Genomic DNA, 144,179 nt, shown 5'->3' on the forward strand with positions numbered 1-144,179 from the left:
TCGAGTTTTGGAAAAGAGAAGTTTAGATGTTCTTGCCCAGACACGGAAGGAAAGTAAAAGTACCACGCTTCTTTCACGATAAATCCATATTTACTGTTGGCAGAATGTGCAAAATACATCGTATTCATTTAACAGTTATGCAAGCAATGAAGTCGTCGAGCGATGTGCACAGCTGTAGGATACCAGCCAGCAGCGATGTGTCAGCAGCGAGAGTGATTTTCCAGAACCAGAAGCGAAGTTGCAGCATTAGCGTAGTGTTAGTCTCCTGCCGTACATGACTAGCGATGCGTTAAGCTGTAGCATGGCATACGCATGTGGGCGTTAGTCGTGTAGCGGGGGGCCATTGGATTCCCTCGAATTTTACGGGCTGACTGTTCACCAAGAAGGCTAACGAGGACCTGTCAGCGGAGAGGGTCTTATTTTGGAGTGCGGCACTCTTCAGTGGCGTGGAGCGCGTGCCGACCTGGTGGTGCGCTGCAGTCGGCTCCAAACTGACCGTGAAATTACTGGCGCTGCGTGGCGCAGCCCCTCGGTCGCCCGGTTGCTGGAGAGGTTCGCGCCTCACTGGTCGTCGAGTGTCTCGGCCGGATGTGGCGTGCCACGAGCACCTATGATGGGCCCAGAGTTATTGGAACGTGCCAGCAGGAGGCGCGGTCGAGCACCATACAGTCCGCTCCCCCGGCTCCGCCTCTGACGCGCTGCTCTTGTGGTGACTTGGCGGCCTATCGAGCGGTCGGGGGTCTCTGCATGAATGGGCGGATGCTCACAGAACTGGTAATAATAAGAATGGCGTGTGACGAGGGCCTCCCGTCGGGTAGACCGCTCGCCTGGTGCAAGTCTTTCGATTGGACGCCACTTCGGCGACTTGCGCGTCGATGGGGACGAAATGATGATGATTAGGACAACACAACACCCGGTCCCTGAGCGAAGAAAATCTCCGACCCAGCCGGGAATCGAAACCGCACCCTTAGGATTGACAGTTTGTCTCGCTGCCCATTCAGCTACCGGGGGCGTACACAGAACTGGTGAAGTCCTATGACAGTTAACCGAGGGCGAGGTGGAAAACTCCCCACGTGGTAGTGAAAAGACACGCATTTAAAATAAAAAAGGTCTTTTTATTTCAGTGTTCTCCAGTGAGTTAACTGTATTCCTGAAGCGCTGTTCGATGACTACCATAGCCTCGTCTCTCTACTCAAAGCATTTCCAGTCATAGATACATTGAGATACAGATTTACGTTAGAGGGCACAAAGGTGAAAAATAAGGTAGATGTTCCAGTAATTGGCTACTTCAAATCTTTCAAAAAATGGTTCAAATGGCTCTGAGCAGTGTGGGACTTAATTTCTGTGGTCATCAGTCCCCTAGAACTTCTTAAACCTAAATAACCTAAGGACTTCACAAACATCCATGCCCGAGGCAGGATTCGAACCTGCGAGCGTAGCGGCCACGCGGTTCCACACTGTAGCGCCTAGATGCGCTCGGCCACTCCGGCCGGCTCAGATCTTTCACTTTTCCTTTGTCACACTACACATGTGAGAAGGAGTACTGTTCTTATGACTTTCTATTTAGTTCCAGTGTTGTGACGGGCAAGTCTGTGTTTCACCTTTAGGTGTTGCGAGCAGTCAGCACTTACCTGCTGCAAGCTTAACGCTGAAAATTGAGCTAGCTATTTGCTACAGGGGAGAGACACCTGTACTGGGCTCAGCATCACGGAACTATCCGAAATGCGATCGTCTCCCTTCGTATGTTTCCACGAGGGAGCGTCTCCTGCCTTTCTTCGTATAAATAATATTAACTATTGTCACCTGAGACATGTAATTTAATATAAGACACATGGGGCTGCAGACGTTGGGAAATACCCAAAACCTTGATACCAAATGTTGAACGTGTGACGTCACATCCAAAATATGGCTGATATTTTCGACCTCGTGCGTAAAGAGATGACTGAGCGATGTAATATTTCCATTTAAACAAACTTGCAAATTTCGAACAAGTTTTTACAATGTAATCTGTTGTAAATGTAAAAGCTATAAAAATATGGTCCTTGCTGTAATCAACCAAAAGCTGTTCTTATTTTAAGTAAATTTCCTTTTCTTCCTTCCTTTTTTGTTTACAGACTTTTGTAGTAAGAAAAAGCATAGCTTATATATTGGTAATGACGCAGTTCGGAAGGTTACACTCATTTAACGTGACGCAATACGGTAGGTGTTTGTTGTACTGTAGTTTGAAATAAATAAGCGAAGACCGGGAGACTGGTAAATAAATTAATACCTCAATTTAAACATGTAGTTGTCTCAAGCACTGAAAAGATACTGTCTGCTAGACGCATGCCTTGAACACTGAACCCCATGCCCTAAATTTGCTCACGTAGGCATGCAGCCACATCGACGTGAATACTTGGCTCTCATTGGTATGATCAGGTGCAACAGACCGATAGGCTCAATCGTTGCATGTGCGGCGACGGACATCTTCTGACCTCACATGATCAACATTTCCCATCGACTTTCGGAGTTTGCCACATATACGACCCCATGTGTCTTATATTAAATTACTTGTTCGAACATCATCTACGTCGTTTCAAAGGTTTTGTGTCGGCTGGTTTGTCTTTAATATAGCTCATGGTTCGACGTGTCACATATCAGTGATGCTGATCTCTACGCTATATCAAGCGAAATCTTCTCTCAAAAAGGTAAAATGTGAAGACCTTGAGTATAACATAAAAGATTTTGTTGGCCGTAAACATACCAAATATTCTGTTATTTTGTACACTAGTGTCAAAGAAACTGCTGCAACTACCTAATAACGTGCAGGGCCCCCGCGATCACGCAGAAGTGCCGCAACACGACGTGACATGGACTCGACTAATGTCTGAAGTAGTGCTGGAGGGAACTGACACCTTCAATCCTGCAGGGCTCTCCATAAATCCGTAAGAGTACTAGGGGCAGAGATCACTCCAGAACTGCGCGTTGCGGGGCATCCCAGATGTGCTCAACAGTGTTCACATGTTAGGAGTTTCGTGGCCAGCGGAAGAGTTTAAACTGAGAAGAGTGTTCCTGAAGCCACTCTGTAGCAATTATGGACGTGTGGAGTGTCGCATTGTCCTGCTGAAATTTCCCAAATGGTTCAAATGGCTCTGAGCACTATGGGACTTAAGATCTGAGGTCATCAGTCCCCTAGAACTTAGAACTACTGAAACCTAACTAAGGACATCACACAAATCCATGCCCGAGGCAGGATTCAATCCTGCGACCGTAGCGGTCACGCAGTTCCACACTGAAGCGCCTAGAACCGTCGGCCACACCGGCCGCCGAAATTTCCCAAGTCCGTCGCAATGCACAATGAACATGAATGGATGCAAATGATCAGACAGGATGCTTACGCACGTGTCGCCTATCAAAGTCGTATCTACACGTATCAGAGTTCCCATATCTCCAACTAAACGCGCTCCATACCACTGCAGAGCCTCGGCCAGGTTGAATAGTCCCCTGCTGACATGCAGGGTCCATGCATTCACGAGGCAGTCTACATACCCGTACACGTTCATCCGCTCGATACAATTTGAAACGAGATTCGTCCGACCAAGCAACACGTTTCCAGTCATCAACTGTCCAGCGTCGGTGTTGACGATCCCAGGCGAGGAGTAAAGCTTTGTGTTGTGCAGTCATCAAGGGTACACAAGTGGGCCTCCGCCCCGAAAGCCCATAACGATGATATTTCGTTGAACGGTTCGCACGCTGGCACTTGCTAATGGCTCACCGCTGAAATCTGCAGAAATTTGCGGAAGAGTTGCACTTCTGTCACGCTGAACGATTCTCTCGAGTCGTCGTTTGCTCCATTCTTGCAGGATCTTTTCCTGGCCGCCGCGATGTCGGTGATTTGATGTTTTACCGGATTCCTGATAATCACGGTACACTAGTGAAATGGTCGTACCGGAAAATCCCCACTTCATTGAAACCTCAGAGCTGCTCTGTCAAAATCGCTCGTGCGGTGACTATAACACCACGTATAAACTCACTTGAGTCTTGATAACCTGCCATTTTAGCAGTAGTAACCGATCTAAGTGCGTTAGACGTTGTCTTATATGGTCGACCCCAGGGCCGTATTCTGTCTGTTTACATACCTCTATATTTGAATAAGCTTGCCTATACCAGTTTCTTCGCCGGTCGCGGTGGCCGAGTGGTTCTAGGCGCTTCAGTCCGGAACCGCGCTGCTGCTACGGTCGTAGGTTCGAATTCTGCCTCGGGCATGGATGTGTGTGATGTCCTTAGGTTAGTTAGGTTTAAGTGGTTCTAAGTTCTAGGGGCCTGATGACCTCAGATGTTAAGTCCCATAGTGCTCCTGAGCCATTCGAACCATTTTTCAACCAGTTTCTTCGGCGCTTCAGTGTAAAAGAAAAATACGAAATTAATACGATAACGACGGGGCCAGGTCCCAAAAAAGTCAGTTGCTCAAAAAGTGTGCGTGGTTACTCTATTTTCCTTCAGTGTTACAAGCAGAAACAGCCGCGGTGTTCTCAAACTACAGTGAGTTTAAATAACAGTCTTGGAAGCACAACAGTAATTGTTCCAGTTTACATCACTTTCAGAATGCCTTTCTAGAAAGAAAAAAAGACTTGTTCTCTCGCTGAAATGAACGCCACATTTACCGCTTCCTCATTCCAGTCATTTTCTTTCTTTCGCGGCCTCACACTTCAGGACAATCGCGGCTGCTGGTTGACGCTGGTCACGTCATTTCGCTCTGCAAGCGTGAAGTTTGCGCAAATGACACGCTTCTTGCTGTCTCCACGAGCGGCAACTGCCTGCCGCCAGCCGCCGCTAGGCTGCAGGTCAGAGCGGCGAGGAATGCGCCGCGCCGCCGCCTTCTGCACTGCCGCCGCGCCGTTATGAGTGACGACAGCAGCAACAGGTGTGTGTGTGTGTGTGTGTGTGTGTGTGTGTGTGTGTATGCGGCCTTGCGGGGTCAGCCACATCCTTCGTGGAGCCCCAAGCACGAACGTGATTCCCACGGCGGTCGCTTTCTTGCTACTGGTCTTGTTGATCCTATTTCACGTAAAAGCCCATGGGGGTATCAGAATGATATTTATCCTTTCAATTACGTTTCTTTAAACGAAGTCTGATTCCATTGGAAACCGCTGTAAAGGCAACTGTAGTAAATAAAAAAAAGGAAAAGGAATTCAGCAAGCAGTCACTCTGTATTTTATTGCATATCTAGATTTCAGCTATTGGATAGCTATCTTCAGAACGTTTAAACCGAGTCGTATAGACTCATCAACCTTTTGACCACACTTGTTTGTTATACGACTTTAGGACGTACATTGCCAGATTCTAACAGAGTTAGGAACTGAGTAGGAAGCTCGGAATGAACGTCCTAAAATCGCATAATAAGATGTATCGTCAAATGAATTGACGAGTCTATATGAGGCGATTTAAATGCAAGGAAGATAGACATTCGGTAGCTGAAATCTAAATGGGCAATAAAAATACACAATGGAGATTCGACTGACTGCTGTTTCCTGATCCTTTCTTTTTACGCTCTCTCTGGTTTTAAGTGCGGCGATTCAAACACTACACCTGAAGTCACGAGTTTTCGCGAATATCTTCTTTCAGCTATGTTTCCATGATGTTCAGTAAGTAATTTTGCTCTACGTTCTTCATTTGATCGCCTGGTCTGACTGATCTAAATTCCACTACGCTCGTGTTACTTTTGTTGACATTAATATTTTCAAGACTCTATCCATTACCCCCAACTGGCCTTAGAAAGTTCTTGCGTTCTCCAGCAGAATTACAGTATCATTAGGCTTGGGTTGTTTGGAGGAGGAGACCAGACAGCGAGGTCATCCGTCTCATCAGATTAGGAAGGACGGGGAAGGAGGTCGGCCGTGCCCTTTCAAAGGAACCATCCCGGCATTTGCCCGGAGCGATTTAGGGAAATCACGGAAAACCTAAATCAGGATGGCCGGACGTGGGATTGAACCGTCGTCCTCCCGAATGCGAGTCCAGTGTGGTATCCACTGCGCCACCTCGTTCGGTACAGCATAATTAGGAAACTTAACATTTTTAATTTCTTTTCCCTGAACTTCAATTCACTTTCCAAAATTTCTTCTCGCATTGTTACCAGCTTGCTCCGTGTGCTCATAAAATACCACCGAAAACGAGCTACAGCCCGGTCTTACTCGTTTCTCAGCTATTGCTTCAGTTTCATGTCGCACTTACGACTGACATCAGGTTTCTTTACAAGTTGTGAAGAATCTTTTTCTTTTTGTTTCTTGTACCTGATCCCGTCAGAATTTCGAAGAGTGTATTCCAATAAATGTTATCAGAAGTTCTATATAACTTTTCTTCTGTCATCATTTATCTGACTGGCTTGATGCTGCCATCCAAGAGTACCTCTCCTCATCTTCTCAAAGTAGCACTTGCATTTACGTTCTCAGTTGTTTTCTGGATATATTCCCACCTCTATATATGTGAACAAGAAATACATGAAATGCATATCCGAAAACAGACACGACTTCAGTCGTTATGAAATATACGAAATGCTACTGCAGTTCCGAATATGGACATATATCACCCTTATAATGGAATGACGACAGTGAAAATTTGTGCCCCACCGTGACTGGAACCCAGAATCTCTGCTTAACGCGAGCGGTCGCCTTGCCATTAGGCTACCCGAAAACAACTCGCTTGCAGACCCAAGCTTCCACATGTCGTCAGCCATGTGGCAGTCGGCGGATAAAAACGATATAGAAGCTGTGCATGTGTCGTACTGAAAGACGGCGCAATGTTCATTTGGACATGCATAAATACATCGCATTTGTTCGTCGACACAGGGCAAGCTACTTTAGGCCTGTACGGGAATATAAATAATAGATGTACGAGTACAGGTTGTAGACACATCGTTGACGACATACCCAGGTATGCGTATGGCCGCGAGTCGTTCTCGGATAGCCTAATGCTAACGTGGCCACCCGCGATAAACGGAAAAGCCGAGTCTGTGAATCGTGGTCGGCACAAATTTTCAGTGTCGTCATCCCATTATACTGATGACGGTTGTCCATATTCGCAATTGCGAATGTATTTCATGCACCGTGAAGTGGACTGCAAAAAAAAAAAAAAAAGAAGAAGAAAAACACCCTCTCGACAGGGCTTGAAGGTCCAAGGGTAAAGACCGGTCGCCGTTCTGAGCCCTTACGCTCACCGGATGCGGAGGGGATCAGGTCAACACACACCACTCCCGGCCGTTCAGTTTTCGTGACCGGTGTCGCTATTTCTCTGTCAAGTAGCTCTTCAATTGGGCTCACAATGACTGAGTGCACCCCACTTACCGACAGTACCTGGTAGATCCAGGTGGTGACCCATCCGAGTTTTAGCCAGGCAAGACAACGCTTGACTTTGGTGATCTGATGGGAAGCAGTGTTACCACTGCGGCAAGGTCATTGGCATAAAGCGGACTACACGTTCCGGTACAGACTAACCGTTTCGCGTCCACACGTCGCCAGTTAAAATAAGCAGTAATTGCTTGCTTTTGACACATATACTTGGAGGAACAATCCAGCCTAAAAGAGTTGTAATAGCTATAATTACTGGTATGCAAATGACGTAAATATTGATGTAATCTTGTTCATTACACCGGCTTCTGTCACCAAAAGAAATATCTGCACTTATGCCTAACCGGCCGGTGTGGCCGAGCGGCTCTAGGCGCTACAGTCTGGAACAGCCCGACCGCTACGGTCGCAGGTTCGAATCCTGCCTCGGGCATGGATGTGTGTGATGTTCTTAGGTTAGTTAGGTTTAAGTAGTTCTAAGTTCTAGGGGACTGATGACTTCAGAAGTTAAGTCCCATAGTGCTCAGAGCCAGCCAACGTATACCTGTTGCTCCCTGTATATTACTGATTAGCTACATGTATATATTTAATATTCCTAACTTGAGTCAGTATCTCATTCAGTTATACATAGTTTATAAGGTTCCTATAAATGTACCATCCTTCTCCAGTAGTCAATAAAGAGAGTTAGATATTACTCTGACGACCTTTCCAAAAACCACTTCACGTTCACTGTTTGCAGAATAACTTGCGTTATTACAGTCATCGCCGTAAGAAACACCAAAGTTCGTCTGTTTTTCTCGTTGTCATTCTCTGTAACACGAAATTTTAATAGTATACCTGCAGCGACCTGTTCTGTACTTTCATCTTTTTTTATAGTTGTCTCACTTTGGTCATAAATTGGACGGTGGTTGTTATTGTTTTGTTGTAACGATACAATTTTCCCGCGCACCAGTTACAGTACATCAAAGAAGCAAAACACTGTGTGGCGTTTTCTGTGCTGGTCAGCTGAACGTTAGGTTTCCGTTAGCGCCAAAGACACCTAATGGTACTCCGAGGAAGTGGCTAGAAAAGACCCATATGCCAAACACTGCCCCAGCAAATCTCAGAATAAAGATAGTGGAATAATAAAGTAATAATAAAAACTAACGTTTAGGAGAGAGGTCGTAGCATCAGATACAGACAAAAATGAGGTGAGGTAACCCGATTTCGATATAAAACTAAATTATGGTAGCCCTCTGATTGGCTGAAGCTTCGTAAGAACTGCTGCCTGGGATTCCCTCTCACTTCCAAAGGAGACGTAATAAAGTACACTTCTAACAGAGACTTGGTGGCTCTGATGTCTCTCGTCCACTTGGTGAAACGACGGAGGTGGAGTGGTGGCCACCTGCCTTACTAGATGGTAGTTGGTAGCGACCTAGAAACTCGTTTCTGCTCGCAAAACGTAAGAGATGGTGATATTTTTGTGGATGGACTGACCATGTGTTAAAACCAGTAGCTCACTAGACGTGCTGACAATTGCTATGCTACCCTAATGCTTTTCTAAAGACGCTGTTAATGCAGGTTTGATCAACTTTAATGTTTGGAATCACATACCCCCAGCACAATGGACTCACATTTTGGAGCACGGCGGTTCAAATCTGCGTCCGGCGTTCCAGATTTAGGTTTCCCGTGATTTCCGTTAATCGTCTCAGGCAAATGCTGGGACGGTTCCCTTAAAAGGCCACGGTCGATTTCGTTTTTGAACTTGTATGTAAATGTTATTATTTTCTCTTCCGAAAAAAGAAGACATTATTCTTCGCTTCTCGGCATATTCTACTCATTTATTTTCATTCTTCGATGGAACATAATAAGAGAGATACTACGACTGAAAATTTCAGTACACTACTTCTGGGATAATTGCGTGTTTTCAACACTCACAACATCATGAATTGCTCAATGAAATGAATTATTAAAAACAGAGCACATTCCCGAGGAGGGACGGTAAATGCACACGACAGTAAAGTGAAAGGCATTTTCTAGTGGCAACTGCTTCACCAGAACGGTGAAAGCTGAAATGTCTTTCGTAAACTCGGTCAGAATACTACGTACGTGTAGAGTAGAGTCAAAACTTATCATCTTTCAAAAATACATACCGATTTACTACATACAGCAAATAAGAGTCCTGCTGTTAGCACTCAATACTCGTTATCTTGTTTCTGCATATGGCAAGCAACTAGTTGTGCAACGCGAGCACCCCTAAACTGCAGACAACATAACAAATCAATAAGTATCAAGTTATTTTGACACAAAAATAAGTAGGAAAATTATTTACACATATTTCAGATGTTTATGAAACCAGCTAACAGGGAGAAATCCACGAATCGTCGTGTACCCTAGACGATATAGAATATTTTTCTTCGAAGCAATGCGTAACAGGACAGACAATGAGATGAGGAAGAACAGCATGAGACGCACGCAGTAAGAACGATCCCAATAAAAATATGACTATCGAACTACGTTAATTAATACGTCTGCAGTAAGATAAAAAAATTTTGGTAAGAGACAATCATTACACAACAAATTTTGTCACCTCTCCTCTTCGGCAAGGCCGAAAATCTAAAATCAACTATGTTCTCATGTCATTCGTATTGTATTTATCATATAAAATTGCAAGTTTTCTAATGTAAAAATAAGTTTCTTACGAGTTACAGAATAAATACATGCATAAAGTCTGTAAAAACCGCAGAACATTAGGTTGGATATGTATTTCCAAATTTAATTTTGATTCCTTTTCCTGCTACTATGTGAGGAATATGAGAAATGTTATTACCAGATACAAGGAACACATGCGTACACTACGATTAAAATAAAATAACAGAAACGCAGCTACATGGCAACTCCGCTACACCAGAGGTCATCAATGGATTCATGGAATACCATTATGATTCTAATGAGTCGTAAATTTGCTACTGATTCTTTCGGTCTCTTGACAGTTCTAAATAAATGACGTTAATTCATGTAGGCAGTAAAAAATACTTATTGAGATGAACTTATGAACCACGCATGACAGGAGTATTTCAGTATTTAGACCATGAAGAACTCTAGAATTTGAAGGACCTTTGCATTTTAGGTGTGGGAGGAGATGAAAATACACAAACAGAAAGAGTTACAGCGAATTTGGTCCAGCTTTGTCTTATTTGAGAAGAAACAGAATTTAGATATTAAATTAAATTGAGGGACAGAAATTCGAAAATCGTAATAAGAAATAAGACTTACTGTTCTTTACAAAAACATCGCTGTTCCAAGTTCCTATATGAGAGTGAGATTGGCCCTCTAACGAAGAAGAAAGGAACAAAGTAAGAGATAACGTAAAATTTTTGAGAAAGATTTACAAAAAAAGAGTAGGAGAGAAATAAATAAATAAAGACTGAATTGTAAATATAAAGTGAAAGAAAACTGTAGACAGAAATGGACGAACCTCTTGGACTGAATGGATCACATTTGTAATTGAAAACAATACGTGTCCACATCTGCCCAGGAGACGCATATTATTGGGGCAGCCAATGTCACAAAAGAAGACGAAGACAAAAAATACGAAAGTGTTTGATTCAAAATCATTGCTGAATATAAAGAGAAGACTCTTAGTAGATAAGAAAGAAACATAAACACTTAAATTACCTTTATCTGTTACATCGTATATGAGCCAGAGATGGAGCAAAAACTGTGAAGACTGGAATATTCGTTGTATTTGAAAGACAGCAACTCGTTAGGGCTTACATGTGTTGTGAAGCAGAAATTCGAGATGCGAATTTCGCTCGTTCTGACGCTCCATCGATATATCCGTGAAATGAGCTCTTTGTTCGCAACTTGCGCAAAAAAAGGTTCATCAATGTTTTATAAAGCTTGCAATCTGTGCAGCGAAAAAAAAATTTAATTAAAAGTTTTTCACATTGTTGAAACTGTATAGCAAATTCAATATTTTAGCAGCAGCTCGCAGAGGTAGTCAAAAGAACGGTGCATTTACAGCACATAATGTATTCGCTTTCGACGACAAAACAAATTTAATTACGGCAGCATTTATTCTCAAAGCAAATGTCACAGACGCATTAATGTCTGTCTGACTACATAAATATGTAACGGTGTGAGGGCCGTTTTTTCCGATAACTGCAGCTCGGTCGCGGACGGCGGGGTTCTACCAATACGGCAACTTAACGAACGCGCTCGCTCTGCGGAAGTAATTTGGACTCTCGCTTTGTGCCGCGCGACTAGCAATTTCCATTAAACCGAAATTTCTGAATCTGCCTCCCTGGGGGTGGCGCGGGCGGGGGCAGCGGAGGGGGCGTAACAGGGACGCATTTATGGAAACCCCCCCGCGCGTGTGCGATACGGCCTGCCAAATGAGCGCGGCGTGCTCACAATTTGAGCCCGTGTCGCAGCAGCCGGTATTGGGAAAATGAAAGTGGCGATTATTGGAGGAACGAACGAATTTTACAGACAGCTCTGTTACAAGCGAGGATCTTGGCAAATTTGTGACTGGCTCTAGGAGTATTTGACTAAAAGAACCCTGTACGTTATTCCGTGCGGCGATTGTTCTGAAGAAACGAAAGTAGCATTTAGTGTGCCACCAGGATGCGTGATATGACTTTTAATATTCTGAATGTATTTAAAGTATTTATCATATTATGGGATACATAATTGTTAAGGCTCTGGTGGTGGCAAATTTCCTGTTGGCTTCTTCAGCCGACGTTCGTTTGAGGATGTTTCTGACGTTTCTCCAGCACGAGTGGCTGGAATTTTCAAAGCTGCACCCTCCTTTGTTGGTGGGGGCCCGGGTCATGAACAGTCTCCATGCCAACATAACATTTACCATGGAGCTAGAAAAGGGCCGACCGCTACAATTTCTAGGTGAACACGAGGGATGGTGAAAACCCAGGATCGTTTATGGAAAACCGATACACACTGTCCAATACCTGCACAAACTGTTAAATCACCAGCCGAGCCAGAAAAGAAGCATAATTAATACGCTCGTAACGCGAGCAAGACGAATATGTGAGTCGTAGCACCTCAGATGCGAGATGCATCACCTGGAAAGTGTTCTGAGGAGCAATAGTTACTTCATCAGTTATATGGTAAGTGTAACAGAGTCAGAGACACATCGGAAAATGATATGTCGGGCACGGTCTATCTTCCACACATCTTCAGAGCGATGGACAGATTCGGCCCTATATTACACAAACATTTATAAACCGAAAAAGAAGATCAGAATCGGCAAAGAAAAAGGCACCCACTTGTAATGTCGGGAATGTATCGCATACCAAGCACATGTTGGAATGACTGGGCGATCAGTAGCCGATTACAGTCATAACTGCAGGTTGGGCGAGGTGGAGAAAACGCACAGTATGAGACCCACCAGATGACAAAATTTGCCTACAAGAGAAGAGCTACCTCACCTGCTTGTTCAGGAAAGCTATAGAAATATACAAACGTGACAATAAGTTGTACAAGAAAGAAGAAAACCTCATAGTGAACCTATGCAACCTGTTCTATAATACTGCTCCAGTGTTTAAGTCCTTACCGAGTAGGCGTGACGACATACATAGAACGACTTCAGAGACCCGCTGCTTTCATCATTAAAAGGGAAATACAGGCAGAAATACGATCGAGGAACTTAAATTGGAATCCTTGGAAGGAAGACGACGTAGCTGTAGCGAAACTCTAGGGTAAATTTAGAGCGCCTCTAATCATGAGGACTGTGCAATCATTATACTGACAGTATCGTAAATCTCGCGTAGGGATCCTGAAGATAAAAGAAGAGATATTAGGGCACGTAAGAGGTATAGTGGCAGTCATTCCTCCCCAGGTGATTAGACAAAATGCATAAGAATGAAAAATGATTATACTGAGAGTATGTAAGTCTCTCTCCCTGTTCCGGCATTCGTTGCACAGCGGCTTGCGGAATAAACATGGGCATGTAGATCCAACAGTGCTCCACCTTCAAATGTTGCGTTATGTTTTACATCATAGTGCTGTGTGACTAACAAGACGTAAAGTATGTCAAATGTATCACTCGCCAGAGACCGATGATGACTGTCGTAGAAGAAACCAAGTGAAGAGGAATAGGGCAGAAATCACATCTAGCAGAGACAAGATGAGAAATTAGAGTAAAAGACTGACTTCTATGTTTATGTGTCATCGTGTAACACAGAACTCACAGAAAATCATCTCTGGAGTGTGAAACTAAGCCAAGGAATTTATCCAGATATAATGCAATGGAATGATTTAAAGACTTCCAAATTGATAATGAACATCTTTTGATATGAGCTACATAACTATCAAAATACTTTTTAACAATTATGTCATGACACTCATTGAAGAGTAACGTATGCGACCAACACCAAGTTTTTAAATCACTGTTAAATTATAAATGCCAACGGCCTTTCAGCAGTGGTAACACCGGTTCCCGTCGGATCACCGAAGTTAGGTGGGCTTGGCTAACACCTGAATGGGTGACCGTCCCGGTGTACCGTGAGCTGTTGGCGAGCGGGGTGCACTCAGCCTTTGTGAGGCTCGTTGAATAGCTACCTGATTGAAAAGTAGCACCTCCTGTCACGAAAAGTGACAAGACCGGGAGAGCGGTGTGCTGACAATATGCCCTTCCATGTACGCAACCAGTCACGCTTAACATCTGACGATGGCACGGTGGTCGGTCGGTACCGTTAGGCCTTCCGGATAGATAAGACTTTTTAAACTATAAATGACTGAACCCATTTGTCAGACCCCCTTGTGTACTAATGTTCACTTCTTGAAGTGTAAAGAAGGGCAGCTCGTTTCGTATTGTTTCGCAACGGGGGTGAGAGTGTCACTGATATGATACGCTAGTTGGGGTGGCAGTCACTGAAACAAAGGCGGTTTTCTTTGCGGCGAGATCTATTTATGAAATTTCAATCACCAACTTGCTGTTCCGAATGCAAAAATGTTTTGCTGACACCCACCTACGTAGGGAGAAATGATCAGCATAATAAATAAGAGAAATCAGAGCTCGAACGGAAAGATTTAGGTGTTCCTTTTTCCCCCGCGCCATTTGAGATTGGAATGGTGGAGAAGTAGTATAAAAATGGTTCGATGAACCCTCTGCCAGGCACTTAAGTGTGAATTCCAGAGTAAGCATGTACATGTAGATGTAGATGATGGAGCGTTTGTAGAGTTTCTTGTTAAGTATTGTATTACAAACAGTGTTTTATGCAAAACAATAACTTTCTTCTAAAAAATCTGGAACGAACATGCCAAATTTATAACAAAAGTAATATTCTGATGGGTTATCTGAAAAATGTTATCCATGTGACGCCTTTTTCCGCAGGAAACATCTCGATAATTTGTCGCTTGTGTGTTTATTACTCACTAAAGATTCACTGGAGTACATAATTTGCTTAAAAGAAGCTGTGCAGTGAAGTAAAAACATGTATTGCAGTGAAAAGATAATTATTAAATGTAGATGAGTACCGCACGTATAGTATCCTTGCTACAGACTCATATTACATAGTATCTCCATGCACGTTAGTGTTACAAATACATTGAAAGTAACAAACGAAACAGCTGCATTTCTGAAAGAGTATACTTTCATAGTTCGTTTTTCAGTTGAGAAATAGAGTTAAACGGCTCGTTTGTAAAATGAGAATCATTGTGGAGAACTGTGATCTCGCTTCTCTCCAGTCCTTGGTCCTTGATTATTTCTCTGTACATTGGTGACGTACCATCCGGGCTATGTTCTTATAACTGTAACATAAACTGCCAAAATACATCACCAGCGTATCTGCGAAAATGCATGGGCTTTTATTCAAGTAGGGGAGGGAACGACATACAATGTGAGCAAAACGTAAGGAGGAAAGTAATTTTCGCAGGATATGTGTCATTGTGAATTAACATAGTTCGATGAAACTTTGTCCGTACATAGAAGTCACTCCTATAGTACATTGAAGGTAACTGAAAGAAATGCGCAAGACTAACAGAAATGACATTTTTATTCGACGGCTGTAATTATACTGAACTTTGCATGATTTGTGATGGTTCGCTGTACATTACGAAAGGCGGGACGGAGCTCTTAATACGGTGTGCATGCTCTGCAGCGTGCTCCCATGCCGGCCACAAGGCAAGGAGTTCTGTCATGGGGTCGGAGTTTTCATTCCTCCACTAGCGCCCGCTAGTGAGGCCGATTGGTTCTAGGCGCTTCAGTCCGGAACCGCGCGACCGCTACGGTCACAGGTTCGAATCCTGCCTCGGGCATGGATGTGTGTGATGTCCTTAGGTTAGTTAGGTTTAAGTAGTTCTAAGTCTAGGGGACTGACGGCCTCAGATGTTAAGTCCCATAGTGCTCAGAGCCATTTGAACCATTTTTGAACCTCCACTAGCGCGGTTGACAACTGTTGTGTGGTCCTTGATGCATGTGGACGTGCTGAAATACGTCTCCTCAACGCATCCCTAACGTGCTATGTGGGTCTTAAGCCAGGGGAACGGACAGGCCTGTCCATTTGTCGAATATCCTCTACTTCTAAGAGCTCCTCCGGCTGGAGAGTTCATTGCGATCGTGCAGTGTCGTTCATAAAAATGGAGTTCGTCCATGAAAAGCCGCACACGGAGAACGAGTAGAGTATCTCAACCATGTTGACCAATAAGTGTACCGTCTTTAAAGATTTGGAGTTGGATTAAGTGTTCCCATATCTTGCCGTATGTAGGTGTGCCCAGCACTCCCGAAAGTGATTGTTGTGATGGTCGAGATGTTATGGTGTAGGGAGGCATAATGTTGCAGGGAAGTAGCGGTCTCAAGATCTTTGAATGCGTTACAATCACCGGTCAAAGTTATTGTGACTCTGTACTCCTTCCCTACGTGCGTCTTTTCAAGGGTGCATTTGGCCCTGGATTCATTTTCATAGATGACAAATCGCGACCGCATCTAACTGTGCAATGTGGAGGACCTTTGGGAACGAGAGCAGTTGTGAACCCCGCTGGTGGAGGGGTGGAATACCCTACCACGAAAACTCCTTACCAACCTTGTGGCCAGAATGGGATCAAGTTGCAAAGCATGCACTGCCGTCTGTGGTGACCATATACCTCATTAAGAACGGTGTCCCGCCTTGTGTAGTGTGCAAGGCACTTTCATATGTCACGCTTAACTAAATCTACTGTCTTAGAATAAAAGCGCCATTTCTATTCATCACTACACATTTACTTCAGTTAATTTCTGCACTGTTCTGTACTGTAGCAATTCTTTGTATCTATAGCCTAAGTTTCATCGAGCTGTGCTACTACGCAGTGACACACATACATACATTTAAGGGCTTCTCTACTTTTCAGCAATTGCTCTGTATTCCCATTCGCCAGCTTTCATGATTGTGGTAGTATTGCTCTTTTAGATCTGTCGTCCTCATAATTCCTATTACTCCTGTTCTCCATGTGAATCTCGGCCGTCCACGGCTCCTTGCTCCTGGCGGCGACCATTCAAAAAATGTTCAAATGTGTGTGAAAAGCTTCAAGGCCAGAAGAAAGCAGAAGTTGAATGCTGATGAATATCTGTTTATATGGTTCAAAGTCGGAAATGGCAATTGTAAAATAAAGATCAATGGTGACTGCATGTTGTATTATGTACAATGAAGTTCCTTATTTCCTTTCTTTATCTCCTTTTTTTTAAAAAAGAATAATAACAATTATCATATGTACAAACTGTGTTTGGGGGCTCAACATGGCTTAGCTTGGCTGTTGTTTGGGGCAATCATGCAGACTATGGTGGCCTTGAACCTTTTCCATATGCTAACATTTTGGCCTGGAAGACGTGGAGTATTGCTGAGACTACCGGACTGTTGGCTAAACAGCCTTATGGTACATTGGTTCCCAGTATGCCATTTGTTTTGTCTACCAGAAGAAAGAAGAAGTTGAATGTTAGTATACTTTCCAGTACTGTTTGCAGTATCCTCTTATGTGTTTCTTTTGATGTTGCCCGGCTCCACAGAACTCCATTTACCATTTTAATTGTTCCTTTTTCCTGCTGGATCTGCATTCCACATCTGCTTCACAGTTTTCCGACGAATGGGTAATCGGTCCTAAGTATTTAAACTGATTTATAGCTTTCTATCTCCTACAACTATTGGATAATCTGGCTTGCTCGTATTTGTTCTAAGCTCGCTTTGTCCAAAAGCTTCCATTAACTTCTTTACCATAACTTTAACATTCTGTCTATTTTGATCTCTCAGTACTTAATCATTGGCAGATTATAATGAGTAGATAGTACCATGGTGCAAAGGAATTCCTTTTCCTCCACTTAACTGTTACCTTCTTTCCAATATACAATTCATACGTCTTTTAAACAGGGTCGACGACACACTGCAGTCCTATCAGAGTGCTCTTGGTGTTTGGAATGTCTCTCTCAAGTTTCTCCCTACTCTAACTACTACTTACGTTTGATACTCCAAGATGCTACTCCAGGCAGGTGTAAAATGAATGTGCGCAACAGAAAATACTGAATGCGGAAATGAAGATTTGCCCCTGTCTGACTACCCCCTGAAGCAGATCTTAAGATCTCTTTATGGTGATATTATCTCCTCCTTCTTGCTCTTTAACATATAAATTACAACATAAATATAAATGAATGATTAAGGGAACTAGTAACTTCAAATGATAAGTGCTGTTTTTGCTTATACATTTATTGGTTATTAAAACCCCTTTACATATTAAAAATGTTTATATACCAATGTCCAGTGGACATAATGAGATACAAATGGATTTGCTAACTAGTATGGCTGATCAATTACTCCTTTTTAAGGCTACATGACCTAACATAAATAACGCGAAATCGCTGACGTCATCTACGTACAAAACACCAGAAGACACCACTTTCAAAGATGATCTACAGAGTTCTGCCACCTCAGTGGAAATAAAATTTACGTGATCACACCTGTTTAGCTTTATAGCCCCAATAAGTCGAAGCAATTAGCAATATCACCGTATATACTGCGTCTGGTGCATCAGAGTAATGGTTGCCGTACACGTCAGCGACGACGGAAAAACTCCAGCCACAAAACATAAAAAAACCTCTTTCAAAGACTAGGACAGCAGAAGACAGTCCTCTGACTAGTATAATCTAATAGTGTCTTCTCCTCTCTGTCTTATAAGACGAGAAACGCAAACTCCCAGCCAAGGACGGATTTCAGGTAATGTCTCAACGTGAGTATAGGCAGAAGAAGTGCTCTCAGTCACTGAACACTGCATACTCAACGGTGGATCCCTACCTGGTGGTGAAGTCGAGAATCGTACAAGTTCGCAACAGCACAGTGCCTAACTGTCCTAACTATGAATCTCCTGAGAGCAAAGACAGCAAGTCCGTCTGTAGCAACAAAGCTGATACTGAGCGACCGTCAAACCCAGGCTCTCAAAACAGAAGACCTCTTCTCTCCACTGCTGGCTTCCCAGCAAAGCTCGGCTCCCCTCCCTCGTAACTCAGAAGGCGAAACTTATTCCCGAAACCACGGAATATTCTCCCTCTCAACAGATTCTACCGAACGCCGACCAACTATGTTTTTTGTCGTCCAGCGCAGAAAGTTTGTGAGGAAATACCTGCACTCATACAATGGTATGCTTCTCAGAGTAAAAATCCTTGGAAATAACCCAGCCTGCGAGGTAACATTTCCTCATTCCTCTCTGCTGCGTCCAAGATTTTCAGAGTTTCCGAAGTATTATCCAGTTATCCTTCCAGGCCCCACTACAGCACCGACCGGCCTCCGCTGTATTGTGCTTCCGCGCTCAGGTGCCCGGACCGTCCGTCTTGGTACTTCACGTGTAAAGCAGGACCAACACACCTGTGCGGGCTTTACCGCCCAGAGCTTGAGTTACGCCTGCCGATTCATTACCTCTGGCGTTCCAACCTCTACTAGTATAGGCCATCATTCATAATGCCGTTTGGTAATAAAGAAACTCCATCACCTTTCATGCAATAAGCGTTAACAGTTATTTAGAAGGTGTACGTGACAATGTCAGTCTGCTTTAAATATTCATATATCCGATGTACAACCTATCAAATGACAGCTGATTCTTGTTGTAAAACATGGCAAAGTATGTAGAAGAGTGCTTGTAGGCTATGGAATTATAGTCACCTTACAATAGTATATTCTCTGAATTAGAGACATTTGTTATGCTTATACATCTATATAGCCCATGGTTTCCCATAATGCACTGATTGGTAAAGAATACTGTGCAGTTTCTTAATACACAGTTACCTGCTGTACCTCTGGTTCTTAGAAAACCTTCTCACTTGTCTAAAGCTGAAAATGTCATCCGCATAAGATCGTAGAATTGTAAAATCTGTTTGTTCCTCTCGCTTTCCTTCAATCTCATTCTTCAAGCGGTTTTCCAGTATAGCACTAAAAAGCCTGCTGACGTACGCTATAACACTAATTTCCCTACCATTATTTGGGTGCTTCTTATATCCTTTTCTTGTAGACAGCATGCATATATACTATACATACACACCACTCTCTTGGTTATTGCTCTCTCTTCACAGTTTAACTGAACAATTTTATGAGGCTATATTTCCACAATTCAATCACAATCCTCCAGATCCACTTGCTTAGCCACACGGTCTAGGGCGCTTTACCTCAGTTCGCGCGCCTCCCTCCGTCGGAGGTTCGTGTCCTCCCTCGGGTATGGGTGAATGTGTCGTCCTTAGCGTAAGTAGTTTAAGTTACATTAAGTAGTGTGTAAGCCTAGGGACCGATGACCTCATCATTTTGGGCTCATAAGAACCTACCACAAATTTCCTTTTCGATTTATTGCATTTTTCGGCATCCCTTTCACTTCTCCCTCTAGCAAAGGTTTTTCGTTACCTAATTTACAGCTTTTGTTGTAGACTTCTGTCACATGATCATTTCTTTTCTCTAGTACAAGTTCTTCAAAGGGCGTTTTCCACATTCAATAGATATAGACTGTACTGCGGGTGTGGGACTGAATGGCCATTTTCATCTTCCTTATAGTCCTCCTCACCTCTGCTGATCTCTTATATCGAACCAAATGCTGTATTTCCCCGTATATACTTTCTCTTTCCACTTCCTTACACTTTATTGTTAATTTATTAGCTCTCTTTTCCTGTATCTTGTATTTGTTTCAATCCTCTTGACTGCCAGGGCTTAACCATATGTGATATACAAGTGAAAGTTACATAAAAGAGCTTACGAAAATTCTTTATTGTCAAGAAGAAACTATACAGTAACCAAAGTAAAAGCAGTCTGTTCGAAAGAGCACAATTGTGCAAATCTGCGAAACAAAAATCTGTTGCCTGGTATATTGAGTACCGTGCTGCTACGTACCGTGCGTTGTGATACCCTTGGATCCTCCAGGGTGTTATTTCCGCAATGTGAGTGAGATGTTACTGCCCAAGCCTATCACATAGTTCTGTTGTGGCCCTCCTGCGGCCATCCACTGTGTGAGGAGAGTTCCAGCGATGATACACTGCAAGTTTCAAATGGTCCCTGGCAAGTTCATTCGGGTTTTATTTCAGTAGATACCACCGTTCCATTCGGATTCATTGAGCGGTTTTCATGAAATGGTCGTGATGTGCTCGTTAGAGTGCTCGTGAGAGTAAGGCGAGCAGTTCCGTGACCGTCACTTAGGTAATGAGATAGCAGAGTGATCTCAGCAGTTCTGCAAGTCACTTGATGAGAATGTAGAGCTAGTCTAGCAGTAGTAAGTAGCAAGAGCGATCCAAGTAGTTCCTTGATCTCGAGTAAAGTAGTCAGAAAATAGAGAAAGCGGGCATTTCTCGACCCCCAGTCAAGCAGTTCCTGGCACGACCTGTCCGCTTGGAGGCTTGTTCCGGGTACGGCCCTATGGCTGGAACCCATTCATGTTTGGCGTTTGGACTGGAGCAGATGGGAAAAGCGGCGCCTGGTGTGAACGGCGCACCTGGGCTGTGCAGACTCGCAAGAGGAAGCGGACGTGTTGGCAGGACGCCGTTCTGTAGCACTCCGAGAGCTCCGTTTAGCAGCACGCTGAGGCTGGGTGGACCGAGGTAACCGCTGCTGTGGCTTCCACCTCATGTGTCAGCTGCCATCACCGGGGGAATTAAAACTGGTATATACGTTTCAGAGCCTTCGCTTCCGACATTTCTGTGTTCTCCAAAGCAGTGCCTGTTGGCACTCGTCCTGGCCAGTTTTGTTTGGGCTGTCAAGGTTCAGTTGCAGTAACGTCTGGTTCAGAAATTATATTACAGGTCTGGTCCTGCCTTGCTTCTGGTTATGTTACAAGTCTGTAAAGTTATAATAATTGTCTCTTCTGGGTTTTGTAGGTTAACAGACTGATTAACTTGTGTTTTCTTAAAGTTCAAAATTATTATTTCATTAGTGTTACTGGATTTTTTTGGAGGTCGATAAGCTGATTATCGCTACTTGGGGTTCCCGCGGTTTCATCTCCATACTGATTGTATTAATTAAGATAAGGCAATTTTCTTGGTGTTAATTGATATTTTACTAATTTTTAGATACTTCTGAGGTTTAAGAGCTTAGGAAGGAATTTTTTCTGTTCATCTGGTGTAAATCTGTGACTCCTATGTCCTGATAAATTGTTTTTTGACTCTTACAGTACGGCTAGTGACGGCGGGTGGAGTACACGTCTAGCACTGGTGATGGGGGCCGACTTCTGGTTGTCAACCTGTTCTAAAGGCCTTTAATGTGTCTTTGACACGATGTACAGCGATCAGCCAAAACATGATGACCAACGACCTATTATCGACATAAATCCGTCCATGCGATAGCAGCGTCACCTGACAAGGAATGGCTGCTAGTCAGATACGCGCACATTGCACGTAGTATTAGTAGGTGTGATGTCCGTGTGTATAATGAGTTTGACTGAGGACTGGCTGTGATGGCCAGAGGCTCGGCACGAAAGTGCACGACCTGTCGGGTGTTCGATGATTGCTGTTTGAGTGTCTTCAAAACGTGGCGAAACCAAGGTGAAATCACGTCCAGACATCGTGGGATTGGGGGGCCACACGTCGTTACAAATATCGGATGTCATAAGCTGGACGGACTGGTAAAACAGGACAGGTGACGAACTGTGTCGGAAATAACCTCAGACTTTAATGCTTGGCAGAGTACAAGTGCGTCTGAACACACACTGCACCGAACATTCTTAACGTTGGGCCACCACAACCGACGAACCATGCATGTGCCAATCTTAACACAAAGACATAGGCAACTACGACTGAAATGGGAACTTGACCATCGGCACTGGACATTGGTGCAGTGATGCATGGTCTCACGAATCCCGAAACCTTCATTATCATGCCGACAGAAGGGCGAGAATCTGTCCATCTTATTAATACTTGTTCTACTGGACGCAGACAAGCTAGCGGCTGCTCTATTATGATGGGGGGGAATATTCACATGGGGCGTCGAGGGGTTAAGTGGAGCTCGTACAAGGCAACATGACGGCCAGGAAGTATCGCACACTGGTTGCAGACCACGAACATCCCTTTATGGCGATCATGTTTCCCGACGACAGTAACAAATGGTTCAAATGGCTCTGAGCACTATAGGACTCAACATCTGAGGTGATCAGTCCCCTACAACTCAGAACTACTTAAACCTAAAGAACCTAAGGACATCACACACAGACATGCCCGAGGCAGGATTCGAACCTGCTACCGTAGCAGTCGCGCGGTTCCAGACTGTAGCGCCTAGAACCACTCGGCCACGCACGCCGGCGGGCAGTGACATTTTCATCAAGATAACACTCCATGTCAGAGGGCCAGCAGCGGGATGGAGGTGTTCGAGCAACACAGTGGCGGGTTCAAATTGAAGTGCTGCCGTATAGATTATGACGAGTGAGTTTGCGAATATTAAAACACTTGACATAAATGGCCGTATGTTCCGTCTGCTTTGACTTAAAAACTTCAGTTGTTTACGCTAACGACGGACCATTCGTCTTAGTATGTTACATAAAGATCAACTTGATATGTGTAATCGTTGCTGGGAAGAGGGTTTTTAACGATCGATAGACAGACAGAGGCACAGACGGACAAGAAGCGACCCTATAAGGGTTCCGACATTTCTGTGTTCTCCAAAGCAGTGCCTGTTGGCACTCGTCCTGGCCAGTTTTGTTTGGGCTGTCAAGGTTCAGTTGCAGTAACGTCTGGTTCTGAAATTATATTACAGGTCTGGTCCTGCCTTGCTTCTGGTTATGTTACAGACAGAGGCACATACGGACAAGAAGCGACCCTATAAGGGTTCGCTTTTTACCGGCTAAGGCACGGAAGCCTAAAAATAAAAGTTAGCAACGCTGCCTAGTCTGTCATTGTACCGCTGTGCCAGCTTTCCTAGGAACTTATCTGCCTTTTGCGGCTAGCACACGGACGGCGCATTACAGCCTTGGAGTAATCGAGAAAAATATTCGAAATAACTTTCTGGGAAGTACAGCGGGAGAATGCGGCGCAATGGATGGAGGCCAATTAAAAGTGCCCACACCGGCCGACATACCGCTGCCCGGCCGCAGGAGGAAGTATCGCTGACGGGCACGATGTGTGGCTCGCCCCGGCTATGGTCCGACAAAGCGGCGAGCCAGAGCCGGCGCGATATGGCGACATTCTGGGAAGCCGAGCTGTCACGTTTTTGTAGCCCTGCTCTGTGCCAAGCTGCGGAGATTAATTTACAAGGGCGCTTTCTGGGACACGCGAATCAGGGACGAGAGGACTCAAGGTTCGTCGATTCAGTGGACCGTCGACCATACACACGCGTCAGTTTGCCTGTGCCCGGACAGGTGTAATAAAACTGCGCCGAGTGAAATTTGCGGCCCTTAAAAATTCTTTGAAATTTGCTCCCACTGTTTCTGGGAAGTATCTCTTCAGTAAGTCAGGTCCTGCCTGCAACCTCAGAGTCCTGTCCGCGTCCATCAAAAACCGACCCAGCGAGTTAACTTCTACCCGCACTCCGAATCTCCTCGGCCATCCACATTCCCGAAATCTACACCTAGCCGTTGTCTGGCAGAAATAAAAAAAATTGGAAGTTGTATCAGTCATTCTTTGCATTGTATTCGTTCTAGACTGAAGAGTTTGTATTTGCGCCAGGCTAGGTCTGTTGTACTTACTACTAAATAATTCTTAACCTTCCCATAGGAAGATGGGGAGCAAAGGACCGCAAGGGTTTACTTCCGTTTAGAACACTAGATGGAGCATGGCACTGCTGAGAATCTGAATAGCTACCACTGGCAATTACTCAGGAGCGTTCGAACCGTTTTCCTCATTCACGAGCTAGAGCTTGACGAGTAAACATCTCCGTTTTCTCCATTGTGGTTAACTGCTCGCCACCTTTCTGTACTTGTTATTGGAGTGAGGGTAACCACCTCCTACCTTTCTAAACGTGTTTCCTGGATTTCCCCCACTTCTGCGCCACTCGTTAATGACAGATGCTATTTTGCCTGTCCTTCTTTATCAAATTGTTAAAATCTTATAATCAGAGATGTAAGTAACAGTTGTTGCTTTATACGTTCTACTATCCGTATATCATATTACATTGTAATCATTGTACATTATGTTACTTTAAATTTCAGATTTGTCGAATGTATAGGAAACTCCTAGGCCGACGGATCTACAGCAAGGATTGGAGGAAGATAAGGAGGAAAGCCAAGGAAAAGAAACACTGTCTGGTGATGATGCGGGGAGTCCGATGGTGAAATTTCAGACAGCAAACGCAACACTGACTCAAGAGAGGATCCCAACATCCATGAAACCGATGGTCACAGCAGATGTGAATATCCAAGCTCGGGTAGATGGTGTCACCAGGTGAACAAAGAAACCTCCAAGCCCTCAGAAGGTCCAGATCAGTGTGTGAACATCATTAAAGAGGCTCCTTGACCGGCGAGAAGTGCAAAGAATGCTAAGTTACTTGAGAAAGCTCTCAGTCTCTTCATTACCCACGAGACTGCCGAGATCACCATGACCTTGTCAACAAGCAGATCGAGAAGTGTACTGGCAAGTACAGGACCAAACGGAAAACCTGTATGGAAAGACGGACAGTCCTGAAGTCATGGCCCACCTTTACCTTCCGCTTCCACATTTACATGATTACTCTGCAATTCACAGTTAAACGCCTGGCAGAGGGGTAATTGAACAACCTTTAAGATACTTTTCTACCGTTCCATTCTCAAACAGCGGGGACAAAAACCAACTCTTACATCTTTCTGTACGAGCTCTGATTTCTTTCATTTTATGATGATGATAATTTATCCCTAAATTGGTAGGCGACAACAAAATATTTTCACATTCTGAGAAGAAATTTGGTGACTGAAATTTAAAGAAAAGGTCCTGCTGTAACGAAAACTGACTTTGGTTTGATGGCTGCCACCCCAATTCAAGTATCATATCCGTGGCTCTTTCTCCCTTATTTCGCGATAATACAAAACGAGCTGCCCTTCTTTGAATTTTTTCGCTGTTTTGCGCCAATCCTACATGATGCGGACACCACAATGCACAGCAATACTTCAGAAGAAGGCGAATAAGCATATTGTAAACAGTCTCTTTAGCAGACCTGTTACATTTTCTGAGTGTTCTGCCGAAAAATCGCAGCCTTGGCTTACTTTCGCCCACAATATTTTCGGTGATCGTTCCAATTTAAGTTATTCTTGTGATCCACTAGTATTTAGTTGAATTTACAGCCTTAAGATTTCTGTGTTTTGTAGTGCAATTGAAATCTAGCGGATTCCATTTAGTGTTAATGTGGATGAATTCACACTTTTCATTGTTTAGAATCAGTAGCCACATTTTGACGTCATACAGGTATTTTGCCTAAATCATTTAGCAATTCATTTTGATCATCTGTTAACTTTAAATGACGATAAAAGCGATGGTTCAAAGCGGATGGAAAGAATATGGAAAGCTTCTGGGCCACCGACGGGACTGCTGTTGATATTTTCTCCCTGAAGACTGCTATTGCTTGATTCATGTTCCTCTTGCGTCGTCTAAGGTTTCACGATCTCAGTACTTCAAAGGTTTGGTGCGCGCAGGATAACTCCAATCCCTGAAGTAGTCGACCGGTTTAACAAGAACTGCCAGCACAGTTACATTAGCAGTAACAACGTCACGATCGACTAGGAACGGAAAAATTTCCACGGCCGAGCTCGTTCATTCAATATATCACATCAAAGCCAAGCAAGTAAGCATCAAGATCTTCGTCACTTGCGACTGCGAGATGTTCAATACCTCCAGATGGAGGTGTAAGTCGGGGAGCAATCTGACGATGCTTTCCAAAACAGCAGTTCCCCAGCTGATGTGATGTAATGACTCATGATCAAGATTTACAGACCGGGAAGAAACCCAACAACAGGCAACTGAGGCTCTCCACAAGCACAATATGATCCTCGTGGGAACAACTCGGGATAACAGAAAAGGGGCACCTTAAGGAATTCACTGAGAGCACTGACCACACAGTCTGCAGCAGCACGTTCGGTTTCAGTAACCAGATCAGCTAAATTCACTAAAAAAAAAGGAGGTAGTTATTTTTCTAACCACGTTTTACGGTGATGGTCATATCGAAGAATCGACTGGGGACAAGAAGAAGCCTGAGATAACTTACCTGCCAATGTACAAGGAGACCAAAGGTGTTGTCGACACCACGCATCAGTTGAGCGCAACTTTCGACCTGACCCAACCGAACCTGCACAAGGTGACTGCTCAGGACGTTCTTCTCGGTACTCATTGTGGCTAGAATTAGCGTGCAAGTGATTTACTTCTGCAAGTCGCCTGGACCAACTCTGACGTTTCCCCAATCACAGAAAACCCTCGCCCTCACCCTCCTTCAAGGTCAACTTCACTAGCGCTGAGAGGCGTCCAGGATCCTTCCCAAACCGTTGCAGCTGCGCCTGAAGGACTTCACTCCTACTTTCAGCAGCCAAGCCGTGACTCGTCCCACGGCAAAAAAGGTGAGGAAGAACGCAAGGTGTGAGCCGTACGGCATCAAGATGGACGGGAAGACCAACTACCACTGCAAACCCTGCGGTCAATACATCTGCCTCTCTGAACATGTGAACTTACTTTATCCTGAATGCGTTCCTCAAGCACTCGCCAACTGATTCCAAGGACTTTGTGAAATACATAACTTGCAGTTTCTATTGGAAGTTGAGTTCATTATGTGAGCTCTAAACTGTTGCTTGTAAAATGACATAAAGGTAAAATAAAGTGTACAAAAGCAACAAATAAGTAAAAACATAGCAGTAGAAGTCTTATAATAAAAAATAAATTAAGCAGAAAAATTGCAAGTATTGGGTTGCACTGCACCCCTCCTTTGTATTCGCGGTACATGATCCATCTTTCTAACATCGGGTTAAGGATTTCTGGGAAGTCACTACTACGAGATACTTATATTCTGTGTTGTCCACAGCAGTCCCTCGTTCCCTTCATCAAATGAACTGATCTGAAAGTGAGATTATTTATTTTCCATAAATTTACTGCTGTTAGCAGCTTTTTCATTATAGCGTGAAACCGAGATAATTCTCTATAAGGAAAGTATCACCGCAGTTGTATCTTGAAAATGTGGTTATTCTATCACACGACTAGATTTAGTGGTACATTACCGCCACCCTCAGGTCCCACCACTAGTACTTTTTCTCTTGGCAGTCCTCGGTTTTGCTAGCGGTGCCCGTAGCAGCGTAATGTAACTAAATGCAGTCAGAATCGAATTCTAAGATCTCAGATGATCAAGTCCTGTTTCGTACAACGCAGTAGGCGTCTGGCGGATCCATAGCCGCGCCCACTCTTGGCGTTCCTTATCTGACTGAAACCAACGTTCACGTGTGTCTTTCATCGGGTCGCCAAAAAGAAGAAAAAAACACAACTCAATGTTAAAGTGAAAACGTCGCGTAGCAACGCAGTTCAGGGTTCACATCAATCGGAAAGTCCCCCTATGACTAATTCTGTAATTCGGTGAAAGACAAAGGCATACCACCTCCAACAGGACCATGCATAGTAAACCAATGTTTAAAAGATCACTTTGGGGGGATGACAGCTTCACCTTAGAGCGGTATGCCCACAATTCTAGGCATACCCTGACTGTAGCACACCGTGAGTGAGTAGGGACTCGAACTCCTACCCTTGCCTTCCTCGAGCAATGCTCTTAGCTATCAATGCCCGACTCATAATCTGCCTTCATAGCTTCCAAACTCGTATTATATCTCACTCACTTCTCAAAATTCACTGGTGGTCTCCCTTCGTTCTTTCTGAAACGAAATGACAGCGCCATTGAAACTTTCCGGCAGATTTAAATTGTGTGCCGGCTAATAATTCAACGGGAAACCATGCCAACTGCGGGAGATGATCATACTTATCAGAACTATGCATGCAAGACATGTGAGTTCAGTCAGAATCTCTCCTCTCCTTACAGGTTAATTCTTACAATACGGTTAAAATACGACCAAAATCGCTAAATAATGTCATTCATTAAGGATAAATAGCGCCGTTACTGGTTCAAAACCGAAGATTCATCGTAAGATTACTGTTTATGTTTAAAATTCCAACTATCTTACAGTTTAAATGCAATGCTGGCTGCTCTTCCTTCGCGAAAGTTCCTTGATCTGGTTTTGCTATACACCAAAGCTGATGTAAGATAAGGTTTTTACTGTAATTGGATCTACTCACAAATTAAAACCATAAAGACAACTCTCTAAGATAAGCGCTGAGTTACTTTTGTTTTGCATCAAAACTTCGCCTTTTTTTGTACCAGACGAAAAATGTTCCTATTGGAGCCCAAGCTCATTACTACTACTATTCATCGCACAAGTGCCTTACCGTTCACAGACTAACGTATATTATACCTAATTGCATAGTTCAGACCTATAAACCTTTCATTGTTTATACATAATATTTGTTTGTGTAATCTGGATCATTCAGTGGAATGCTATATTAGAATTTATTCTATATAATTTTACTATTCTCTTCGACGTGTAATTTAATTTCGTCACTCCACCAAAATCCAATTTTACTCTGCCCACACATTCTATACAGCACCTGAAACGTAACATCTTTATTACTGTAGCATTCTTGGAGCTATTGCTTTTGTTACTCACGTAAAGCTAGGCTACATTTTGCAAATTCTGAGCATGTGTGCTGTCATAAAACGAAAAATGGTTTGTGTTATAGCTGTTTACTCGGAGCAACATTTACATAGTGTGAAACGTCCCCTTAGAAAAATTATACACGACTGTGCTTAAACTGACACACAATATTTTTTTTTCAGCGCAACGCAATCTGACTTCCAAAAATCCGACTCCCCACGTCCACCGCTGGCGGCTCACCTCCAACTGCGCAATGCTACGCGCCGCTGACAGCCAGCTGCCCAACGCTATAATGGCAGACAACAATGCAAACCAGCCACAGATTGCACACGGCACAGCCAGTCATTTTCATACAGAGCGCTACGTGGCGGCGGCGTTACCAATAAAAAAACCTAAACAGCCTACTTACAAGTGCATGTGCCAAAATGTGTTAACTTTTAATGCACAACATAAATACAAAATGGGTTCGTCTCACAGAAACACCCAGCACGTAAGATTATGCCACATTTAATGCGTTAAAGATCATTCCATGATTGTTTCTGTGAAGGTCATTATCAAAAAATATCTCGTAGCATTACTGTACTCTGAAAGAAAAACGTTTTCTTTATCTTAACGCACAAAGCAGTACCGCATATAAAACGAGGCCCGCAGCAGAAATAAACGATAATCTGCAAGAGTCATTTGAAACTGGATTTATAATAAACTGTAAACCGACAGTCGTTTGAAATAAGTAAATATTTTTGAACCATGCTTGTAGCTGGTTGCTGCATAAATTATGTGTTTTATAACTACACTACAGTCACGTTTCTCAACATGTTAACTTTTGACAAGCTAGCATTAAAATTAGTGCAAACGAAAACAAAATCAATCCATGATAAACGGAAAAGAATGACATGAATGCGATTCACAAGTAGAGAAGTGAGTCTATGTCTAATATTACGCTAATGTTTGCAGTTAATCAACCGAATGAAGTAAATGAAGTAAAACCTAATACTTAACTGCATAAACGTTTACAGCTCAGCAATACCAGTGCTTGCGTTTTTCTGCCGCGTACACTGTTTTCCGTCTAAAGACAAGTAAAACACCGACCCTAAATATTTTCAGGGTGAATACCTAGGATCTGACATATATGACACAATAGTTTTACGTACGCATAGAAAGGACCATTGTGTTAATCACAAGAAAACACGTTGCGACTCAGCGGCCTTGTGGTGCATCGGCAAATCACGCCCAACGACTTTTCTTTATATGCTGATAAAACTTTGAACATGGCTTCTTCGTTCTAAACTTTTTTACTATCGATATATAATTTTACGAGTCCATGTACTTTTGAAGAAGGGAATTTTACAATTGTTAAAACCTTGGCCAAGGATTGTTAATAAAATTATAAAACTTTATTAATGCAACTGGTTAGCTGATTTTTTAATCATTCTTTATTTACTAATGGCTAAATGTAAAGAACCATCTGCAATAAGCACTTTTACGCATTTGTAATTTCATTCATGAAATTAGTCAAATAATTTATTTTTGACTTAATTATTTGCACTATTTATGTCATTCATCGCTCAAATTGCAAATATGACACTATGGCATCGGACACAAGAGTGTGTTTTATAATTTTGCTTTGTCTTCTTTAGCAACACATTAATGTCTGGATCTTTAACAGGTTGTGCAATACGGCTTGAAAACAGTTCGGAGGAATCACTAACACTACAGTAGCTATGGTGGACAAAAAGGAAGGTTGCTTACATATTACGGCAATAAAACTATGAAGAACAAACCAGAGCCCTGTAACGCACCTCGGTAATCTGCACATAGCGGACAGTTGATACAGTGAGAGAAAGAGTGTGCGGTTGGGGTAGACAACTTGATCACTTGGTCGCCAAAGCAACAAATACACTACTGGCCATTAAAATTGCTACACCAAGAAGAAATGCAGATGATAAACGGGTATTCATTGGAAAAATATATTATACTAGAACTGACATGTGATTACATTTTCACGCAATTTGGATACATAAAGCCTGAGAAATCAGTACCCAGAACAACCACCTCTGGCCGTAATAACGGCCTTGATACGTCTGGGCATTGAGTCAAACAGAGCTTGGATGGCGTTACAGGTACAGCTGCCCATGCAGCTTCAACACGATACCACAGTTCATCAAGAGTAGTAGTGACTGGCGTATTGTGATGAACCAGTTGCTCAGCCACCATAGACCAGACGTTTTGAATTGGTGAGACAATGTAGAATGTGCTGGCCAGGGCAGAAGTCGAACATTTTCTGTCTCCAGAAAGGCCCGTACAGGACCTGCAACTTGAGGTCGTGCAATATCATGCTGAAATGTAGATTTTCGCAGGGATCGAATGAAGGGTAGAGCTACGGGTCTTAAAACATCTGAAATGTAACTTCCACTGTTAAAAGTGCCGTCAATGCGAACGAGAGGTGACCGAGACGTGTTACCAATGGCAACACATACCATCACGCCGGGTGATACGCCAGTATGGCGATGACGAATACACGTTTCCAATGTGCGTTCATCGCGATGTCGCCAAACACGGATGCGACCATCATGATGCTGTAAACAGAACCTGGATTCATACAAAAAAAAAATTACGTTTTGCCATTCGTGCACGAAGGTTCGTCGTTGAGTACACCATCGCAGGCGCTCATGTCTGTGATGCAGCGTCAAGGGTAACCGCAGCCATGGTCTCCGGGCTGATAGTGTTTATTGCTGCAAACGTCGTCGAACTGTTCGTGCAGATGGTTGTTGTCTGGCAAACGTCCCCATCTGTTCACTCAGGGATCGAGAAGTGGCTGCACGATCCGTTACAGCCATGAGGATAAGATGCCTGTCATCTCGACTGCTAGTGGTACGAGGCCGTTGGGATCCAGCACGGCGTTCCGTATTACCCTCCTGAACCCACTGATTCCATATTCTGCTAACAGTCATTGGATCTCGACGAACGCGGGTAGCAAAGTCGCGATTCGATAAACCGCAATCGCGATAGGCTGCAATCCGACTTTTATCATAGTCGGAATCGTGATTGTATGCATTTCTCCTCCTTACTCGACACATCACAACAACGTTTCAACAGGCAACGGTGGTAAGCTGCTGTTTGTGTATGAGAAATCGGTTGGAAAATTTCCTCATGACAGCACGTTGTAGGTGTCGCTAACTGCGCCAACCTTGTGTGAATGCTCATTTGAATATCACAGCATCTTCTTCCTGTCGGTTAAACTTCACGTGTGTAGCACGTCATCTTCGGTGGTGTAGCAATTTTAATGGTCAATAGTGTAAAATGAAATTAGAAGGTATTGGTAGCTTCAAAAGGGGGCAGTCACAGACAGCGATAAGAATGTGATTAAATGTTCGTCGTTCTGCTCCTTATAGATTATTCTGATTATCGTTTCTCACGAACCTGACATCAAAGATGTTTATCTATATGCTATAAATAACAATGAATGGTGATGTTAAACTTGTAATGTATCAGACTTACCTATATGATCTGTTGTCTGCAAAACGTTCTCATATTTCGTTTGTATAGTACCTTATGCACAAATTTCAAGTTCTTTGCCACATCCCCCTTCGTTTTGTTATTAATGTTATTGATATTTGTTTGTTGAAACGCACCGCCACTGAGTAGTCCAAGTTTACATGACGTATCGTAAATTTTTATCCGCTTGGCGATCCTACCTTTGCTCCTAGTTTTCGATCATTTGGTAACGGCCTTAAGAGCTACTTCACGATTGCAGTGGCTCTTTGTAATATGCAGTGTTTTACCAAAATGTTGCAGCCATCCAGCATTTGTTCCACTGGACACGGGGTGGGCAAAATTAATGTTGTCATATTATCTAAAACTAACAGGACTCATCAAAGCCCAAAGAAATATTCTTGTCACGTAGCTGAGCAGTTTGCTTACGTAAGAAAATACTCTAGATTGATAAAAACTATAGCTCACTTTAAATTTCGAAATGTAAAAATACTGTTGCTTCCTGTTGAGCACAAAGGATATTCAAAAAATGGTTCAAATGGCTCTGAGCACTATGGTCATCAGTCCCCTAGAACTACTTAAACCTAACTAACCTAAGGACATCACACACATCCATGCCCGAGGCAGGATTCGAACCTGCGACCGTAGCAGTCGCACGGTTCCGGACTGCGCGCCTAGAACCGCGAGACCACCGCGGCCGGCACAAAGGATACTCCTTGCAAATCATTATCATAGTGGCGATAAAAACGATGCCTGGTATTTGAAGCTGTTCTAGGAATGTTTCGGCAACTGGATGAAGTGTAAATCTTGTTAACCTTCCTGGACTAGCATGTCTCCCAATGTGCATCACTGAGCGGGTAGTAGAAAATGCGCATTGCTTTGAAGACTCGCGGAGACATATCTGGAGGATACATCGGTACTGTGACAGTCGTGACTGGTGCTGTCCACTGTAACGTGGAGAGTTGCGAGACACTTCGAAGCGTCAGAAATGAGTCAAACACAAGATGATCTTCTACGACGAAATCCTGTTGTAAAAGAAAGAGGATTGTATTACAGAGCGACACTAGCACGGGCGTGTAACTGAAATTTTGCCATAGGAGGTACTTACTATAGTGACAGCAGTTGGTAAGAACGTCACATCGTACCAAACATTAACAATTCTGCGATTAACAGTAAAACGATATGGCCCATACAGAAAGAGACACTGAGGGCTGTGTCTAGAATAAGACAATACGAAAATCAGCAAGTGATACACGGCAGCATTTAAGAAATATTTTAATAAGTATATTCTCAGTCTAACAGAAAAGGTCTAAACATGTTGCTACACAATTTTAAATATTTAGCGAGCAATATACAAGAAGCTGGCAAACTAAACAGTCGAATAACATGAAGCACTTCTAAGATAAACCAACAAATTGCTCTTAAATGATATTATTACACGTTACATTTAAATTAAAATAATAAGATTTGGTTTCAAGCAGATCGATACTGTACATTTTCTTACAGATAATGGATCCATTTAACAAAATGTTTTTGAAGAAAAACTAAATCATATTACTGATAGGTTACATAAATAAAAGGTTTTAAAATGGATATCGACAACTGTCGACATGTTTGATAGCCGTCGTTCATCTCTAAGTTTTTATGATACGATATAAATGGACAAGTACCTCCGCAAATGTAAATTAATAATTCACTCAGAATTATTTCCTGTAAAATTATTAAATATACAATGAAATCTTTACGTTGGAAGTATCATTAGCTGAATTTCTGTTACCCGTGAAATATGTTTGGTAATCGTAATCACAAACATTGTTTCCGAAACACAAGTATAATCGTGTTAACGCTGTTATTCGTAACTTATTACCCCACTAAATAAATGAAATTAAAGAGACGTGTACTCTATTAATTTTCATTAGCAAACTTTTTTTCTGACAAGGAATAAATCATACCCTCTATACCACTAATTCATTTAGGTAAGTTTAGGAACTTCCTTTAATGGTGCAAACATAATTATAAACGATGACTGAGACATGCTACTGGCAGGTTTAGTAAAGGAAACTTTCAGAAAAGAACAGATACTCAGCACAGGACCCATTAGTTAGTATTCACAATTCTGTAATATAATCTGATTACTGGAGACATTACATTTCGCTTCTTATGAGGCAGAACATTTAACAGTGTACGTTCATGTTAATTAATTTGAAACAATCATAAACATAAATGTAAATATCCACGAAAAACACTCGCAGGAAAATACTTGTGACTGTATGTGGAATGCAAATATTGGTTCGAAGGATTAGATGAATCCCTATACAGACCCGTTTGAATCTGTAAGTGCAGCATTCTTCCGTGAAGGATAGCTAAGACGCAAGAGAAAACACTTCCTTAACTGTCAGATACCTTCAGGAAGTTCCGCGCACGATGCACAATTACTTTTACTTTCAACATGTGGTGATATCTGCTTCGTATTTGCCAAGTATGGATGGTTGAAACCACTTTTACGTGGTTGAGGAATATCAGGCTGAAACGAAATATGGGGCGGAAACGTTTATCAATAACAAATATGGCTGTGTATTTACCGCCATCATGAGTCAAGGCATATAAAGCTAAATTCTTCCAACGATGTAAAATTATTTGGGTGGGCCAACACTTGTCGAGATATCAATTCTTATGGGAGCACTTTACGATACTTTTACGTCTTTCATGTTCTACATCACGCGCTCCTCTGCATAAAAATGAGCACTTAGTCCACGCTTGGTGAATCTAGAATTCTGAATGTTCTTTCTTTGACCCTCAACGCGTCGTCTTCCAGTGTGGTTGCAAAATATGTATCTGGTTTCGTAGTTGGCTCTTTCACTTGCCAGCAGTCCGGTTTAGGTAAACGTCGGTATACCGCTTCAGGTGATCCGTACTTTGGACCATAGCTATGAAGTACGTCGTCATACCCACAAGGATCTGAAAGAAGGAAAGGTCAACAATTGTAGTTCAGAAGTGAGTCTACATAAACAATAACAGCGTATTCCAACGATGAATTCTTCTCAGGTTATCAAATGAGTTGTGGCGTCGTCTAGTGGCAACGTTTCGATGAGTTTATTACCCGTCATCTTCTGGCAAAGTGTCGGGATGCTGTGTTCTGCATATCTAAATAGCTGCTTGGCCTCCGTCCACATCTGTAGCCCGGCCAATCACGTTCCTCCGGAAGTGAGTACCGCGTCAGTGGTGGTGGGGGTCCGAGCACGTCCCGACGTCGAGACCCGCTGGCTATACAATCTGTCTGCGGACGCCGTTGCCTTCGCATCGGACCGTTCCTAACGTATTTTATCAATTGCTGGATTCCACGCTGAACTGAGCTGAAAACCGCCATTACTGTTCACTAAATTGTTGTGCGGATGTATCTCAACTGCCTCTTTGAAGATCGTGTCCCAGAAAAAAAAAGGTTCAAATCGCTCTGAGCACTATGGGACTCAACTTCTCAGGTCATTAGTCCCCTAGAACGTGGAACTAGTTAAGCCTAACGTAAGAACATCACACACATCCATGCCCGAGGCAGGATTCGAACCTGCGACTTTAGCGGTCTCGCGGTTCCAGACTGCAGCGCCTAGAACCGCGCGGCCACGTCGGCCGGCCGTGTCCCAGAAACCATTGGGGCTACACGCAAGACAACAGGCGGGAGGAGAAACCAAAGAAAGACGAAGCAAAACATGTGGCGTTTCTGCCGGTTGCTGGACCGCTGACAGCCAAGATCGCAAGAATATTAAAGAAGCACGAAATAACGACCATCTTTCGCGCATTGAAAAAAGTTAAAGATATCTATGGATAAAAAAAAGTCCAGCTGGGGTTGCAGGCGCACGGCATCTACAGTATTGAGTGCGAATGTGGGATGGAATATATCGGGCAGACACAACGATGCATCTCCCAGCGATGCACTCAACACATCAGGAACGTACGACTAGGACAGACAAACAAGTCTGCGGTAGCTAAACTCAACATTATCGACGAACACACCTTCCAGTTCGAAAACACGAAGAAGCTATGCAGCACCAACAGTTTCTGGGGCTCGATCTTCAAGTGGAGATACGTCTGCACAACTATTTAGTAAACAGCGATATTAGTTTTCAGCTCAGTGCAGCGTGGAATCCCGAAATAGACAAAACATGGCAGGAACGCTACGATGTGAAGGCAGCGGCGTCCAGAGACAGATTGGACAGCCACCGAGTGTAGCGCCCTCTCCCCCTCCGCCCACCATCACCGAGGCGGAATCCTCTTCCGGAGAAACGTGATTGGCCGGCCTGCAGAATTCGGACGACGGCCAAGCAGCTATTTAGATATGCAGAACACAGCCTCCCGACACTTCGCCAGAAGATGATGGGTAGTAAACTCATCGAAACGTTGCCACAAGACGACACAACCACTCGGATGATAGCCCGAGAAGAATTCATCATATATTTGTGTATGTTGCAGAACTAAACACAGTCACAAACGCTCGGTACCACAGTGACTAAACGGAATAATCAGGGAAATATAAGAGATGGCAGAAGATAGTACTTAGTGAGAAACAACAAAAACTCACACATAAAACCTCTACTATTTTCCATACACAGGGCATAAACATAGCATACACATCAGACAGTTCTATCGGAAAATACACCCCAAAACTGACGATAGACATAGATATATACCAGAACGCATGCATATAAAAGTTACAATGACATACGTAGGCCAAACAGGCAGAACGTTTGATATCTGTTGCTAAGAACACATAATAACCTGGAAATATGGGAGATACCACTACACATTTGGAGAACACCTAAGAGAAAAGATGACCTTAAAATAATTAGAAAAAACGATGAAAAACTCCCTCTAATTCTACAAGATAATTACTAAATACAAAAAAACTAAAGCAGAAAAATAATATCCTGTTGAATGATAAAGTATTCATAACAAACAACTCACCGTTTACAATAACAGGTAAATTAGTACTGCAACTCTCCAACATACTATTATTATCGTAATAATACCACCAATCCTTAGCCCCTCACTCTTCCATGAACTCCTCCACAAAACATTTAAATCACAACTCAAGTCAGTTGAACACCAAAACTTTCAACCACTCTCTGACAGGTACTACAGCCACATTCACCTTTCTACAATTCCCCTTGACTATTTCCTCCGCCTCCCCCCCCCCCCTCCCCCCCACATAAACACACTCATACAAAGAAAACGCCTACATCCTCTCTCTCTCTTTCTCTCTCTCTCTCTCTCTCTCTCTCTCTCTCTTTCTCCCTCCCTCCCTCTCCCCCTCTCTTTCTCTGTGACACACATGAAGGTATAAAGACAACAGAAATGAAGAGACTTTAGTTTTCAGCATATACTTTGTTAGGTTGCCAACATGCACATAAACAAACCAAACAGGATGAGACAAAAAGTGAAAAAACAATATTTTCGACCTTAAACCACAGTTTTATACAGCTAGTGAGAAAAAGTAATAGTATTCCACAGAAATTAGCCCAAAGAAAATGAAAATTTTGAAGAGAAAAATTCGTAGCGTAAAAATATGCTGACGTTTCGTAAGTGATGTTATAGTGCGATCCAGCATATGACGAGATAAGAGGAAACGCAGAAGCCAGACAAAAACTCGAGTAACTAATCCACTGAACATGTCTTAAGGTAAAAAGCGAAACGCGTGTGGAAGAAATAAAATACATTGCAGCAAGGAAAGGCGGTTTTTCCTTACAAAGCGCATATTATTATGCTGCGTTGACGAAGTTTATCGATTTGGGACTCTACTCTACATTATCATTAAAATATCCATATCATAAACTCAAAGAAGAAACAGACGTATGAATTTGGGATATAAAACAGAAAATAGTGGAAAACACACAGTGTTCCGCCAAATTCAGCCAATACAGAGCAACGTACCACTTGGCTTGCTTCAGCTTCCCAAACAGGGTAAGGATAGGAAAAATACTGCCAATTGCTTTTAATTACGAAACCTGTATTTCTAATTTTGTCATTCTGACACACTCTTTGTAAAAATTCAGAATTTTTGGGGGAATGACTTTGGAAAAAAAAATTATGTGGAAAGATGTTGTATCTTTCTCATGATTTCGTAAACTTGTGGTAAGCTTCCATGGTACCAAACTGCTTAGATCATCGGTCCCTAGACTTACACACTACTTAATATAACTTAAACTAACTTACGCTAAGGACAATACACACACACGCACGCCCGATGGAGGACTCGAACTTCCGACGGGGGGAGCTGCGCGAACAGTCACTAGACGCCCCAGACAGTGCGGCTATCCCGCGCGGCTTTTCTCATGAAGTAATGACTAAGACGCAGAGATATTTGCTGTACCTCCGGGTGAGGGTATTGACATTACCAGCAAAGGGCATATCGCTGGCAGGCAGAAACTGACAGACGCCAGCTACAATGGGCAAACTCTCTGGCGTCAAGCAGAATATAAAGTCGGCCACAATGTACGTCAGAGTAGACCACTCCGTTACATCAGGCAGTTCAGAACGCGCAGTGCCAGTCCAGTGTTGACGACTTGGCTGTGTACTTCGTCTTCATATTGGATTTCTGTTTGGGCGGCTAGTACTCAGTTCTGCTGACGGACTTCGTTGTGTTTACTCAACAACTGGCTCACAACTTCTGTGTAATTGCTCGCCCTCGTCTCCAGGCAGATGCAGACCCTGGACGTAATCTTTACGTAGTCCAGGTAATCCATCGTCGTTGTGGACTCGCAACTGAGCACGTTCTGTTGATTGAGGTCTTATATCCGAGCTCCGGTTTGTGCGTGTGATAGTGTTTCTATCTTGTGAATATACAAGAATGAAAGCGAGTGCCTCATTAATAATAGCTATTTTAAGCAGCCAATAGACAGTGAAACTATTTAGTTGCTTTAGTTTATCATTTGTAGAAAGAAATTACCTAATGCTTTAGCAATTACACTCACACCACTGAAAAGGGGAGGGGCGCTGAAGGGAGAGAGCGTGCTCTTGGTTCTGCAACGATTATTGTTACTCGGAAATGACTAGTAAAGTCTTTAAAATTCATTTATGGAACGCCTACATAACATAATTTCGTATCAAGCGTAGCACGACACAAACTACCCATATTGCCAATTTGTCGAGAACGGCAGTGGCGTAGCATGTCAAGACTCACAGACAAATAAACCTGTGTACATTATTATTGAAAACCAATTACACGTACACTGCTGGCCCATCCACCCTCTGCCGTTGTCATCAAAACGCAATGATTAATATCTAAATCACAGTCGGCAGTAGCGGTTTTGAAATTCCTGTCAAACTCTCTAAATCAGATGGTTCAAATGGCTCCGAGCACTATGGGACTTAACTTCTGAGGTCATCAGTCCCCTAGACTTAGAACTACTTAAACCTAACTAACCTAAGGACATCACACACATCCATGGCCGAGGCAGGATTCGAACCTGCGACCGTAGCGGTCGCGCGGTTCCAGACTGTAGCGCCTAGAACCGCTCGGCCATTCCGGCCGGCTCTCTAACTCAGATTAACCATAAGAGTGGCATGGTCTATTTTCTTCTGCGTTCTTATTCAGCTGAGTTACCGTTTCGTCTGTAGTGACACTCATATTGGTGAGTCAACAAGTGCTAACGTTTCTTCCTTTCTTCGGCTGCGTACATGTTGCAGAGCCCAACAGGATTAGAGTTATACAGATCATGCACGTCCCTACCGCAGGAAATCTCTCTGACTATGTTGGCCTCCTTATTGCTGGACACGGAGGTAATAAAGTCATGGGATAGTGGTATGCACATATCCCGATGACGGTAGTATCGCGTGCACAAACTATAAAAGAGCAGTGCATTGGCGGAGCTGTCATTTGTACTCAGGTGATTCATGTGAAACGGTTTCCGAGCTGATTATGGCCGCAGGTCAGGAATTAGCAAATTTAGAACGCGAAAAACAAGTTGGAGCTAGACGCGTCGGATACTCGATTTTTGAAATCGTAAGGGAGTTCAGCATTCCGAGATCCACAGTGTAAAAAGTGTGCCGAAGACACTACAATTCAGACATTATGGCATACCATGAACAACGCAGAGGCCGACGGTGTTCACTTACGGACCGAGAGTAGCTACGTTTGCGTAGAATTGTCAGTGGTAACAGATAACCAAGACTGCGCGCAACAACCTCAGAAATCATTGAGGGACGTACGACTAACAGTGCGGCTAACTCTGGCGTTAATGGTCTGTGGCAGCAGACGACCGACGCGACTGCCTTTGCTATCAGCTCGACATCGGCTGAAACGCCTCTCTTGGGTTCGTGACCATATCGACTGAACCGTAGACAACTTGAAACCCTTGGTCTGCTCAGAAGAGTCCCGATTTCACTTGGTAAGAGCTAATCGTAGGATTCGAGTGTGGCGCAGACCACACGAAGCCTTGGAACCAAGTTGTCAACAAGACACTGTGCAAGCTTGCGGTGCCTTCTTAATGGTGTGAGCTGTGTTTGCATGTAATGGACTGGTCCTCTGAACCCACCGAACCGATCAGTGACTAGAAATTGTTACTTTCGGTTACTTGGACACCATTTCCAGCCATTTGCCGACTTTATGCTTCGAAACAACGATGGATAACAGTGCGTCATGCAACCGTGTCACAGCCGTTCACTAATGGTTCGAAGAACATCCTGGACAATTCGAACGAGTGATTTTGCCATCCAGATCGCCCAAAACCTACTCATTTCTGCGATATAATCGAGAGGTCAGTTCGTAGACAGAATCGTGCAGCGACAATTCTTTCGCAATTATGGACGGCTATATAGGTAGTGTGGCTGAATATTTCTGCAGGGGACTTTCAACAACTTGTTGAGTCCATGCCACGTCGAGTTTCTGCACTTCTCCGGACAAAAGGAGGGACGAGGTATCTTATTGCTCTTGTCACATCAGTGTACATTTCTACGATCTGTCGGTCTCTCAGTGACACACCAATATGTCTCTACAATGAAAGCAAATTACTGGGTGAAACGTGTCCCCGTAATTTAAGGTTTTTGCACAAAATGATGGAGGTACTACAGAAATTTATTGGGTTTGCGCTGGTTACACTCCGCCTTCTTTTCAGTTTTCAGTGTTCTTAGAATACAAAGAAGAGGTAACTTCGTGATATATGTAAAAGACAACAAGTTTATTTGGTTGCTGAAGCGGCAGTACGAGGGGAAATGGTTGAGGAAACTAATGATTAGAGGTAGTAGTTATCACGCAGAGGTGACACTGAAAAGATGAGCACTCCGACGGAAACAGCGGACGGTGTAGAGTTAGTGAAATTACTACACATTAAGAAAAACTAATGTGTAGGAAACATAAAAGCGAAAGAGAAAAATATCGAAGGTGTCACTCAAGATGTATAAGTTTGCCCGCTCGCTACCGCATTGTGAGAATGTGAAATTTACAAGAATATACTGTGATTACTAGAAGGCTTCTTAGTGGTGGTGCATTGATGTACCAAAGAGAGACATCAAGGAAACTCTAGCGAATAAATAGAGAAGAATTGTCAGATCGCCCAAATATCGAATATCTTCAAGCAACATACTTTAACATCTTGAACGGCTCGGTTTGCACTCAGGCCTTGCGAGGCAAACTGAGGAGCTACTTGAGTACCACGTAGCGACTCCGGTCACTTAAACTGACTTATGGCCAGGAGAGCGGTGTGCCCCTCCATATCCGCATCCAGAGACGCTCAGGATGACACGGCGGCCGGTCAGTACCGGCTTATTCGGGCGAGGTTTTTTTAGCTTTTCGTCTACGGCACAAACTAAACCCTTTTTTGTCAGTCGAGGTACAATATCACATACATTATCTGGTCATATAACTAGATGGCCTTTCTATGTGTGGCAGGCCAACATTATTTTTAAGGATTAGAGAATATCTATGTAGACACACTGAATTTCAGTCGATAACACTCCTCTGCGAAGACATTCGAGTCTCTGAATTACTTACGGCACAGCAAAAAAGTAGTTCGAATGGATACTCTGAATTATGGTGTGATTCAACATGTTTCAGCTTTCGATAGAGTTGAGAATCACTACAAAGTGAAGAAAATTCGAGAGCCGGTACGGAATTGCTCACCTTTCATCAATAAATCTTCATTAGAGGACTTAATTAGTAAACAGTACTACAGTACAATCTGTCTTTGTTTCGTCTGCTGATGAGGAATACATTTTTGAAGGATCGTCCTTCAATCAGCCTGTCCAAAAGTCAGCGAAAGTGGAAACACGTGGTAGGTAAAAGGTGATGGAACCAGCGTACGTACAAATTTGGTAGAAAGTGAAAACCACAGACACGGAAATCAGGAAACACTCGAAACAGTTGTCGAAGTTGTGCGAGATAGTGTAGTACCACCAATTATGAGTGAACGCTGCCCAAGACTGTAATAACGGATCGAACTTGAATGTCTGTCCATTCAGTTAGCAGTCTGGCTTCTTTTGAGGGCAATAAACATCAGTCTTGGTGTCCGTGCTGCTGTGACTTGGATACATTTCTACGCGTCAAGATCCCAGCTGCCGTGAACACAACGTGTGCTGTTTTGCGTATCTTAACTCTCAGAGCCTATTCTACTTGTTTCAAACCGCGCAGTAAAATATTTGTTTCATCCAGTGTAATTAAAGTTAGGTCGTGATGGTAGTCAGTGTTTTCACAATTCATGTCTGTAAAGGCGTGCCGTGTGGGATTAGCGGAAGCGTGTAGCCGGCCGGGGTGGCCGAGCGGTTCTAGGCGCTAAGTCTGGAACCGCGCGACCGCTACGGTCGCAGGTTCGAATCCTTCCTCGGGCATGGATGTGTGTGATGCCCTTAGGTTAGTTAGGTTTCAGTAGTTCTAAGTTCCAGGGGACTGATGACCTAAGGAGGTAAGTCCCATAGTTCTCAGAGCCATTTGATTAGCGGAGCAGTTTAAGGCACTGCAGTCATGGACTGTGCGGCTGGTCCCGGTGGAGGTACGAGTCCTCCCTCGGGCATGGGTGTGTTTGTTTATCCTTAGGATAACTTAAGTTAAGTAGTGTGTAAGCTTTATTTATTTATTTATTTATTTTGGTTTAGGCGCGTTTTCATACGGAATCGGCCAACGATCTCCATACAACAGCTTCGTATTTAAAATGGTAAAATGCGAGGTAAGGAAAAGTACAACGATGTGACACTAATGAGAAACAGTAGTGAAAGCAGTAGTTTAATTGTATCGACATCCGTATCGGGTCTAAATCCACAAGCATTTCGCCTTTTTAATGTATGAAGCGTCACCGGTGGTATGTAACACATATATTTCTTTCCTAATAACTGTACTAGACACGCGAAAAAATGATTTTGAAGAGGTTCCTACATCTCATATTTGACGTTAGCTTCCTGCAGTCACGTTAAAAAAATATTTGGTGTACATTTTACTTATATCATTTTAAAAAGTGCAGGTATTTATTCGTGATAGGCAAATTGGACTGTTGAATATACTACATAATAGATGTACTACGTCACGTAGTGTATGTGAAGACAGAATAATACAAAGTGGAAAAAATAGGAAGTAGAATCAACCAGTGTTAAAAATTCAGGCAATGTATAGGGTGTCTTTTTTTAACATGAGAAAGGGAAAATTATTCAAAGACGTAGTTGACGTGCACGAATCGGCTGCATTTGACCAATGTAATCGGGATCCGCGATAAAGAATCACTCAAAGAACAAACTGCCACCTTGGCATAAAAGAGTTATTTTTAAATTTATTTGACCATTGGGAAGGAAGGAAGTTGCGTTTTTCGTCCAGGCGTGTTCGAGATCATTAGAGACGGAGTACAAGCTCGGAGTGTGTCAAGGAGAGGGCAGGAAATCGTGCATGCCCTTTCAAAGCAACAATGCCGGTATTAGCTTGGAGCGATTTAGGGAAATCATGGAAAACCTAAATCTGATTGACTGGAAGCCTGTCTGAGCCGTCCTCCTCCCGAGTGCAGTGTGCTAACCACTGCGCCACCTCGCTCGGTCAGTTGTTAAGACGCTGATCTCATATCCGGTAGGTGTGAGCGTTATCTGTCTTTCCATTCTGATTTAGGTCGTCCATACTTCTAAAAATATTTTTGTACCACTCCGATTATAATAGCTGTACTATGGCAGAACCGCTTAAGGAATGTCTATGAATCCTACAGACGTCTCAACCAAGAAGACAGCGTGCTCTACAATCCGTGCACACACCAAATTACAAAAATTGTTGCATTTCATGTCGTACTGCGAATCACTTTTAATGTTTATTAACAACGGAAGAAGCAGTAGAGGAAGAGTAGAACAATACGCATATCGTTTTAGGGGTGTGACTAGCAACTTACCGACACGAGCATGCGCCTGTTGACGACGCAGAATCCAGCAGCTGATACTTGGACTCGGGTGGCAGTTAGCTGCATCATGAACATCAGTGCCTACAGGACAAAATGTTCAATTGTGTGTGAATTCCTAAGGGACCAAATTGCTGAGGTCATTGGTCCCTAGACTTACATACTATTTAAACTAACTTAAACTAACTAGTGCTAAGAACAACACAGAAACTCATGCTCGAAGGAGGACACGAACCTCCGGTGGAAGTGGGCGCGCAATCCGTGACATGGCGCCTAAAACCGCGCGTCCACTCCGCGCGGCATCTGCAGGACATGCAGGGAAAAAGATATCCAGAAATTCTCGTGCTGTGTGCATTTTCATTGTTGGTTAGTCTTTGCTTATGCATGAAACACTTCACTACTGATACCTCTACGATACTTTAAAGGCAACCTAATTCCTGTTTGTTTACTGTGACTTTAGTTTTAATGGAATATTCAATCGCGAAGGTCTACCATGTGTTCCATGACGTGTTAGTCTAACGACTCAAACTTGCATCTGTTACTCTGATGCTACAATCCCTCACGCTCACCCCTGTATCTGAATTTGCAAATTTTTGGTCATTGTTTCAATCAAGCTTGAATTTACTGAGCAGCAAACATCTGCTTTCCAAACATATTTGTGCAGTATTTGCACAGAGGGACTATCAAAATGAAGGGAAGGTTGTATCTTATTAGACGATATCTGCTCTGAGTGTTAGGAATTCTGTTGCGCTTGAAGCAAGCATTTTTTGCTTGTCGTTGGACTGTGGATGAGGGAGAGTGCGTAAGAGATATCGCCTAGGTGTACCTAGGAATCATAAAACTTACTATTCCAGGAGACACGGCAATATACTAGAGTATAGAATGGCGTGCTGAAAAGTAACGCCTCCCAATTTTTTGAACGAAAGCTTTTAAAGTTATTTAAATGAAACAAACGTCATTAACATTCTACATCTTTGTTCTTCATATTAACATATTTACAGCCCTCTACTGCTAGAGGTCTCCGAACTGTAGCTTTTAACGTGGCGTTGTGTAAAGTAACTACACTCCTGGAAATGGAAAAAAGAACACATTGACACCGGTGTGTCAGACCCACCATACTTGCTCCGGACACTGCGAGAGGGCTGTACAAGCAATGATCACACGCACGGCACAGCGGACACACCAGCAACCGCGGTGTTGGCCGTCGAATGGCGCTAGCTGCGCAGCATTTGTGCACCGCCGCCGTCAGTGTCAGCCAGTTTGCCGTGGCATACGGAGCTCCATCGCAGTCTTTAACACTGGTATCATGCCGCGACAGCGTGGACGTGAACCGTATGTGCAGTTGACGGACTTTGAGCGAGGGCGTATAGTGGGCATGCGGGAGGCCGGGTGGACGTACCGCCGAATTGCTCAACATGTGGGGCGTGAGGTCTCCACAGTACATCGATGTTGTCGCCAGTGGTCGGCGGAAGGTGCACGTGCCCGTCGACCTGGGACCGGACCGCAGCGACGCACGGATGCACGCCAAGACCGTAGGATCCTACGCAGTGCCGTAGGGGAGTGCACCGCCACTTCCCAGCAAATTAGGGACACTGTTGCTCCTGGGGTATCGGTGAGGACCATTCGCAACAGTCTCCTTGAAGCTGGGCTACGGTCCCGCACACCGTTAGGCCGTCTTCCGCTCACGCCTCAACATCGTGCAGCCCGCCTCCAGTGGTGTCGCGACAGGCGTGTATGGAGGGACGAATGGAGACGTGTCGTCTACAGCGATGAGAGCCGCTTCTGCCTTGGTGCCAATGATGGTCGTATGCGTGTTTGGCGCCGTGCAGGTGAGCGCCACAATCAGGACTGCATATGACCGAGGCACACAGGGCAAACACCCGGCATCATGCTGTGGGGAGCGATCTCCTACACTGGCCGTACACCTCTGGTGATCGTCGAGGGGACACTGAATAGTGCACGGTACGTCCAAACCGTCATCGAACCCATCGTTCTACCATTCCTAGACCGGCAAGGGAACTTGCTGTTCCAACAGGACAATGCAGGTCCGCATGTATCCTGTGCCACCCAACGTGCTCTAGAAGGTGTAAGTCAATTACCCTGGCCAGCAAGATCTCCGGATCTGTCCCCCATTGAGCATGTTGGGGACTGGATGAAGCGTCGTCTCACGCGGTCTGCACGTCCAGCACGAACGCTGGTCCAACTGAGGCGCCAGGTGGAAATGGCATGGCAAGCCGTTCCACAGGACTACATCCAGCATCTCTACGATCGTCTCCATGGGAGAATAGCAGCCTGCATTGCTGCGAAAGGTGGATATACACTGTACTAGTGCCGACATTGTACATGCTCTGTTGCCCGTGTCTATGTGCCTGTGGTTCTGTCAGTGTGATCATGTGATGTATCTGACCCCAGGAATGTGTCAATAAAGTTTCCCCTTCCTGGGACAATGAATTCACGGTGTTCTTATTTCAATTTCCAGGAGTGTACATCAGCGCGTGAGAAACAGCATGTTGTAGTCGACTTTCAAAATCGATGAGTTCTTCCACAGATGGAACACACTCTCCTTCAGCATGACAATTCCAGGCTACCCAGGAGCTCTGCGTTTTGACTGTCATCGATCACCCACCACAGTGTCCCGACTCGACACCATCTTATTTTCCTCTGTTTCCACAACTTAAAGAACAAATTCGAGTGCTTCACTCTGACAATGATGAAGCGGTGCAAGCAGGAGGTAGTTTGTGGCTCCCTCAACAAACGTTCCACACTGACGCTATCATCAAATTGGTCTTCTGTTGGGAGAAGTTCGTTGATTGCCAGGGTCACTGTGTTGAGAGGAGAAAATATGTAGAATGTTAATAACATTAATAATAAGATTCAGAGGAGCACTGTCAGAAGAATTTGATTTCAATACTGGTGTTAAACAGGGAGATGGATTGTCACCATTGTTGTTCAATATAGCACTGGACGAAGTGATCAGTCAGTGGAGAGCAATAAACGAGGAAATGGGAATTCCAAACAGTCATGTGTGGAACAAAAAGAACAACAGGCCTCAAGTTGACTGCTTAGCCTTTGCAGATGACATAGCAATGGTAAGTGAGACGTAAGAAGACGCAAAGACACAACTCGACAACTTAAGTAAGGTAGCCAGAAAGGGAGGACTGAGGATCGCCCATAACAAGACAAAGATATTAAACACCACTGCAGACTGGGAAACACCGGAAGGCACTGTGCAAATGGTGGAGAAATTTAAATACCTGGGAGAATTTATAACAGGAAAGAACAGAAGCAAGGAGGGAATAACAGACAGGATAAAGAAGATGAGGTCAGCATTCTGCATGACAAGAGAGACATACAATAAAAAGAATATATCCACAGAGGCAAAGATAAGCCACTACAAGACAACGGTGAGGAATGTAGTACTATATGCTGCTGAGACGATGACTCTAGGAAGAAATGGGCAGAACAACTAGAAAAAGAAGAGGGAAAAATACTGAGAAAAATACTAGGTCCCAAAAGAGGTGGATGCGAAGACCTAGGGAAGAATTGTACCGGAACATGAGAACAATATCCGGGAACATGCAGTTAGGATGAGTATGGACAGAATGACGAAGAGAGTGTGGGAAACAACAGGGAGGACAAGGGGAAAGACAGGAACCAAGAGGGTTGTTGAACTTAGGAAGGACTGGTTGGAATTGGGGACCAAGGTCGAAGGAAAGGAATATTGGAGGAACAAATATACACCGACCAATATGCCGGATATCAATGACAGAGAAGAATAGAGTGTCACCAATGGAACCAACAGGAGAAACGGACACTGAAGATCTCGGAAGAAGAGCGGGAGAGAAGAATTGAAAGAATGAAGAGGTTCTGGGGGAAGAAAAGGAAAATGCAGTCCACGAAGGGGCTACCCGTGCTCCTACAGAGGCCGTAACGCAAGACGAAGAAGAAGAAGAAGAGAACATTCGCTTTATTTAACAAGCTTGAGGAGTTTTCACGTATAAAATTTCGAATGCCTTACATTCTTGCATGCCCTCGTACACGCAGGAGGCTATATCAGTGAAATTAATCATCACTTTAAAATGTCTTGGAAAGTTCAGGTATTTTGGCAATGGTGTTTATAGTACGGGAAATGAGGGCGTTGCTGAACGGTAACCAATGTTGCGACAAGTAATGTAAATGGCGTGAATCAAAACCTGAACTGGCAAATAAAAAGTAAAATACGACAGCAGTTTTCCTTGCTGGTAGGCAATGAAAGGTCCATTACGTTTGACTTCCAACGAGAGAGGGTTTACTTGATGTTGTTTGGGGGAATTTGTCTACTGAAAGCTTCAAGCAATCAATCATAAGCGTAAGTCAACAAGTGAGTCCATAGCAGCTGCGCACCTGGTTCAGCCTATACATTGTGCAGCAGTTGTTGCTTCTGCGTTCACATATCAATAAATCAAAATGTTGCTCGAGACTGTCAACACTCCCATCGTCAAGTAGTCATGAAATGCACTAGTGCACCCCAGCAAAAGTCTGTCAATGTTCTGTTGACCTCTTAATTCAAAACTACTAACGCCCCAAGCTATACCTGGGTTTATAATTAACTGAATGAACAACTTATTCTTTTTAAATCTTGATTTTTGATGGAAATGTATAAGTTTTTAGGCACTTTAACGTAAACTGATGACAATGTAATATTTTGTCTATAATGTGATCCACAACCGAAATTTTTTTTTTCTGAATCAGTACATTATATTGCACTGGCTGTCCTTAGTCGGAACAAAATGTAGGTTTAATTTGATTCTCCACTACAGTCTGTACTGTGTACCCATTTTCATCTTTAAAATGTAGCCTGTCAAAGGGACGCACAGGACTCCGCAGGTCGTGGTCGTGCGGTAGCGTTCTCACTTCCCGCGCAGGGGTTCCTGGTTTCGATTTCCTGCGGGGTCAGGGATTTTCATTGCCACGTGAAGACTGCGTGTTGTGTGATGTCCTTAGGTTAGTTAGGTTTAAGTAGTTCTGAGTTCTAGGGGACTAATGACCGTAGATGTTAAGTCCCATAGTGCTCAAAGCCATTTGAACCATTTTGCACGCACTGGTATTATGGAGAACATTTCTCTAGGAGACATAGCGGTCTCACTGACATACTGCTACAGGTGACGTTCCTGGATCCGCAACACCCGCTCCATTGCTCCATTTACCGCTACCCCATATCATCATGATACGACGGTCTGAGGAGGGTGGAATACTGACCGAAATAAATGTTATTGCGGTCGAGACTGTTTTCAGTTTTAAAAGGACGTAGAGGAGTTGTATTCAACACATAAATCTATTCAAAAAGTGGTTCAAATGGCTCTAAGCACTATGAGACTTAACATCTGAGGTCATCAGTCCCCTAGATTTAGAACTACTTGAAACTAACTAACCTAAGGACAGCATACACATCCATGTCCGAGACAGGATTCGATCCAGTGACCGTAGCAGCAGCGCGGTTCCGGACTGAAGCGATGGCAGATATGGTACACGAGTTGGGATGGAAGTCATTACAGCATAGACGTTTTTCGTCGCGGCGAGACCTTTTTACGAAATTTCAGTCACCAACTTTCTCTTCCGAATGCGAAAATATTTTGCTGAGCCCAACCTACATAGGTAGGAATGATCATCAAAATAAAATAAGAGAAATCAGAGCTCGAACAGAAAGGTTTAGGTGTTCGTTTTTCCCGCTCGCTGTTCGGGAGTGGAATAGTAGAGAGATAGTATGATTGTGGTTCGATGAATCCTCTGCCAAGCACTTAAATGTGAATTGCAGAGTAGTCATGTAGATGTAGATTGGAATCGCTCAGCCACAACGGCCGGCTGACATCTAGTCATACTTCATTAATAAGCACTGGGCTGTCTGGGCTTTAGAATTAACAACATGACACCAAGTGTTTACTGAAAATCTGTGCAATAGTGGAGGAACCAAAATATAACAATATTTTAATGCAAATAACGTCAGGCTGTTGTCCTCCAGAAAATTTTCACGAATTTTGTCCAAGGCTCCTCCAGAATTCGCATCTTTCGACGAGTTCAAGAAATCTGGGGATTCTCACATTTTATGACTTTAGCATCATTCTCACGCTTTTCAGGGAACTCATAAACTGATTTAAGGATTCCGGTTCTTGTGTGGGTAAAGGACGTTTCATTATTCTTTTATTTCATTACTCGTATCGACGCACTTCGGCCTTTTACTGCTACAGCTTTTAAGTTCAAAAATTGTTCAAATAGCTCTGAGCACTATGGGACTTAACATCTATGGTCATCAGTCCCTTAGAACTTAGAACTACTTAAACCTAACTAACCTAAGGACATCATACACATCCATGCCCGAGGCAGGATTCGAACCTGCGACCGTAGCAGTCGCGCGGTTCCGAACTGAGCGCCTAGAAGCGCTAGACCACCGCCGCCGGCCAGCTTTTAAGTACTGCACTATAGTGCAACGGTATGTTTCACCACTGAGTGCTACTGTTAATTGTATTATCAAAACATAAAATAGTTCCTCAACGTGGAATCTTACTAAAATGTATACTGCGAAGGCCATTTGGAAAGTAAGTTCCAATAGCTCTCGAAATCCATTGTGAAAATCAAAACTGTTTTCTCTGCAGTAGTTAGCTACACGTACAGCTACTTCTCTACACAGTCGCTGCTCCGACTTAGACATTTGTCTAATATGTGTTGTGCCAACTTTCCAATACCCTTGTCACAGCCACCAGTTCTTTCCGCCAATTTTCTACGCTCGTCTACAGTTGATTGATGTCTTCATAGCCAGCGTGTCATGTAAGCAGAGATGAAACTCAGGACGAGATGATTAAGGGCTGTGTTGTGCATTATCAAACACTTACCACCGAAAAAGCTGCACGAGCATCTTAATCGCCCTGCAGAGTGCGGCCGAGAATTGTCACGAAGAAGTAACCGTGACAATTCACACCAGGCCCTCATACTTAACGGGAGGCACTAGTGTTCTAGGCATCTTTACGTGCTCACTGTGCGCTCAGAACTGAGAAGAGCGACGTGCCGCGATCTACGGGCATACTAGAGACACTACGCAACTTATATCTGCAAAATTCATCAGATTTTGACAGTCGTTTCCATTTCGCGACCTAGCTGAAACTACTTTCCGAATAGCCCTCGTATATTGATTCTGTTGATGAACTAGGCAGCACTCTCTAAGACGAAACATTATTACAACCTCTCTACGTTGTCGCTTGTTTTCTAATATCAACTCCACACCTATAGTATGCCAAAGTTTTCAGTGGGTGAGACTCTGGTTTTTAGCATTTTGGTTGTTATAACAGTTTTAAATAACAAGAAACCTAAGAGCACTGCCTTAATGTACAACAGATTTAGTCAAATTCGTAAAAATAATACGTGAATTGCAGATAATGATAGCATATCAACAACGTAAGCTCCATTTGGCAAATGGTTACCTGAATTTGTCCTTCCATAGACGCTGTGGAGAGTTCAATTGCTCCAATGTCCTCCACGATGCTCTGGGCCTGCACAAGAAGAATTTTACGTCTTGACTTTAAGATGTCCCACATCGCAAAATATCATAGCATCAGAAGTAGTTTCAAAAAAGGTACGGAGCGAAGTGACACAATTATTGAGCTTCTTGAGCGATCTAGCTGTCTACTCGGACCAATTGTCCTCATTAAATTTTCCATCCTTCACAAAACGCATAAGAATATCAGGGTGGTTCCGACATTCTCAATAAACACTGTTTTATTAATACAACAGTACTGTACCAATAATGTATTTACGTCACTAACAACGTCTTACGAAAAAATACCTACGTTCAAGAACAACACCATTAATCGCACAACAGCAGATATTAGAATAATTGCCCGTATTCGCAAGGATGTTTGGTTACAAAGCCATGTTTGAAAAAAAAATACCTGCTGTAATCAAGATGACGTGAAGTGAGGATTTCAGTCATCACTGCAGAAGTGAACAACAACAAAAAAAAAATATCGAAGTACCTGTTGTTTCATTCAGAATCTGCACAGCTGTGTATGGCATTGTCACGTCACGCACATATTTGTGAATGGGACCAGCCATGATGTGTCAAATATTTCTCTCCCCCCTCCCCTCCCCAGCCCCAATTATTCCTTCATTATTATGTTTCGGAGTTAGAATATCGCCTGCTGTTGTTCAAAGATACGTGATTTGTGGAGTTCGTAGTCCTAAACATAAAATGAAAAGAATGCACAAATGACATAACTGTGGTTAATTGGAGACATGTTATGCAATATTCCCAGAATTTACCAGCCTCTCATCCGATCCTATCAACTTCACGATTATAAGAGCATACTATGTGCACATAAGAACGAAGTTCCACAGTTGGTTTTAAGGTGTAAAGTGTCGTTTCATTGCAGACTGAAATCCTTACTTAGAAATCTTTGAATCTTTCAAGACCTTTGGAGAGACTTGAAGCGACTTCTAGAGGGCAAGGCGGGCACGTTGTCGTGATTTCTAAAATATCCGTTCGTTTCCAACTTGACAACGCCCTGGAAACTGAAGTAGAAGGATTACCCATGAAAGTGCTCATCATCACAAATCATAGAATGTTACCTTCGCTGCCAAAAGTGTTACGCTACGTCTGGAAATAATTTTTCACTGTGTTCATTCGTCTCTCAACTACCCACCGTACTAGTAGAACGAGGAGTATCGAGCATAAATACACCCATAAATCAACACTGAGTGGTAATTTTTCACAAACAAGTAATGCCTTGCTGTATCACCTTCACACATGAAATCTAAACCGCTGCCGTGTAGATTGGCCCGATTATTCAGCGGTCCTGAAAAATTTATACACTTCTGTCAGCTTTACTTCCTACATAATTCGATTCTGTAACAGTTTTTGAGCAATTGCCTACACCGAAAGAACCGTACGTCATTAATGTGAAGTCTATCACGACCGTAGATGTAACCACCAAAGCATCACGTTCCTGCCAAATGATTTCTGAAGAAGATCCGCTCAGTTAGTAGGCTCCAATATACCTCCCATCAATTTTGAAACCTTTTCAAACAAGATGTGGTCTCCTAACTCCTTCTCGTGCAGTTTCACCTTTAAAATAAGAGCGGTTACTTCAAGTAACTGAAAGTGAAGGTATGGGATATTTTCTAGCTACCGTCAATGTTTTCATGGTCTGCTGGTTGTGAAACGCTAATCTTCCTTCCTTCCTGAAAATAAGAGAGTGTTTATTTTGAACATTCCTAGACCATTTACTCAAAACTACTGCGGAATCCTTGAGAGATGCAACTGTCACTTACGTAAGCACTCCAACAAACAGAAATTGACCAGAAGTGATTCACCAAAGTAAGCAGCCACTGATGCTTCTGTTTGTACTGCTTCTACTTTCTGCAAGGGCCTATTTAACTCGGTTGCCATGGCGAAAGCATCAGGTATTTGCCTAATGTATATGCTGAGCCATGAAACTTGCTCCACCATTGGCGACAGTGTCGTCCACCGCCTCTACGGCTTCCGTCGTCATGAACGCCCTCCCTCTGGCGCCACCTTGCCTGACCTCTTCATCGAGTCACGCACTGGCAAGGTACCATCACCTCAACTTTTCTTATGAGTGTTCCATAACTTCAGGTCGTATACGGTTCAACTGTTCGTGACAGATAACTATGTCTACTTTAGCCGGATATCTGTCTCTAGTTCATCACGTCTTTTACATGTAGTCCTACTGCTTGTGCCACGAAGGACTTCAAGCCAGTGAGTGAGGCAACAGAGAGCTTCTTGTATTTGACTTGCTCTCGCTAGGTACAGTAGGGACTTGTGATTCTTATCTTACTTCAAATCCAGTATTGTCAATATCTGGAACATACCACCGAGAGCAACGTAATCACAGATTTTCCTTTACGTTCAGAAAGTTTGACCATGAATCAACCACATCACTTGCAACTGCTGTTATAAAAACATTCAATATTCTAAAAATCGTGTCGCTACTCTTGATAAAGAATTCGTTCATTACGTTATGGAATTTATGTTGGTGATTGTCTTACCAAGAGTTTCATGAAAATTGTAGGAAACGTGGAGAAGGAAATGTAGCCTACGTGAAATACATTATCAGGTCTCATTACTATGACTGGATGGGATTGGATTGTTTGGGGGGAAGAGATCAAACAGCCTTTCAAAGGCACCATTCCGGCATTTGCCTGGAGTGATTTAGGGAAATAACGGAAAGCCTAAATCAGGATGGCCGAACGCGGGATTGAACCTTCGTCCTCCCGAATGCAAGTCCAGTGTCATTACTATGACCAACTCCTAGATGTTGCGTCTCTAGTACAGAGTTCATGACGTGTATCGAGTGTTGTGCAATAGCTAGACTCGAACATACGAGAATGGTCATCAGTTTATCGGCGTACTGGGACCGACGTTTATTGAAAATCAGTGGTGACATTACTTCGAGAACAGAAATAATACAGTCTGGATAGTCTTGATGGAGGCTACACATACGACGGGTAGCAGTGGCCAACATCTCAGAGGACTGTGCGTGAAGGACAGTGGAAATGCTACAAGCAAAAGCGATATAGCCCAGGGGCAATCCGACTCGTTTCTATCCCAAAAGTCTAGGAAAACCTGAAGAATACAAGACAGTACAAACACTGTAAAACCACTATACAGCCACTACCGAGATAACACAAGGCGATGAGAACAGCTGCGAATATTTTCGTGCCATTCAACAGAAGTTTTAGTCCGTGTGAAAGACTCTGGTATCCTTTCTGATGACGTATACATCGTCGTAGATAACTTCCTTATATCCTTATTGCTCTCTTTCTGTGTGGTCAGAGAGTTCATCAAGAAACATGCCGAGCTGTTTAGATAAAAGTGACAATACGTAGCAGCAAAACCATGCTTAAAATTTTACAGTGGTTTCACGGCCTCCAATGTAAGTATCAATGGCACCATCTCGATAGCTATGTTTGCTGTGTGAATCCTTCACTAAGTACCGCCTGCCAGCTGTCCGAAGTAATAGAAGTGACACGGGTCCAGAGGTCATTGGACATCCCCATGCACCTAACGGAATCGGGTTGCTGACTGTGAGACCCCTGATGGTTTGTTCTGACTCATTGGCACCTTATCTTCAAGGAGCTCAGCAGTTGTTTCTTAAGCATATTTCTTCGGAAGTCTGTGGAGAGTGCTAGCATACATTTAGCGCCACGTTTGTCATGTAAGTTAATACAAATTAGTAGAAAAATTCCCCCAAAAGGTTAGAACACAGCATTAGTAGTGTCCCGTTTGACACAGTCAAGCACATTAAAAATCTAGGTGCATCGTTGCAAAACGATATGAAATTATACGAGCACGTTAGGACGCTAGTAGGAAAGGCGAATGGTTCACTTCCGTTTATGGGAGAGTTTTAGGGAAGTATAGGTTATCTGCAAATGAGATTACTTGTAGAACACTAGTTTGACTGTTCTTGAGTACTGCTCGAGTGTATGGTATACCTAATAGGTCAGATTACAGGAAGACATGGAAGCGATTCAGATGGCGAGGAAGAGGGGAGGGGGCGCTTGAACTGCTACCGGTAAGCTCGATCACTACTCAAATATTACGGAGATGCTTCGGAAAGTCAAATGGGAATCCCTGGATGGGAGGTAACGTTGTTTCCGAGGAACAGCAGATGTAAATGTGGGTGTTGATGTAGACGACGATGACCATGACAGAGAAAAGGAAGAGGGTGAAACCCGTCCATGGACACGCCAAAATTAACGTGCTCATCCGGTGTTCGGGCCTCCACCAACTAGGTCACAAGCCGTCGCTCCATGAGATAATAGAGGTGCAGCAGTTAATACAGGGCACTGAAGTAAACTTCTACAACCTGTTCCCCACGTCTCCTCTACTTACTGACCAAATATAGGACAAGACAGATTCCTCCACTTCCAATATTAGAACTAGCTACCTCTGTGCCGAGCGCCACTGAACAACTGTGCTTTTGTGACTTCACTTGCAAAAGCTGTGCCTCACTATGGGAGTGACGTGTACCACTAGTTTCATCCATGTAAGTAGACATTCACATACAAAGTGTATTTATGACCTGGCAAACAATATTAATAGCCACCACAGAAATTCATCAGATGGTGCAGTGATCTATAATGAAGTACTATCTGAGAAACGTTGTAAAAGATATTTAGTCAGAACTTCATACGAATGGCAACTTGCTTTAATTCTCCAGAAAAGCAAACTTATGTGCTACACAAAACACAGGAAAATAACCTCTGACTGCTACATCAAATATACAACTGGAATCAGACAACAGAAAGAAATACATAGGTGTAAGATTTTGTAAAGATATAAAAAAATGCGGAAATAAGCTGACCTATTGGTAAGTTGTATACATGGAAAAAGTTTGGAGATATCAGATAGATTATATAAGATTTAGGAACCATGTTTTAAATTGTAAGACACTTCCACGTGCAGATGTGGACTCTGACCACAGTCAGTTGGTTATGAACTGTAGATTAAAACTGAAGAAACTGCAAAAAGGTGGGAATTTAAGGAGATGGGACCTGGATAAACTGACTAAACCAGAGGCTGTACAGAGTTTCAGGGAGAGCATAAGGAACAATTGATAGGAATGGGGGAAAGAGACACAGTGGAAGAAGAATGGGTAGCTTTGAGGGATGCAGTAGCAAAGGCAGCAGAGGATCAAGTAGGTAAATAAACGAGGGCTAGTAGAAATCCTTAGGTAACAGAGAAAATATTGAATGTAATTGACTAAAGGATAAAACATGAAAATGCGTAAATGAAGCAGGCAAAAAGGAATACAAACGTCTCAAAAATGAGATCGACAGGAAGTGCAAAATGGCAAAGCAGGGATGGCTAGAGGGCAAATGTAAGGATGTAGAGGCTTATCTCACTAGGGGTAAGATAGATACTGCCTACAGGAAAATTAAAGAGATCTTTGGAGAAAACAGAACCACTTGTATGAACATCAAGAGCTCATATGGAAACCCAGTTATAAGCTAAGAAGGGAAAACAGAAAGGTGGAAGGAGTATATAGAGGGTCTATACAAGGCTGATGTACTTGAGGACAATATTATGGAAATGGAAGAGGATGAAGATGAAAATTAAATGGGAGATATGAACTACGTGAAGAGTTTGAGAGAGCATTGAAAGACCTAAGTCGAAAGAAGGCCTCGGGAGTATACAACATTCCATTAGAACTACTAACAGCCTTGGGAGTGCCAGTCCTGACAGAACTCTACCATATGGTGAGCAAGATGTATGAGACAGCCGAAATACCCTCAGACTTCAAGAACAATATAATAATTCCAATCCCAAAGAAAGTTGGTGTTGACAGATGTGAAAACTATCGAACTATCAGTCACTATCACTGTAAGTCACGGCTGCAAAATTCTACCGCGAATTCCTTACTGACGAATGAAAAAACTGGTTGAAGCCGGCCTCGGGGAAGATCATTTTCGATTCCGAACAAATACTGGAACGCGTGAGGCAATACTGACCCTACGACTTATCTTAGAAGATAGATTAAGGCAACGCAAAAGCATTTGTAAACTTAGAGAACGCTTTTGACAATGTTGACTGGAACACTCTCTTTCAAATTCTAAATCTGGCAGGGGTAAAATACAGGGAGCGAAAGGCTATTTACAATTTGCACAGAAACTAGATGGCAGTTATAAGAGTCGAGGGGCATGAAAGGGAAGCAGTGGTTGGGAAGGGAGTGCGACAGGGATGTAGCGTCTCCTCGAATCTGTATATTGAGCAAGTAGTAAAGGAAACAAAAAAATTTGGAATAGGTACTAAAGTCCATGGGGAAGAAATAAAAACTTTGAGGTTCGCTGATGACATTGTAATTCTGTCAGAGACAGCAAAGGGCTTGGAAGAGCAGTTGAACTGAATGGACAGTGTCTTGAAGGGAGGATGTAAGATGAACATCAACAAAAACATAACGAGGATAATAGAACGTAGTCGAATTAAGTCGGGTGATGCGGGGGGAATTACATTAGGAAATGAGACACTTAAAGTAGTAGATGGGTTTTGCTATTTGGGGAGCAAAATAACTGCTGATCGTCGAATTAGAGAGGATATGAAATGTAGACTGGCAATGGCAAGGAAAGCGTTTCTAAAGAAGAGAAATTTGTTAACATCGAGTATAGATTTAAATATAAGGAAGTAGTTTCTGAAAGTATTTGTATAGAGTGAAACATGGGCGATAAGCAGTTTGGACAAGACGAGAATAGAAGCTCTCGAAATGTGGTGCTACAGAAGAATGCTCAAGATTAGATGAGTAGATCACATAACTAATGAGGAGGTAATGAATAGAATTCGGGAGAAGAGGAGTCTGTGACAGAACTTGACTAGAGGAAGAGATCGGTTGGTAGGAAATGTTCTGAGGCATCAAGGGACCACCAAATAAGTATTCGAGGGCAGCGTGGAGGGAAAAAATCGTAGGGGGAGAGCAAGAGATGAATACACTAAGCAGCTTCAGAAGGATGTAGGTTGCAGAAGGTACTGGGAGATGAAGAAGTTAGCATATGATAGAAGAGCATGGAGAGCTGCATCAAACCAGTCTCAGGACTGAAGACCAACATTGGTAAGGTGGGAAGAATTGGTTCCATTGATTCAGTTCTGGGAAAACGTAGTCGACTATAAACGAGACTGCTTGCACATTACTTTAGCGCCCCAGCTTCGATTACTTCTTAATGCATGATATGCATAGCAGACAAGACTAACAAGATGAAAAGAAACTTCATGCACAGCAAATAGGGATAAAACTAAGAGTGGTATCAACTTACTTCACCAAAAAATCAGGGGAATAAAAAATAAAGTAGATAAGCTGATAATATGTTTAGATGATATCAAAAATAAGAATGAGATTGATATATGTTGTCTGTCTGAGCACCATGTAACTGTGGGGATGGAAAATGTCAGTATAAATGGGTATAATTTAGCATCTTACGCTTGTAGATCTAGTATGGATAAAGGAGGAGTTGCCATTTTCATAAAACAAGGGTATAAATACAGAACTGTTGAAGGGAGCAAATTTTGTGATGATCAGCACATTGAGGTCTGTGCATGTGAACTTCAGCCTATTAATGTTGTGCTGATATTAGCAACAGTGTACAAGTCTCCACTAGGAGATTGGGAACTATTCATAAACAAGTTTGACTCCCTTTTATGCTGTCTGTCAGACAAAAAAAAGGAGTTATTAATCTGTAGTGATTTCAATGATAACTTTCTAAGCGATTATGATAGGAAAGTGAACTAGAAGTGTTGTTAACAACAAATAACTTAGAATCAGTGATCAATTTCCCTACACATAGAGCTCAGGACAGTAGTACTCTAGTAGATAATGTATTTGTACAGCAAAAGCATGTAGAACAAACACCTGCTTTCCTTGTGGTAAATGGATTATCTGACCATGATGCACAAGTGATTAAGTTACATAACCTAACAGGGGGTACACTTCAGAAACCATTAGGTAAAACTGTGAGGGTGCTCAACCCGGTATCTATAGATCACTTCAGAGAAAGTTTAGGAAACGTAAACTAGGAAGACGTATACAATGAGCCAAGTGCTAATGATAAATGCAGTATATTTCTTGATAAATTTGTATCCCTTTTTGAACATTGTTTTCCTAAGAAAATTACTAAATGTAACACCACAAACCTTTCAAAGAATCCTTGGAATACTACAGGTATTAAAGTGTCTTCAGAAAGATAAAGAAAACTTTATGAGACCGCAAGAACTAGTAAAGATCCAGAAGTAATTTTACACTATAAAAATTATTGTAACATACTGAGAAAAGTTGTAAGGAAATCAAGAAATATGTGTGTTATAGAAGAAATTAACAACTGCAGCAATAAAATCAAATCAATAAGGAATGTTGTTAGAAGGGAAACAGAAAAACTAACGACTGGGGTAGGTAATATTACTGTTAAAGAGAATGAGACCATCTTAACAAGCAGTACACATGAAGCCAATGTATTTAACAATCACTTCTTAAGTTTAGGAGAAAATATTGGTGAGAATAGTTCAAAATAAGTAGCCAGGCAGTACATGGAAGAGTCAGTTTTGAAATATTTTAGTCAGATTTTCATGTAACAATGTCAAATAAAAAAAATTATTAAACCTTCGAAAAATAAATGTTCTGTTGGAGTACATGACATCTCTAACAAGTTATTAAAACAATGTGGATCAATTAGAGCTGATGTTTTGAGTCACATATGTAATGCATCACTGACTCAGGGTATTTTTCCAGACAGATTAAAATGTACCATTATCAGGCCTCTGTACAAAAAGGGGGAAACCACAGATGTCAATAATTACCGTCCAGTATCCTTGCTTACAGCATTTTCAAAAATATTTGAGAAAGTAATGTACTCATGAGTGGTTAGCCATCTCAACAGTAATGGGATACTTAGTAAATCACAGTTCAAAAATGCTGTTCCTCTGAGACAGCAATATACAATTTCACTGTCCACGTAATAGAGTCTTTAAATAGTAAAATGTCACCAGTGGGAATATTCTGTGACTTATCAAAAGCATTTGACTGTGTGAACTATGACATTATATTAGTGAAATTACAATTCTATGGTATAAATGGAACAGCATATAAGTGGTTTAAATCTTATCTACAGAACAGGAAGCAAAACGTCTCTTTATATGCTTCAAGTGATTCAAAGGAGTTTGCCACCTCATCTAACTGGCGTGAAATTACATTAGGTCTTCCACAAGGTTCGATCATGGGTCCCCTCCTGTTCTTGATATATGTGAATGACCTCCCTTCTTATGTGAGACAAGATGCTGAACTGACACTGTTTGCTGATTACACCAGCATAATAATTAATGCTGTAAGACAAAGTCCAATAGAAAATGATACAAATAAGGTCTTTGGAAAAGTTATTAATTGGTTTTCTGTGAATGGGCTGGCTTTGAACTTTGAAAAAGCACAGTACTTCCAATTTTACGATGCAAAAATTATAATACCTTCAATAAACATAACACATTAAAAGAAGTCAGTAGCCAGTGTAGAGCATACTAAAATTTTGGGTGTACATATAAATAAGAATCTTAATTGGAAAAGTCATATTTTGGATCTCCTAAAGCGACTAGGTTCAGCAACTTTTACAATCAGAATAATTGCCAATTTTGAGGATGTATAAATTAGTAACCTAATATACTTTGCATACTTTCACTCTCTGACGTCAAACGGTATGATATTCTGGGGCAACTCAACACTTAGGCAAAAGATATTCACTGCTCAAAAGAAAGTAGTAACAATAATGTGTGCGGTTCATAGTCGCACATCTTGTAGGTATCTGTTTAAAAGGTTAGGAATTCTTACAACTGCTTCACAGTACATTTACTCAGTAATGAAATTTTTCTTAACAACATGGACCAGTTTAAAATCAACAACGACATTCATGATTACAATGTGAGAAAAAAGAAAGTCCTACACTATCCTTTACTTAACCTATCTTTGGCACAGAAAGGGGTAAAATATGCAGCTATAAAACTCTTTGATAAATTACCAAATGAAGATCTGACAGACAGCAGTAACAGTTTCCAAAAGGAATAGAGATCGTACCTGCTTGACAAGTCCTTCTATACCATAGATGTATTCATGAATATGAGTAAATAAATCTGGAGATATAATATACGCATTTTGTAACATTTAAGGGAATGGGATAGATAACAGAAATATTTTGGTATAACACTATAATGTAAACAAAAAAGAAAAAAAACTTGTTTCCTATGAGCATTACTTGTGCATTTGACACGTTCCCCATCATAACGGTTTTCCGCGCTATTGATCAATGGAACACCTAACTAACTAACTAACAAGTGATATTGCACATACACGAAGAAAGGTAACACGAATGGTCAAGGGTTTGTGTGACTCACAAGAGACGTCACAGAAATACTGAAAAACCTGAACAGACAAATGCTTGAAACACAGCCCGGTTAACCTGCAGAAGTCTACATAAGAACATTCAATGGCCAGGGGTTCGGTTGGGTTGTTTGGAGAAGGAGACCAGACAGCGAGGTCATCGGTCTCATCGGATTAGGAAGAACGGGGAAGGAAATCGGCAGTGTCCTTTGAAAGGAACCATAGCGGCATTTGCCGGGAGCGATTTAGGGAAATCACAGAAAACCTAAATCGGGATGGCCGGACGCGGGATTGAACCGTCATCCTTCCGAATGCGAGTCCAGTGTCTAACCACTGCGCCACCCCGCTCGGTCTACAACGGCCAGGATTAAGTGAAAAAGCTAGGACATTTTTCGCTACCTTGTGTAAGACAGGTTACACCAGTAGATATGTTGCTGCAATAGTAAACATTGTTTTTGTTTTGCATGTTGATATTCCAATTTCTGTTGGTTTCTTTATCGATTGACATCTTTAACTGTAGTTCATTGTTGCTATTTGATTTTACACATTTCGTTGTTTCGAGATAGTGGGTGGAGTTGTGGAAGCTAGAAAATGGAGTGCCAAGTGGAGAAGTCGGAACATTTTCGACATATTTTTCTGTTTGAGGGCAGTAGAGGGGTGGCAGCAGGAAAAGTAGCCAGAAACATTTACGCAGTGTGTGGTGATAATTCCAATGAAAAGTGCATGGCAAGAAAATGAATTTCTCGTTTTAAAGTTTTGACATTAGTGACTCTCCACGTTCAGGAAGATATTCGAGGCTTGATGAAGAACAGAGTAATCCAAAATTATATATGTCAGGTACTCGAGGACTGGCAAATGTGAACGTACCACCACCGTGCGACATTTTCAAGCATTGGGGAAGTTAAGGAATAGGGTGTATGGCTACCGCACTCTACAAGCCAAAAGCACAGAAATCGGTGGGTGGCTATATGTGCATCTCCGTTTGTTCGTCATCAACTGCCCTGTGAACAACACGCAACATTCCTATACTGGATTGACAAGTATTTTGAGAAATAGTGTCCTTATGCTAAAATAAGGAAAAGAAAGGAAAGATTGAGCCCCAAGAAGGTAGCATCTCCCTGTACAAATACCTGAGTGCGTCCACAAAAGATACACATCTGGTGGAACAGTGATCTCGTGATGTGCTAAGAATGCTTCCCCGAGGTGTAACATCACTGCATATATTGTCAACAACTGTCATCAAACATATACTATTGATGTCTAAATTCTGTGTTCTGTGTATCTGTTGTATTTATTAAAGTTATGGAGAAACGCTTCGAACTTACGCACCAGGCCAATACAACGCGCACAGAGGCATTTAAGCAGTCTTTCTTACCGCTCACCATAAGTCCAAGAACAACGCTCAGGGACTGCGTGAATTGATGCTATTTGACGATAACGACTGCCCACATTCTGCTACACTTACAGAAAACGTTACGCAGCTGGTTTGGCAAATCATTCCGAACCCACCTTATTTATCTGATGTAACGCCTTCAGATTTTCACCTTTTCCACTCTATCGACAACTTTCAAGCATCCTTTTTTCCAGATGAAAATGCGCTCTGAACATGGCTCTGTAAGTACGTCTCCTCGGATTCACGTGATTCCGCGGAATCTAGAAGGTACCCCTGCGTTGACAGACTGTTGTAAATAGTTAAGGAACATACACTACTGGCCATTAAAATTGATACACCAATAAGAAATGCAGATGATAAACGGGTATTCATTGGACAAATATATTATACTAGAACTGACATGTGATTACATTTACACGCAATCTGGGTGCATAGATCCTGAGAAATCAGTACCCAGAACAACCACCTCTGGCCGTAATAACGGCCTTGATACGCCTGGGCATTGAGTCAAACAGAGCTTGGATGGCGTGTACAGGTACAGCTGACCATGCAGCTTCAACGCTTCAAGAGTAGTGACTGGCGTACTGTGACGAGCCAGTTGCTCGGCCACCACTGACCAGACGTTTTTAATTGGTGAGAGATCTGGAGAATGTGCTGGCCAGCGCAGCAGTTGAACATTTTCTGTATCCAGAAAGGCCCGTACAGGACCTGCAACATGCGGTCGTGCCATATCCTGCTGAAATGTAGGGTTTCGCAGGGATCGAATGAAGGGCAGAGCCACCCCGGTCGTAATATATCTGAAATGTAACGTCCACGGTTCAAAGTGCTGTCAATGCGGACAAGAGGTGACCGAGACGTGTAACCAATGGCACGTCCGGTGATACGCGAGTATGACGATGACGAATATATGCTTCCAATGTGCGTTCACCGCGATGTCGCCAAACACGAATGCGACAGTCATGATGCTGTAAACAGAACCTGGATTCATGCGAAAAAAGGACTTTTTGCCATTCGTGCACCCATGGTCGTCGTTGAGTACACCATTGCAGGCGCTCCTGTCTGTGATGCAGCGTCGAGGGTAACCGCCGCCATGGTCATGTAGCTGATAGTCCATGCTGCTGCAAACGTCCTCGAACTGTTCGTGTAGATGGTTGTTGTCTTGCAAACGTTCCCATCTGTTGACTCAGGGATCGAGTCGTGGCTGCACGATCCGTTACAGCCACGCGGATAAGATGCCTGTCATCTCGACTGCTAGTGATACGAGGCCGTTGGGATCTAGCACGGCGTTACGTATTACACTCCTGAAACCACCGATTCCATAATCTTCTAACAGTCATTGGATCTTGACTAACGCGAGTAGCAATGTCGCCATACGATAAACCGCAATCGTGATAGGCTACAATCCGACCTTTATCAAAGTCGGATACGTGATGGTACGCATTTCTCCTCCTTACTCGACGCATCACAACAATGTTTCTCCAGGCAACGCTGGTCAGCTGCTGTTTGTGTATGAGAAGTCGGTTGGAAACTTTCCTCATGTCAGCACGCTGTAGGTTTCGCCACCGGCGCCAACTTTGTGTGAATGCTCTGAGAAGCTAATTATTTGCATATCACAGGATCTTCTTCCTGTCGGTTAAATTTCGCGCCTGTAGCACGTCATTTTCGTGGTGTGGCAATTTTAACGACCAATAGTGCTTATTATTGATGACCAAATTCTGTGTTCTGTGTATCTGTTGTATTTATTAAACTTATGGAAAACGCTTCGAATTTAGCACCAACCCAATACAACGCGCACAGACGCCTTTGAGCAGTCTTTCTCACCGCTCACCGTAAGTGATTATAACGGTAAGAAACAGTAACATTCACAATGCTTTTCAGAAAAGGCCCCCTATGTGTCTAGACAGAATGAAAGTGCTCACGCATCGAGAGAGGTGTTCGGAGCACAAGCAGATTGCGACGATGGAGCTGAGGTTGAATATGTTAAAGAGCAGGTTGGTTGCAGATGAGTAGGGCTTCATGTAGAACAGGATGTAAATGTCCAGAAGCATTTCGAGCAGCACGAAGGCGAGGTAGACCGCGATCCTGGGGCCGAAGCAGGACTGCAGGGCGTCGACGGCCGCCTGCAGTCGCGAGTGCTGCAGCCTCAGCTCCTCTGTGCACAGGAGGCCAGAGGATGTGACGCAGCGCCGCAGCAGGCGGAACCGGCGGGCCACGGCCAGGGTGAGCAGCATGTACGTCAAGAGTGAGACCTGACGTGGCACGAGCGCCGTCCCGTCGGCCACCGTGGCCACCTTTGACGCCAGGTCCAGCCCCAAAGGATTCCCCGTCACGTCCGCGGAGGCTAGGAACAGAGCGCACAGTGCCGCTATTGCTGTGAACCCTCTCGCGAAGTATCGGTCAGCCTGGCGCAACTCCGACATTTGGCACTTGCGATTCAGAGTGACGTCAAAATGTTCGACGGCCTCCACGAACTTTGGCAAGTGCCTGTCGCAAGCTGCTCCGGCAAGCAAGAAACAGACAGATCTAACTGTTTGTGCCCTTATTCTGAATCGATCGAATTCCAGCATCTCCCCGCACACGTTGGACAATAGTAGCAGCGTACCGTACACGAGGATAGTGGACGCGAACTCCCAGCTGTGCCAGCTGTACCTCAGACCGTCTCCCTCCTTCCGAAATGGGAACGCGCACAGTAGCTTGCCGATGGTGAAGTAAGGCGACAAACAGCTGACGAACGTCTCATGCTGAGCAGGGTGAACTCCCGTCCACACACTACACGTCGTTCCTGCGAGAGCCAATCGAACGTCCACTTTCGCAATGACCGAGCCTGGTACGTTGTGGAAATATACCGTCCTGCAGCGAGAGCTCATTGTGAACTGTGGGTCGCTGCGCAGATTAATGTTATCGACGTCTTGACCGTAATAAAAGTGCCGCGATCAATACCAATTACTGCGCTCCAAGACCGAAATGATATTCCCTCCAGAGAAATTATCTTTAATTGAGCAAACAGCTCCTGTCAAATTTACAAAATAAAAGCTGTTAACAAGAGAAATGCCGATGGGACATTTTAGTCCTATAACGTGCTCTACACTTCCCCTTCATCCTCTCCGCTAATTGTGTTTCTGTGTGGATGACCGTCCATTACTTTTAATGATTTTAGCCTAATTCAAATGGTTCAAATGGCTCTGAGAACTATGGGACTTAACTTCTGAGGTCATCAGTCCCCTAGAACTTAGAACTACTTAAACCTAACTAACCTAAGGACATCACACACATCGATGTCCGAGGCAGACTGTAGCGCCTAGAACCGCTCGGCCACTCCGGCCGGCTAGCCTAATTCAGTTTGAAACAAAAGTCAACACTGTCTATTGAACAGTTTTTAGAAAAAAATAACGACTACCTAATACCGCTGACGTGACATTCCTGTCTCATTATATAACCTAACCGCTGCCGATTGCCACACATTGTTGGTAGCCTTTACTGTGGCATCCGTTACTACAGTGCACATACGAAACTGTCTTTGGCAGCCACGTACATCTTGAAAGGCGTCGTAATTCAGCTGGCAAACGCTAAGGCTTCTGGAAGGCCTGGACAGCAGAATACTCGCCGAGAGAATTCTGGTCTTTGGCTATCACCATAAAGTGTGTAACCAGTGGTTTTCTCTCGATTGCTTGGCTTTACTGATAAGACTACTCTCACACATGAAAAGCATGTACAGCTCTGGTTCACATATTTGTGTCGATGAGCTGTTGTTCTCGTCCATGTCCCAACGTCGGTTTCAGACTTCATTGCTTCAAAGCTGGCCGTTGTGGCCGAGCTGTTCTAGGCACTTCCGTGCGGAATCGCGCTGCTGCTACAGTCGCAGTTTCGAAACCTGCCTTGGGCATGGATGTGTGTGCTGTCCTTAGGTTATTTAGCTTTAAATAGTTCTAAGTCTAGGTGACTGATGACCTCAGATGTTAAGTCCCATAGTGCTTAGAGCCATATGAACCATTTGAACCATTGCTTAAAAACCTTACAACTGTGGGCAGAAAAACTGACGACTGTCGATAAAAATTCCAAATAAATGCCAATTGCTTAGACATGTGTTAGTGACTTTCTAACCAAGAAACTTGTAGGTCTATATCTAAATAAGGAACAGGATGTTACGTGTGACAATTCATTCACCTCACTTTCATTACTACAATGGCCGACAACAACCGAGATAAGCTTGCTTGCTACACAAACAAAATTAGAAGCCTAAGTGTGTTAGTCATCATCATCATCATTTAAGACTGATTATACCTTTCAGCGTTCAGTCTGTAGCACAGCCCCCTTATAAAATTCCTCCATGATCCCCTATTCCCTGCTAACATTGGTGCCTCTTTTGATGTTAAGCCTATTACTTCAAAATCATTCTTAACCGAATCCAGGTACCTTCACCTTGGTCTGCTCCGGCTCCTCCTACCCTCTACTGCTAAATCCATGAGTCTCTTGGGTAACCTTGCTTCTCCCATGCGTGTAACATGACCCCACCATCTAAGCCTGTTCGCCCTGACTGCTACATCTATAGAGTTCATTCCCAGTTTTTCTTTGATTTCCTCATTGTGGACATCCTCCTGCCATTGCTCCCATCTACTAGTACCTGCAATCATCCTAGCTACTTTCATGTCTGTAACCTCAACCTTATTGAAAAGGTACCCTGAATCCACCCAGCTTTCGCTCCCACACAACAAAGTTTGAACGGTGCACAGATAACTTAGTCTTGGTACTGACTTCCTACTTGCGGAAGAGAGTAGATCTTAGCTGAGCACTCACTGCATTAGCTTTGCTACACCTCACTTCCAGTTCTTTCACTATGTTGCCATCCTGTGAGAATATGCATCCTAAGTACTTGAAACAGTCCACCTGTTCTAACTTTGTTCCTCCTATTTGGCACTCAATCCGTTTATATCTCTTTCCCACTGTCATTACTTTCGTTTTGAAGATGCTAATCTTCATACCATAGTCCTTACATTTCTGATCTAGCCCTGAAATATTACTTTGGAAACTTTCAATTTAATCTGCCTTCACAACTAAGTCATCCGCATATGCAAGACTGATTATTTTGTGTTCACACATCTTAATCTCACCCAGCCAGTCTATTGTTTTCAACATATGATCCATATATAATATGAACAACAGTGGAGACAGGTTGCAGCCTTGCCTTACACCTGAACTACTCTGAAACATGAACTCAATTTACTGTCAACTCTAACTGCTGCCTGACTATCCATGGAAAGACCTTTAATTGCTTCCAAAAGTTTGCCTCCTATTTCATAATCTAGTAGAACAGACAATAACTTCCTCCTAGGAACCCAGTCATATGCCTTTTCGAGATCTATAAAGCATAGATACAATTCCCTGTTCCATTCATTTCTCCATTATTTGCCGTAAGCTAAAGATCTGGTCCTGACAACCTCTAAGAGGCCTAAACCCACACCGATTTTCATCCAATTGATCCTCAACTAATACTCGCACTTTCCGTTCAACAATACCTGAGAAGATTTTACCCAAAACGCTGATTAAACAGACACCTCTGTAGTTGTTACAAACTTTTCTGTTTCCATGTTTAAAGATTGGTGTGATTGCTGCTTTTGTCCAGTCTGATGGAACCTGTCCCGACTCCCACGCCATTTCAATTATCCTGTGTAGCTATTTAAGACCTCACATACCACTGTATTTGATGGATTCCGACTTAATTTCATCGACCCCAGCTGCTTTATTGCACTGCAATCTACGAGGTGCATTCAAGTTCTAAGGCCTCCGATTTTTTTATAATTAACTACTCACCCGAAATCGATGAAACTGGCGTTACTTCTCGACGTAATCGCCCTGCAGACGTACACATTTTCCACAACGCTGTCGCCATGATACCATGGCAGCGGCGAAGGCTTCTTTAGGAGTCTGTTTTGACCACTGGAAAATCGCTGAGCCAATAGCAGCACGGCTGGTGAATGTGCGTCCACGGAGAGTGTCTTTCATAGTTGGAAAAAGCCAAAAGTAACTAGGAGCCAGGCCAGGTGAGTAGGGAGCATGAGGAATAACTTCACAGTTGTTATTACGAAGAAACTGTTGCGTAACGTTAGCTCGATGTGCGTGTGCGTTGTCTTGGTGAAACAGCACACGAGCAGCCCTTCCCAGACGTTTTTGTTGCAGTGCAGGAAGTAATTTGTTCTTCAAAACATTTTCATAGGATGCACCTGTTACCGTTATGCTCTTTGGAACTCAATGACTAAGGATTACGCCCTCGCTGTCCCAGAACATGGACACCATCATTTTTTCAGCACTGGCGGTTACCCGAAATTTTTTTGGTGGCAGTGAATTTGTGTGCTTCCATTGCGCTGACTGGCGCTTTGTTTCTGGATTGAAAAAATGCATCCACGTCTCATCCATTGTCACAACCGACGAAAAGAAAGTCCCATTCATGCTGTCGTTGGGCGTCAACGTTGCTTGGCAACATGCCACACGGGCAGCCGTGTGGTCGTCCTTCAGCATTCGTGGCACCCACCTGGATGACACTTTTCGCATTTTCAGGTCGTCATGCAGGATTGTGTGCACAGAACCCACAGAAATGCCAACTCTGGAGGCGATCTGTTCAACAGTCATTCGGCGATCCCCCAAAACAATTCTCTCCACTTTCTCGATCATGTCGTCAGACCAGCTTGTGCAAGCCCGAGGTTGTTTCGCTTTGTCGTCACACGATGTTCTGCTTTGATTAAACTGTCACACCCACGAACGCACTTTCGACACATCCATAACTCCATCACCACATGTCTCCTTCAACTGTCGATGAATTTCAATTGGTTTCACACCACGCAAATTCAGAAAACGAATGATTGCACGCTATTCAAGTAAGGAAAACGTCGCCATATTAAGTATTTAAAACAGTTCTCATTGTCGCCGCTGGCGGTAAAATTCCATCTGCCGTACGGTGCTGCCATCTCTGGGACGTATTGACAGTGAACGCGGCCTCATTTTAAAACAATGCACATGTTTCTATCTCTTTCCAGTCCGGAGAAAAAAAATCGGAGGCCTTAGAACTTGAATGCACCTGGTATTGATCATTTTCACCTCTTCCTCAAATGTGATCCTATTTTCATCATCATTCCTATCCCATTGTACCCCGAAATCTGCAATATTACTGATCGTATTTTCACCTACATTCTGCAACTCTTCAAAATATTCCCTCCATCTGCCCAAGGCATCCACAGGATTCACCAGCAGTTTTCCAGACCTGTTCAAAATACTTGTCATTTCCTTCTTACTTCCCTTTCGAAGACTGCTAATTACGCTCCTGTATGGTTTTCAGGCAGCTTGACCCATAGTCTCCAACCTGTTTCCAAAGTCTTCCCAAGATTTCTTCTTGGATGCTACAATTTTCTGTTTGGCTTTGTTTCTTTCTTCAACATTACTTTCTCTGTCTACCTGAGTTCTAGTATGTAGCCATTTTTGATACACCTTCTTTTTCCTTTTACAGGCTGCCTTGACTGTGTCATTCCACCATGCTGTTTGCTTCATCCTACTTTTACACACTACTGTTCCAAGACATTCTTTAGCCACTTCTGGTACTGTGTCCCTGTACCTTGTCCATTCCTTTTCCGATGACTGTAACTGACTACATTCAACTAACTGGTACCTTTCTGAGATAATTGTTATGTACTTGTGCCTGATTTCCTTATCCTGAAATTTCTCCACTCTTAGCCTCCTACATATGGACATGACCTCCTGCACTTTCGGCCTGACAATACCAATTTCGCTGCAGATTAAATAATGATCAATGTCATCAAAGAATCCCCTGAATACACGTGTGTCCCTCACACCCTTCCTGAATTCCTCATCTGTTATTATATAGTCAATGACAGATCTGGTTCCCCTGCCTTCCCGAGTATACCGGTGAATGTTCTTATGTTTAAAAAAGGAGTTTGTGATTACTAAGCTCATACTGGCACAGAAATCCAAGAGTTGTTTCCCGTTCCTGTTGGCCTCCATATCCTCTCCAAATTTACCCATAACCTTTTCATACCCTTCTGTTCGATTTCCAATCCTGGCATTAAAATCACCCATGGCAGAACACTGTCCTTGTCCTTTACTCTAACAACTACATCAATGAGTGCATCATAAAAACTATCCATCTTATCTTGATCTGCCCCTTCACAATGCGAATATACTGCCACAATCCTAATTTTCTTGCTAGACACTGTCAAATCTATCCATATCAGTCGTTCGTTTACATACCTTATTGCAACTACGCTGGGTTCCATTTCTTTCCTGATGTAAAGCCCTACTCCCCACTGTGCTATTCCTGCTTTGACTCCTGACAGATAGACCTTGTATTCTCCAACTTCCTCTTCTTTCTCACCCCTTACCCGAATGTCACTAACAGCTAAAACATCCAGCCCCATCTTACTTGCAGCCTCTGCCAACTCTACCTTCTTCCCAGAGTAGCCCCCATTGATATTAATAGCTCCCCATCTCATTACCATTTGTTTGCCGAGTCGTATCTTAGGAGTCCCTGGTTTGTCAGTTAGAGGTGGGACTCCGTCACCTCCAAAGGTCTGAGGCATTTTGCTCTGATTGTTGCCAGCATCACATTTAAAGTACCAGGGAAACAGGTTGCTAGCCTTACTTGCCCCGAGTCCCATTGCGTTTTACCACTAACGGTTGAGGGACTGACCGGTGGATTTGGTAGTCTTTGTCGTTTGAGCACAAAGGTGACCACAACTCAGAATATGTCCGAGATGCCCAGCCTTACTCCAAAGTAACTGGTATCCCGACTGTCGGGACCATTACTTGGCCACTCATACGTTGCCCGTGGTTCATGAACTAGGACATGACTACAGGAATCCACACATTGAACCACAAAGTGTGTTAGTGGATGAAGAAACTTTTCGAGGCCTATACATGACAGTAGCGCAGAAGCGCATTTTTACTTTCAGAAAAGAGGCATTGCGTCGAGCATTCTCAGCCACTGCAACGGCAACTTCCTCAACAATTTGTGGCGCAACTGGCCGTCGACCTCGCCCAGGAGCAATTCTCAAAAAAATGTTTCAAAAGACTCTGAGCACTATGGGACTTAACGTCTGAGGTCATCAGTCCCCTAGAACTTAGAACTACTTAAACCTAACTAACCTAACGACAACACACACATCCATGCCCGAGGCAGGATTCGAACCTGCGACTGTAGCAGTCGCGCGGTTCCAGACTGTAGCCCCTACAACCGCTGGGCCACTCCAGCCGGCAGCAGTTCTCAAATCGCCAGTTAGTTCTGTATGTTTTCTCTGTGTAAACGATAAATTTTGCCGTGCACTAGTTGGCGAGCGTCCCCTACATATACGGGGCCCGGCGCTCTGGAGAAGGAAGCAGTACGGAGCGAACCTGCACGAGGCATCGCAGGGGATCAGTTGGCGTGTGGTGTACTGCTATGCCGCACTGGTTCTGTAGCACGGCCGGTGGCTGTTGGCAAGTAGATCTGGTGTGTTGCTGCAGTGATTTGTAAACATTGGCTCTGTTCAAGACGTTCCACCATTGTGATGTAATGAGACCCCCAGATGATGAGCTGTCTGTTGGTGGATTATTTTCAAACCACGATTGCTCTGTGTCAATACTGTTTGTTCGAGTGGTGTTCTAAATCGCTTGAGTGTTGAGTTTGCGAGTGGAATTAACTGACTTGTGCCCTGCTTGATTTTGTTATGTTCTAGATTTGCTCTCAATTGTGTCCGGTATTGGGCAAATTTTTGACTGATCTGAGTGAATTGCTACTTTCGCGATTTGTCAGTGAATTCCTCAACTGCACTCTAAAGGTTAGCTTTCAACTCAAGCTGGATTTTGCTGTGCCAGTTTTTGACTGTAGGCTGTTGTAGCTGGTTGTACATCTTTCTCCGTCAAAGGAAAAGGACACTATTATTAGTAGTTAAAATCGTGTGCAGGTTTTCGTTATTTACAAGGTGAAAGTCCTGATTGGCTCTACAGATTACCTGTTATGAATGTTAATTTGATTCAAGCTGTCTTAACATCGAATACAGCTGCAGTTTATTACACAATACCGAATTTAAGAAACTTTGAACCGAATATTGTCCCTATTTGTTATCTACCTCGATGACCCTGTATTTTACCGTTGTGATGATTTAAGTGAACTTTATATTAATGTTTGTTTTGTGTGTGTGTTACAGAATCAGTTGTCAGTGTACAGCCAGTTTGGCTGTTGTTTCCGGTCTGATCTCGCCCACGAAGTTCGGATATTCGGCCGATGTGGAACACCAGTGTGCAAATTTATGTTTACTCCTTTCAGGCTGCTGCATTATGTAATGATCATTTGATATATGTTGTTATGCTTTTCTCTGTAACCAGCAGATTTTTTGGGTATTAATTACGCTGCTGAATTGTGACAGACTTTTGTTGTTAAAGCAGTTAACATTTGAGTCGTTTGAAACCTAGGTTGCTATAAACTGCGTTACCGTGTTGTCTTTCTAATGATCTGTCTTTTGCCTGGGTCAAAATTATTTCTTTCAACTTACATCACTAGTTAAGTTTTTTAATTTTTATTATGAAGTTAATCCTGTGTAACAATAATACTATTTTTATCGGTGTTCTGGGCCGTAGGGCTGTTTATCTTGCACACCTTCAAGAATTGTTTGCTTAAATGGGTGGTAACTTTTTATAAAATATCGTTTTCATTAACTCGGTAACAAGCAGTACACCACCAGCTGCTCATGGTAGTATTATTCTGTAACTGTTGTTATCAGTGTCTGTATCTCGATTTTGTGAATTTTTTTACTGTATCCTCAAATTGTGGCTCAGCATTGCACGCCAGCATCTGTATGCCCTGCGTCCTACTACCTTCCAGCTTCTTGTCTCTATTGGTGCACTTTTCATGAACGGATGTACAATTTGTTTCTTCTGCTGCACTATTTGTTATAGTATTTTATAAATACAGAAGTCTATATTAAATGTAACTTACAACATATTTAGAATATAAAATGTGATGTAAAATATGCAGAATGGCTGATTAGATTTAAGAGAAAGGCCGATGATCTTAATCCTGTCGGGTTAAATGAACTGTAATATAATGGATCGTCGATGGACCAAAGAATTTAACGTGTGAATTGTGAGCAAGAAAATAGGGCCTTGAAAACAACTTGCTGAAAGTTAAATGGACGGTGTTGTTTAGTATGGCGGGCCGTGGTACTGGTAGTTAGTGGGAGGTCTCATGGCTGGTGACTTAGTTTTTGTGGCACTCCTGCTACATGGGTGTGCAGCTCGTGAAGACATGAGTTGTTAAGTTGGTCACAACCAAAGTTTTCCAGCTGGATTAAGGACTGAAAGTGATGTGGGTCAGGTGACGCTGCATGAACACAGGTCAGCAAGTACCAGACCTACTCTGGAAGCATAAATATTATGGCACCAGTAGATCACCTGTACGGACTCGAGGAAAAACACCTATGCTTGGAATCCTGGAAGTCTTGACTCCTTCGCATCTGAGCGGAGTTGGGTGTTAATCTTTTACTGCTACTTATTATTATAATTTGACGTCTGTGTTATTGTTGAATTAGGCTGGTCATGTTCATTACTCCTCACAGTGATTATGTGGATGGTCACCAGTCAGTGTCGCTGATTTTAATCTGTTTGTTCCGCATAATATTCATTGCGAGTGTATGAATACTCTGTGTTGTAAATTGAGTTGATATAATTAGGACAGTAATAAAGTCTGTGTCGAACGTAACGCATTGCTAAGAAGGTGTGGCCTGGTATTTGTATTTGCAGATGGTTGTAGTTCACAACATTAATGTTCATGTGACATTAAAGAGCGTGAAGCTCGTGACATGTATGTATGGCCACTTCCAAGTTATTTCCCACATCTTAGATATTGTTGTTTGTAGCCTTATTTTGGGAGACTGCTGTTTTATTTCTAATGCATGTTTGCAGGGTAGTTCTGGCACCGGACGACGCGTTTCTGTTTCCTGGGCTTAGAGCACAGACAGGTTTCCTTCCTGCTATGGCGACACTTCCATTGTCGACTGACGTCTAGGTTGGCCTGCAGCCAGGTGCCCCTATCAGCTGCATCGTGTTAGCTGAAGTTAACTAAATCTGAAAATTTTTGTACGGACCACTGCAGAGTGTCACACAACTAATTCCGGAACCCTTCATCTATTCAAATAATTGAGAGTTGAGCAATCACACAAGCCTTAAGATGTGTTCTGCCGGTCTGAAGTTCGTTGGACTATATGTGCCCTTTAACAGTTTGTTTAAATCTTGCCGGCCCTATTTTGCTAGTTCTGGAGCATGTTAAGTTTTAAAGGCTTTATTTATGTGTATGAACTGTTGAGTTTTTTTCATGTGCGGTCGTTAGCTAACTCTATTCACTGTCAAACTTGCGTGATTGCTGCAAGTTTACTGCGATAACTGGTTGCTACAATTTGTCATCCTTCTTGCATCTTGAGGGGCTAACGCTATTCACTGTCGAACTTACGTCATTGCTGCCAGTTTACTATGATAACTGGTTGCTACAATTTCTCATCCTTCTTGCATTTGGAGGGATTATATGTTTATTTAGGGGCCATTATTTATGTTTCTCCTAGTGTGTACCAACTGGTGGTAGTATTTAAATTATATGCTTTCCCAGCTTTCCTCGTATCTTCGGGGACTGTGTATTTTGTTGCTTAAGGAATTTTATTCAAGTTTGTAAACTGTTGATGGCTTCCCAAAAGTCACAATAAGTGGCGTGACTGTGTTTTGGATGGGCGTTGTCTATTAGTTTAAAGTTTTATCCATGCTCAGGAATGTTAGTTCTTCTAGTGGGACTCATTTGTAATTCATTTTTCTGGTAAAACTGAGTTTGCTAAACCGACTTGGAGCTACACATAATTCATGGGACTTCTTACTTGTATTTGGAAACCTATGTATATGCCTCGCTTTAAGCTTGTTTTTAATGGTATAAATTGTTTAAGGTTTTTTTTAATAAATTGATCCTGTTCAAGTACTTTAAATTATTGTGAGCGCTGTTATTCATTTTTTGCAAGGTTTTAAATTGTAATCATTAAGCAATAAAGCGTATTCCATGAAAAGAAAAAGACGAAATATGTGGGTCTACCTTCCATGTGTTTTTCCTTGAAATTATTCCAACTCTGGTTTTGAGGTATCACAAACTGAAAAAAGTATTTAACAGGAAATGATTTGGCACAATGAAGCGTGTCTTCGTAGCCTTCTTGATGCTAATGAATCTGCTATGTTTTTAAAACCATTAATTGCATACATTTCGTGTTCTCTGACTTCAGCTGGCTGATTGTAATGTGTCAGATGTCTTGGATTACTCCGTATGCCAGAAAGATGGAGTAATATCAATCGAATGAATATAACCCAGTTAAAAGATATGTTCAAGCGGCTACTCAAGGTTTTAGAAACATACGGTTTCAACATTGTTCTTCCTTATTGTCCACAATAGGTGACAATCTACATTTACTAAACGATAGTTTCATTACTAAAAATAAGTGTTATAGTTAAAAACGGGCGCACAGAGATATTTTAGTCTGCTTTTTTTGTTTTACTCTAGTTAACACAGGTCACAGAAAAGTCCTTAGGTAATCAAAACTGTCAGAAAAAATAATGAAAAATGATTGTATCTGTAGCGACAGGAATTTCTAAGCACGTCTGCCATAAAGAGCCAAAACTAATTTGGTAGTAAGGTACTTACACTTAATACACATCTTTCAAAGTGAAGAGATTGAACTCCGTTTACAATGGAATGCCAAACTAATAGTTACTAGTCACACTTCCTCACATCCCAGTGTTTTTATATTCTTAGACTTTTTGTCACGAAATGACTTGTGAAGATTGAAATACGAAAATAATAAGGTTTTTGTCACATGAAGACTTGTCTTTGTGTATTTCTCATATACAAACTGTTCTTAAAATTTTTATGCCTTATGTAGATGATTCTTCATAGTGAGCGACTGATGGATTTTTCCCATATGTCAAATGTCCAGTTTACATACTTGGTAAGCTTGCTGTAAGTGAATTGAATCAATAAAATTTACAACTATTGATTTGGCATTATTGAGATGAAGTATGTAACAGCGGAAAAAATGCTTCTCTCAGAACACAAAAACTGCAAAGGTGTTCCTGTTTAGACGGATGTGGTGGTCGAGCGGTTCTAGGCGCTTCACTCCGGAATCGCGCGACTGCTACGGTCTCAGGTACGAATCCTGCCTCCAACATGTATGTTTGTGATGCCCTTAGGTTAGTTAGGTTTAAGTAACTCTAAGTTCTAGGGGACTGATGACCTCAGATGTTAAGTCCCATAGTGCTCAAAGCCATTTGAACCATTTGTTCCTCTTTTTTTCCTCAGCATCTTTAAAAAGTTACCGAAAAGTGATATGCAAACATGCTCGCGCTCTTTTTAACATTCAACTCACCTTTAACTCAAAACAGGCTTTCGTAAGTGTAACTCACTCAAACCCATTAGTCCATGGCTGCGTGTTGCTCATACTAATTAACTCCCACCTGCCCATTCTCACTCACTCATTCAGCCTGACTCATTGTCAGTATCTCGTTTTGCCTGTCTGTCACTCCTGTTTCACAGCCACTCTCCTTCGTTGTACCACTACTAAAGTCTCATCTCACTGAAAGTGTCTCCCTCTTGCTCTCTCTTACTTCTAATAACAAATTAATTCCTTCCAATGGCTGTCACTTCTCAATTTCACTATATCTCTCTTCCTCATTGTCATTGTCATAGACTCTGTCTCTCAGTAACACTGGCTGTCACCCACTTGCACTATCTCCTTCTCTTTATTCCTCTGTCATTGCCACTGTCTCCTTTACTTTTCACTCGCACTTTTCTGTCACTATCAACTATGTTCCACTGCAATTGTTTCACTCTCTTTCTCTCAACTGCCATTGTTGCATTCGCTCGTTGCATACTACAACCACTGTCTACTCTTTACCAGTATTTATTACTTTTCCGTATCTTTCTCACTGTCGCCGTCACTGACTCCTCGCCAGACGCAAAACAGAAAGAAAAAACGCGAATATGTTTTGCGTGTAAAAATTATTGCGAAAATTTTTTAATAACGCAGAAAAGTAGAATGAGGCAGCTTGTATCACACGTAACGCTGTCTTGTAAATAAACAGGAACTTATTCGCATTTTTTGTGCTCCGAAAGGAGAACATTTTCGTTTGTTCCCTACTTTCAGGGCTGCACCCGGGCATACCACTCACATGAAAAGAAACGTATTGGGCCGTAAAATTTTGATACTTTACTGATGCGAAGTCGAAATAACACAAAATTGGTTTTGCACCTCAGACCAGATTTTACGTCCAAACAATTGTGCATGAGCTTTAGTGCTACAATGTGGTTCTGAGAACACTTACGACGGTAATGCAGACACTTTACAGCATGTCTTCATGCTACGTCACTTTATTAACTACGTTTTAGCTTCACACCTGATTTTACGAGTGCATTATAGGCGACTACAAGTAGGGTAGCTTTGAACCTCCTTTTCGTGAAAATAGCTAAATATTTGAAGAAAATTTTCAGTGTCATTCGAGGTCTCGATTTTATGAATATATTGTCAAAATTCGCCGCCATTTGTTTTGCTTAGACTTCCTGGATAGTATCTGGGGATCCGTTTAAGTACTCAGAGAATAAGTTTTTGGGGTGTTTCTTGATAATGGTCAAAGATTTTTGACAAAGGGAAAATGAGACTTCTAAATAATGCCTAGAGAATATACAGCTAAAATTCGAGCAGTTTGCTGCAGTTTTTTGTTACTCAGATTTCTCCAGAAGCCAGATTTTATGAGCTTATCTTACGTGTAGAAGCAGGGTAACTTAAAAACCTCGCCGTCCGCTGTGACCGATCGATTCTAGGCACTTCAGTCCTGACTGCTATGGTCCTTCCTCGGGAATGGGTGTGTGTGATATCCTTAGGTTAGTTAGGTTTCAGCAGTTCTAAGTTCTACAGGACTGATGACCTCAGATGGTCCCATAGTGATCAGAGCCATTTGAACCATTTTTAGAAAGCTCTGTGTCTCGAAAACGCATAAAGGTACGACGAAAATTTTCTAGTTAGTTTCAAATCGGGATCTTAGAAATATAGCAAAAATATTTCAGTCATTTGTTCTGCATAGCTGTCTTGGAATCTGTGACTCAGTTTTGATACGCAAAAACCATGTCTTTGGGGTGTTTCTTGATAATAACGGATAGTTGGGGAACTTGGAACCTCTGTATCCTGGAAACAGATAAAGGTTCCAAGAAAATTTTCAGTTAAGTTCCAGGTCAGGATCTTAGAAGTATATCATAAATATTTCAGCCATTTTCTGTGCATAGCCATCTTGAAACTCGGTTTTTGTAAGACAAAATAATTAAAAAAACAATTTTTTCAGGTTTTCTAAGAAACCGCCCATGAGCTAAAGAAGCCTCCATAGCTTTTAAAAATCAAGATTCTGCTCTAGCGTAGAATTTCGGCCTGGACCTCGTGCTGATCAGGTTTCATTGTGCGGAAGACTATCAGAATGCGACTCCCAGGCACCCAGGCTAAACGGTGCTTGGGCTGCAGCGTTGTACCTGCCACGAGCGGAGACTATCTCGTTTCCCTTGCTTTCTCCTCTGAAAGGCGAGCCGAAACTCCCAGTGCCATGGGAGGAGGGGGCGAGCGTAAACAGGACACTAAGTCACTGTCCTGGGCCTACCCTGCCTCATCATGGGTCCAACTCGATCACAGATAGTACCACCTGAAATGAGCAGGAATTAGTTAAAAAGTAGACAGGTTAATCCTGGTAATGACTGAAGTTACAATTTACATCGGTTAATTATTTTATGAATTAACAAGCTTAGAAATAAGATTGTGAAAATTTTAAATCAGTTATGAATGAAACATGAGATGTGACTCCCCAGCGATAGTAGACCAGATAGTACAGGGTTGACACTGTACAATCCATTGCACTTTAGTTCTATTGTGATTTATAATTTTTTTTATAAAACTTTCAATTTTCAATATTAAAGTTCAGGATCTCAGAAGTATATCACAAAAATTTCAGCTAACTTCTGTGCGTAACCGTCTTCAGACCTGTGACTCGGTTTTGGTAAGACAAAATCATAGAAAAAGCTTTTTTCATGATTTATAAGAAACCGCAATTGAACTAAACAACCCCCCACAACTTTTAAAAATCAAGTTTCTGCTCTCCCGTAGAATGCCAGCCTGGACCTCATACTGCGCATGATACATTGTGTAAAAGACTGACAAATCTTTGGGGGTATAGATTTGCACTTAATAGTGATACTCAGTCATATATGAAAGCCTGTATTAGTCAAATGCAACATAACTACTCAGTTAATAGAAGTACTCTTATCTTCGATATCCGTCAGGTGAGCTTGTATATTCCAATTATCCGGATGTTCTTGTATACTGCACATGAATGAAAGCCACTTTCAACTTTTAACTCTCACTTCTAGCATAAAACATCACACCATTTTTTTCTTAATAACTTTCAGTCATACCATAGTTCTTCTTTCTTGTCTCCAGCACTTTTAATAATCTTGCACCGACATTCTATGTTTCATGAGCTATGCTCTCCTTCAAGATCAACAAAGTTTTTCTGAATTCTCTGCAGGTAATTGGTTGACCTATGAATTCATTCTCCTCTTCTTCTGCTGTAGAATTATATCTGAGATATCTATAACGTCGTCTCTTTCATGTAACTCCTTTAAATTTTCTTTCCATCAGTTTGTCAGTTTTCCACATTCTGAGAGAACACTACCTTCTACTATTTTCAACTTTGGTGTTATGAATTATATCCTTAAATAGTTGTGTTTTCATTTTTAGTATACTTTCGTTTGAGTTTGCAGGCTCTAGGTCTTCATCGAACTCACATCTTGCTCTTTCATCTAATTATCTTTTTCTTTATGTCATATAGTAGCTATTTGATTAGCATTATGAGATACAGTATGTTTTCGTGCTCCCATCCATGCTTACAGTTTGGAAGCTTATGTAAAAAGCCTGAGAAACGAGTTCGTCAGCTGTGTACTAATTTTTCTACTTTTCTAAACAGCACCAGCTTTCAGTTCCTTTTTTGTGGAATACGGCAATTCGACTACTTAGTGGTCACTATAAAAGTCAAAATCTTGTAGAATCTGCTAGATGTACATTGGTTTTTACATTTACAAGAATATAGCGTATTACGTTGTGATGCTCTACAGATATATCTCCTTTTGGACAAACGTTGAGTCAAGTATTCCTTACGACCAATCAACAGTGCTAATAAAATTCCATTAGCATTTCGTCTCTGGATCTCAGGAATCAGCTGTAGTGGCATTTGGCTATTGGGAGTGAACTGCATCACTGTTAACCATCCACAGTATTGATACGTCGGATTCAGCCAAATCCTACTATCCTATTTAGCCCCATTTTCTGCATGTAACCTGTAGGAAGTGTCCCCTGTTAATCTGAGCGACCCAGTGTAAGGTTAAATAACAATCCACACAGGAAGCTGCGACAGAGTGCCAAGCAACTGGAGGGGGGGGGGGGGAGAGGGAGATGTCACAGTGGTTTGCCTCCAAGCTTCAAAACTCACAATCTTAGTATTTCCTTTGTCAATCTGAAACGTCACTGATCTATGTCAACAGACTTTCAGTTGCCAAAAGCATGGAAGAAAGTCTCACAAATGCTGTCACCCCAGGGGGGACCAATGCCCCTTCACTTCGTATGAACAGGTGAACCTTTCGATTGTGGGGAACTTGCATCAATATGCTTATTTTCCAGTGTGCAACGCTAAGTAAATAGGACATAGCACTTTTTGGGATCAAAACTACCCGAGGCTGAGGGCTACAGTGATGCTGTGACAATCTTGATTGCCATCGTTTGGCTTCCACTGATAAATAGAGAATTAAGAAACACCTCAATCTATCAGGCGTGAAACAAACAGAAGATGATCTTCTAGGACCGATTTGTGGCTTATAAAAAGGAGATTGTATTGCAAAACAAGACAAGCAGATATTTGTAACAGATACACTATAGGAAGTACACATAATACTGAAAATAGTTACTAAAAAAGAAAAAAGAGACATTGTCTATAAAAATAATAATTCTGTGATTAAAATTAAACCTTTAATCCAATATTGAAATGGTACACTGAGAATTATGTTATGAACAGGATAATTAGCATAAGAAAATGACTGAATGTTTCACTTTAGTATACAAGAAAATCTTAATAATTTGTTACTCACTGTAATAGAAAAACATCAGCCCAAACTAATAAAAAATTTTGAAAACCTATCGAGTAAAACAGTATAAGCTGGCTTATAAACAATCAAATCATATGAAGTAGCTTTAAGGTATTCTGGAGAAACCCAGAAAGTACTTGATTCAATTACTTATTTCATTTACTGATAAATGTTGACATTGGTTTTAAAACACAAGGACAGTGTACAGTACCTACCATGTAAATGATCAATTTTTCAAAGTATTTTTCAAGGCAAACCAAATTAGGATACCTCTAGAAAAAATTTTAAATAAAGAATATTCACATAAATATCGATATTTCTCGAAAGGTTTGAGAGTTACTGTTTATCTCTGAAATGTTATAATATAGGGTGACACAAAAGTCACTAGAGAATTGGTTAAAGGAAAAGGATTGTAACATCAAGTTGTAGGGCAGTAGGAAGCTTTAACCCATTAAGTTCTTATTAGCAGTTGATGATAATTACATCTTGTCAGCTTGGTATACGATGCAATAATTAACCAAACAAACGCAGTAATTAGACCAGTGAAATGTGGAAACCATGATCTGTGAGATGTGTTTAGAGCTGCATTTTTAAAAACTGTTATAATGTTACCGAAAGAAGAAATGGCCTTGGCGTTAAAAATTTGATGGAAGTGCTGCTACTCCATTTCCTAATGAATGGGAAAGCCACTTAAGTTCAAAACCACAGCATATACAGACGGAGTACAACATACAATTTAGGTTTGAAAAATATGGATTTGTTGTGGATGCACAAAGATCTGGCCATCCAACCCAAGTCGAAACTGAGGAAAATGAATTGTGGGTATGTTTAGCTGTGATCCAAAGTCCGCCAAAATCAACCAGACAATTAGCACCTGCACTGGCTTTATCACAAAGGTAAGTGCATAGAATGTTATGAAAACAGAAGTTTAGAGTTTACAATCCACAATTATGACTGGAAAATGATCCAGGATCACATCGTCAGTTTTGTGACTAGATACTTGAACAACAGAAACATGATTGTAACCTACTCAATAAAACAGTGTGGTCTGATGAGGCATATTTTAAGCTATTTGAGAAAAACCACTATATCAACCTGCTGTGAGTTTGTGGAACAATATCAGCTTTTGATGTAATTAGACCATATTTTTTTGGAGGAACAGTGACAGGAGATAATTATTTGGCCATTCTTTATTCTTTAGCATTTCATGGTACCAGGACTTATGACATGCCCTGCAAACTTTCAAGAACTTTAATTTCAACACGATGGTGCTCCACCACATTATGCCACTACTGTCCAGGATTATTTAAACAAAACTTTCCAAAGAAAAGTGGTAGGTGGTAGGACAGATACTTACATGCCTCCATGTTCACCAGACATCATGTCCATGGATTTTTTCCTAGGAGGTATCTTCAAGGACTCCATTTATTCTCAGAAGCCTCAGATCATTGCTGACCAAAAGACTACATTCATGATGCATTCATGACTTGGACAGTCATACCACATTATGTCATAAAGTATGTAACAGTGTTCTAAAAAGACTTCAAAGATATGTTAATGAAGATGGAAAACAGTTTGAACATGAAAAGTAATAGTAAGTATTGGTTGTCTTTATAATGAATCATAAATTAAATCGTTTGTTTAAATCAAGACCCAGTATCCAGTGACTTTTGCACCGCCCTGTGTATTGTGAATTATCAAGTTTGTTGCTAGATACATGGTTACTCACATGTAGTATACATGTTAATACTGGTTGAAAATACTATTAAGTTATAAATATCGGTATAAAACGAAATTAGTCGAAACACAACAATACTTCTGTATTTACTAAACCCAAGGTTTACAGAGCTAAATACTACCCAATTTAGGTGGTCCAGTAATTGCTGAGATATCTTATCCCAGAGAAACACTTTTCGTCACTTCTAAGTTCTTCATGTTATACAACATATGCTCCTCTTCATAAAGAATTGAATTAATATCTGGTAAATGTTCTTTTAAACTTGTGAAGTATCGTATTGTTGCAAGGCTGCGAACTATAGATTTCAGTTAGAAACTGGCTCTTTCACATGTAAGAAGACTGGTTTAAGTAATAGTCGGTGTACCGCTTGAGGTCATCAGCACTTTGCACCATAGCTATGAAGTACGTAGTCATAGCAACAAGGATCTGAAAAAGAAAATGAGAAAAATTGTGGGTTATAAGTAAGTTTACTAAAAGATTTTAACAACAGTAATTGTTAGGTACAAAATAAACTTCCCTGGTAATGTTGCAGCTTATATTTGCATTATATCCTCTTTCTTCAAAGACTTAACTGATTCGGAATCCTAATCTTTAAAAATCAATGTAATAAAATAAAAAAAGTAGCAAAGGGAAATGGAAAACTGAAAATAATTAAATATGTAAAGTGTTTTACATGTCGGCAACTTGGAGTAATATGTTGTAGCTGTTTTCTTTGCTTGCTTCGTCTTGACAAATAAGAGACAAGAACTGTGTTTGTAGTTTTGTTATTGTGAGACTCTCTTACTAACAACTCATAAATTTCTTACTCATTTGGGGACTACATTGTAGCCTAGTCACACACTGTGCCAAATGAGGATATCGATACGACCAGCATGTGGCAAATCACTGGAACGCAGAGCCTATCAGAGGCCACTGCCGACGCTGACTGCTCTGGTGACAAGTCCACTGCAACACACTCTAGAGAAGATCATTCTGTTATATGTAGCTGTCCGAATTTTGTTATATTAGTCCATTGTTTTGTATTTTGTATTGGATGTCCCTTTGGGCTGCTTGTATCTGCCTTCTTTATCAAACGACTGGCCCTCTACTACCCCTGTGAAGTTGGTCCCCCCCTCTCCCCCTGCCCACCCCCAATCGACTGGCAGGTATGAAGTATGAACTCTGGATATAACACCCATCACAGATTGAGCACGGTTCCCATTAAGTTTGCTTGGAAGTGCACTCAATAGTTCCCCAGCAGAGGGATAGGATGGTTAGCTCACATGCCAAAGCACTTACACAGTGCAATACTAGGCATGGCGGGAAGGAAGTAAATTGCATCAGTGACATTGCATACAAGCCAGTTGCTGAGCAGTATTTCCTATTTTAAAGAAACTATTAGCTAAAAAGTCTGATTCTCTGGTATATAAGAGCATCATTCATCAGTTTCATGATGAATTGCTATGATTTGCTGAAGGACTACAATTATTCAGTTATTGTGATATCTCGAAAATAAGTAAGCTGCTTTGAGAACAAATAGTTTGTATTGAAAACTATGGGGGGTTTCCAGTTTGCATTTGGTGCATTCTTAGCTGATTATGGAATGTAACTAAAAAATTGAATTATTCATGAAACTTAGGAGGAGAACTATGTGTATCCCCATCCTCGACAAAATCGTTTCTGTGTAGCCCATTCCATTATGCACAGACATCTACATGGTAAAGTGAGAACGATATATTTGTAAAACGCCTCATAATTAAATCTCCTGGGTCAAACAGAGTTCTCATAGAAACCCTAAGTTCCAGAATGGTTCATTACACTCTGTCAGGATTCCTCATTAGGCAGTAAAGATAGCATTCAGAGAATCGTACAAGGAAAGTAGCACCATGACTATCACAGAAGGCATGTGAAGCTCCATACTTCGTAAGCTGGCTAGAACACAACAATGCCTGTTAGGATGCCATGGCACAAGCAATTAAATAAGCTTGCAGTGACGCTTACCATATGTGTGATGGGCTTAACCTTCACGTTTTCCAGGTGACTAGTTTACGTTAAATGATTGTGGACTCAACCATGGGCACTATTTTTGCTGGTCTTAGGTTCTATTGATTGTGGACTTGTATCTAGGCGCTGTTCTAACATTTAATGGAAGGTGTTTGTTTTTACTTTACCAGATATAAAAGAATGTAGATATGTAGTTCATTAATAGTAACAGTTGTCAGTCATGAACAAACACTGAAAAAATTTAGTTTTTTCAGCTTGTTTCGTATACATAGAAACAAATAGTTCAAGACAATTAATGCTCTAGTAACACCCATGAAAAGAGGGGTGAGAGACTATTGATAGATGTAAGGACTACACTCGGCCTTGCCATATTGGTAACACCAGTTCCTGATTAACGAATTGGGTCTACTAAGTACTTCGATGTGTGATCACCCAGGAGAAAACGAGTGTCGAAGGTTTTAAGGACTCGCAGTGCAGTGCAGTACATTAACAGACCATCTGTATTGTAAATTTATTAAGGCCTGCAGTGGTGCATCAGATCGAGACTCGTCAACAAACATATCATCATACTACACTCTTCACTCTATGGCGCCCTAGACGTCAGACGCCGATGGCAAGATTTACGATATTTTCGTACAGATTGCAGCAAGCTCAGCTCCTAAAGTGCAGATGACATGGAACTTTGAAGCTCTGGAGCTCTGAGGCTGGACCAGCAGAGGGCACCTGGCGAGATACATGATGACGGAAGAGATCATTGGCAAACAGCACTTCTTCATCCATCTGCCATGTTATGTGTCAAAAATAGGCCCCGTGTATCCAACCAAAATGTGAAACATTAAGCTATGTGCATGAGCCCTAGAGAGCAATTCTGTTACAGTGAGCATCTGCAGAGCTCCACTACACCATACCAATGACTGTGCCATCAGTCTCTCGACCCTATATGATGAGCGACTTGCTTGTTCGCCCTCGGTATAATTGCACTGTTATTCTTCTAACTGACAAGTTAGTGTTAGACTGGAAGCTTTTTATCCTTGCTTGATTTTGATATTTCATTTCTGTTGGCTCTCAATAATTTTTCAGTGATGTGCCTCATCCTTCTTGACTGAAGCTTGGATTTGAACCTAGGTTTTAAATGTGAAGTTGGAAACATATTTTTTCTGTTTTAATCGAAAGTCATTAGGACTTCAAGACGGCCCATTAACGCATGCATGACTACAGAAACTCAATCAACTGTTTTTAACCACAAAGCTCTCAAGACACTGAGGTGTGTGTACGTGTTTTAGGTACTGCAAAACTTCACTTTGTGATTCTGGAAGTCTGAGTAGCTCCATTATTAATGAACTGTCCTATATTTCGTTGCACTTCTTGAAGAACCAGCTTTTTTGTTTCATTGTGGAGAATACTTGTATAAACTATAGTCAATAAACTTTGTTTGTTTCCTATAACTGGTCTGATTACTTGTGTCTGCCAGTGGCGAACACATCACTCAGCCCCTTCATCCTCTGTTATGATCATTACAACAAAGTGATTAAGACCATTATCACAGTTGGGATTAGTAAGTTTGAAATTCCAGTCAAATTGTTTCTCTAAGTTAGATCAGCACTAACAATGATGCAGTCAATTTTCTTCCATATCTTTATTCAGATGAGTCACTGTTACATATCTTATGACATTCGCATCAACAGGCAACAAATCCTAAACTCTCCATTTTTTCCTTTGGCCTTACAAAATTGAATGCCACACAAGGTTAAAATAATGCCAATGAGGCAAGCAGCTTCCCGAGATACAACACTGTCTGCATTTGTCTCCTCATTATTCTACAGCTCAACCATCCATCGAGCCCTTAGTACCATAGGAACACTTTTTTCCAGTAAAAGCAAATTACTGGTTGGAACCTTTTTCTTCTAATCTAAGTTAGATGAACAAAATAATGGAGTTTCTATAGAAATTTATCGCTAATTCTCTGGCCGACTTCGAACCTCATTTCAATTAAATTTTCAGTTTTCATTGAACATGAAAATTGTGAAAATCCAGTTTATTTGCTATCTGAAGTGGTAGTACAATGAAAAATTGTAGAAGCAAGGAACGAATGGAAGTAGCAGTTATCATGCAGAGACAAAGACGAAAATGTGAGCACTCAGCCAGAGACACATTTGATGGCAGTGAGCCAGTGAAAATGCTAAAAATGTGGAAAAACAAAAGCATAAGAAAAATCAGAAGTGAACATTAATGGAGAATATCATTCAAGTTAAGTAGATATAAAATGTAGGTTCCAGTGCAGCCCTGGCTCACTAGCTCACTAACATAGTTCCATCGCTTTTGAATCAAAACTCAAATGGAACCTACATTTTATATCTACTATAATCCAATTTTCAGGTTTAACTCTATTTTTTCTCACAGTAGGTGAATGTAAGGAAATGAATTTTTATAACTTTTTTTATAAAAGGTGGATGTAAGAAAATAAATAAAATGTATTCTGGTGAATATAAGAAATTTTTATAATTTGTAAGGTCTGTATGGTAAAGTATCTATATTATTTACAAAACAAATCTGTTGTCACCATGAGAATCCAGTGCTTTCTTGTTTATTTCAGTTGTGCACATTTAATGTTTTCACTTCTAATCATATATGTTCTTCTGTACTGTTCTCTAATGTTAAACAATGTTAATAATCTTCTAAGCTCATTCTATCTTTCACAATAGATTTCTTAACTCCATTAGATTTTTTCTGTATTATATCACCAATTTTATGAAAATACATTTATACTCTCAGAGTGCAAAATTCTTCCTTTATCTTTCCATTGCTTTAATCATTCATTTCCCCAACAGCTTGTTAACTTGTGGAACACCATGAATTTTATTTTCAGGATAATCACTAGTAACCAATTTATCAATCATCGATCTTATTTATTAATAAAAATTTTCGGTTTGTATATATTATCTGTATCTTGATAAGATACTTTAATATTTTATCGATATTTCGATTTCATAATTCTGTAGCAACAATCATACATCAGTTCTTTAGAAAAATCAAGTGTACTCAGTCCAACATAGATTAGTTTATTAAACGAAATGTTGGTCTTATTCATGTTAATAGCAGCAAGATGTTCATTAAATATAGTTCTTGCTCCAAAGCTTGGCTTTGCTATTAATTTATCCTATTTTTTTCATACTAATTTTATAGCAACTTTATTTCTGATAATTTCAAATGTCTTACTTAGGACTGAATCAGTCATAAGTTTATAGATATCTTTTTCAAAATCATTTTTCTATTATATCTCACTTGTGTATTTGAATCAGTATACTTCCACACCAATCTGAATGTTTAACTTTTGAAATGCTATCTACTTCTGTTACTTTTATTTCTAATGATAAATACTACTTAAGAATTCTATAACGAATGACATATTTATTTTTATCATTGATGTTAACCATAAATTGGCATTCTTTAACCCCAGGAACAGTTTTATTTTCAGGAGTTAATGATAAAATTTATGTAAATCATGTAGTTCTTTTGGATACTCTAAATCTATTTCAAAAGTATATCCAGTTTTGTCAGTATCTAAAATTTAACTTATTTTTGTACTATCAAAAGAATCTGGATTATCCCATTCAAATTCAAAATATGGTAAATATGGTAATACACATACAAAATAGTTGTCTCTAAATTTGGTAGATAATTAGATATAATTTTAATATCAACATCCTTCATATATGTACATTTTCCTTAAGATATATTTTGCAATAATGTGACATTCCTCCTCTTACACTATTTTCAGAAAATAAAATCATATCATAATCATGTAATAAATCTAATTTAACTGTTGTCATTCTCAACATTGCATCCCAAGATAACCTGGTGCAGTAAAATCCCAAGATCGATCTAAGTCATATGCTCTTATATCAGCTTTTCTAAAATTTTCAGATACATCTGACAATAACAATACATTAGTTTAAAAATATAAGTCGTAATATTCGCCTGGATTCTAGGTATTAAATTTTTTCCAAACTAATTTGGATGTTTATAACCTTCATCACTTATTATACAGTCATTTAGTTTACTGTAAGATCCTTCTTTTGTTGGTAATTGTGTCTCTTCAATTTTTATCTGAGAATCCATGTAATCATTTCGATACACTGGTTTTCTGATAATTAATTGAAATAACTCAACTACAAATATATTCTAATGTTTTTCATTTGATCTCTTTTCAAATTTGATCAGTGTTTGTCATGTGAAGAAGCCACAAATTTCAATGTGACTGTAAATCTCATTTTTGAAGTTTCTATTCTCTTAATTAAAGTAATATATCTATATTTGGTGCTTGGTTTTAAACTATTTCTTTTTAATAATACATACATTCTTTCACAAAGAGATGTGAAGCATATTCTGATAAATTATGTGCAAATTGGTACAAATCTCAGAAGTGTACCTGTAAATTACATTTATTATATATTGGATTCATACATTTTCAAGTTAAATGTTCATGATGGTGAACATTTTTATTTTTCAGTCAATAATAAGAATTATATTCTTTCATCCTTGAAGATCTTAATTGTTGTTTAAATTGTTGTTTAGGAGTTAAGAGTTTCATTTCCTCAACTTCTGAATTAATTCTTCCAAGATCTTCAAGCTCATTTTTATGCATTCAATAAATTGTTAACTTATTTTGGTCCTCTTTACACAACAAGATCTCTATAGTGTCCATTTAGATACTTAAGTTAATAACAGAATCCACTTGGTTCATGCTTTCGATATTTCATTATATATGAATTTTCTGGCTTCCAAAGACAATTCTCCATTTTCAATAATAAACTTGAAAAATCAATATAAATAACAAGTTGCACTTTCTGTATATGTTGGTAATTTTTAGAACTTGTGCAGGAACCATTCTCTGGCATTCCTACTGTTAATGGTTTATTAACTAAGCAGCTTGCTGTGTTATTATCTGATTTTTCATTACTAGTGAAGTAGAGTAACTGTAAATTTTAATTTTTTTTAATTTGACTCGAAAAATGCTGAGATGAACTCTTTTCCTTTCAAAATAAAGGATCTAAACATGTCTCCCTTTCTTCCTTTTCATAATTTTTAATGGATACACTTGACAGTCTTTGTCTAACGAACAACCATTGATAAACACATTAAAATTATTTTCAGTTTTGGTAATATCATCATACAACACAGGAATTTTATACTTTGTAATCTGCTTTAAATCGCAGTATGAACTCAATATTCTCTAACTGTTCTTCTCTGTCTCTCTTGGTTTCTCCAATGAATTAGCCTAAAAAGGAAATAATTTTTTTATTAGTTCCAATTCTATGTTTTGCAAAGAACTGGGTAGAAAATGGAAATATGTTTCTCATTTCTTTATGTTCTTTAGTTTCGAATACATTAACAACATTTTTAATTTACGATAAGGTAATTTTTCCAAAGGTCTCCTACTCGTATATTTAAATTTGTGATGTTAAGTCCTTCAACAAGTCTAATTAGATCATCTTTATTTAATTCACTATAACCTCTTAAATTATTCCTTTTACAATAATCATGAAGTTGAACATCTTTGTATCACTCCATTTGACCGTCCTATTTACAGACAATGAAAATTCACTATAATTTGTAAAAATTAATTTTTCAATATTGATTAATGAGAAGTCTTACATATAGATATTTAAAATTAGGTATTAGATGTTTGTCCTTTCTTATTTTTCACATAATGTGAAACATCCTTTTAACATTTTCTATTTGGTTATCTTTATAAGAATGATTTTTGTAAAAATAACCAGATTTCTTTATATGTTGACAGGTCTTACATATCTTTAACACTGTATCAGTTTTCTCTTTCTCTTTGTTTTATATTTAATGTTTTCGAATGTTCCTGACTTGAAATTCGTTGTAAATGTTTTTCATAATAAAATTTAGAAGTATTTATTCCAAATACAGAAGGCATTCGATTATCATAATAATTTTTATATCATACTCATTTACACGTTCTTTACACATAGTTCTATTTACATATTTGCGATGTATCTGTGAAGTGAAATTGACAGTTAATATTAACAAAATGTGGAATTTACAGAAGACTGCTCTCAATCCTGTTGAACTTGCTAGTGTTGAACATGATCAATTTATATAGAAACAATTTATTAGGTCTGTGACAAAATACAATTCTCTAATTTTTGCATTGTACCTTTTAATACATTTATTACATTATGCATTACTATTGTACATTTAATAACCAACTAAACCTGCTCCAACTACTTTCTCATAAATTCATTATACTGATAAAAAAGTCATCATTGAAACAATACATCAATCCACTAATTTATCCAAATGCAGAATTCATTCTTATAGGTAAACATGGAAATACTCAAGGTTTTTTAGCTCCTCGCGATTTATATATAAAATTACATTCATCTAACCACACATAGAATAGTTCACTACACAATAAAAAATGTTCTGTCTGGTTAATGATTGAATACACTATCTAACAAAACGTTTTTATGCACTCCTGTACCATATATTAATTTTGGATATCCCTGAATTAATTGTAATGTTTGTAAATTTGTCATAATCAACATATCGTTAACAAATAATACATCTTACCACTTGGACTTGCATATATACTATTTTGGTAAATCTGGAGGCAAAAATTTTAACAATTACTTAGAAACTATGAATTCATATCATCATATAGCCATACCCACATCTGATAAGAAATATATAGAACTCCATTCATAATTAATAAGTGGTCAAATTTATTAATTTCGCATAGTGCTTTAACTGAGTCATTTAAATTAACTGTTGGTACAACTGCTGTACATTTTGGTGCAGTTGTTCATGTTGATATTACTTTACCATATATAATTTTGAAATAATGCTGAATGAGAAGCTTTATGTAATTGATATAATATTGATTTATAAACATCTGAGTGATATAAAACTAATGAGTGTCCAATACCATGAACTATAACCTCAAATAAATTTAATTGATATTTTGGTGTATTTTTATCAATTTCCATTACCAATTTTCATTTTCCACAGGATAATCAATGTTATTTGGAAAAAATGGATGACCTAACACATTTTGTTCGCATTTAGGTACCTTAAACATCGATGAGCACGTATTTCATCTAAATGTACTCGTCTTTAACTTGTATTTAAAATATCAGTAGTATTAATGTCATAAGGAAACTGAATATTAATATTTTTATCCCATATACAAAATGCTGCCCTTGTTACTGCTAACATTTTCTTTGTTGGCTCCTTTGTAATTTTAGTTGATAATTTTCTTATCTCCATTTATATATACTAGTTCTATCAATACCGAAAAACCCTTTTTCGCCACATCTAGGTGTCTTCATCACTCACTAGTTATCTGAAGATTGTGTGTTAACTGAAATAACATTTTTGATTCTTTTAATAAATCATCAGTTACTTGAGTAAGTATTGTTCCATCTGTCTTGATATCGAGTAACTAAAATCAGACAAATATATAATTGCTTTATTTTCATCACTTGGTTGCTGGCCCATATATCAACAGTAGCTGAACTATCTTCATTTATACACCATTAAAGTACTAAGTTTAGTCTATTCTCTTTCATTATAATGAATATCAGGATCATTATGTAATAATTCATGATCAACAAATTAATTTGTTACAGACATTTCATAAATATTATAATAACTCTTCTACACATTGAACATCGAATTTGTACTTTTAAAATGCAATCAATACACTCTTGACAAGAAATATGATTACATCTTCTTTTTTAACTGATGATTTTCATTACTTACACAGATACAACATACACAATCTTGACCACATTGTTCTGTCAGTATTTCACAAGGTGTTATTAATTTTTGTGTAAAAGATGTAAATAGTTCCTGATATTTAAAAATGCGTACACATTTAACTTTATTTTAAGTTCTATTATAAAATCTTCAGATAATTTTTGTTCATATGACATATCACACTGATATAATCTGTCTTGAAATTCTCTCATAAAGTTGTCAGGCAATTTTTGTCTAAGTGGTATATCATCCCAATTTATTTTATGTTGAAATTCTCTCATAAAAGTATCAGATAGTTATTGCAGTTTCTAATTTACAAATTATTCAGATACATTTTGTTTCTTTGATACAAATTTCCAATTTTAATGGTCTTGAAATAAAATTATAGCATCTCCTGATAATTTCTCTTGTCTCGAGATTTTTCCCTATTAAGTTTATCTTGAAATTCTCTGATACATATTTCGTCTAAATTAAAAATTCTGAAATTATTCGTTCTATTCTATTAAACAAAATTGATTTTCACATTTAATATAATCATCTACAAATGAACCATATGTTTTGTTTGTTAAATACAGTTTGTATAATTTTTGAAAATTTATTTTATTATACATACGATAAATCACTTGCTTTAGTCGTTGTTTGGTTTGAATTCATTCAAATTATTGCAATTGGATGAGCTCACACTTTGTATATTAATATCACTATTAATAATTTCAATAAGGTTTGTTTTCTCATTATTGGACAACATCTAGGTCATAATTCTTTCCCCCTAATTTTCAGATAATTGACTTTCAGACTTTTTAGGCTCCCCATTTATCACACACAAATTTAGTAGCTTTGCAAAACAATTAAAAGTTCAATAAATTTATCCATTCATTAAATTTCAGATATTGGAAACTTCATTCATTATGGAACTTAAACAAGTAGAGCCACACTCTCTGGAAAGTTACAGGATAGGAAAACTGATTTAGTATAATATTTAGATAACTTTAATCTTGAAATAAAATAATGTGTTCACTGGTATTAGTGAAGACATACAAGTATAATAAAATATTTTCAATAAATAAGGCCAGTTCTAAATACTTTCAAAGCAGTTGTCGATAATTCAGGAATACATATGAAGTATATATTTAAATTTATTCATAAGTAAGACCCAATGAAATTAAGGAAGATGGGCAGAGATTTTTCAGTTCTTTAAACTGAAGAGAAGAATGTGTCAATTACAAATTATATTTTATATTATCTGTACAATACTCCAGACACCAAAGTTTTGACAGCTCTAATAGTTTCAAGAATTAAAAGGAACTATGTAGAATTACTTAAACACAACCAAATTACGTATATAGAAATTATGAGTGATGATCCATTAGCTTTAGAATGTGAATACATTCCGAATGAGTAAAAAAACTGAAACCAAATAAAATTCTTCATAAGAAATGGGTTTTATTAACAACTGACCATTTTAAAGAGTCAGCTATGACAATTAGTACAAAACAGTGCAAACATGTAAGAAAGTATTATTTGGTTATAGTAAAAATATTTATATATTATTTAAAATATGCAAATGAAAAAGAAAATAATCAAACTAAGCAACTAGCAATTGAATTTGAACAAACAAATTAACAACTTGTAATAAAGGTACCAAATGGAAAATTGGAAACTGTTAAGTTAAAACAAACAAATAGAAAAGGTCAAAACTAGAAAAAAATATTATAATCCTTTAGTGACAACAAAACTACAACAGAAAGATCATTTCTATTAAGTTGGTGGAAAAACATTAAAATAATCAAATAAAGATTATCTACAAACAAAATATTGACAATCTAGATATTCAATTTGAATGCTGCCATTAAAAAGAACATGTAAATTAACGTATTATTGAAGAAATGTTTAAATCAGTTTTTAATGCACATAGAAAACAAGAAAGTAAACAATTGTATAACACAAATTTCAGTAACATAAGGTATATTTAGACATTTTGTTTGATAGAGTGACTTGTTGCTAAACCAACTTACATTATATGATTATGAAGTTAGAGAAAAACATTAAACATCATATTACGAACTCCTCAAGAAATATAACCAATAAAAATTTAAGAACTCATAACTAAAGTAAAGAAAAAGAAAACTGATAAAATTGTTGTTAGATGTGTTGACTAGATATGAAATAATATCAATTACTTTGGAAATTTATGAAGAATATCCTGATATAAATAATATAGTTAGACAAAAACGAGAAAATCTTTTTGAATCAAAAGGATTTAAAATTAATGCTAAAAGAAATATAAGGAAAGACTCAAGGAACTTTATAACCAAAGTTAAACTAAATTTAGAAATAAAATTAAAGCACTCAAGTAAGTAACTTACAATTAATTAGATGCTTTTAATGCACTATACGTTGAATAACGGTTGATACTATATATTTTCATCAGTTCTTTAAAATTTTTTTTACAAAGTTCTGTAAATTTCTTGCCTCTAGTGATAGGGAATATTTTCTCTAAAGGATTAATTGTTACTTGCTTTATCTTTAACTGGAGTTCTCAAGGAAATTTCGAAAAAACAACTATTAGAGTTAATAAATATTTACATTACTTATTTATACGAAATTTTATTCAACTTTTCAGTATCTGTTTCAACTAAAGTTGTTTGCCATAAATCATCAAATCTGGGAGAAAATACGATAATCTTTTTAAATATTTTCTCTTTGGCTTGTATTATTCATTAATAATTTCTTAGTGTTATTTATTTCTTCACCTACAAAATTTATTAACTAAGTTACTCTTTTTACTTTTATGTACTGTAGAAAGACCTTCAATTCTAAGTCTGCCATTTTTAGTTATTATTCTGTTAGTGTTATGTGTTTCAAGATACTTTTTACCTTTCAGTGAGTAGATATGACTTTCCTAAAGGACTGACTGTGAGCCGGCCCGAGTGGCAGAGCGATTCTAGGCGCTACAGTCTGGAAGTGCACGACCGCTACGGTCGCAGGTTCGAATCCTGCCTCAGGCATGGATGTGTGTAATGTCCTTAGGTTAGTTAGGTTTAAGTAGTTCTAAGTTCTAGGGGACTGATGATCTCTGAAGTTAAGTCCCATAGTGCTCAGAGCCATTTGAACGATTTTGAACTGACTGTGAAGCATGATTCTCCATTTTTATATGCAGAAGAATTAAGAAAATTTAAATTATTTCACCATTTATAGTTTACTTTACATAAACTAGAACAGTATTAAAAGAATCTTACAGTTAGAATATTTGATTTGTACACAATTATGATTCACTGGATATCAGGCGTTAGTTTGTAAATTGGTCATGAACAATCATCGAAATATCAAAATCTTTAAATGTTAAATTTCTGTTTATGTTTTACAAACAAACGAAATTTTCTGAGAATAAATTCGAATTACTTGAAATTGTGTAATTTTTGTTCGTCTCCAATCATGAAAGTACTTTTGATATTTTGTTAATGATGTAAAATATGTTCAACATAGCTTAAATTGTTTAGGTATGTGGTTCGATATTTTTTTTGAAAAATAATCTTGAAATGAATTTCCTATTTCATTTTTTGTGAAGTAATTACTTAGATCTTTTTTATTAAGTTGATTAATTTTTGAATAAGTTGCTTAGCACTGACATGATTATTGAATTAAGTTAAAATACTTGTATATTCAGGTCTAGTAACACATTATTTTTGTAATATTGTTTAGTAACAGAGTCATAACCATCAACTGGATCAGTTATATTCACAATTCTTCGACACTTAATATCAATATATCCTTTAACCAATTTAAATATAACATGTAATTATTTATGGAATTGTTCAATTAAGCTTCCTATTTTTGCTTTTATTTCATATGTTTTATAGATTTTTGACCATTAATTGCTTGACCTTTAGGCCCCATCTTATTTCCAACAATGTCAATTTTATAAGTAAAAATATCTTTAAACTTATTATTCATGCAAAGTAATTTGAAAACAAACAGACCCAAATGACCACAAACGACTTCATCAAAATTCTCAATTCGTTGTCCATTTTAATAAAACTCACTTGAACTGAGATACTTAACCAGTTCATTTGGAATATTTCTAAAAATGAATAAGATACAAATTTTTAGTCACTATTATGGTAATAACCGATCTAATGAATACCAGGATGATGAGATGTATCTAAATTAACTATTCCACACTCTAAATTTTATGGTTATTCAAGAAAATTAAGCAGTGATAAAAACGTCATGAAAATTAAATATTTTTAATCATTTCAATATCAAAATTCCACAAAGGATTATTAAATTTTTAAGTTATTAATTTGAATTTGTTTTTTACTTTATTACTCCAGTTCCAGCATTCTTTCCATTACTTCATTATGTCTTTTCAGTTCTTTCAGTTCAGCATCAGCTTGTTTCTTGTTTCTTACTGCATTTGCTATTGCTGCAGAACCACCAGCAAGTGAACAAATTGTTGAGAATGAAGTAATGCAGCTAATAGAAATGGAAAAATCTACCTTTGTAATGTGTTAGTTCGTTTCCTTCTTTCTTTTTTGCTAGATATTCAATAATCATTTTCACAAACGAATTACCTAATGTAATAAGTAAATTTTTATCGTTTTTTTCTCTTTCTTTCTTTTTTTGTGCATCAGTAAAAATGTTTCAATGCTATTTAACTGTTTATTATTCAGTTCAGAGTTAACTGATTTTTGTTTAGTCTTGCTACTTGTAAACAAAGTATAATCAATTGAAATTTTATTCATTTATTTAGATAAAAAGTTATGAGGACTAATATTTTTATAATCATATTCTACATAAGTACATAAAATTTCTTTAACGAATATTGCCTAAGAACATTTTATTAGCATTCTCAGTCTACTTCAATTTTTTCATTTTTTGCCATTCTGGATTTTGCATTCATGTGTGATAGTAATTGCTTCTAACTTCTCATTTTGTATCCTAGCTTCTTAATTTTTCACGATTGTTAGAATACACAGAAAGTACATTCAATAAAATTGAATTGTCATGTTTTTCCACTTCAATCTGCTCTTCAATTCTAAGGTCTTTCCTTGATGAAATTACAACAGATCATAAATTTCAATTCTATAAGTCTCAATTCCTATATTTCTCATATGAACTGATGTTGGTACTTCATTTCGTTTTCCAGCATCATCTCAATGAATAGCCGTTCTTCCACATAAGATTTTAGTTATGCTTCCTATATATATTTTTTCATTGTTGTTTGTAATCTTGTATATTGTGCCATACATTACATTAATTTGAAAACAGTTAAGTTCTGTAACATTTTCATCTAATACATTACCCATATCTAATTTTAGTTTTCCATACATTTTTCTTCCAACCACAGTAGTTGCAATTTCCTCTTTTAAACCAGAATCTGGACTGTGCATTCTTTCTTTAGCTCTTAACTGAAGTTCTTTATCCTTGATTTTTAGATTCTAAGTCTTTATGGTCACTGTAGGAAATATGATGTTGTTTATAAGGTTCATATAATTTATTTATTCCTGGATTGCCATGTGTTAATCTTTCTTGTGGTTTAGTAAGACCTGGAGTACAAATATCCTGATAGACACATCTCTGGCATTGGTATATTTTTAAAGGCCAATATACTAATCTGTTACTATCTTTTTCACTGTTACAAAATTATGTGGTAATTTATTCGAAAATCTAATTAAAAATCAAATTCCTATGGAATTATTAACAATTAAATCATTAAATTTGTTTGCTAATATTTGCATTATTCCAATTACTGCTAATCTATCAATTAAATCTCTGACAACATTCATCCAGATATATTCAACTGGTTTTTCTGACTGTGGTTTTACTAAACATTCACCAACGTTTTCTTCATCACTTTACAGTGAAACATCTAAATCTTTTAGTTAATTTATCTCAATCAAATATTGCTGGATATTTACTAACAAATTTAAATGCACCAAGAGATCTTACTACAACATCCTTATCTTCACTGTAACTAATATTTTCTATCATTCCACTTACATTTATTTTTTAACCAGCTTGTTCTTCTGTTGGGGCTATCTTCTCCATATTTAGGTAATATATACTTTACTTCTGCTTCACTTTTATTACATTCTCTTTTATCATTATCATATTGTTTAATTGGTGGAATATCGATAAATTCTTCTATGTAATTCTAATTATAAGGAGCTATTATTTTTTCAACTTCTCTATTTTCCTCAATACCTTTCAAAACATTACCACCTAACAGTTCAAATCCTTGTTTATCTTGTTCAGCTGCATTGACAACCAGTTTTTTTCTATTTTATACCTTTCATAAGTGGTAGTTTTTACCAAGGCTTAAATTGTTCTTTCAGTTCCTTTGTTTCGGTTTCGTTTTGCTTTTTAACAACTTTTGTATCTTATTTTGTGAACATTTATTATAGTTTAAAAACACTTTTAATGCTTGTGTGTATGATAAACTCTTTTGCAACAGCATGAGCTGTCTTTAGCCAGTGGCATGTTAAACATTGATGTTTTTATGAAATTCTGTTTCTTATTTCTGAACTTCCCTTCATTTGGTTTTCTACTGATGTCCATCAAAAAAAACCAGGTTGATCATACCAATTTTATCTCACATTTCTTTAAAATCATCAAATTTTAAATCATCGTGAATGAAGTCATGATAAAAATGATTTAAATTTGTGTCAACATGTATAAAAATATTTAAAAATTAAGATGATGTCTGACTGATTTTGTTGGTATTTTTGAATAAGTTTGAGCTATGTAAAATAGTCTATTCCATGACATCTTCGTCTAATAAAATATTCTCTAACTGTATCTTGATTTTCAAGAACGAAGGCATCAAATTCAGCAACTGAATTAATTTGGTATTTGTCTAATGAAATAATTTCTTCGTTATTCTCAATAAAAGTAGTAAATTTTTCATTACACTTATCTTAAAATACTACATCCTCTTATAAATGCTTGACATTTTGGTTGATCTTAATATTTAGAATAAATATTCAAATGATCAACTTTATTCTAGTTCAACCATCCTGGAGCTGGAAGATAATTGTTGATCAATAATGTTGTTTCTCTGTATCCACTTCGCCCCATGATTGCACTTAGAATTGAATGTGGTAAAAGTTTACAATGATTATTTTTTACTTCTTTTCTGGAATTCTTATTTTTAGTTCCAAATCTGTAATTTATTTCACAAATTTTTAATAGCAAATGGAACATAGTAGATTATTTCAGTTAACTGATATTTCATCTATTTTCCAAAACTGGAGGAACTTATAAATGTTTTTGAGTTGTTGTTTTTCATTCAGATTTGTAACACCAAATATTACATTGTAAAATTATAAACTGTATTGTGAACCAGTACAAGCAGGCTCCAACCGGCAGTCTGACAGAAAAACCATTGAAATTTCTGTAGGTCAAAAAGTTTGAAATATTTAGAAAAAATTATTCAGTAAAATATATATCATGAATTACTATAACATGTTGGAATTTGATATGCCATAGTTCACATTTGTTACATTTCAGACAGGTAGTAAAATAATCACTTACTAACACTTCATTATTTAGCCACATTAATCTGCAGAATATATACATGAAGAATGGAAGAATTGGAATTTTCCCACAGGAAATATGGAGTATTAAACCTCCAAATGATTTTCTCAAAGCAAATGATGAATTTCTAGATTTTTAACAAGTTATACTACTCAAATCAGACACTGACATAACTCCATATGAGTTCATAACAAACTATTCTATCTATGTAATTACTGTCATAGAAATAATATTGTGCTACTTTTCATGAAAAAAATTCCTTGAGATACATTAATGTATGTAACGATGTATGGAAGAAAAATTTAACTTTTGACTCACATCACGGAACACCTACCAAAAATTTTTAACTATAAATAAATAAAAAGTTAAAGAAATCAATGTAGCTTGTTTGTGTTGCATTGGGAAGTATTTTATAGAAAGATAGAGAATTCCGAAATTGAGATTTTTCGATAAGGAAAAGATTTCCTACATTCACCATAATTCATTTTATTTATTTTCTTATGTTCACCTTTAATAAAACAGTATTAAATTTCATTTTCTTTCGTTTACCTTTTATAAAAGGTTATTAAAATTCATTTTCTTACTTTCACCTTTTGTGAGAAAAAAGTGAGTTACACCTGGAAATTGGATTATAGTAGGAGTACAATGTTGGTTTCAGGTAAGGTTTGACTCAAAAGTGATTGAACTATGTGAGTGTGCTAGTGAGCCAAGGTTGAGCCAGAACCTACGTTATCTATCTACAATGTTATATTTATTAAGTTTCTGAGTTTGCTACAACCCTGGGAGTACATGAAATTTACAATAATGTACTGTGATCCACAGAAGGTCTTCCAGGAGTGGTGCACTGGTGTATCAAAGAGAAATGGTTAAAGAAACCCTAGAGAAAAGTCAAATTACAAAAACATAGTATAGATTGAACTGTAGGGATGAAGGACTACATCAATGCCTTGCATCCTTTTTAATAAGCGACCTTTGTTCTTGGTCTTCCAGTTTTGTTGTTGTCTCTTGGTCGTTGTACATATCCTACAGCTTACACCTATTTTTCTCAGAATTTCGAACATCTTCCACCATTTTACATTGCTGAACGCGTTTTCCTAATCCAAAAATCCGATGAACATATCTCTGATTTCCTCAGTCCTCCTTCCATTACCAACTGCAACGTCAGAACTGCCTCCCTGGGGCCTTAGACTAGCATGGCAAAAACTGTTGTGTGGAACTTTATCAAACGAGATTTTAGAGTGAAGACTGCAAGAACCACTAAGTTGAACTTGGTTCGTGATATCAAGAAGTGGCAGATACACCTTTATTCAGTAACACTACAGTGTCAGGCCTACAAGAAACTCCAACAGTCACTTTGACATTGACGTATCTCAGTGTGCTTATGATCACTTTCCACTACACTACATGATGTTTATTTGTATCTGTTACTTATTAATTTAGGTCATGTTACCACAACATTAACAGTTATAATCTGACATTAAAGAACACTAAGCTCACCCATCCACTTTCTCTGTGAAGTCATGTGGAAGACAATAAGATCACGTTAAGCGTTCACTACTAAAATATATTCTAAAATTGTGGCTGTGTGTATTAATAACTTACGAATTTATCCAAGGTTCATTGTGAAAACTGGTCGAGTAACACACATTTCTCAAAAAATATTTCTGACACGATTATTACTATAGCTGTACATTCGTAGAGCTTCTTCAGGAACGCTGATGGCTCTCATTGGCGTCTCTTCTAGCAACACAGTGTGCTCTCTGATTTGTGCTCAGTATCAAATTACAGATTTCCTGTTGTACTGCTAAATTCTTTAGTGATTTCTATTTTCAATAAAAGAGATTGTAGAAGAAGAAGATGGGAAGGATGATATGCATGTTGTTGTACATGTGTGACTAGCTACTCACCGAAACGAGCATGCCTCTGTTGACGACGCAGAAACCAGCAGCTGACACTTGGACCGGGCTGGCAGTCAGCTGCATCATGAACATCAGCACCTGCAGGACACACAAGAAGAAATCTATGCAGAAACTGTTGTGGTGCAGGCACTCTGGATATTGGACAAGTTTTGCTTCAACAAGAAACACATTAACTTGTTTTCCTTGTTACTTTAACAGCAGAATTTTCCCAGCAGAAAGGTTAACAAAAAATTACAACGTTATGGAGACTGTGTTCTGTTAATTAAGTCTGTGGTGATGATCTGGTAATCATCAATGTAAAGGTCATTATTAATTGTGAAGACTCTAACAAAAATAGAATCTCTGAGGTTGTGCTAAATAGTAATACGTCCGATTATTTATGTGGAACTTTCATACTTTTTTTAAATAAAAGGAATGTTATAAATATTTTACATATTTATTCTCCATGGCTACATATCTGCAACCCTATGTCGATGGAGGTCTTCGAAATGAAGCATGTAACATTCTGGTGTGTAAAGTAACTATGTCAGTGCGTGAGTAACAGTGTTTGGTAACTTAGTTTCATATTCAAAGATTTCGTTTACACACAGAGCACCCTTCCCCTCAGCATGACAGTGTCACACCACACACTAGCGCTGCGACAACCGCAACAATCCAGAGCCTTGAGTTCACTGTTATCGGTCATTTGCGAGACAGCCCCATCTTGACCACGTCCGTTTTTCACCTGTTTCCACAACTAAAACAACATCTTTGAGGATTTTATTTTGGTAGTGATGAAGTGGTGCGAGCAGAGGTGACACTGTGGCTCCATCAAGGAAGTCAAACATTCTATAGTGACAGTATCAACGAACTGGTCCCTCCTTGGGCAGAGGTGACACTGTGGCTCTGTCAAGGAAGTCAAACATTCTATAGTGACAGTATCAATGAACTGGTCCCTCGTTGGGAGAAATTTATCTACGGTGGGGTGAATTTTTTACGAAATAAATAGGTAAAAATAAAGGTTAAAGATGTAGAATGTAGATAATATTTGATTTATATAAACAGTTTTAAGGGTTTTCACATACAAAATCGGATTCATTACTCTTCAGCAAGCCTTCCAAATGGACACTTTCTCTTTTCGTTCAGTTCTTCTTCCACTCGCATTTCGTTTTATCTCAAAATTCTGAGTATTATTTCGATTCGATGATGTGCATCTAATTCGTCAATACTATCTTTTCTCTTCTCCTGTTCAACAGTTGGCAATCAGCCTGAGATCTATTTATATCTGTTTTACTCAAAGTGTTGAGGAACCTTTTCTTCATGACATAGGCGTTCAGCTTTTGCCACCTCACTACTGATTCAGACAAACTCTGAAACGATGCTATCTTTCACCTATTTCTTTAGTTACTATGGATCTTATCCATAAAGTTGACGCAACATGACCGATGTAAGATCTTTTTGACCGCGTAATAATGGTCGCGCATATGTATACTTCATTCCCGATACCTTTACCACGCTTTTAAGCCAGTCAAATTGCTGTTCATGCGCTGTGGCCTTAGTTTTAAGGGACAGAATCAGCTATAAAGCACTTCAGATGGTTCTGATCACAATGGGACTTAATATCTGAGGTCATCAGTCCCTTAGAACGTAGAACTACTTAAACCTAACTAACCCAAGGACATCACACACATCCATGCCCAAGGCAGGATTCGAACCTGCTACCGTAGCTGTCGCTCGGTTCCAGACTGAAGCGCCTAGAACCTCATGGTCACAAGGCCGCCTAAAGGACTTCATATACATTATTAACTCGATGGTCTGTTAATATCGTGACTTTCAGTCTGTGGTTCCGATGTTATACCACTCCCTACATGTGGATCTGAAAATTTTAGGTAATTTTTTCATGAAACTGAGTTCGTAGTGCAACTAAAATAGCATTTGGATAATTTATAATCGAATTTGCTATGTATTTGTACGGACGCACACCCAAAATGTAGCGACTGATGTATGATATTAGAGGTACTCCTGTTGTGGTAGGAATTCCGTTGTTCTATTGTACTTGAAGCAAGTCTCCCTCGCTTGTCGCTGGACAGTGGATGAGGGACACACTACAAGAGATGGACCATAGGTCTTTCTAAGGATCAGAAAACTTCCTATTCCACGAGACATGACGAGTTGGACGTCCTGTGACAGCATCCACCCAGTTTCACAAGCAGAATTTTGACAGATTGATTGAGGACGATCGTCATATCACTCAGAGAGAAATTACAAGCACAATCGGCATTTCACCAGAACGTGTGGGTCTCATTATTACTTAGCTTGGCTATCGGAAGACCTGTGCTCGATGGGTACCGCAGATGCTGACTCTTGAAATGAAAGAGCACAGACTTGAAATTTGCCAGGAACTTCTCTAGCGTTACCAGGGTTTACGTTCCTGATAGTGAAAGACGATCTGTGTGGACATCATTATGTTTCTGATGAAAATGTTGAGAGAACTGTGAGACTGTGGTTGCAAAAACAGAGTGTTGACTTCTTCCATGACGGCTTCAGAAAACTTGTTCGTCGTTGGCAGAAATATATCCGACTGCCTGGTGATTATGGGGAAAAGTGAATATTGGTAATTAAAGATCACATTCTAAGGATTGTTTCTGCATTTGAGTTATTAAAATATTCCCATCCAAACCCAATTAACGAAGGTGGAGGCATTACTTTTCATTCAGCCCTCGTATCTACCAAGTTCTGCTGCCATTACTATGATTACAGCCAACACTGAACCTCCGTGAGTAACTGTTCTTTCATTATAACTAGCTGGTAAGAAATGAATGACGAAATTGTTGTTTTTACGTCTTGATATGTGAGAGAAAATTAAAATTTTCTTTTGCGACACATCAGCGCAACGTGGTAATGTTGCAAAGGTCAACATCGCAATATTTTAGTTACAATGCAATTCATACCCATAACAAATTTTCTGAATCACAACAATTTACTATGCTCATTGCCTTTATTTAGGTCTAAAATATCCTTTTAATCCTATTCTCCTCTACAGTTTGAGATTTGTAGTAATTTTCAAGGTCAGAGTACAGCCTGTCAAACGGACATACTGGGGCTACATCCAAATCTTATATATAGGTGTGCATTATTAAATTGTATTGGATTGGGCGGATTTTAGAATTAAAAACATGACGCCAAATGCTTCCTGAACAATCGAGAAGCCAAAATAAAATGACATTTTAACCCAGACAAGTTCAGCCAAGGTGGCAGACTGTCGTAAGTTTGGCCTTCGTTCAAGGCTACCTTAGTGTTAGAATCATCCGATGCAATCAAGGAAGTTTTGGAGTCACATATTTGATTAATTACTAGTGGTGCATTCCAGGTAACATAATCAGATTGAAGATTCCAATTCTACTGAGGATCTAAGCAGTTAAGGAGTTTTTTTATTTTATTCCTTCAGCAGATGTACTTCATTCTTTTATTATTGTCGATTTTGAAAACTACTTTGAGATGCGTTACTTTAATGGTGTGTTTGAATGTGGACTGCCACAATCAGCTGCGTTATCAAATTTAATTAACTAACACATCAGAAAGTTCTGCAGCGTGGTACCTTAACAAAATATATGATGTTAGGGTTAATCTTACTCATGAGCAAGCCAGCACTCTTTATCATTCCACTATCTTTCAACTGTTGCTAGTTTTCTGATATATACACAAGTTCGTTAGCGTGCAAGGGATTCCAAAAGGTGAGGTGAGTTTTGGATCATGATATTTAGGTTATCATGACAGTTTTAGAAGTTACCTAAGAGCGCTGCCTTGGTGAACATCAGAATTTATGTCGAATTCCTGGAAATATTCAGTGAGCGGCAGTTATTGATCCTTTGTCAACAAAACGAAGCACGTTTCTACATAGTTTACCTGCATTTTTTCTTCCGTAGATATTGTGGAGAGTTCAGTTGCTCGGATATCTTCCACGAAGCTCTGGGCCTGCACAAGAGTCCAACATCACAAAATATCATATATTCATAAACTGTTAGAAAATCTCAGAGTGAAGTGGCTTCCCTACAGATCTGGATGTCTACTCTGGGGCAACTACCCTCATCCGCTTTCCCACAGTTCATTCAACACATATGGCAACAATATCAGGAAGGTTCCACTATCAAGACAATGGTCCGTTCCATTGCTTTGCCAGTGCCAGAATGTTTTCTCTAAGAGGAGATTAATTTCAAGGTGTGATTGTAACGGTCTAAGTACTCATAATCCTCCCATGAAAGTGATGTTAGCTGCAGATGTTCTGAATATATACTGTGTTGTTAATACAAGTACATTTTGGCAACATTATATTGCCTTCAAGAACAGTACTTGTGTTCATGAGCCATACTATTAGCCACACAAAATGAGATAGTAAAATAAATACATAAGTACACTCTATCGGCCTAATTTCATGAGCACTACACATTAAGTAAATAGCCATATTTAATATGTAAAGCGGTACCAAAGCCTCTAAGTACTTTGATATTGTGTAGATTTCCACAGAAAAGTTAGGTTAATAAGCCTTGTTTTAAGTAAATTTATACCAACATGAAGTAAACTGTCATAAATAAACAAGAGATTTCCTTCAGAAGCTGCACATCTGCATTGGGACATGCAGATTTTGCTAAGTGGGCCTGTTATGATATGATGAGCGCCTCCCCCCCTCACATTATGTCCTGCATCAGTTAGCCTATATATACATACAACATAATTTCGTTCTGAAGAATGGTGGCGCCCAATTTGTTCAAACATATATTATTTAATAAGCACGTAATACAAAAAGAGGTAAATAGTATAATGATGGTTCTTTGGAGATTATTATGTAACGTTTCCAAAATTCATCAGCTACTGATACGATTCTACCGCCTTTATGATGAGATGGTACGATCGTGCACGTATGAAAGAAGTTTCACATTACCTTTTTGTAATGTAGAGTTTCAAGTAGTTACAGAGTGAAATCATTTCGTACCAATCGCTGGATTCTGAAACAGTGTCTGAGAAAGAACAGCGCTACACTTGAGTACCTCTATCACAAAGCTTACAAGTACCAGGCATACATCAAGCTGACTTCTAGAGACACCACACAGACGTGTTCGTGCGTTTTCTAAAGTATCCCAATTTTGATTACGAATATACAGTCAGATTACAACTTGAAAACGCTCTAGAAGCTAAAGCAGGATAAGCAATCAAAGCACAAATCATCACTGCTCACAGGCTGTGACTCTCCCTGCCAAAGATTGTGTAATACAAAACAATAAGGTACAATCTTCCACTATGCACATTCAAATACTAATGACCCGCCTTATTAGTTATACAAAAAGTACTTAGTAAAGGTACACACATTTAATATATGGTAATTTAACACTCACAACCCATTACTAGTTTCATAACTTTCGCTTATGAAGTACAGCTCTTCCCTATGTAATCCACTTATTCTCATCTAGCGGCACTAATTAACTTGCATACATTTGTCAACTTTGCTACCAAAGTCATTCGAGGGTACCACAGCTTTCCCCACACGGTTTTACAGCCTCAGAACCGTACATCGTCACTGTAAAGTCTGTTGTAGATTTAACCACCAAAATACTACATAAGGTTTCAGTGAAATGATTTCCACAAAAGACTTGCTCAGACAATGTACCTCAATATACCTTTCACCAATTACGAATCTTTTCCAAACCAAAATGCAGTCTCCCAAATCTCAGCCATCCCGTCCTCATCGAGTTATGCACTGGAAGAACAGTATGACGTCCATCACTTTACCAACTTCGGATCGTATACAATATAACTGTTCATGTTGAAATCACTGTACCTGATGTATCCTGCGTTTTACATGTAATGATTGTGCCTCGAAGTATATCAAGCCAATGGCAGAGGCACCAGTGAGTTTCTGGTATCTAACGATACTCTGCCACAATGAGTAGGGACTCTCAATTTTTCTTTGCATGCAGAAAGGGTGCCTATAAAACAGTGAGGTCTCTTTGAAGTGATTTAGAGTAATCTTTCGAGAATTAAAGTCCACAGTTCTGAAAAGAGGCCTCAGTTAATTTCAAATGTTTATAATATCCCCACAATCGTGTTGATACTAACCGTAGAGATTTAGTTCATTATGTGACTAATTTTTAGGGATGACTCTCTGAATATCAAGGAAATGTTACCGACACATCAATGAAAATGATAAGAAACTTGGAGAACAACTTAAATGTTAAAACACTATCGGATTAAATAATTACAACCAACTGCTTGCATCTACAGCAAGACATTCCTGACATATAACCAGTATCACATAGTAATGAAAAGGGAATGCATGGTAAATGACAATATATTTGTACTCATTTCATTTACGGTGCTTAAAGAAATCGGTTCGGTACAGCTAAAAAAAGAGAATGGTTGTCAACTTTTGAAACACTATTAGATAAATGGCGAAATGTTTAGCGAAGGTCAGTGATGGCGTTTTGTCAAGATCGGAGTAATGTTACCATTGTGAACATTGTTGGTGAAGGTTGTGAAGTTGCACATGTCACCAATACCAGTGGTGAAAGTCAAAGAGGATGGTGCCTGAAGGACAACCGAAATGCTACAAGTGAAAGTAATATGAATCAGGGGCAAGTAGACTCATTCGTAACGAAAAAGTCTAGAACGACCTGAAGCATACAAGGTAGGTGGATTGCACCTGTACACATCCTGCACAGCCACTACTACATGAAGCGATGAGAATATTTGGTCGTAATTTCACGGTATTAGGTAAGAATACTGGACCATGTGAAAATCACTTATATCCTATCTCATGATGTATCCATCCTCGGAAACAACTTCCTTAAATCCTTACTGTCTGTAAGATGGCAAGAACCATGCCCCTTACATGAAGTCATTAAAGATCACCTAACTCACATTGAGCAAACAGTAGGGCTGAACAAAAATGACTGACAAGGAACAATGCATCTTGTAGAGGGTATAGTATGGACGTATTGGAATAATTAATGTCTGGTGATGGTTTTAAAGTAATTCACACAACATGGAAAGTTTGTGGAAATGCGTCGATTTACTGGAGGCTAATTTATCCCAGGGAAGTATTCGAGTTGACCGTGGCTGGCTGGGAAGTGGCGAAGGGAAGCGACAATAGGCAGCTTAGGGTGGCTCAAACTCTGAGAAAGTGGTAACAGGGCACTTCATCCAGCCGCCTTAAGATGAGTGACAGTGAGTGGGTTGTTGACCCCATGCTGGTATAGCGGGAAGCAGACAGAGAACTTGTACGCCTGTTGATAAATGTCCGTCGTACCATTTTCAGTGAAACATATGAGTAAGCCGCATAAGGCTACGGTGGAGCTGTCAACAGAGGCCAAAATATGCATGTTTGTGACTATAGCAACTTCACGCTGAGTTCACGGTCCACAGAGTCTGAAGTAAATCAGGTGAAGAGCGACAGAATGAAATACGCCAGCCTCCGATGGGAATGTAGGACCGAGGAATTTGAAGTACTCTCCTGGGAGTCAGAATTCCGGAAAAACTGGTGTTTTGTGCAGACACTAACCGTGATAGGTGGCCTGGGAGGAGCTAAGTAGCAGAAGTAGAGAGGAAGGGAAATTTTGTGGGAATTTGTTCACTTCCCAGAGTAGGCATTGGTCAGCACTGGGAAGCAATGCATAATTAACGCGACTTGCGCTTTAATTGGCGTAAGTGATTTTGCTGAAGGGGAAACCGAGGCAAAGAGCAGACTGGGAGAAGTCCCCGTAGAGGTCTTCCATTCCCACCTTGCCTAGAGTGTGGACGTGGCGTTCTTGACTCAGCTTGGTTGAGAAAGAGTGAGCATCTCTGCAGTTTAGGACTTAGAAAATGGAACGATTGAGTTAGGAGATAGAAAGTTTTGGTTCAGCTATGTATTGAGGAAGATAGCTAGGAGTGAATAGACGAGTGCAGCCTTGCAGCACCACAAGGCCGGCCGACGTTCTCACAATGACGCCTTCCCGCCACGTTGAATTCGGTGATATTGCACCCATTCCGGCTTGAATTAGGCCACATTAATTTGTTGGATCACGTTGGCAAAGTTTCCACGAGGATTTCATGGGCCGTGTATTGGGGAATTCTTCTCACACTTCGCATTACACCTGGGTGAGTCGATAGGAATTAATTTTGATTTATCGCGCTTTACTCCACGTAAACGCAATTTATTACCACTGCCTGGTAGGAGAGTCATGTAATGTCATGATGGAAGGTCGGGAGTTAAAATAAATTTGTGCTAATCGACTGCATCTGTTTTCAATGAAGTAGTTGAAATCCTAAGTCATTCTCTTAATTAATTTTATGTTCAACATTTGCATCTGGTGTTCAATAGCTGAATATAACATCAATGTTTTCCCCTTTTTAATTTAAAGTGATCAGTTCTGAGTCAATTAATGTCAACAGTGCCACTGCAGTTCAATCGGAAGTCACAGGGCCTTATTACTTTCTTTGCATTATCCGATACTGCGGCAGTTTGGTACTCTCTTTTGATCAGTTAGTCAATTAGCTGGGGTGACCACACGCCAAAACCAGATAAGTGACAGGTGGTGTGTTACATGTCCTCTTTCAAAGTCGTTGGATATCTGATCAAGAAACATGCAATACTCTTGGGATACAAGCGACCGTATTTAGTAGCGAAAATATGATTGTCATCATAGCAGCTCCATGACATCCTAATTCACCAGACGTTAACCACTACAAGTACCTGTGGGACCACTTTGGCAGCTATGTTCGCTGCATGAATCTTTCACTAAGCGCCACTTGTCAGCTACCTGAAACGCTAGAGTTGGCACAGCTCCCGATATTTGACATCTCTATGCATTTTTACGAAATCATGTGCAATATGCCTAGCTCTTGTATATTCTGCAAAGAAAGGGTTGCTATGTATATTAACATGCTACCCTCATAAAGGTGAAGTCATGAGAAAAAGTCTACCAGGAACTTAAGTGTGAATTGCAGAGTAATGATATAGATGTAAGAGACATATGACTATGCTGGCTGAGACCCCATGGGTTCATTCAGCAGCATAACTGCAAAGACTCAGTGTCTCTTTTCTTTCACGGAGTTCAAATTTCATTTCTTAAGCATATGTATTCAGGACAGATGAGTATCACGTTAGTAGAAATTTAGTGTCATGTTTATGATTTTGATCACTTTGGTGAAGAAAAGAAACAGAGTAAAGCCCATCAAGGGCCCTCAAAGACGAAAGTCCCTAACTGTGGACCTCCACAACCTGTGGCACATACCCTCTCTCCATTAGACACTGTCGAGAGTTCAGCAATTAACACAGGAATTGACCAAACATCTGACAACTAGTCGGCACATATCATTCCCTTAATGACTAAATAATTGACCTGAAAAATTCTTCCATATCTAGAATCCGAACCTGCTGTGTTCATGTCAGATGCCACTGCACAAGCATACATTAGCGACCTCAGTTACAAGATGTGTGCCTCATAAAGGAAGCAACAATTACCATGTTTATGATCTAATTTGAAAATATTTATAGTAAACATAGAATTTTTGCAGGTGATAGAGTTGTCTATAATGAAATACTGTCTGAGCTACGTTGCTCAAATATTCTGTCAGGTCGTTATACCTTGATTTCAATATTTATAAATGTAAGCTTACATAATTTTTAAGATTAGTATCCTTTAATTACAAAACCAAAGGCCCACAAATGAAATCAATCAACTCATACAAATATGTTACTTTTAATCCGTCTTGATGGCAAAACTTTTATTCATTTGACCAGTTTCAATTCATCCAGAACCATCTTCATAACTGATATTTCGGTTACAGGAGTAACCCGTCCAACTCCAGCAACTATCACATGCATTGATATAACGTAGCATGTGAAAGTTGCTGTTGGCCGGGTTACTCCTGTAACCGAAATATTAGATCTGAAGAGGGTTCTGGTTGAACCGAAACCGGTCATATGAATAAATATTTTGCAATCAAGACTGATTAAAAGTAACATTGTAAAATCACTGATTGCTTCTATCCTATCAGACATTATGTCTCTTTTTGCAAAATCATACAAATATGTACGAGTAACAATTTTTAGGGAGAAGAAATGGAATGATCGAACAGATTCAGGCATAGATGAAGATGTCAGATTTAAATTCATTGGTACAATACTGGGGAAACGCAGTTAGTGAACCATACAGACTAGCTGAAAATTACTTACTTAACCAAATATGGCTAACAGAGGATATTGCGTGTATACAAAGAAGGATGATAGGAAAGGTCAATAAGTTTGTTTGACTCACAGGAGAGCGCAACGAAATGTTGGAAAACCTGAATTGGCAGACACTTGAACATAGGCTCCAGCTACCCAAAGAAATTCTGCTCAGTCTGCAAAGTTTCAAGAAGCAGTATCACACAATTACACTAACCATATCGTGAACAGGCACCTGAGCAGTTATTCTTACTGCTCACAACACGTGACGGGAACGGCAAGAAGCCCGTACGTATGGTACAACGCTCTGCTGTTCTGTCCAAAGTGGCTTATATAGCAAGTATATAGATAGAATGAAAATGCTCACGCATCGAGAGAGGTGTTCAGAGCAGAAGCAGATTGCTACGATGAAGCTGAAGTTGAAAGCGTTAAACAGGAAATTGCTTGGGGACGAGTAAGGCTTCATGTAGAATAGCATGTAAGTGTCGGTAAGTATTTCAAGCATGACGAAGGCGAGGTAGAGCGCGATCCTGGAGCCGAAGCAGGACTGCAGGGCGTCGACGGCCGCCTGCAGGCACGAGTGCTGCAGCCTCAGTTCCTCTGTGCAGAGGAGGCCAGAGCAAGTGGCGCAGCGCCGCAGCAGGCGGAAACGTCGAGCCACGGCCAGAGCGAGCAGCATGTACGACAACAATGACACCTGACGAGGCAGCAGCGCCAAAGCATTAGCCGACATGGCAAGTTTCGACTCCACGTCCGGCCCCCAAGATTTCCACAACATGTCTGCGAAGGCCAGAAAAACGGTGCACAGTGCCACCACCACCGCGAACGCTCTCGCGTAGTGCCGGTCAGTCCATCGCAGCTCCGACATTCGGCACTTGCGTTGCAGAGAGACGTCAAAGCGTTCGACAGCTCGCGTCACATTCAGCAAGTGCCGGTCGCACACCGCTGCAGCCAGCAGGAACGAGGCAGATCTCACAGTCTCAATGTGTATCCTTATTCGATGGAACTCCAGCACCTCCCCGCAGAAGTTGGCCATCAGAAGCACCGTGCCGTACAGGAGGATACCCGACAGGAACTCCCAACTGCGCCAGCTGTACCTCAGACCGGTAACCTCCTTCCGATACGGAAACGTGCATAGTACTTTGCAGATGGTGAAGTAAGACGCCGAGCAGTTGACGAACGTCTCGTGGTGAAAAGGGCGTCTTCTTCTCCATATGCCAAGATACCTTCCTGCGAAAGGCCAGTCAGCTTCCAGTTTCGCGCTGATAGAGCCTGATACGTTGTTGAAACGCATAGTGATGCACCAAGTGTTCCGTGTGAACTGAGAGTTCGGTGTAACTATCCGTTTCACTAGGCAGATTAACGTTATCGATGACTTGACCACAATAGAGTAAAGTAACGCGATCAATACCCACTGCTGATTGAATTACCTGCGCCCGTGAAAGTGATTAACTAAAAGCTATTAAGTAATCAAGTCTAAGTTCTGGATAATTAATTAATCTCTTCGTTTGTACGAATATTCATCTATCGATTGTGACTGCCGTTGTCTGTTTTGCTCCCGTCCGTATTCTTCATTTTGTTTTCGTTCACTTTCTTCAGACAGCAGCAATACCGTATTCTACAGTAAAATATTTTGCAAGTGTCGTATCTCGTTTTGTGTCTAGCAGACAGACATGATAAAGGTTAAAGCTTTTCTCGGATCACTCTATTGGATTACCAGTGTTCATTATCACTCGAAAGGAAATAATTTGGGGAGATTTTCATAGGCTTCGTGGTCTTCGACCTCCTCTTCAGATTAAAGCGCCTTTGTAGATGATATCTTGTCTGAATTATTAGTTCAAACAATCTTTCCGTGCAGCCTTGATTCAAAGATAAGCATATACTACTACACATATACCTACTACCCGTCAGGCAAGCTTGCATAATATAAGGGGAGAGTAAATGGCACATACGTGATTCTCTACGGCCTCCTGCCCTCCCACTCTCGCTGCCGCGCTGAGTGGCCGCACGGTTAGAGGCGCCATGTCACGGATTGCGCAGCTCCTCCCGCCGGAGGTTCAAGTCCTCAGTCCTCCCTCGGGCATGGGTGTGTATGTTGTTCTTAGCATAAGTTAGTTCAAATATGGCATAAGTCTAGGGACCGATGACCTCAGCAGTTTGGTCCCTTAGGAATTCACACGTTTTCTTTCTCTCTCTCTACATGGTTCAAATGGCTTTGAGCATTATGCGACTTAACATCTGTGGTCATCAGTCGCCTAGAACTTAGAACTAATTAAACCTAACTAACCTAAGGACATCACACATATCCATGCCCGATGCAGGTTTCGAACCTGCGACCGTAGCAATCGCGCGGTTCCGGACTGAGCGCCTAGAAGGGCGAACCCACCGCGACCGGCTCTCTCTCTACATCTACATATCTATATCTACATATATATACCGCCAGCCACCAAGCGGTGTGTGCCGGATGGCACTATTCGCGCCAAAGTCATATTTACCCCAATCTGTTCAGAGGGAACCGTGCGAGGGAAAACGTCTGTCTGAGCGCCTCAGTACGAGCTTTAATTTCCCTTAGCTTTGAATGGTGATCGCTGTGCGATTTGAAAGTTGGTGCTAATAATATATGCTCTATATCTTCGGCGAAGATCGGAATTTAGTGAGCAGCCCCTTCCGTTTAGCACGTCGTCTATCTGCAAGTGAGGCCTACTTCAAACTTTTTATGAGACTTGTAACGCTCTCGCGATGGCTAAATGTACCAGTCACGAATCTTGCCGCCCTTCTTCGGACCTTCTAAATCTCTTGAATCAGACCCAACTGGTGAAGGTCCCATACTGACGAACAATACCCTAAGACACGGCGAACTAAAGTATTGTAAACAATTTCCTTTGTTGAAGGTTTACATCGCTTCAGCATTCTAGCAATAAACAGCAGTCTAGAGTTCGCCTTACCCGTTACTTGTGTAATCTGATCGTTCCATTTGAGATAATTTTGAATAATCAAACCCAGATTCTGAACGGGTGGTACCGCTTCAAAATGTTCAAATGTGTGTTAAATCTTCTCGGACTTAACCGCTAAGGCCATCAGCCCCTAAGCTTACACACTACTTAACCTAAAGTATCCTAAGGACAAACACACACACCCATGCCCGAGGGAGGACTCGAACCTCCGCCGGAAACAGCCGCACAGTCCATGACTGCAATGCCTTACACCGCTTGGCAGTACCGCTTCCAAAGACTGTGCATTTACTTTGCAGTCGTGCATTAATGGGGATTTTCGTTTTCTTATACGCAGTACGTTACCCTCACTAATATTGAGAGATAACTGCCAGTCATTACACCAGGCATTTATTTTCTGCAAATCAGAACTTTCGGGTGATACTACTTTCCTGTAGACTACAGCGTCATCGGCAAACAGTCTATGGCCGCTGTCAGTACCGTCAACCAGGTCGTTTAAGTAAATCGTAAAACGCAGCGCACCTATTACGCTGTCCTGGAGCACACCTGATGTTACGATTATTTCCGTTGAAGTATCTCACTTCAGGACGACGTACTGCTCTCTGTCTCTTAGAAAACTTTCTATCCAACCGCATACGTCATCGGATAGATCGTAAGCGCCCACTTTTATGAGCAAGCGACAGTGCGAAACTGAGTCGATTGCCTTTCGAAAGTCGAGGAATATGGCATCAACCTGGGAGCCGGTATCTAGAGCCTGTTGCATATCATGCACAAAGAGGGGTAGCTGTGTCTCGCATGACCGCTGTTTCCTAAAGCCGTGCTGGTTTCTCCAGATGAGGTTCCCAGAGTCTAGAAAGGTCATTATGTCAGAACACTAAATATGTTCCATGATTCTACAACAAATCGATATCAGTGAAATTGGCCGGTAATTATGTGCATCTGATTTTCTATCCTTCTCATAGATTGCTGTGACCTGGGCCATCTTCCAGTCCTGTGGAACTTCCCTCTGTTGCAATGATCTCTGATAGATGATGGATAAGAATGGTGCTATTTTTTTAGCACAGTCAACATAAAATCTTACGGTGATACCGTCTGGGTCAGATGCCTTCTAAGGATCTTAACTGTTTTAATCCCAGATGCACTAAACACTATGTCCAATAAAACAATACCAATCACCATTGTTGAGATTTATTTCTACGCAAGCAGTTTCGACGTTACACTACGTAATCTTCAGGCCTGCTTCAATCCAGTAACTTTCGTGTAAAAAAAAATACAGCAGCACTTTTAACTGGTCTCGTAACAATTAATACGAGCATGCGTGCTCGTTGGCCGGCCGAGGTGGCGAGCGGTTGTAGGCGCTACGGTCTGGAACCGCGCGACCGCTGCGGTTGCAGGTTCGAATCCTGCCTCGGGCATGGATGTGTGTGAGGTCCTTCGGTTAGTTAGGTTTAAGTAGTTCTAAGTTCTAGGGGACTGATGACCTCAGAAGTTAACTCCCATAGTGCTCAGAGCCATTTGAACCATTTTTTTGCGTTTTCGTTGGACAACTGTCAGCAACTCTACACGAAAGTTACTGGATTGAAGCAGGCCTGAAGGTGACGTCGAAACTACATCTAAATCTAAATAAGGATGATTGGTATTGTTTCACTGAACACTGAACAGCCGTAGTTTCATACTCCAACTAGAAGATGGAGTTACATTCGTTAAACACTATGTCAGCCATCCTTGCGTTTGTTCGATAATTGAAGGGAAGAATGGTGCTGCAGTCCTCTACCGTAAACGGGTCTTTGAAATCTGGATTTAGAATTTCGGTCTTCTGTTTATCATCATCCGTTACATTAAACGTACTGTCAGCAGAAGAATACTGAATTATTTGTAGTGTTCATAGATTTTACGTCGGACCGAAATTTTTTGGGGTTGTTTTCAGAATCTGCAGATAAAATATTGGTTTCAAATTCGTTAAAAGAATCTCTCATTGACCTTTTGACAGCTGCTTTCATTTCGCATAATTTCTAGTTGTCAGCGGGGCAGTGACTCCGTTTAAAACAACTGTGCAAAATTATCTGCTTTCTCAGCAACTTCCTAATATGTTTGTTGAATCAAGGTGGATCCTTTCCCCCTCTATATTTTTGCTAGGCACTTATTTCTCTAGCACGTGGTGGACAATACTTTCAAATTCCGGCCAAAGATGTTCAATATCTTTGTGTTCAGCGGTAAAGGCTTGGAGCTGACTATGAAGATATTTATTAATGACACTTTTATTTGCTTTCCCAAACAAGAAAACTCTACGCTGTCTCTTCGTTTTTTTACAACTTTTTACTGACATAGAAGCCACAACGCCATTATGATCGCTAGTACCTTCTTCTAGATTAACTTCCTCAAAAAGATCAGATCTGTTTACCTCCAAGATATCTAACATATTCTCATCTCGAGTTGGTTTTCTAACCAACTGCTCAAGATTGCATCGTGAGAGTGCTCCTAGAATAACTTCACACGAGTCCTTGCTTCTGCCTCCTGTGATAAACGTGCAATTTTCCCAGTCAATGGATGCCAGATTAAAGTCTCCACCTATAACTAATAGATAATTTAGATATTTATTTCCTATGTACTCAAGACTTTCTCTGAAACGTTCTGCGACGTTTGTTGCGGATACTAGTGGTCTATTAAAACATCCTAATACAATCGTCACACTTTGTCTGATTGACAGCTTTATCCAGACTATTTCACAGTCCGACCCAGCATCCTTCCAAAACATGGTCCAATCCGAGTTCAAAGTTTCACTACTATCGATGTCTGGCTTCAACCAGCATGTAATACAATATTGGCATTACTACTGTTTATCTCGGAGAGTAACTCAGGGATCTTACTACAGACACGACGACAATTTACTAAAATGAGATTTAGCATATTCAGATCATTTGGAATGACCTTATTAGGCGAACTGACAATTTTTACAGTTGGCACTTCCACATCAGTGTCATGAACTGGTAATTTTTCAGGCCAACAGTTTGTTTCCCGTGGGGAGGAACCTAATCTCTGTCTGTCTTTCATGTTCATTCGCGAATCGTTTGGGAGGAGGGCTATTTTACATCTCCATATGAGCTCTGATTGCTCTGTTTTTATCTCTATATTTATTTCACGATATGTAAGCTGGAGGAGGTAATACAGTGAAAGGACATTCTTGAAATGTAATTTTAACCAACATGGTAAGGAGGTAATAGCGATCTGTTCTTGATGATCAGTTATTAAAGCAGTCGAGATAGCAGAATATATCATTTATTGAAACAACCGGTTACCGCACTTTTAATCGACCATCTTTAGATGGGGAGGCAGCCTTTACGTAACATGTACAAAAGATCAGAAATACTCTAGTTTGATATTTAGCTTTAGCTTTACATAATGTGTACAAAAGAACAGAGGTAATATAGCTTGGTGTGTACCCATCTGGCTAGAGCTGGTGGCGTGGTGAACAGCTGAGCGTGTTCACAATCGTAATTGGTGCTACTGATTATTCTGAAACGTATTAAATAGCGCAGCCAGTGGGAACTAAACATACATAAAAAGCACTATAACTTGTGAAAAAAGTATCGCGATGTTTGCACGCTAGCTCTTGGTACATCTAGTGATGTAGTTTCTATGGAGATACCGAATACTGATGTACAACACCTCTTTTGTAGCCTCTGTAACACGTGTCACATGTACAGCTGCGTGTCTCTGTTGCCCTTCTATCTCTTCTAACAATCCGACCTGGCAAGAAGATCAGAATGAAGAGCAGTGCACAACAACTGGCTGGTTTGCCAGGTATCTGCTTTATCTATAAGTATTTTTGCGGTGTTGTTATTCTTTACCTACTTCCTAAAATATGTAGATGGACATTTGACAAGACGGCTGTTTCCGATGACTGAACGCCAGTCACCTAAACGAACAAAACTGGCCAATTCCGTCATTTCATGCATTTTCTTGAGTTTAGAGTCAACTGTTAGTCACTGTATTAAGCTGCAGGTTTGATGGTCTTCCAGAATTTCGCTAAAATTATCCAGTGTTACCCGTGAGCAGCTTCTTCGATCTTTCGACGTTACCTACGAGATTAATTATGTGAGTTGTGAACAAATCAAAGCTACAACATTAAATTTCGGTAAGCTTAAATCCGCTTTCAGGGTCGACAAAATCTCGCTATAAGACTTCTGCCCTCTGAGAAGTCTCCAATTGTGGTCCGATAATCCTAATGCTCGATTTATGTACACTACAGGGCAGTCAATTAATACTAAGGGGACGTTATGTACTACATTATACGTTTAATGAACCAATAGAGAAAGCATCTACCTGAAATTGTGGTTTCAAACCTGTTAACTGATTACAGTGGCATTTACAACGCTGGTTCCCGTATCCATACCGCTTTATATTAGTAGAAGCAACCCTCAACTAAGTATAGAAACCAGAGAGATGGTTTCAAAATGAAGGAAATCGTCACACACGACAAACTATCTAGGAATGATTTTGGATTGGTCAATTTCGACTAGTGATGTTTTCTGTTGCAGTAGCCTTGTGCAGACCGGGTTCTGGAGACTACTTCTGCAGTTATGGTGACAGGTAATCGAAGGATATTTATTTATTTATTTTTGGATCATCAGTCTTCTGACTGATTTGATGCGGCCTGTCACGAATTCCTCTCCTGTGCCAACCTCTTCATCCAAGAGTAGCACGTACTACGTACGTCCTCAGTTATTTGCAGGATGTATTTCGATCTCCGTCTTCAGACGGCCGGGGTGGCCGAGCGGTTCTAGGCGCTACAGTCTGGAACCGCGTGACTGCTACGGTCACAGGTTCGAATACTGTCTCAGGCATGGATGTGTGTGATGTTCTTAGGTTAGTTAGGTTTAAGTTGTTCTAAGTTCTAGAGGACTGATGACCTCAGCAGTTAAGTCCCATAGTGCTCAGTGCCATTTGAACCATTTGAACCTCCGTCTTAATCTACAATTTTTGTCCTCTACAGCTCCCTGTATTACCATGGAAGTCATTCCCTCATGTCTTAACAGATGTCCTATCACCCTGTCCGGTCTCCTTATCAGTATTTGCCACATATTCCATTCCTCTCCTATTCTGCGCAGAACCTCCTGATTCCTTACCTTATCAGTCCACCTAATTTTCAACATTCGTCTGTAGCACCACATCTCAAGTGCTTCGCTTCCCTTCTATTACGGTTTTCCCAAAGTCCATCTCTCACTACCATACTATGCTGTAGTCCAGACGTACATTCTCAGAAATTTCTTCCTCCAATTAAAGTCTATGTTGATACTTGGCAAGGGATCCCCCGCTGCTAGTCTGCTTTTGATGTCGTCCTTGCTCCGTCCGTCAATGGTTATTTGACTGCCTAGGTAGCAGAATTCCTTAACTTCATTTAGTTCGTGACCATCAATACTCATGTTAAGTTTCTCGCTATTCTCGTTTCGGCTACTTCTCATTACCTTCGTGCAATGTACAGATTGGAGACTAAGAGCGAAAGACTACTTTCCTGTCTTACACCCTTTTTCATCTGAACACTTCGTTGTGGCGATATCGCAGTGCCTGTCTTATTCTGATGACGATGCTCTTGGCCACCACAGCCATTACGAAACACATCAGATGAATTCGCCATTGCGAATAATGACTACTATCTGCTGTAGAATGGAATGACGACAATGAAATTTTGTGCCGGACCACAACTCGAACCTGGGTTTCCAGCTTATTGCGAGCACTGGCCTTACCATTTGACTATCCCTGCACGACTCACGGCCAGGCCCAAACTTCAATAAGTCGTCAACCACACGTCTAAGATCTGTACTCGCGCATCCATTACGTGTATTCCCGTACAGATCAGGCGTTGTGCTTGAAGGTCGTATACCCGGTATCGGCAAATAAATACGCTATTGCGGTGCCTGTGTTATTCTGATGACGATGAACTTGGCGACTACAGCCGTTACGAAACACATTTGTCGCCATCATTATACATGTAAGTGATCGTCCACCTCTTGACCCATGCGATCCCATTATTTTTGGTGGCGGGGAAATAAGTATCCTCAGGATGGATAAAAGTACGTAGGTCAATCGAATCGGGCGGAAGGGGGGGGGGGGGGGGGAGGGTAACAGGCAACGAACTGTCGGCCAAGTTTCGAGACGTCACTGGTGGCAGCACAAGTCAGGTGGTGGGCATTGTCATCGACGAGGTGGCAAATTGAACAAAGCGACAGTCCGTTAGTCCGATGGGGTGAAGTCGTTGTTTTGTGGTGAATTTTCCACATGCGACGTTGTACCATGTTTGCCTGGACGTTGCAGGGAAGGGAACATTGGTGGATATGAAGCCAAACTGTGAGCCACCGCGTCGACCGATGTCTGAGTTCGATGTTGTTGCTAGATATGTAACGAAACAGTGAGGTGTAAAAATTTTTAGGTCAAGGAAGACGCGTGCTCGTTAAGCGAGTGTGTTCATAACTGAAGTTGACTATGAAATCAGAAATGTGCGTCAGATGGTGCCTGATGTGTCCTGTTGGTACAGGTGGCGTTATGGTTTCGGGCATAAGAATTTATAGCAAGCTGCTCGTAAGGGAGGGGCCCCCGTTCCACTGCTTGTGCATGGTGGACGTGTAAAAGGACGTCGCTCGGAGTCGGACATTGACAAGGCTGAGGCCTACCGCTCTTGGGGTGAGAGTAAGCGTTTCGTAACGGACCTTTAAGTTCGTACCGGCCATAAGAAAGAATCCGAATGCAGCCTGGAGGCCGGGTCTATTAGTTGATGGTAGCGGGAGTATCTGTCCAATGTGGACCATTCTGGACGCCACATATTTACTGAGGTTCTCGACACGTTCTAAAGAATCGAGTCGGCGGAGGAGATTATGTCGCATTGCTGTGCGGATAATTTGGAGAGTAGACCGAAAATTGATGGCAGCAGAGCGGCGCACGGTGGATACCTAGGTATCGTAGTTTCTGTACACAATAGAGAGGAGATAAGTCATCGTATGAGAGGTGGTGTCCAGTGCACATCGCTGTGGATTTAGCCACATTCATGTTACTGCTCGGTGCATCTATGTATGTTGATTTTGAATCTAGAATCATTTGTGTTTCATTCCGTGAGCGGACCAAGAGGAGGAGGTCGTCCGCATGTGCACGACTCCGAAAACTGTGCTGTCGCAAAGTGAGACCAGAGAGGTGGCTCGTCAGACTCCCGATGAGTGGCTCCAGGTTTATGGCATAGAGTAGGGTAGAAAGTGGGCAACTTCGCAACGCCGGACCGTCACTGGTCCCGACACACGACCATTGACCTGAATCAGCGAGTCAGCGCTGCCGTACAGGCGCCGGATAACATCGAGAAGGGCAGGTGGAAGATCCATTTGCTTCACTACAGAGAACAGAAAACGATACCGCACCTCGTCGAATGTGCTGTCAAAATCAATGGCAACCACCGCGGCGCTGCCAGTGCAGTTAAATCACGACATTCTCCTGTGGCCATTTGTGTATTAACTGAGCCACCGGGAGTTGTCTGTTCTGGGGAATAGAATGCTAGGCAGGCTCTTGCGGCATCGCGTGGCCAGAAGTCGTGCAAATATTTTATAGTCTGCGTTACGCTGAGTCAGGGGACGGTAATGTGCTGTCGCCACTCTCAGTGTCGCTTTGTGGTTGGGTATAATAATTCCCGTTACAAAGGACAGTGGTACGGCGTCCCCCATCTCAACACTCCATGAAACATTGTCGTCCACCGTGACGCCATTAGGGCAAGGAAAGCGCGATAAAATTCTATCGGCAAACCGTCGACGCCAGGTGACTTATTCAGAGTACCTTTGTTGATGGCGTTGTGAACTTCTTCGCACGTAACCGGCTCCATCAGCTCGTATGCCTCGTCGCCGGCGAGTGTTCGAGTTAGGTGTGGTAACACAAACTCTTCAGCACGGTTGTCCGGTAGTGGTCTACAAAGGCATTGATAACTATGGCCTGGCAAGTGACTTACTGCGTGCGACAGACGTGAGTCGTCGTCGTCGGTGTTTCCCATCGGAGGTGATTTGATGCGTGGTGGGATGTTCCTGTTCCGCTGAATCTTGACGACGGGTCTGCACTATCGCCCCTTCAGTCAACGTTACAATTTGTGCCTTAACCCTGCTGCGTTCCCTCTGGGTTTCACGGGGGGCGGCTCGACGTCCAGGAAGCGGAGGAAAGTCCACTGGACCTGACGGGATACCAATTCGATTCTACACAGAGTACGCGAAAGAACTTGCCCCCCTACTAACAACCGTGTACCGCAAGTTTCTAGAGGAACGGAAGGTTCCAAATGGTTGGAAAAGAGCACAGATAGTCCCAGTCTTCAAGAAGTGTCGTCGACCATATGCGCAAAACTATAGACCTATATCTCTGACGTTGATCTGTTGTAGAATTTTAGAATATGTTTTTCGCTCGAGTATCATGTCGTTTATGGAAACCCAAAATCTACTCTGTAGGAATCAACATGGATTCCGGAAACAAAGATCGTGTGATACCCATCTCCTTTATTTGTTCATGAGACCCAGAAAATATTAGATACAGGCTCCCAGGTACATGCTATTTTTCTTCGCTTCCGGAAGGCGTTCGATACAGTTCCGCACTGTCGCCTGATAAATAAAGTAAGAGCCTACGGAATATCAGACCAGCTGTGTGGCTGGATTGAAGAGTTTTTAGCAAGCAGAAAACAGCATGTTGTTATCAATGGAGAGACGTCTACAGACGTTAAAGTAACCTCTGGCGTGCCACAGGGGAGTGTTATGGGACCATTGATTTTCACAATGTATATAAATGAGCTAGTAGATAATGTCGGAAGTTCCATGCGGCTTTTCGCGGATGATGCTGTAGTATACAGAGAAGTTGCAGCATTAGAAAATTGTAGCGAAATGCAGGAAGATCTGCAGCGGATAGGCACCTGGTGCAGGGAGTGGCAACTGACCCTTAACATAGACAAATGTAATGTATTGCGAATACATAGAAAGAAGGATCCTTTATTGTATGATTATATGACAGCGGAACAAACACTGGTAGCAGTTACTTCTGTAAAATATCTGGGAGTATGCGTACGGAACGCCGGCCGCGGTGGTCTCGCGGTTCTAGGCGCGCAGTCCGGAACCGTGCGACTGCTACGGTCGCATGTTCGAATCCTGCCTCGGGCATGGATGTGTGTGATGTCCTTAGGTTAGTTAGGTTTAAGTAGTTCTAAGTTCTAGGGGACTAATGACCACAGCAGTTGAGTCCCATAGTGCTCAGAGCCATTTAAACCTTTTTTTTTTGCGTGCGGAACGATTTGAAGTGGAATGATCATATAAAATTAATTCTTGGTAAGGCGGGTACCAGGTTGAGATTCATTGGGAGAGTCCTTAGAAAATGTAGTCCATCAACAAAGGAGGTGGCTTACAAAACACTCGTTCGATCTATACTTGAGTATTGCTCATCAGTGTGGGATCCGTACCAGATCGGGTTGACGGAGGAGATAGAGAAGATCCAAAGAAGGGCGGCGCCTTTCGTCACAGGGTTATTTGGTAACCCTGATAGCGTTACGGAGATGTTTAACAAACTCAAGTGGCAGACTCTGCAAGAGAGGCGCTCTGCATCGCGGTGTAGCTTGCTCGCCAGGTTTCGAGAGGGTGCGTTTCTGGATGAGGTATCGAATATATTGCTTCCCCCTACGTATACCTCCCGAGGAGGTCACGAATGTAAAATTAGACAGTCGTTCTTCCCGCGAGGAGATCACGAATGTAAAATTAGACAGTCGTTCTTCCCGCGAACCATACGCGACTGGAACAGGAAAGGGAGGTAATGACAGGGCACGTAAAGTGCCCTCCGCCACACACCGTTGGGTAGCTTGCGGAGTATAAATGTAGATGTAGATATAGATTAGGAGTGATTTAAAATGGAATGATCATATAAAGTTGATCGTCGGTAAAGCAGATGCCAGACGGAGATTCATTGGAAGAATCCTACGGAAATGCAATCCGAAAACAAAGGAAGTAGGTTACAGTACGCTTGTTCGTCCACTGCTTGAATACTGCTCAGCAGTGTGGGAACCGTACCAGATAGGGTTGGTAGAAGAGATAGAGAAGATCCTACGGAGAGCAGCACGCTTCGTTACAGGATCATTTAGTAATCGCGAAAGCGTTACGGAGATGATAGGTAAACTCCAGTGGAAGACACTGCAGGAGAGATGCTCAGTAGCTCGGTACGGGCTTTTGTTGAAGTTTCGAGAACATAACTTCACCGAGGAGTCAAGCAGTATATTGCTCCCTCCTATGTATATCTCGCGAAGAGACCATGAGGATAAAATCAGAGAGATTAGAGCCCACACAGAGGCATACCGACAATTATTCTTTCCAAGAACGAGACTGGAATAGAAGGGAGAAGCGATAGAGGTACTCAAAGTACCCTCCGCCACACACCGTCAGGTGGCTTGCGGAGTATGGACGTAAATGTAGATGTAGTTAATAGTCGGTAGTGTGCCGGTGCCATGCAGCTACTTCCTTGCAATATTGAATGAAGGTACGTGGAATGGCAGGTTCGGCACATTCAAGCCACCAAGTCAGCGTTGTGCAGAACTTAAGTAAGCGACGTTCATAGGTGGTGCATATCTCGGTAACGTGTTGAAGGCATTCGGGATCATGAAGATGGGAGGTGTTTAGCTTCCACGGATCCCAAAACCACGGAATTTATGTGATGATGACGAGTATCGTATTTCTACCTGTATTTCGTACTCCTTCTCAGCAATCAAAAAATTAGAATTTGGCTCCACTTCAAAGACTACAGCCAAAAAGCTGAAAATGTAACTACACCACTACATTACACAAAAGTTATTGTAGAGCTACGTCCTACTCTATGACAAAGAAAGATAACTTTAAATGTGGACATTTTAGGTTAGGCTTTACCGTGACTGTTATTGACATGAAATGAAACAAGTTTACTGTTACCGGTCATCGTTTTCTTTATTTCCTCGACGGGTTTCAAAGGTTCCATCATCGAGTGGAATTAAATTATTTTGTATCACATTTGTGTGTGTGTTGTGTTCCGATATTTGGAGGAACTTGAGGCACAGCCTAGTGGAGAAATGGTACACATAAAATAAGTAAAATAGAGTACCTCCAGTGGTCACAGGTTCCTATGTGACCACTGGATTTAGTCTATTTTACTTATTTTATGTTTACCATTAGATATCAGTTTAATTTTTTGTCAGAAGAAATCCAAAACCACGTTCTGAAATAGTGTCTTGTTTCTCCACTAGGCAGAACCACAAGTTCCTCCAAAAATCGTAACACAACACACACACACAAATGTCATACAAAATAAGGTAAATCCACCCGATGAAGGAAGTTTAAACCTTTGAAACGCGTCGTGGAAATAAATAAGACGGTGACTGGTAACAGTAAACTTGTTCTTTCATTTAAAGAAAGATAAGTTAGAATCTGTCTGCATCTTCTCATGGAACATTACAGTTAAATAATACTTTTCAACTCTGGACAGAAGTTACCAGTCATGTTATAAACTCATCACAGTGTTCACAAACCGACAAACAATTTCATAGGCATTGTTATAACAAGAAGAAGCGTTCTTCGAGTCTCCGTATGCCTGCTAACATTATGCTAATTATGCTGCAGAACTCTTCAACCAGTTATCACATACCTGTTTTTTGCTCTCTGAGTCTGTCTGGCTGAGTCTGATGCGCTGGACGTCTTGAATGACTCTATGTTCCTGAAAAGTGGTTTAACGTTAGTTGAACGAACAAACTCGGTAACACTCTATATTAAGGGACCTGCACGTCCAAGTCATTAATTTTTACTAGTGTTTGCAAATTTAATATGTCAAAAACCTTAATAGATAATAGTAGGAAACTTTAACCAAATAATAAGAATATTACTATCTCCACGGTGTGAAGAAATTTAAAAACTGTGAAATAAATAGTGGAATGAATACTGATTTTTATCTTACATACTGATTTAAACGTTATTTTTACTCAGGTACGTCATATTATCAAAATATTCAAAATAAAAAGTCACAACAAATTTTATTTTTTTAAATTATTAACTTGTTGAAACAGTAAAGTAGAAATATTAACCAAATTTTAGTTCTGTGTATTTATATAAATTTTTAATAAGTGAATTTTTTTTCTCCCAGTAATTTAAGAACATATAACATGGGACAGCTTCAAATATTTAAAACATTGCTGAATAATGGGATTCACTCTGTAAGCAGGCATTATATTATTATTCACACCAAGTTTTGTTTTTGTACCTTTGATATTGGATGAGATAATGAAACCGAAGTATGCAAAAACGTTGATTACCGGAAATTGGAACTAAAGATTTGCATGTCATTTTCCTCTCAATGAGAACTAGTCAAAACATTCCAGCTCCATAATCTTCTTGATTCTGAGTGTCCTTTTTGTCTTCTTTAGTATATTTCTTGTGTTTGTTATTCTGGCCGCCTTTCTTAAGCTTTCAGTAGCTTTTTCAGCTTGAGTGACACATTGCCAGTACTCATAGCAGCCCACTTTTCATGTTGTCCCCAGCTTCAATGCCTAGTGTTGTAATGGGTTTCAATCTGCTTATTGTTCCATCATTAGAAAATAATATGGCACACCAATCTGGAAAGCTGACATGCGAATACGAGTATAAACAGTTTGTGACAATCGTTCTCAGATTCAGATTCTATGTTTCGGCACGTTAACTTTTTTCCAAGAGTTTAGAATCTGAAAGGTCCGTATATAATGGATTTAGTTCTATCATAACAGTTTCTGGAATGGGGCGTGGATGGTCATCTCACTGGAGTTTCTGGTGTTTCTTCTGGTGGCTAGAACATAATATCGTGTGAGGTGTTCTATTCCTTATTTGCTGAGTCTGCCTTGCCCACCAATTGCTTTACCATCAGAGTGTTTTCGTTTTCTGTCCTGTGCTTGTAGAACTTCATGAGTATTGTCCCATTCTCTTAAGCACAGATCCTACACATTATACTTTTTTTTATTTCAATTTAACCAAACGGTTTAACTGCCACGACACTTCTGAAGCCTTTAGTGTTATCATCATCGAGGTAGTCAGTGTATCGCACACCATTCTACCAACTGACCAATTCAAAATAGAAACTGCCCCATAGCTTTCCACAGCACCACTGAAATCTTCAAAGTTTTTGCACATTTGTGTTCATTTCCTTATTGGCCCAACCTTTGCTCTGTTTTGTCACACATTCACAGTCCATCACCTTTCCTGTGTCTACATTGGCAACTATGACAACTCTATTCAGCAATGTATGGCCTCTCTTTCGTCAAATACCGTCCAATGCAGCAACTATACCAGTGACTTATGTTAGGTCATTATGCAAACTCCATAATACCTCTCAAATTTGACAGGTGAAGGTGGGAGATCAACCATAGTATCTCGACTGCTTTCTCGATTTTCCAGGACACTTCAGGGTGTAAAAAAGACGAATATTTACTTCACTATATTTTGTCCATGTTATAGAGATGTCATTGTAAACTTCGTTACTTTATGCAGTAGACCTTCTTCCGCAGTTTTTCTGGATAGCCCTCTTCTCTTTTCATGTCCTAATAAAAGTAAGGGATATTTCACTATTACGGTGATTATATTTAACAACAGACAATAGCAGTTCTGAGAGCTTTCACTCAATAATTAAAATGGAACCTTTATTTTCGGTAAGATGTTGCGTTTTGAAGCACTTCCTGACGAACTTTTAGACCTAACCTCACTTCGCTCCAGCGTAGCAATTTCTTCATTTTTCAAGATTTCCAACAACTGACTGGTGCTGATTACCGTAAAATTTATAATCGCTATTGTACTTCCTCGTTTTTGGCTTTTTACGATGTAAAATGGTTGAAATAAGCAGTCATAACAGCAAGTTTACGAGACGAACTCACGCGAAGTAAATTGAAGTAATCTACTTTTATCAATAGGAAGATCGATTGCAATAAATCTCTGTTCATAGTACAGTCGATATTTTATTCAAGGGTATTACACAAACGAGTTGTTATGCAAACAGAGGTGCCAAAATTAAATAACGAGACATTATAGACAAGGTTTTGTGTTTGAGATTAGTGTGATAGCTAGGCATCCACGTGGTGCATCAGCTTTAGAAAGGCATTTAAAACCAAAAATGACAAAGTACTATAAATAAAGCATTTTTTTAGAATGAAGAATTACAAAAGAATTTTATTAAATAAGAAAATCTATTTTTTGGGCCCTCTTGATCTCCAGGTCCCCTTAAAACGGACACTCAGTAATATAGGAGCTTACGATATAACTACTGTTCATTCCATTGTCCTCTCGTTAAATAATAACAATAGTGCCGACATGTGTCTATTGACCTACAGTCTCAAGGCTGAAAATGTTTTAATTAAAACTGGGAGCAACCCAATATTTTCGTACGTCAGTGATTCTACATTTTTTTTTTTCCTTCTTGTGATATGCTGCGTCTGCTATATATTGTGACAGGAAATCTCCTTAGGCAAAAAGAGTTATATCTGTAGCGACAGAAATTCCCTACAGCGTCTGTTACAAAGAAGGAGGAATAGTTTATCAGTAAGGTACCTATATTTTTACATACCTGTCACAGTCTATTGACCACCATCTTCAGTGGAAATTCAAAGCAGTACTTAATAATAATAATACCTCCTTGTTCTCCAATATGTTTCACATTCGTTAACTTTCAGTAGGAGGTAATGTGTGAAGGCAGAAATATACTCATGATAATGGTTTTGCTATATGACAACTTGTATTTGTGTATTTGCAATGCACAATCAGCACTTAAAACTTTTAATGTCGTATGTAGATGAGAGGACATTATGCACTCCCAATAAATTCTCATAAAAATGACTGGGTACTTGATTTTCTTTTCAGGTGTCACATGTCCGTTTTACATGTCTGAAAAGCTCCCTGTCTATGAGTTGAATCACGAACGTCAGTATGTAATGGCTTGGCTGTACTGAGACGAAGTAGGTAACTATAACGAAAAATAAGCGTCCAGTGAGCAATATTTGCTATATTGTTGAAAAGTATCTGAAAATACGATCGCAAAGAAGAGAAACAGGCTTTCATTATGAAATAATGAAGAAAAAAAATCAAATAAACTGAGAGTGGTTCCAAGTATGTAGGAAGTAATGTACTGTTTGTGAACGAAAAATATAGAAAGTATTATATATTTAAGTGATCAAACTTAAAACAAATGATACTTCTTCTACATTCAGCCAGTTAGCATCGTAGGGTGCTTTCGATGGTGATTATATGCCAACATGTTGTTCAGGTTTTACTGCCATACAGTATTAGCTGACCAAAATACTAACTCTTTCTATTACACCACAGTAAAAGATTTGTAGGTTATCGCATTTCCCTTGCTGATTTATCTCAGAATGTCTCTTCCTTCGTAACTTCAGATCCATTACTTTGAACATCCGAATACCTTATGTCAAATTTTCACTTATCCTTCTCTCCTTTACCGAGTTTCACCGCATTCAACATCTACTGATAAATTTAATAAGCGTATCAAATGATCAGTTCTGTGGCGATACGTACAGAAACTGATTTTCAAGACAAATATATGTTTCCAACGACGACGTGTTGCAAAACGTTTAGCAAAATAATCGTTGGATACTGCGAATGCCAAAACGGCAATCGATGATTCAAGATAATGTATCAAATAAACAAACACTTCCTATGAAATCCCAGAAACAACAGACGAATTAATTCCCAAAGTTTTCTCAAGTACCGCACAGAATTGTAAGACTCATTAGTGGGTCAGTGGAAAAGCTATAGATGTATTCAAAAACGTCGATGTTAATTCCACCAATTTCAGCAATCAAAACTAAATGAAAGATGAAGCAATAACGTATCAGTCCCCTGATGCTGTAATTAATCACGACGAATTTGTCGGTAATGCAACTGAGTTCTTGCATTCACTTGATTTTTAGGCATATCGCTACATGTTTTAGCATTGGGTACTGGCTTGCCTTTCATTTTTCTCTGAAACATAAATCTGCTGCGACTTTGCAGTTAACCATGATGGACAGTATCATCAAAGATACAGATTTAAATGGAAAATTGGCAGGACAGATGTACTGTTGCCATACATCCCAATGATTCCTATAGATAGGGCACTTAAGTACAAACGTTTGCTGTTTCAGGTGCACCTCGCATGTGTAATAACCAATAACAAGGCCAGGAACAACCGCTACCAGTGTGTGGACAGAATTTGGCCAGTCCATGCTTCTCATCTGGACAGCTGTATGTGGCATGGTTGCACATCAGCCAAGGTTCCACACACGGGAAAAAAAGTCTTGTGCATTCGAAAAGCACAACCATAAATATTATTTAAACACAAGCACTTTCTCCTTTCGAGTGGCATCGCAATACAGCCGGGTTTCCACTACTTCCTAATAAAATAAAGCAACTAGTAGCTTGAAATAAAAAAGGCAGAATAACGTTAGGACAAATAGAAATCGTGTATCGCCGGCCGGAGTGGCCAAGCGGTTCTAGGTGCTTCGGTCCGAAACCGCGCGACCGCTACGGTCGCTGGTTCGAATCCTGCCTCGGGTATGGATGTGTTTGATGTCCTTAGGTTAGTTAGGTTTAAGTAGTTCTAAGTTCTAGGGGACTGATGACCTCCGATGTTAAGTCCCATAGTGCTCAGAGCCATTTGAACCATTTGACTCGTGTGTCAAGCAGTCTATCAAGCATGATGGGATTTCGAAATCTCGTTGCGACCGAGACTGTCTTCGACGGTTTCCCCATTGCACCTTGTTGTTTCGAGTATGCAACAGTGCAGACATGGTTTTGTGAAAGAGTATGAAGACAGAAACGACCCACTCTAGACGTAAATGTATCTGCTGTCCAAAATCAACCCGATACCCAGCCGAGACGGAGCTATTGTCGCTGTCAGATTTAGACGCTCAGTATAGTAAATTTTGCACAATGGAGACCCCAAAATCGCCCACAAATTTAAGTATGTATTCTTACTCTACTGTATATGAATGAGAAAAATAACATTGTTTGTCACACTGCTTCGCGTTGCGACTTCAATGGCAAGCAGTGTAATGGGTTGATAACTCACAGCGGATTGTAGGCTGTTCCCACAGAAGGCAATGGCGAAGATCAATACGATGTGCAGCACACTGAAGAAGAATAGTCCTCCCAGACCGAGCCACGCGAAACGGAAGACATCGAGGAGTATCTCTATACAGTAGGTGGCTATGCAGCCCGCGAGGCCGCTGCCGAAGACGTCATTGAGGCTGCCGGTCGCGGCCGAAAGGCGCCGGTGCGCCTCCCGGAGCTCTTCGAGGCGCGCAGCAGTGCGCAGTGGTGACGTCACCGGCGCAGTCCGAAGCCGCCGGCAGGAGACAGCCAGAGCGTCGAACCTGCGCCGCAGACTGTCGGCCAGACACAGGAAGAGACTGACCGCTGCCACGCGGCTCACGTTTGGGTGCACGCCCACCGTCGCGGACCACACTGGCGTCCCGACTTCGCTCTTCCACGCGGAGAGCCATAACAGCGGCCCCAGGACCAGATTGCACGCCGTCAACAGCCACCCGCGACAACACACGTTCTTGCCAGCCAGAAGGTCGTATTCCTCCAGTTCCCGGAGTAGCAGAGGGAAACAGTTAGAAGCGTATATGCTCCAGACCACCTGTAAACAGTTCCTCAGCAAAATGTACGGCATTATAACCTTGTACCAGCCGGTTGTTTTAAATGCGAAGACGGTGCAGCAGATGAGGTTGACGGCGACACTGTAAAACATTTGCCAGGCCAGCCAGCGGAAGCGAACGGTAGAGGCCTTTCGGCAGAATGCATTCTGCAGTGGAAGCACTCCCAATAGCAATGACAGAACAGTCAGCGGACGCAGCGATGAATATATGTTGCTTTGCATAGTTCGGCTTGCCGACGGAGAGGCCATGGTACGCATTGTTGGAGATGCAGTAGTTACGCAATAAAGTAGTGCACAGCAAGTCAATAAATCAATAGGACTTTATTTGGGAGAGTGCTCGTGTCTTTATCACGAATCACACTAATGTCTTATTGATTTTACTTTTATTATGTTATACAGGACAGCCTTCCTTCAGTTTACACTTTCCATTCACCTATATACTGCAGCCTACCGCGAAGAACGGAAGTTTTCTGACTGACGGCATAAACATTGTTGAATTTTATCTGTCCTCTGCTTACTTGTCTCCGTAGTGAAGAAGTAGGGCGGGCGCCAGTCTCATCTAATGACTCACCCTATGTCTGTGTAAGGGGAAGAAAATGAAATAACAACGAAAAGAAAACGTTGCTTCAAGTACAATGCTGGCCCCTACAATTGCAAAATTATGAAACATCAGATTTCTTATAGTGATCTATCATATATCATTTCGCTTGGATATGTAAAAAATATTCACGTAAGTGGTTTTTGCAAGTAATTGTCGTCTTCACATGTGCTTAATCCATTGAAAAGCTTAGTACACAAATATAAACAAGTGTAACTAAGCTCTTTTGGATATTATGAAATCACATATTTCAGCAATAAATGTACATCAGCAGTTTTAGTCAAAAGATAACAATACTGACATTAGAATGTTGCCCTAAACTACTGTACAGGATTATAGAAAATTCTCGTTACAAACTTCTATGACTTGTAGAGAGGAGTGAGTACGTAATATCTGAATAGGAACCTATTTCCGGAAACCTGCCGTTTCCATTCTATGACGGTTGCAGTTCTGAAGAGTCGACGTCTGCTGAGGGAAACAGAAAAGTGTCAGAGTTGCTCGTTCTAGAATGCAGTAGAGTAGACAAGATGACGTGAACTACATCAGACGGTCATCTAGTGCCGGGTAATGTATTAAGTTTAATTTACGAGACTCTTGTAAATATATGGGCAAACTTGCTGGCACGAGTTCACAACACTGCACTGGAAACTGAAAAGACACCAAGTGTAATGGAGAGAATGGATGAGAATATGCTTCGTAGGTATAATACATGTAACAATATTACTGGTCGCTACATCGAGCTACTGTTGTAATGCATCAGTACTGTTCTGTATGTACAGTATACCCTTTTGTTCTGGAATAATGTAAACACGTAATGTATAAGTGTTAACAGTAGCAAATGTGCTTAAGTAACAAATGGTTGTTTCGTTATGTTTCCTTCCGATTTATTACCTAATAGTTGTTCTGCGCCAGGTCTAATTCAATTCCTTAAGCAGAAGTGGATGAGTTAAACATCTGAATTGAAATCATCGTAGAACTGAAGCAGTATGTTTTCGTGCATGGGTCTCTATTCAAAATATTATGTACTCACTCCCGGCTACAACTCCTAGAAGTCAGGAACGGGAATTTATGAACACACTGTATAGGGATATGGTAGAGAGGGTGTACAGGACAATGACAGCAGGGAGTGACAGGGTGAAGGAGAGGAAACGCAGGTGAAGCATGTAGATAACAACGTACTCTGCACCTACTTAGGTTTGCTGTAGTCAGTCAAGTAAAACTGGTATGTTTAAAAATATAGACAAGAACACAATGAAGTTATAACAAATTAAAGATTTAAAGAAGTTTATTAAATGAACGCAAACTTCCTTTTAAAGTAATATGAAAAATTAAAACTTACGCTCTTCTCAGCGACTATCGTATCTGAAAATCATAAAAAATCATAAAATTTTTCTAAAAATGTGGTGTACTAAAGCAAGCATTCAGATTTTAGCATATGAATGGCTATTTTAGCTCCCCTTCTTTACACGCGTAGACTGTATGATCTGCAGAGATTTTTTGTTTTTATTTAATCGAATATTTATGCTGTTCACAAATTGCATACCTTCTAAGTTTTCACGCTAATCAAGGCCTTATAAGCATAGTATTTTCCGAATGCACTTGATTAAAAAGCGATTCTGGTATATGGTATATATTTCGATACAAACTTTCATCCTCTAGCAAATATTTCTTTATATCTAACCGAGAAGTGAATTACCAGTTTCCATTAATTTAGCTTTAAATTTTTTTTAATGTAACGAAATATTTTCTTCAAAATTTTCATCCCTTAGGGGCTGAATTTTCAGAAACACTGAAACACATTCTTTTTTATTTCTAACCCAGATTTCAAATACCGGTTCTCATTGATGTAACCTTAAAAATCCTTTAGTAGCTTTTTATTTTCAAAACATCTTTCATCTACTATTTTACCCACGTAGTGGTTGTGTTTCCAAAAATGTTAAAACGGGTGTTTCTTATTTTCCGACTGAAAAACCAAATACCTGTTTTTGTAGTTCTCTCTTCAAAATTACCCGTAATAACGACATACTTTCAATAAGCGTTTCATCCCCTATTTCACACCCTTAGGGGTGGAATATCTGACAATCCCTTCATAAATGAGGCCTACTGTATAAAGTGTTCGCCCTTTCCAAACTTCTAATTTCTATCCTTAGCAGTTTGAACTTGACGATGACGCGTAGGTGAATCAGGGTGACACTGTTTCATCCCCTTCGGGATTGAATTTCCAAAAACAGTGAAACACGTATTTTTTCTTTCCTAACCGAGAAGCCAAACACCAATTTTCAAGAATTTAACTTCAAATATGCAATGAAATAGTTTCATAAAACGTCTCATCCCGTATTGCACCCCCCTGGGGGATGAATTTTAAAAAACAGTGAAACGCAAATTTTTATTTCTAACTGAAAAGCCAAATTTAAAATTTCATGGATTTAGATTTAAAAATGCTTTCATAATAAAATATTTTCATAAAATATCTCATCGCCAATTTCACCCCGTTAAGGGCTCAATGTCCCAAAACACTCAAACACTTAGTTTTTTATTTGTAACCAAGAAGTCAAATGCCAGTGTTCACAGATGTAGCTTGAAAAATACTGTAGTAATTGTTTTATAATGCTATATTTTCAAAAATAGCTTTCACCAAATATTTTACTCCCATAGAGTTAAATTTTCAAAAGTGCCGAAACCGCGTTTCTTCATTTCTGAGCGAGAAACCAAATACCAATTTTCGTAGGTCTAGCTTCAAAATAGCGACATTTTTCAAAAGGATCTTCCTCCCATATTTCACCCCCCTTCATGTTGGAATTTCAAAATTCTCTTCTTAAATGACGCCTAAAGTATAAGATCCACACATTCTCCATATTTCCAGTTTATATCCTCAGCGGTTGCGGCTGGACCATGATGGGTCAGTCGGTCGGTCAGGGCATTGTCTTTTACACATACAGGTTGGCAGAGCCAGAATCAGGTGCACTGTAGAAGAACAAGTGTTGTTAATAAAAATAAGGCCGCGTCATGTTTCTTCTAAAATGTTCGACGTTTCGACCCCTCTGCTGGGATCTTCCTCAGTCAATTTTATCTCAGTCCCAGCTCATAACCTAGAAGATGTACACTTTGTTAATCCAATCTGTCCTGTGCATGGTTAAGCAACCAATCCCAGAGGTAATTTGTGCCATCGAGTCAATCAGTGCCGGTTGCTGCAAGGCTCACAATCTCGGTAGTACCTTCCTCAGTGTGAAATATCATTGACCCATGTAATTCATTCAGCCATTAAGAGCATGCGGGAAAGTTCAGCAAATGCTACTACCCCAGATGCAGCCAATACAGACTCGCTTTGAGTGATGTAGGCAGGCATTACTCCTCTGCAGAGCCTGGAGCCTGCACTATGTGCCTGGTGGCACGGAGATTTCATCCGCACAAGACCAAACACAATCATCGCAACTTTTTCTCACCCTTCAACGTCAATTCGATCCCTAAACCTGACAAACGGAAACACAGCATCGATGTACTTTCATAGCATCGTATAGTAATAGCAACTATTCAAAGGTGTCGAAGGTAAATCTGGTAAACACGTGGCGTGAAATATCCCTCATCCTGGTACTCGCTTTACTGTGAGAATGACTTTTGTAGATTATGGAACGGAGTGTTCTTTCCATAGCAACCCTCACCTTTCTAAGTCTGAACAAAATTTACGCCACCGAAAATGTACATGCTCCTATCAAACTGGGAAACGAAACTGACGCAGACGTAATACATGAATTCTGGTAGGAATTGGGATATCTTATCTGTAAGATTTCTGAGTTGCTCAGGGATTTCATTGCTCAAACGGTAAAGAAAGAAAATTCAGACACGTTGTTTGCTGAATATCCTGCTCAACGTAGAAGAAATAGAAGTCTGAAAAAGTTTTGCAAATCATTCAACCTAAAGTATACTTGCCCGGGAAACAGAAACTTGGACGGCCCTAACCCCCGTACACACCCAACTCCTCCTCCCCCCCACCCCCCCACCCCCCCACCCCCCCGCTCTCCACTTCCCAATGGATCATTTGTCTATTGCAAAGAAAGTACAATGTGAAGTACATACCTCGTCACAAAACTGTACCTCCCAAAGAATCTTCTTTGCACCAACACTAGGAGGACCCAAAGAAGAAAAATTGCCAGGTTAGACGAAGGGCAACAAAAATTTAGCAAAGAGCTCACCCAAAGGCTGGAGTCCCAAGTGCTAAACAATGGGAAGCAACTGTAAGAAATGTTAACGGCTAACAAAAGCCGGCCGGTGTGGCAGTGCGGTTCTAGGCGCTACGGTCGCAGGTTCGAATCCTGCCTCGGGCATGGATGTGTGTGATGTCATGTCCTTAGGTTAGTTGGATTTAATTAGTTCTAAGTTCTAGGCGACTGATGAACTCAGAAGTCGCATAGTGTTCAGAGACTTTTTTTAAAAAAAAAGCTAAGAAAACCTCCCCTCTAACAGATCCAAAGATACATGTGATACAAATGTGATTTGCTTTTGAAAGAATGGTAGTTGACAGAAACAGAAGTCATAGAAGAGCAAACATAACTGGACGAATTTAGCCGCGCGGGGAAGCCGTGCGGTCTAGGGGCATGGGTGTGTCTGTTTTCCTTAGCGTAAGTTAGTTTAAGTTAGATTAAGTAGTGCCGAAAGCCTAGGGACGTATGACCTCAGCAGTTTGGTCCCATACTCCTTACCACTGGTAAACTGGACGAATTTACTGCACGCGATAAACATGCTTCCGTCGACAAACACCTGTTGCAGATTGAGGAAAACATCCAGATGAACAACATCCGAAACATCTATAAGACTTTCAAACGAAACCTCTGCAAGTGCAGTCCCTTACTGTTCATACTTCCGAGTCTCCGATGGTAGACCTGTTTGTCATGGTGAAGAAAACTGTCATAGACTAGCAAATTATTTTGTTTTCGTGATTAGTTGTGTGGCTGCAAAATCAAGTTTCACGTTCAGCAACGGTATACCCATATCTCCTGTTTTATAAAGAGAAAAAATTTAACAAATCATACATTCACTCAAGAACAACAGGGCGCCAGGCGAGGTCTCTATTACTGCTGGAAAGTGGAAAAATGCAGGAAACACGACTTCTGATAAATTAACTGAGATAATTCGCAACATCTCGGAAAGTGAGGAACTATCTTGTGGCTGGTTCTTCGCGTTGATTTACCCAATTCATAAGAAAATTGACAGAATGGCCGTAAACAAGCAACTCTGTTCTCTTAATAACTACAAAATTTTTTCTAAAGAGCTGTAGCCTATGGCAGAAAAGCAGTTGGACTAACAGCTGGGCGAGTATGAAGGAGGGTTCAGGAGAGGACGTTGATGGACCGAACAATTCGTGCGTCATAAATATATTGTTTCTTACTTGAAAGATAGAAGTACGAAATTCATGGTTACTGTCGTAGAGTCAGAAAAACTTATCATACAACTGATCGAACAACCCTTCTCGAAATCCTGAAATAGTCTGTTTTAGGTAACAGAACAAAGGTTATTACCCGACTGATTGTGACACCACCTCCAAAGAGAAGTTTTTACGAAAGGTTTCAGTTGTTCTTGTAATTAGATGATTTAGGCAAGGAAGCGGACTCCTGTCTCCCTTTTCCAATTGTGTACTTCAGAAATTGATGAGCGAGTGACCAAAAGGAATGAGAGACAAAGGTGTTGAAATAGTCAGGCTTGGCTGTACAGACATGAATTTGACAGGTCAATGCCTGATCTTTGCTGATGACAAAACAATTTCTTTCAGGTTCGCTAGACACAGCTGCAGAATAAAACACTGAACTCAACAGAAAAACAACACTGGCGGGAGTCCACATTTACTTCGAGAAACCTGAATTTATTATAATCATAAAGTCACTACTCAGAATACCAGAGATAGAAGAAAGGGAAATCAACAGAACGGAGAAGTTTAAATGCCTGGGAGAGTGGATAGGGCCAAACACGTATCTCAGAGAACCATTTGCATCAGGAAAAAGGAATTGTGGGAACTGTATGTCAACTAACCAAAAGGAGAAATCAATATCAGTTAATTCTAAGATACATTACTGCACAGCAGTACCACCATAGGGTTAAATGCCGCAGAATGCTATATTGTGAATAAAAATGGTCTGATTCAGGAATAAGAAACAAGAGATAGACAGCTCTTGCTGAAAATCGTAGGCCGGATCAAAGAAAATTGCGAATTCAGGAATCCATTACACACGTAGGAAAGACAGCAGACACCACTATCATGAGAAGCAGTTTCTTCCACGGCCACATTGCCGTATGAGTTCTACAAGGTTGAGCAGTCGGATCTACCGCTACTTTCTTAACGAGAAAAACTACGAGTCATAGTACACCTAGATGAAACAAGACTTGCCAGAAGGGGGGATTGACACTGGAGGATATCGATGAATGCATTCTGTTCAAGAACAAACTCAATAGCACCTTCATTTCCAAGAGAAGCCATACCAGAAACTGGTAAAACTATGGACTGAAGCGAAGAGGAACAGCACAGGAAACGAATGTGGGAATACTGTGCTTAAGTGGTCAGAAGATAATCAATACGAAAGAATGAAGACGACTTCGACTCTACTATTTAATCAATAAAATTTCATTTTAGCAACCCACTTTAGATTTTGGTGACTGACTATGTAGACACTGAAACTTCCTATTGGCATTGTAACTTTATTTGACTATATATTTCTTCAGGTTTTTTTTATTCATTTACTTATTGTTTACGTCGGAAGTCGATAAACTTGTGTGGCGTGCAGACTTCGAAGAAAAGTTATTAGCTCTATCATCATTAACCTACCGTTAAATGTTCTATGTTACTCACAGTTTTGTTTTATTTGTCCCTTAGAACAACAGCTATACCACATGAGCCTGATTTTTCATTTCCAAGAAAAATAATTCCGAAATTTTTTTATACTTTTTCTACGTCTGTCCATTAAGTTTCTGATATTGCATTCCGGGTTTTAGTAGAGTTCTTGCGTTCCTTGTTTCCATTTTAAATACTACATTATTTTTAGTTTTACAGAGATTTTGCTCAGTTAAGATCTACGATGTATTAATATTGTTTATTTCTTTGTTGGACCTTGGTTCTTTGTTGGGCGTTGGTCTTTAGGTATATTAAGAATATTCAGTGCAGTGGTTTCTGCTTGCCTTACGCATTTACTTGAAACAGTTACTCAGCCCAAGTCAATAACTTCACGTAATTTCTAAATGCTGAGCAAGGGAGGTGTCGCAGTAGTTAAGGCAATGGACTCACATTCGCAAGGACAGCTGTTGAAATCTCTCTTGGCCATTCCCGTTTAGCTTTCCCGTATTTATCCGAATTGGTTCAAATGGCCCTGAGCACTATGGGACTTAACATCTTAGGTCATCAGTCCCCTAGAACTTAGAACTAGTTAAACCTAACTAACCTAAGGACATCACACACATCCATGCCCGAGGCAGGATTCGAACCTGCGACCGTAGCAGTCGCGCGGTTCCGGACTGCGCTCCTAGAACCGCGAGACCACCGCGGCCGGCATTTATTCGAATTCACTAAAGGTAAATGTCAGAATGGTACATTAAAGAAGGATACGGTAATTCGCTATCCCTTCTTATCCCAATCCGACTTTATCCTTTATCTTTAAGAAAATTGTCTTTCATGAGATGTTAAACGCTAACCGTTGTTCCTTCCTTCTTCTTGAAGGCTGTCGTTAGGAAGAAGACCACTTATGTTGACGGATGGTGGTTACGTTCACCGCCTATGGTGTTCATGCTCTCGCGACAATAAACAACGTGGTAGATGATACCTGTGGCTAATTTTGTGAAGTACTGTAAAATTAATGTCACTGGAAAACATTTGTAGTGTTTTACAGAATAGTATGGCTACCAAGAACAAACCAGCAGATACTAATAACTGTAAGTAATGCAACAAAATTGACCTCGTAATATGAGTAAATGTCGCCCCATTGATTTCTTGCAAGTTGCGTTTTTACTTCTTGCCACAGCTATATGATCCCCACTACGCTGCAGACACGCACTAAAGATAAAACGTTTTAATAAATAATAAGTCGGAAATATTACTTTATCTGAAATAG

This window comes from Schistocerca gregaria, chromosome 5 (assembly GCF_023897955.1).
Source record: "Schistocerca gregaria isolate iqSchGreg1 chromosome 5, iqSchGreg1.2, whole genome shotgun sequence".
NCBI classification, from domain to species: Eukaryota; Metazoa; Arthropoda; class Insecta; order Orthoptera; family Acrididae; genus Schistocerca; species Schistocerca gregaria.